Consider the following 144,179-nt stretch of genomic DNA (forward strand, 5'->3'; position numbering starts at 1 on the left):
CGCTTATGCCCCAACATCGTGCAGCCCGCCTCCAGTGGTGTCGCGACAGGCGTGAATGGAGGGACGAATGGAGACGTGTCGTCTTCAGCGATGAGAGTCGCTTCTGCCTTGGTGCCAATGATGGTCGTATGCGTGTTTGGCGCCGTGCAGGTGAGCGCCACAATCAGGACTGCATACGACCGAGGCACACAGGGCCAACACCCGGCATCATGGTGTGGGGAGCGATCTCCTACACTGGCCGTACACCACTGGTGATCGTCGAGGGGACACTGAATAGTGCACGGTACATCCAAACCGTCATCGAACCCATCGTTCTACCATTCCTAGACCGGCAAGGGAACTTGCTGTTCCAACAGGACAATGCACGTCCGCATGTATCCCGTGCCACCCAACGTGCTCTAGAAGGTGTAAGTCAACTACCCTGGCCAGCAAGATCTCCGGATCTGTCCCCCATTGAGCATGTTTGGGACTGGATGAAGCGTCGTCTCACGCGGTCTGCACGTCCAGCACGAACGCTGGTCCAACTGAGGCGCCAGGTGGAAATGGCATGGCAAGCCGTTCCACAGGACTACATCCAGCATCTCTACGATCGTTTCCATGGGAGAATAGCAGCCTGCATTGCTGCGAAAGGTGGATATACACTGTACTAGTGCCGACATTGTGCATGCTCTGTTGCCTGTGTCTATGTGCCTGTGGTTCTGTCAGTGTGATCATGTGATGTATCTGACCCCAGGAATGTGTCAATAAAGTTTCCCCTTCCTGGGACAATGAATTCAAGGTGTTCTTATTTCAATTTCCAGGAGTGTATTTTGTGAAGAATGAATAATGGATAGGTGAGAATGTTATGAGTAACTGAGAATATGTTGAGAGGAGAGAAACTAGATTTGAACGCTGTATCACATGTACTCATGGAATACAGAATGAAAGTAGTGGAAAGAATATTATTTATTGAATGATTGGTATGCCTGAGATAATAACTTATGTGATGTCTTATATATTCTTATAACTAAAGGTGAAAATATAGATTTATGTGGAAAGAATTATTTACAGCAGCCACCGTTGGAAATATACCAGAAGATTTAAATCTATAACACCTTAAATCTAATCTAATGGGAACTTGTAATGAAATTTTTGAAGTTATGTAGGCTTGACACTTCAGATCGGTAGAATTATTTAAGAGAACATATTTAGCAGTCATCTGATGACATAATTAAAGCTCATCTACTGTACTGAACTAATGCACCATTAAATAGAAAGGAGAATAAGGAGAAAACAAAACGTCAGTCCTCTGTTGCGGCTCATACTCTCCTCCATCCCTTAGAAAAATTTATACATGTTGATGAAATATTTGACATTATATAATTCGTGATTATCTGACAGTATGGAGAGACATACACACATATTTATTTATGGATAGAATTTTACTGGTACCACAAGGTAAATACAGAATGGATATACAGCATGGAATGCAGCAGCAATTATCTAAGAAGATTTATTTATTTATTAAGTAAAACATTTATTTATATTGCTTGATACTCATATATACATATATATATATATATATATATATATATATATATATATATATATAGAGAGAGAGAGAGAGAGAGAGAGTTACCACACTGATGTACATACTTGTAGGATCCTAAGATATTTAGAGGGGCACCGCTCTTAGAAACGGTAATAGAGGGGTACCACTCTTAGAAACAGCAATAGTGGAGACACCACACTTAGAAACGGTATTAGGTACAGGAACTTTTACATTATATTAAGTTAACATGTATTTTATTTATCATATTTTATTTTGTGTAGTCCACTGTATTATGTGAACTGAATTCAAACGCTGTGCTAAGCAACGATAATACGCTGCAATTCAAAGACATTAATGTTATGACTCCTAAAGAAGATACACACCGAAAAGACTGTATACAAAGACTGATATGCAAAGAGCATTATGCTCAGAAATATATTTTGTAATATGTAAATTTCTTAATTTCTCATATATATGTATCTATGTAAATTTTCTATACTGCCACGCTCGCTTGCGGAGCGTGTCAGTAGAGGAGGCATTGTAATGGTACTTTGACTTCAGCGCCTCCGCCAATACAAAGATATAATTTACGATCGCGCACGCAGAAGACGCTGCGCCAGCGACCGATTTTTATAAATAATTTTGTTCGTCTTTTTACTTTTGCGTAGGTTTTTGTTTTTAACAACTAATTGATTACACTCTCTCTCTCTCGTCTTCATACGAAAGACGTGTATTTTTCGGCGATGTGTTGAATGTGCTTTTGGGTGGAGATTAAAATTATATTACAAAGCGAGGTTGTTTCAATAGTGATTCGAGGTGGTTATCGCCAAATTTGTAAAATTGAAGTTGTAAATTGATGATCACAGTGAAAACTTGAAGAAGTTTCAACAAATGGAGAAAAGTGAAAGACGGGTCGTCCTACAAGAGAAATTAGAAGGACAGCCATGAAGACTATATTGTAATTAATACTGCGTATCTAACAAGATTATAAGGTAAATTTCAATTAGTTTCTGATGCTATGTCCGTACAGTCGCTTTTTGTAGTGTTGCCGACCTGGTCTGCCATGCATGGTCAAATTACAGCACGATCTCAATCAATAATACGAAGTCCGCCTTATCCGTAACTGAAACCACCAAAATTCAAAACCCAATCACTTTTTCTATTCTATATTTTTCACGGCAGAACCCCGAGGAGAAGGAAACACTACAACATCTGCGTATATGCATGTGTTGCGGAAGGCTCCCAGGACCCAGTCCCCCTCTGGTGGACCTAACTTCGATTATAGAATACGTGTTCAGACGTAGCGCATGGTTGGTCCACCTGCAAACCTTATCCCAGGTGTGACATGTGGTGGATTCACCTCCGAACATCGGTCCGGATATACAGTCCGTGGAAGATCGACACTCGAATGCTGACTCAGATCTGGTATATTGTGGATCTCATCCCAACACCGTTTTGTACATTGTGCATGGCGGATCCACCTTCAAACCCTATCCAATGCGCAGCATATTGTGGATCCGCATCCCAATATCACTCCAGATATAACACGAGGCAGATCCAAACTCTCGATCTACTGCGGGTCCTGGGAGCCTTCCGCAACCCATGCATATACACAGACATACAGAAAACAGAGCAAACGCTCTCCAAATGTGATGGTGACTGGATACAATAGAGTACAGTGCTATACTACACCTCCCAATCAGTGCATTTGGACTGAGCTATATTGGCTATACATACTATTACTGTCCCCTCAAGTGTCTGGCGTAGTTAGTATCATGGCAGGGTGGGTGAAACATCCTTATCACAAGGACTTTGTTGTCGGTGACTGGTCCTGTGAAGAAGGAAAAGAAGACCTGAAGAAGAAGAAGAAAGGAATTCTACTTCCTGATAATATATGAGCAATTATTGTAGGTCCATCCAATTGCAGGAAGACTAATGTCCTAAAGACGCTGCAAATGCATGTAGATGGAGTCTAATTTGAACATGTTTGTGTATTCTCAAAAACACTGTTTCAACCCAAGTATCAGCTATTACAGGAGATATTGCGAGGTGTAGATGGTGTCACATACATGACATTCGGTGAAAGGTGTGATATCCCTCCACCTGAAAAAGCAAAGCCAAACACTGTCTTCATATTTGACGATTTTGCTGTGGAAAACCAAGACCAAATTCGAAAATATTTCTGTTTTGTTCTTCATATGGGTGCTAATGTATTTTATCTAAGCCAAACATATTCCAGAATCCCTAAACAGTTGGTTAGGGATAATGCAAACCTCATTATAGCCTTCAAACAAGACAATCTGAATTTAAAACACATTTGCTAGGCACATGTTGGAACTAACAAGTAGTTCAATGATTTTGTAAAAATATGTGTTGATTGCTGGAATCATTCACAGTATGGGTTTCTCGTTACTGATAAAACAAGGAAACTGATTGATGGTAGGTACAGGCGAAACTTTCAAGAGTTACTGCATATTGCTGGTGACAGGGCCAAATATCTCACGAAATAAGCGTCAAACGAAAAAACTACAAAGAACGATACTCGTCTAGCTTGAAGGGAGAAACCAGATGGCGCTATGGTTGGCTCGCTAGATGGCGCTGCCTTAGGTCAAACGGATATCAGCTGCCTTTTTTAAAAATAGGAACCCCCATTTTTATTACATATTCGTGTAGTACGTACAGAAATATGAATGTTTTAGTTGGACCACTTTTTTCGCTTTGTAATAGTCGATAGGCACTTGGTGCAGGGAGTGGCAACTGACCCTTAACATAGACAAATGTAATGTATTGCGAATCCATAGAAAGAAGGATTCTTTATTGTATGATTATACGATAGTAGAACAAACACTGGTAGCAGTTACTTCTGTAAAACATCTGGGAGTATGCATACGGAACGATTTGAAGTGGAATGATCATATAAAATTAATTGTTGGTAAGGTGGGTGCCAGGTTGAGATTCATTGGGAGAGTCCTTAGAAAATTTAGTCCATCAACAAAGGAGGTGGATTACAAAACACTCATTCGACCTATACTTGAGTATTGCTCATCAGTGTGGGATCCGTACCAGATCGGGTTGATGGAGGAGATAGAGAAGATCCAAAGAAGAGCGGCGCGTTTCGTCACAGGGTTATGTGGTAACCGTGATAGCGTTACGGAGATGTTTAGTAAACTCAAGTGGCAGACTCTGCAAGAGAGGTGCTCTGCATCGCAGAGTAGCTTGCTCGCCAGGTTTCGAGAGGGTGCGTTTCTGGATGAGGTATCGAATATATTGCTTCCCCCTACTTATACCTCCCAAGGAGATCACGACTATAGAATTAGAGAGATTCAAGTGCGCATGGTGGCTTTCCGGTAGTCATTCTTCCCGCGGACCATACACGACTGGAACAGGAAAGGGGGGTAATGACAGTGGCACGTAAAGTGCGCTCCAGCACACACCGTTGGGTGGCTTGCGGAGTATAAATGTAGATGTAGATGTAGAATGGGTGTACACAGACAGAACAGTCACCTGTACATGGATGCGAAAATTCAGGCTATTGTGCATAAAGTTGGAGGTATGTGCAGGGAACTAGAGGTTTTACCAGACTCTTCTGAGAATGGTGAATGCGTTAAATGAGTTAGTTAATGAAGTCGGTAAGAAAGTAGTCGACTTAACTGAAAAGGTTGAGGCTAGTTAGGGGGATAATAGATGTAGAGTTCCTTGTTGTTGAGAAGCGGGAGCAGGTTCATAGTAAGAAGAAGAAGAAGAAAATGAGCAGATACATAAAGCCTAATGCTGCGGACATATCTGAGTAGTAAACACCAATAACGGTGGTGTTGCCATTGACGAATTCATTATTCGTCACGCCCCTGGTCAGATAGATAGAACATTCGGCGTTAGCAGGGGAAGACCGTACATGTTGGGTATGCATCCTATAACCGTAACTGATGACACAATACAAATTGGTGATAGGCGGTTTGAGAGAACACGTGGCTTAAAGAAGCTTATTTCCCTAAGACCTACCAAAAAACCTATAAATTATTCAGTTAATGATAGAGAAACGTACCGTGAAATACTGCACATGACTGATGCACATAAGATCGCGAAAAGCCTGAGCAACAAGAAATATAAAACCATTATAAAGCCAATACTTGGAGGCGAAAACGGCAACAACAACAACAACAACAGCAGCAGCGGTGATGGTATTGACATTGAGCATAAAGCAGTGAACAATTGAATCCCGCAGTATATATATAATGACGACCCCAATGAGCTGATAGATCGACTACGGCTGCTCATGGCATCACCTGCTACAGGTAATACCTCATTGGAATGAGGTGGTTTCAGTAATCTGAGAGCTTAGAGAGAGAGGTATCATCGAATAAGTATGGAGACGGTAGTTCGAGAACTGCACAAACCCGCACGCAAAACATACCCTCATAGGCATGTTATGATTAAAAGTTTGGATGACTTATGGCAAGCTGATCTTGTAGATATGAGGGAATGTTCACATGAGAATAATGAGTTCAAATATATTTTAATGGTTATTGAAACATACTCCAAATCTGCTTGGGCATTACCTGTTAAAACAAAAATCGGTAGAAATGTCACGTTTGTTTTTGAGCATTTGCTGCAGGCAGGGACGAATCGAATCTCAGATAACCTCCAAACCGATCACGGCGGAGAGTTTCACAACAGATATTTCAAGATTGTGGTGCAGCGGTATGGAATACATCACTACTCAACATTCACTCACCTTAAGGCAAGTATCGTGGAGCGTCTTAACAACACAACAAAAGGTCGAATGTTAATGCGTTTTAACCTTCATGGCTCATACAAATGGACAGATATCCTTCCATAAATAATTGCTCAGTATAATCGAACCAAACAAACCACAATAAAAATGAGACCAATCGATGTTTGTGATAATGGACTCAAGGAAACGGTGTAGTATCGCATTAAAACGCTGGATCCACGCAGACAGAAATTTAATGTAGGTCATTTGGTACATATCTCAAAACAGAAAACGGCATTTGAGTAATCATACCTACCGAACTGGTCAACTGAGATATTTACAGTTTCAAAGGTGCAAATAACGCTAATCCTAGAACTTATATGTTCACAGATAGTAATTGTGAAGAAATTGCAAGCTGCTTCTACACCGAGGAGTTACAGCAAAGCTCATAACCGGATGCTTTTCTCATGGAGAGAGTCACAAGACGTCGTGAAAATAAAGCACTAGTCAAATGGCTTGATTTTCCTGCTACAAAAAACAGTTGAATTTATGCCGATGATCTGCTATATAATGGGGTCGCATAGTTCACAACCACCGTAGCATAACATGTGTGCTAGGAGACGCATTAGGGTAGGTGGTGGTATTCTAGACAGACTGCCGGTGGAATTACACATCCCTGAGTAAAACTACTGTGGACCTGGGACAAAGCTTCAGAAACGCTTGGCACGAGATGATAAGGGAGTTAATCTGCTCAACGAAGCGTGTACGGAACATGACACTGCATACGCTGCAAATAAAGATCTATCAAATCGTCACATTGCAGATAGGATTTTAGCTGATAAAGCTAAGGCGATCCAGAGAAGAAAGGATATTGATATAGGTCAACGCATCGCAGCATCTGCAGTTGACAAAACCATGAGAGGAAAATTAAGTTGGTTTTAGGAGTGATGAATTTCAAGCGATTTATGAATGCTGCACGTTGTGCACTAAACAAGAGAAAGGACGAGGGCGGGAAGCAGAGCAGTTTGAAGGACTGTACCCTGACAGCGATGTATGCAGCTAAAAACGTACTGAAAAAGAAGGATGCGGGAAGAAGAAGGAGAAGAGGATCGGTTAAAGCACCTCCAGTTCTACCAATACCCAAGACATCTGGCGGTTTTCTTCCATTTCTCATCCCAGCCCTCTCCACACCCTCGGTGGTAGGGTCACTTGCTGGTGGTGCTACAGCTATCGCTCGAACGGTCAAGAACGCACAAAACTCCCAAGTGCAGTTAGAAAAGGCAAGAAGACATAACAGTATGATGGAAGCCACAGCCATCGAAAATGGACTATACTTGATCTATTCATAAATTAAAAAATAGCCCATTAGCGGTCCTACCAGATCGACCACTCACGAACACTGATCTTCTTAAGTTTGTTGGAAACAAATTCAACATACCAAGACTCTGTGGTGTGTTTATGTGAGATACATTACCGATGACTTTGTGGAAAACTGGTGAATGTAGCTTTGTGAATTTAGATGTTGCTGGAGGCCCCAGCACCCACTGGGTATCATATGTTATGAAAAATGGGGATACCGTCTACTATTTCGATTCATTTGGTGACCTGCAACAGCCAGAAGAATTACAATGACACTTCACTCACAGAAGACGTGTGTTCTACAATTATTGGCGCTATCAGGATTTTAATACACGACGTCCTCACTCAGTATAACCAGGCCGGTAGCGTATGATGGGAGAATTATACATCAGGAATACTTCTCTCATAAACCTTACACTTCAACCACTTTTAACAAGAAAGATGAAATTAGGATTGTCATCCAGCACCAAGATGCACTCAAGCTTCCATGCAGGAGTTTCATATATCAAGAGGGGTCATTCAAGAAAACCGACGGCAGCAATACGGTGGGATCCAAGCTTACATGTAACGCTTTAGCATTCCTGTACCAAGAGATACACAATGAACTCAGTGGATCTGAGATCGACTATACATGCAATGTCGGCATAACTTCGACCCTTAAAACATACGTCTTTGCATCACCTGCAGGTTTGCATAGTTTAGAAAATGCGGGATGGATCACAGACGATCAAGAGGATAGAACAGTTGCAGAGTACAAGCGATTTACAGCATGCATACCTCTAGAAATGCTTATGGTGTACTTTTAGGACATGAGACAGACTATTATGAACACTAAACAGGAGCTCATTCTGGTGCGGATTGCGATGGACAATAACTCGTACATTCACGGAAGCTCAAGAGGAGAATATGATCACAATCAGCAAGATAATATGGAAAATGCCTCACATCAGTGTATCCGACGAGGAATATTTGAAGCTTTTAAAAGTCCTGAATTCAGGTGCATTTCTGTCACTGACATTTCACTCGTGGGAGGTTTTCGAGTTCCCAGTGTTACCGACTGCGAGCAGACAAACATAGGCTATTAAAACCTCTTCGCACCTAGAGACACCTAGATTCATCATACATGTGTTTCAGACTGATAGAAGAGGTAATATAGCAAATGATTCCACCATGTTCGAGAACTGCAAGTTAACTAATGCCAGAGTCTACCTCAATTCAGAATTCTACCCATATGACAATTTACATCTGCAGTGGAATCAAAATGTATATAGTCTAGCTTATGACATATATGCAAGATTTCGTGCTTCTTACTATGAAATTGCCGAAGGAGAGGGGAGAGGGTGTCTACTCAGTCCACATAAGTTCAAGGAGCTTTCACTGATCATAACAGACTGCTCAAAACATTACAAGATAATTAATTCTGGACCTATAGATACGCGAATTGAAATGTGTGTGTGTGTGTGTGTGTGTGTGTGTGTGTGTGTGTGTGTGTGTGTGTGTGTGTGTGTGAAATCTTATGGGACTTAACTGCTAAGGTCATCAGTCCCTAAGCTTACACACTAGCTAACTTAAATTATCCTAAGGACAAACACACACACCCATGCCCGAGGGAGGTCTCGAACCTCCGCCAGGACCAGCCGCACTGTCCATGACTGCAGCGCCTGAGACCGCTCCGCTAATTCCGCGCGGCGCGAATTGAATTTGAATCTTTGAAAAATTTCCCAGACCACGCTGCCGTGTATGCTCTAGTTCTACTGTCCACTCACTGGTGGTGTGGAAAGAGCTGTATCAATGAATAGGTGCTGCACCATACCTAGAGCATTTCATAATGGCGTCTCAAGTTCGGAACATCATTGCAGACACTCAGGGTTTCTATAATGATGAGCGTAGACACTTCATATTTAAAGATGTTGCGTTTGTAGCGTACACACAAGATGCTGGAATAATAGAGACATTCTCAGCAAACATTGCATCACTGAGGTCTTTCAAGCACGTGAAGTGTGCTAAGACACAGAAGAGTGCAAAGTGGTTAACACATTTCTACCATGGAATTCATTAGGATGATCCTGGCATACCCTATGAAGATATGGTGATGGAGCTTAAATTATTCGATCACATGGATACCATCGTCTACTTGAAGGGGAAGGAGAAAATCTCATGGATGCATCAAATCTTTACGTTTGCTGCTATTCAAGATTTGGAATTCTACAGGTGTCCTTCTCTCCATTGACTCAAGAACATGTATGAAAAAAGTGTTGCTGTGTCTGCTTATGAAAATGTAAAATTACTTTTAAGTTGGATCAGAAATTAATGAATTTTTACCTCCCAACCTCTGAGTTCTTTTTTCTCAGTCCTGCTCCAGCTGTGACAGTATACAGTTTTTTAACCACATGCTAAGTCTGTGGTTTTCTTCAAGTACAAGAGATATAATTTTAGATATGTCTGCTATATATCTTTGGAAGCAGACATGGTCACATGCCTTTTGCGCCCATAACCCAATTCATGCTGCATGATAGGCGTAATTCCATGCAACCATTATATATATTTTGTTATTTTCCATCTTAAACTTCACCTCCTTAATAGCACTCATCTTCAGCAAAAACTAATGTCATTTGAGATGGTGCTCCCACACTGGCAGTAGCAGCAGCAGTTCGATGGGTAAATTCAGTGACAATCGCTAGGAAGAATTTAACCCTGTGCTATTCTGGGAAGCATTGGGGCATCTGTCTTGGCGCTTGACCCACACCTCAGCTATGCATTATCGCGCCAGCAGCGGTACCTAGGTGAACATGTGTTTTGACAGGAATTTCTCGGGTGTCATGTATGAAAGAGATGTCGACGCCTTATCCTTGTGGGACCTGAACTGACACCTACACGTCACTTGGCAGCTGACAGCAGTGGCGGCGTCAGGCGTCAAGTGGGGGGATGTGCTTTTATTAGCAGTCTATTGTTTACACTCAATTCCATCGATTTCACTGATCAACAGGATGCTGCAAATTAAAAAAAACTACCCCATAAACGTGAAAAATATCTATTTAATTAATTTGTTACATTTTTTATATGAGTGTGGTGTTAACTGCTCAATAGTAAAGGGGGGGTCGTGAGTGGGTGACATAGAGCAGAACAGCAGGTTATGCTCATAACACTAGGTTAATTTGCATAATTTTTATGTAAAATGCAGTACAATAGTTTAAGGGGATGGGTGACAAAGAAGATTGCGCCAGAAATGGCGATCAAAAGCATGTGAAATTCGAAAAGTGTACCAGAAAATGGTGGGAGGATATAACTAATTACTTAATTTGGTGTCAAAGGCGGTACAATAGTTAAAGGAAATGGGAGTGACATGGAAAACCACTTAACAGAACAACAGGTTAAGTAAGACTTATGTCTGTCCTATCTAGCATAGGCTGAGTCCTATTCCAGCCAATTCCAAGGAAGAGGTGGTGCACAGATGACTTAGATTAGTGGAGGTAGCCCAAGTGCCCTTTCTCCAGCCATTTTCTTAGGTTAGTGGAGGGAGCCATGGTATGTTGCATTGTCCTGATGGAACTTGAACTTTCCGCCATTTCCTGGGGGATGAGAGGGGAAGGGGTAACACTAGGTTAATTTGCATAATTTTTATGTAAAATGCAGTACAATAGTTTAAGGGGATGGGTGACAAAGAAGATTGCGCCAGAAATGGCGATCAAAAGCATGTGAAATTCGAAAAGTGTACCAGAAAATGGTGGGAGGATATAACTAATTACTTAATTTGGTGTCAAAGGCGGTACAATAGTTAAAGGAAATGGGGGTGACATGGAAAACCACTTAACAGAACAACAGGTTAAGTAAGACTTATGTCTGTCCTATCTAGCATAGGCTGAGTCCTATTCCAGCCAATTCCAAGGAAGAGGTGGTGCACAGATGACTTAGATTAGTGGAGGTAGCCCAAGTGCCCTTTCTCCAGCCATTTTCTTAGGTTAGTGGAGGGAGCCATGGTATGTTGCATTGTCCTGATGGAACTTGAACTTTCCGCCATTTCCTGGGGGATGAGAGGGGAAGGGGTAACACTAGGTTAATTTGCATAATTTTTATGTAAAATGCAGTACAATAGTTTAAGGGGATGGGTGACAAAGAAGATTGCGCCAGAAATGGCGATCAAAAGCATGTGAAATTCGAAAAGTGTACCAGAAAATGGTGGGAGGATATAACTAATTACTTAATTTGGTGTCAAAGGCGGTACAATAGTTAAAGGAAATGGGGGTGACATGGAAAACCACTTAACAGAACAACAGGTTAAGTAAGACTTATGTCTGTCCTTCTAGCATAGGCTGAGTCCTATTCCAGCCAATTCCAAGGAAGAGGTGGTGCACAGATGACTTAGATTAGTGGAGGTAGCCCAAGTGCCCTTCCTCCAGCCATTTCCTTAGGTTAGTGGAGGGAGCCATGGTATGTTGCATTGTCCTGATGGAACTTGAACTTTCCGCCATTTCCTGGGGGATGAGCGGGGAAGGGGAAGGGAAGGGATTTACCAATGGGTGATAGGTTAATTAATTGATAAATTTAATTAAGAAGTCAATCAAATTGATAAGAGTGAGAGGGGCCCTATTCCAATAACTCAGACCTGAAAGTGTACCTGTAGCAGGGAGGGAGGGAGGGGGGTTTGAGAAGGGGGTGGGGGGGGCAATAGGAAAACAATAGGTTAAGTACCTGTCAATCAAAAGAGAACAATAGGTTAAGTACCTGTCAATCAAAGGAGAACAATAGGTTTGCCCCTGAGTGCATACCTGCCCCTGATGTAGGCAACCCACACTAACAAAATGTGCTCGTATGAAAGGTAGTCCCACTACTTCCATTGACCCCAAAGGACCGCCATTTGCGACTTCAGTGGTGTCAAGTTAGAGTCCGTTGGAGGGCAGGGCTTAGGTCTATTGCGTTTTATGATGAAAGTTGGTTCTGCCTCGATGCCAGTGATGGTTGTGCATTAGTTAGAAAGAGGCCAGTTGAGGGCCTGCAACCAACCTGTCTGCTTGTTACACACAATTGACCTACAGCTGGAGTTATGGTATGGGGTGTGATTTCATATGACAGCAGGAGCGGTATTGTGGTTATCCTACACACCCTGACTGCAAATTTGGTTCTCAGTCTAGTGATTCAACATGTAGTGCTGCCATTTATGAACAGCATTCCAGGGGGTGTTTTCCAACGTAATAACACTCACCCACATGCCGCTAATGTAGCCCAATATGCTCTACAGAGAGTCGACATGTTGCCTTGACCTGCTCAATAACCAGATCTGTCTCTACTCGAGCACATTTGGGACATCATCGGATACCGAGCCCATGATTATCCACAAACACCATTAACTGTCCCTGTATTGACCGATGAAGTGCAACAGTCATGGAACTCCAGCCCACAAACTGACATCCAGCAGCTGTACAACACAATACATATACATTTACACGCTTGCACTCAACTTTATGGTGGTTACACAAGTTATGAATGTACCAGCATTTAACACAAACAATGGTTTATCTCGCACTCACATTAACATGTGGTTTTGCAGTGTTAATAATTTAAATGCCTAGAGAAACGTATACCTGAAATTTCGTTACTCTACATTGATTATTTCTTGGTGTTCGGTTTTATTTCGTCCAATCTAGGTTCCCACTAGAAACTTCCACATACAGGTATTCTTCAAATAAATCGAGTCATAGCATTTCCCCATAATTCAGATGCTATTAATTCAGTGATTCAGTGGTACTTGATTGAACTGTTTTTTTGCGTTAACGAAAATGCAACTTGACTAGCATAAGTAAACACAGAACTCAAATAAAAGCCACACCCCACTCCTCACAGTAGAGCAGAGCTCCAAGTCGAGGGTGTCACAAGGGTTTCATGCCAAGTCCAACTTCTGCTTTGACTGGAAGCTCCTGACGTGGAACAGAGCCATACATTCCGCCACATTTATCTGCCTGAGTTTATCTGCCAGTCCTAAGTATACACTGCAGTGTAAGATACTGAAGTGATCAGATCGTAAGCAACATGCAAGTTTTTAATTTTCTTGTTAGAGCTTTCGAGTTATCGCGCATTAAAATCTTGAATTCACAGTAAGTGTTCCACAACAATATTGATTTAGTAGTTCTTTATGAAGCTGCTTTCAACTTCTTAGTCCATCGTAACTTAATGCTAAGTAGATAGTCCACACAACTTCAACGAGAGTTCATAGCTGTACAAAGATTGTTGTACAAAGATATATGACATTTTATGACTATATCGATATGAAACATAAACATAATGCAATATAGAAAGAGACTCTGAACAAAAAAAATGTGTATTACAATATATTCAAATATTAAAATTATATAAATGTATACACCACTGTATTGGTATGTAGGAAAAGCCAAGGATAACCGCTGTAAGCACCTGCAAAAGATGTATTTTTCTACGCCAGAAGGCGAGAACAAATGATAAAGACCTCATTCAATTTTTTGTCACCTTATGTCTTGAGTTCTCATGGAGAGAGGATGTGTACAGACATGGGATGCGTGTAGTAGCTTTCACGGTATCTGAATAATAAGTTCTCTCAGTGCAAAAATATGAGGCCTTTTTATTTTCTTCCACACCCCACGAAGAGGTCGTGTCACACCTGCTGCCTGTATATGAGGAAGAAGTTCGATAAATCAGAATTACATTACCTACACGCCCAAGAATGAAACGTTTTGCGGTGTCGGAAGAAGAAGCACCTAAGAGAAGTGTATAAATCTCGACAACATGTAAGTAAGTTCAACTTAATACAGACTCAAAGGAGAGAAGATATAAAGTTACAGAATTTGGCCATTAATTGTAAAACAAAATAATTGACTTCTGGTTACAAAAAACAATTACCTTCTTTATTTAGGTATTTTTATTATTACCAAAACATTTACACAACTGGCGACCTGGTGACATGACATTGAAAAGGCCATGAAACCAGTTGCGTAAATTATGCAACATTATTTACGACTTTGTATGAAAAATTTTTGCATGTACTATTTATTTTTTTAAATTTTCATGTGCAACATCACGACTGGCAGCAAAATAACCAGAATCAAAAATTCTTGTGAAGAAACCCAATCCAAAAAGGAATCAAAAGGAACCAGAATTTACAGAAAATTTTGGAAAATATGCTGTTTATTTCATCAGGTAGGACCACTACACAACCGCTTGCTTAGCTATGCTTGGTAGTGCCTCCTGCATAATAATTAGATATACCTTACCTTAATTGCCCTTACTAAATGGATTGTAGTGAATTTTTTCAGAAATTTTTCGTGATGTGTAAAGAGAGAAAAGTTTGAATTTTTTTGTGTTACAAGATTTCGTGTGTCATAAGAGCAGATAAATAACGCTTGACGACACGTAAATCGTATGTTTAAATTCACAAAATAATATATTTCACTTTTCTGTTTTCCAAAAATTTTAATTTTAATTTTCAATCAAGTATGGCACAAAAATTAGTTTCCATTAGTGTTAACAATGGCGAAAACTCAATGAGCCAAGATGGTGTACAATTGTAGAAAAGATCATCTGGAGTATCAGCGCCATGTTTTCCAAAATTAGGCGTATTAAATAGTTCAGAGATGAACATGACCGAAATGACAGGTGCTAGAGAGCTTTCACAGAATTCTAACTTTAAGGAAACGTTGATGACAACAGATGAGACTACATCACATATCTCCCCGAGCAACATTCTGTTCGCACAGGAAAACATAGAAAGTGCAGATAACATGATTTTTGGCGACACTTTACCATCACCTATCACACGAAGTTCAAATATTGATTTGCAGAGTACAGTTGTGAACAACCAAAGTACATTAAATAGCAACCAAAATGACGCACTTGCCGTAATACTTCAAAAACTGGGTAGTATGAAAACCAATTACACCAATTTGCATGCAGACATACAAAAAAAAAACACCAATTTGCGTGCAGAAATAAAAAAAAATATAAACACCAATTTGTGAACGGACGTCAATACAAAATTTGACAGTTTGTCGCAAAACCTTGCCTTAGTAACACAAGACATGAACAAAATAAAGCAAGACCAGAAACAAGTTTTAAAAGATTTTCAGGATACAGTCACACAGCACATCAGTGATTTGACTAAGAATTTTCACGAGGAAATGAATGTAAAATTTAAAGACATAGAAAAACAGCTAAAGCAAGATGTACTTTCCGAAGTAAACAATGACGTTACGGAAATAAAACAGATATTGCTCACTCTTAACAAACATAACGATACAGTAGAGCAGCAAATAAAAGCGATAAAAGAGACACACACAAACTTGGAAACTACGCAAATACAATTAACTTCCACAGTAAAGAACATCTCTGCCGTAGTAAACAAACTGCATAAGGATTACGAAAATATACCAGCAGCAATAGATGAACTCACTTTAAAAGTAACATCACTTGAAATCGAATCAGGCTGTGCCAAAAAAAGAAAGAGACAAAATTAATGAAAATTTATCTGACGTAATTTCACAAGCTGAAGCATTATCTGACGTGATTTCACAAGCTGAAGCAGGTACTTTAGACAAAACCAGTACTGCAGCGGAAAAGGTAGTGAAGGAATGTAAATTAATCAATGATGTAATTGAGAGGGTTATTCAACAAAAGGAAAATGATATTATCGACAAAGTGAACACCAATTTGAGGGCTACAGAGCACAGGACACGCAACTACTTGGGTGAAACTGATGCAGTTGTACACATGATTAAAGTGCCAGTCACAGCAAACCAAAGTAATGTATGCACACAGATCATTGCAAACCCTACAAACAATTCTAATAGTAACGACCCCAAAGTGTAAGTTTACATGCCATGACACCAGAACCAGTAACTACGAGAAATGTAAAAAATTATGACAGCCATGTAAACACAGCACAAAGTGCAAACAGTTTGTCCACTATATTTGCTAACGAAGGTCTATTAAGACACTGTCAATTTAGAACATTTACGAGTGAAGGTAAGAAGATGAATCCTGTTGTATTTATTAGTGCTTTTCGACATGTGTAGCCTAGAAATTGGACAGAAGTGCAAAAGATAAGGTTTGTTGTTGGGTACACACAAGGCGATGTACTTTTGTGGGCGACCGAGGTAACTGAGCGTTGTGCCACGTATTTACAATTCGAAAGGGCATTTCTTGACAATTACTGGTCAGAAGCCGTACAGGTGAGACTTAGGCAAGAGGTTTTTAACCCTGCCCCTTCTAATAGCAAATACGGTAGCTTGTGAGGGTATTTTGAGAAGTATCTCTATAAAACAAATTATTGGAAGAATCCTATTTCTCACGTTGATGTTTTAAAAATTTTAAAAAGTCGTTTGCCATCACACATTCGTGAAAAATTAATTACTGCACCTGAGCACCACACAGAATATTTTCTATCCATTTTAGATTCAATTGACTCACTATATGAAGAGAAAGTAGTAACAAATAGGGTGTCAGACAGCCAAACACCACAACAACATATCTTAAATAGTTAATACAAAAAGCCAGATACGAACACACAGCAAAGCTGGTTCGCACAACCGCAAGGATATTTTAACCATGGTAATGGGTATGGGAATGGAAATGGTAGGAACAAGAGATTTAAACAAAACTTTCCATGCAACAGGAATGATTACCATTCACAAGCTAATTTACATCCTTGGTCTCACAATTATGCACCATGTGTAAATAAAATGAGTCAGCCATACCAGTGGCTTGTGCGGGGCAACAACAATAATGTACATCACGCCATACCGCAGCCAACCTTTGCTCAGCAAAATCGCAATATGGCAACATTTAACGACAGCCATATGAACACATGAGAAAGCATATCGCGAACTGGAAATGATACACACTGGAGAAACAATCACACAGTACAACTAACAGAAGTTGTCCCGTGTACCGAAGTAGATCAGACTGCACCGCAGGAAAACCTGAATCAGCTGTAGTTGAGCCCCATACTATAGACCTTTTAAGCGATGGGGGCAAATCAAATTTTCAAACGTGTTTCGTACAATTCGATGAACAAGGAGACATGAAGGACGATCTACAAAAACGTGAACTAAAATCGGCGAAAAATACACTGGAAGAACGAGTACAACCAGTAATCAGAGTGAAAATTTGTGGTATAGACACGCAGTTAATGCTTGATACTGGGTCCACGACTAATTTAATGTCTGAAGCATTTTTCACAGCACAAAACTGCGAAGTGCAAACCGCTACTGGCGGCAAAACCAAGTTAGTAAAACACAAAGCTCTTATCACCTTGCACACTGAACAACTTTCTGTGCAGTGTAATTTTTTAATAGTAGACAAACTTACAGTCAACTGCTTGATAGGTACGGATACATTTAGAACCTATAAAACTAAAATAGACATAGGTAATGGTAAGTGCCATTTTTTGTGAAGGTCCAAAGATTTTCTATCATCCTGTTTACCACATCAGAGAGGCATGACAAAGCAAACCCAGAAGCCCATGTCATTGTACAGTATTCATATCCCACAATGTGTTTGTTGAACAAGTGTGATAACGAACATGAGGCCGACACTGAAGTTAACCAGCAATTAGCAGAAAAAAAATTGAATGAATCAAATATTCTAGATGCTACACAACTACAAGAGCTTTCTGACTTACTTTTTAAATATGCAAATGTTTATAATAAGAATCCAGGATTAATCAAAGATTATGAACATAGACTTAATGTCTATCCTCAAGAAACATTTTGTGTTATGTCTTACCCTATACCGTGGACAAAATGTGAAGCAGTTAAGCAGGAAATCAATAGAATGTTCAAATGGGGGATCATACATCCATCATTTTCACCATATTGCAGCCTAATACTACCAGTTAGCAAATGGTTCAAATGGCTCTGAGCACTATGGGACTTGACATCTATGGTCATCAGTCCCCTAGAACTTAGAACTACTTAAACTTAACTAACCTAAGGACATCACACAACACCTAGTACCAGTTAGCAAACCTGATGGATCAGTGCGACTAGTTTTAGATGCTAGAGGCATAAACAAAATCCTAGTACCAGTAAGAACAAAACAAGATAATTTAGATGAACAATTGTTAGAATTCCATATCACCAAATATTTCAGCACCCTCGACCTTAAAAAATCATACTGGCAAATAAAGTTACATGAAGCGAGTAGAAAATACACAGCATTTGTCTGTAATGGCAGGAGGTATGAATTTCAAGTTCTACCCTTTGGCTTAAACATTAGTGCAGGCGTATTTATATCAGTTTTGGATAGGGTGTTAGGACCAGAATTGCGCAGTAAAGTTACCATTTAAGTTGACAATATGTTAATAGCCACATCAACTTGGGCAGAACAGATCAGTATAATGGAAAAGGTATTTCAGGGATTTACAGAGTACAAAGTAACAGCATATCTAAAGACATCTAACTTTGGCAAAAAGCAAGTAAAATTTTTAGTACGTATCATATCTGAACAGGGTTTATTACCAGACCCAAAGAAACTAGATGCCATACGTAATTGTCCACCAAGGCACAGAAAACAATTGAAAGCATATCTAGGACTAACTTCTTTTTTCCGAAAATTTATACCACAGCAGCTTATTGAATAGCGATGCCCTACTTAACCTGTTTAGAAAGAATAAACCTTGATTATGGGATGAGAGATGACAGGAGGACTTTACCAAAATTAAAAATGCATTAATATCAGCAAACATTCTGAGTCATCCTGACATGTCTAAGGACTTCTGTTTAAGCACAGACGTCTGAGGAACTGGGGGCATGTTTGTTCCAGATGCAAGAGGAAGATGGAAAAACAGTACCCAAAGTCATCAGCCTTCCCAGCAGAACTTTATCAGAGGCAGAAAGATCATATTCCGCATCAGAACTGGAAAGTTTAGCTGTAATTTGGGCGTTTAAGAAATTCAAGTATTTTCTTTGGAGAAAAACACTAAAGTTTGTGATCACCAATCATTATCTTTTCTGTTAACATGTAACCTGCTACACTGAAGACTAGCGAGATGGTGTTTTTACTTGCAGGAGATTAATTTTGAAATCATATACATAAAGGCCAGTCAGAATATTATTGCAGATGCATTATCCAGGTTGCCGAAGGGACTAGACGAGTTCAGTAAACTGTCTAAACATGATTCAGAAATCTGAACAAAATTGATGCAAAATAGTACACAAAAATCAGACTACAAAAAATTTTGTGAACAGATGGGAATGATACAACACCGAGACGATAGGTGGAAAAAGGTAATACAAAATATTACAACGGAAATGCAAACCACAAGATAAATAAATAGTATCAGCCGTTTTGTTTCACAGGGATCACGAACGTTCTAACCATTAGCGTGTATGCCTTCCAGAGGAATATATCGACGAAATTATTAAACATACACACGAAGTTTGGGGACACTACAGAGTAACAAAATGTACAGACAAGATTTCCAAACTTTGTTATTTTCCTAATTTATGACGAAGTGCTGCACTAATATTAAGAAAGTGTGCTGTTTGCCAAAGAACAAAATCATCCAATATGTCAAAGTTTACAGAACTACACCCCATACTAAGCAAAGCCCCACTGGAAATGGTTTCTCTAGAGATCGCAGGAACATATCCCAAAGCAAAAGGTGGTGTCAAATCCATAATAGCTCTTTATGATATTTTCACAAAATACATCAAACTTTATGCTATCAAAACCACTACAGCCAGTAGCATCATAAGAAGGCGAGAACAAATGATAAAGACCTCATTCAATTTTTTGTCACCTTATGTCTTGAGTTCTCATAGAGAGGTTGTGTTTAGACATGAGATGCAGGTAGTAGCTTTCATGGTATCTGAATAATAATTTCTCTCAGTGCCTTTTTATTTTCTTCCACACCCCACAAAGAGGTCATGTCACACCTGCCGCCTGTATATGAGGAAGAAGTCCGATAAATGAGAATTACATTACCTACACGCTCAAGAATGAAAAGTTTTGCGGTGTTGGAAGAAGAAGCACCTAAGAGAAGTGTGTAGATCTTGACAACATGTAAGTAAGTTCAACTTAATACGGACTCAAACGAGAGAGAAAATATAAATTTACAGAATTTGGCCATTAATTGTAAAACAAAATAATTGACTTCTGGTTATAAAAAAATTAACTTATTTAGGTATTTTTGTTATTACTACTAAAAATTTTCACACCACCCTATTTTCGCCCTCTTCGTCACATTCTCCAGTTTTTCCATATGGTGTAGGAGCCTGTGCCATTACTGTATTGTTCAACATATTTGGCTTATATGTTCATACAGTTTTAATATTTGAATATACTGTAATATAAGATTTATTTGTCAGAGTCTCTTGGATATTACATTGTGCTTGTATTTTGTATTGATGTAATGATAAAATTCACATATCTTTGCGTAATAATCTTTGTTCAGCTATGAAATCCCGATGAAGTTGTCTGGACTATCTGTTTGGTATTAAGTTATCTCATGAAAAAGAAACCGAAAGCCAGGTCATTATGAACTATTAAACAAATATTATTGTGGGAAATTAATGTTGAATTTGCTTGTTTTGGGATGAAAGATTTACCTACTGCAATGAACATTTCATTTATTTCACATTGCACAAGAACACACTTCTATAAACTCATTAGTTAAATTTCTTGTCTCTGTAGCAGAAGTTTTGCCAGCGTTGTTTGATACTTATTAAATACAGACATATATAACGGTAACACTTTCTCTAGTTTAATTGAGAGAAAAAGGAGGAAATGAGAAACACACCGACATGAAAGACCCAGTTTATGACACAGAACTAACAGTCTTGGTTTTGCAACAGGCTTCATCAATGTATCTGCTAACTGATCCTCAGTTGAAACATGCTGAATTTCTAAGTCCACTTTCGATACTTTGTCTTTGTATGTTTTATGTGATGATGGAACTCACGATTTTGTGCAAGTTTCGCCGTTGCATGATTGTCAACCTTAAGGACTGGAACTGCCATCAGCTTTCTCATTCCTCTAGAAAGTCTACACAGATAAATTATCTCTTTAACAGCTTCGGTTGCAACTACCAGCTTTGCTTGTGTTGTAAATGTGGCAGTCATTGCCTATCTTTGCTTGAGCCATGAGACAGCTCCACCTGCACGTGTAATAACTACACCACATGTCAACTGTCCAATTTAGTTGTATCCTCCAACGTCCACATCGTTTCAGCAATCAAATATGCCATTCTGTAAATTTGGATGATATATTATGCCTAAGTCACATGTACCTGTTACATACTGGAGTACTTGCTTTAGTCTTACTACATCTTCTGTTGATGCGAGTTGAGAGCTCGAGAGACTTAAATCACACTGTAAGTGAAGTCAGGTCTCATTCCAAGCACCAGCTACGTTAGTTTTCCAGCTGGTTGTCGGTAGTGAAAGTTGCACATCTCTGCATCCTTGCTTTCTACTTGTAATGTATCTTGCTCCTTTATAATTGGTGTCGAGACAGGTTCGCATTATTGAAAATTGAATCGCTCCAGAATCTTCTTTGCATAGGCTTGCTGACTTGATTGCACCAACATCAAAGTGTTTTATCTCAGGTCAAAGAAAATACGATGCTAGTTTCACAGTGTTCTTGAATTCATCAACAAACTTGCTGGCATCTTGCTGATCATTCGCCATAACTAACCCATCGTCTACATAAGGAGCCACTAAAGTTTTTTGTCACCTTCTCCTCTGATATGTAAACAAGCATCTGCATCACTTGGCTCAAAACCTGCTGACATATGAAATGCTCCAAAACGTCTACTCCAACATCTTCAGGCTTACGTAAGTCCATACAAACTTCGCCTTAATTTGCAAACTCTATCTGTGCCGTCATTGTACCCTTCTGATTACTGCATATGTATTATGTCTTATATTTCTCCATACACGAATGCTGTAGACACATCAAACTGTTATCAGAGGCATCTTTTCAGCTGCAGCAACACCTAACATTAAAAAAAGTTGTGCTCAGTATAGCTACTGGACTGAAAGTTTCAGTGTAGTCTACACCATTGAGTTGATTAAACCCTCTGACGACAATTCTTACCTTGTATTTCTCGATACTCCCATTGGGATTAGTCTTTACACGAAAAACTCTTGTTCCTTTTGGTATAGTAGTCAATTTCCATGTGTGATTCTCTTGTAGTGCCTTCATTTCATTTTTATATCCTGCTTCCAGTGAACACTTTGTGTACTGTTTACAGCTTCTTCATATGACTTTGGTACTTCATTTGTTCGTCATCTCTTCAGATAGCATTACAAAGTCTTTTAGCCATGCGGGTTTGAGCGATTTTGCAGCTGTCGGTGAGTGAGGATAGTATGTTCCTATTCTCTGGTATCAGCAGTGTCTTCTTCAGTCTCTCACGGACGATTACATCTCTGCTAAGAATGACTTTATTTTTCTTCTTTCACCAAAATTCTGTAACACTCATTTCCATCGTACCCCATGAGAGAACCATTAAGAGCTGTCTCATACATTTTCTGTCTTCTTCCAACACAGATGTGGGCATACCATGTGTAACCTATTACACTTAAATGTTTTATTCTCGACCTCTTACCTAACCACAACTCGAAGGAACTGATTCCTTCAAAAGATGATTTTGCAGTTAGATTTAGAATGTCCACTGACGCGCCAACCAATTCTGCACACATGTTGTTCGTGTCGGTCGTTCATCACCCCATTGCTGATGCAATCACCAGTGATAAACTCAGTGATAAACGCAGCAATGGACACCTTGGTGGATAGTCCACTCTGCTGCAAACGACCCGAATGGTATGTGCAGACACTGCTTGTTGCGCAACAGACCGAATTTGTTGTGATAAAGTTCCTCCTGTCATCGCATGTAGTGGTGCAACGAGGTGAATGCAATCGGTGCCGTCGGTCCGTCATTCCCTCCTGCATCCAGCGATTACATCTGCATCACAATTGCTTGGTTCCGTCCGACACAAACACCGATTTCTATGAAGGATAATCCGCAATCCCTATAAGCAACTATTCTTCCTCCATCGAACTCCGAAACGTGCTTGAAAGACGCTTGCTGTCTTCTACAAGACATACTGAAACTGCTTATGCAGAACAACCATACGAAAGAACAATTTCAGTATCTCCACACAGTCGTCTGTTCCCCCTTTATATAACACTTGCAGGTGGCGTTACTGGCACCCGTGCTGTGCGCCTGTGCTGAAATGCTAATCATGTGCACCTCTCGTCGCCACAAATGCTTGCTGCAAATGGCACCTGATTTGAATACTGCCTTCAGGGTGTTGCGTCTTCAGTGGCGAGCAGTGTATTTTTATTCTGAAATAATTTCTTTTAGTTCTTATTTTCTAATCCTAGTGTTGAGCTTTATGCTCTTTTTTTATCCGACACAGTTCTTCCTTCTTTCTCTGGTTCTTGCTACTTTTGAAGCAGCACAATCTGCAACTCTGTTAATTATTTCACTTTTGAGAATAGATATTTTTATTCTGAAAACAAAATGGAGAGTTTTAAGCTCAGATGTTTGTGGAAAAGAAGAAAGAATGCAGCAAAGATGTCACATCTCCAGTTACTTCCCCTCCTCTCCCAAATTACATGTAACTGCTAGAGGTGATTGCACAAGGTATACTTATATATGGAATACTTACCGTTCCTCGAACATTTTGGGTGAGATACAATAACAAGAGCCAACAGTTTCAATATGTGCCTTGGGTTCAACCCTCCTCCAGCAATATAAAAAAGATTATGGCTGTTCATTGTAAATGTTGGCATCTTGCTCTTCATATACACTGCAGACATAATTGTTAATAATCATCGTGTTATAGAAATAGGATTTGTGTATTCCCAAAAACTGCAAAAGTGGATGCACAAATAGCGTTTAATAATTCAGCAAATGTACTTTTTGTAGAGTATCCATTGCTGCTGTAACGAACTAAACATTCCAAGATGTACGTAAAACAGCCAGTTAGCCAGTAACACCTCTTAGATGTGTCTACTGGATCAATCTCAGTGATATCTGTGTTGTCACAGTTTGTTGGAGATTTTGAAAAGACCAGCTGTTTTACAGTTGCATTTTACAGTTCCTACTAGATTATGCACTTTTTTACAATTCATCTATAGCTGCATTTGATGGAATATTATCTTTTCTAGAGAGATGTACCCACTGCCATGGATCTCACGGTGGTTTGCAGAGTATAGAAGTAGATGCAGAAATGTTGCATCTGAGTAGAACTGACTTCTGTTGACAACTTTATCAAATTGTGTGTTTGGAGCTTACATCACCATTCTGTAGCCTCTGCTACCTTCTTTGGTCATAATATTTTCGCTTCCTTCTTAAATAAAAAATTCGTACATTGGTTGTAGCTGCTCTGCCGATCTATGTGAAGTTGTTTGTGAGCTGATAATTGCATATTTTTATCTTTTACTTTATTCAGAAACTGAGAAAGATGTCTTACTGACCAAACAACAAATACCTGATCCTTTAAATAATTTCAAGACAAATCGTTATGTTACACATACAAGTACCTTACAATTATAGTTACAAATTTTGCACTAATCTTTTCATTGTATGAGACAGCATTAGTTTTCATGTTTTTTACTACACTCTTGTACTCAATTACAGTATCAACCATCCTCAAATTATCCTCAAGTGAATAGTTTTGCGGCCATGAAAGCTTATAGCTCATATTAAACACGTTATTACTACAGCCAACAATTATATGAATAATAAGTGATACACCCGAAAATACCCAGATTGCTCTCCAGTTATTGCCAGCTCAACTGGATGGCAACGCTGTTCCAGGAATAACTAACCAGAGACTAAAGTGGCTTCATATAACAAGAATTCCAAGGTAAACTATGGTTACACAATTCGTCAGCTACCTATCCCTCAATTTACCCAGAGATTGTACAGCCACTCATCAAAAGAAAAAAAATACAAGTCGTCATGCAATATTTGCTATTAAAACAAGACCCAATAATAAAACAAACATAACAAAACACAAAAGCACAAAATCAATTACGATAACAAGAGTGAGCACAGCAAATGCAAGTTAATTTCGGATGTTAACAGACGACACCATTGCCTTAACGTTCTCCCCGAGAAACCTTGACGTAACTAGACGTGAACTGACGCGATGCGATTTTCCCTTGACGATCTGTGTGAATGCCGCCATTCGAAATACACTCCTGGAAATGGAAAAAAGAACACATTGACACCTGTGTGTCAGACCCACCATACTTGCTCCGGACACTGCGAGAGGGCTGTACAAGCAATGATTACACGCACGGCACAGCGGACACACCAGGAACCGCGGTGTTGGCCGTCGAATGGCGCCAGCTGCGCAGCATTTGTGCACCGCCGCCGTCAGTGTCAGCCAGTTTGCCGTGGCATACGGAGCTCCATCGCAGTCTTTAACATGGTAGCATGCCGCGACAGCGTGGACGTGAACCGTATGTGCAGTTGACGGACTTTGAGCGAGGGCGTATAGTGGGCATGCGGGAGGCCGGGTGGACGTACCGCCGAATTGCTCAACACGTGGGGCGTGAGGCCTCCACAGTACATCGATGTTGTTGCCAGTGGTCGGCGGAAGGTGCACGTGCCCGTCGACCTGGGACCGGACCGCAGCGACGCGCGGATGCACGCCAAGACCGTAGGATCCTACGCAGTGCCGTAGGGGACCGCACCGCCACTTCCCAGCAAATTAGGGACACTGTTGCTCCTGGGGTATCGGCGAGGACCATTCGCAACCGTCTCCATGAAGCTGGGCTACGGTCCCGCACACCGTTAGGCCGTCTTCCACTCACGCCCCAACATCGTGCAGCCCGCCTCCAGTGGTGTCGCGACAGGCGTGAATGGAGGGACGAATGGAGACGTGTCGTCTTCAGCGATGAGAGTCGCATCTGCCTTGGTGCCAATGATGGTCGTATGCGTGTTTGGCGCCGTGCAGGTGAGCGCCACAATCAGGACTGCATACGACCGAGGCACACAGGGCCAACACCCGGCATCATGGTGTGGGGAGCGATCTCCTACACTGGCCGTACACCACTGGTGATCTTCGAGGGGACACTGAATAGTGCACGGTACATCCAAACCGTCATCGAACCCATCGTTCTACCATTCCTAGACCGGCAAGGGAACTTGCTGTTCCAACAGGACAATGCACGTCCGCATGTATCCCGTGCCACCCAACGTGCTCTAGAAGGTGTAAGTCAACTACCCTGGTCAGCAAGATCTCCGGATATGTCCCCCATTGAGCATGTTTGGGACTGGATGAAGCGTCGTCTCACGCGGTCTGCATGTCCAGCACGAACGCTGGTCCAACTGAGGCGCCAGGTGGAAATGGCATGGCAAGCCGTTCCACGGGACTACATCCAGCACCTCTACGATCGTCTCCATGGGAGAATAGCAGCCTGCATTGCTGTGAAAGGTGGATATACACTGTACTAGTGCCGACATTGTGCATGCTCTGTTGCCTGTGTCTATGTGCCTGTGGTTCTGTCAGTGTGATCATGTGATGTATCTGACCCCAGGAATGTGTCAATAAAGTTTCCCCTTCCTGGGACAATGAATTCACGATGTTCTTATTTCAATTTCCAGGAGTGCACATTGTGGAATGTTTTGACGTGACGTGACGTGACCGAACAGCCAGTGTGAATTACTACTAAGAAGACGCAAAAGTATAAAATCTGTATTGTTTTGTACTGTGAGTGAGTGGAGAAAATTGGTTAAGCTCGGATGACAATGACAATGTTCGCCCCACTAAAGTCAAAGACGAAACTTGCTTGTGGGGAAAGACAAATTCACACTGGCTGTCACGTCACCTCCCGTCAAAACAACCCATCTGGTTCTGCAAGTGATGCAGTATGTTTGTCCACAGAATTCTATTGATTTAATGGTTACTGAAGTTATCAGTAACTTTATAAACAAGACTATTTCTGCATCAACGGTCACTTGATGATCACTTGGTATTTCAATCTAGTATGGCTCATGAAATGAGAATACTGAAAGCCTTTTTCTCATATTTTCTCCAGAAAAAAGTGAATGGAAGTACAGTAATCTAATTGTCTTTTAAGGACAATGAACTAGATTTGCGATAAAGTACACTAGTTAATCAACAGAAAGTTTCTTTTGTTTCTGAAAGTGAAATAAAGATCTGAACTCAGAAAGCACTGGAGTATATTTTCTTGAATAGAAACTAATTGTTGAAGTGTATAACCTACTAAATTTGTTTTAGAAATCCGTTTTTGCAGACACCATAACTGAATAGAAGTCTACTAAAGATTTTAATGGTAAGTTAAAATCTTGACTAAAATATATATTGCTGATTACGCAAAACTGTCAAACAAAACTGATAATGTGTAGAATGACTTAAGTCCTTAGAAGAGGGAAAATATGTGAAGAAACACAGACAGGCCTTACTTGACATTGTACACTCAAATATGAAAAATTACAGTTTAGTTAGTCGCGAGTGTGACAAGAAATTCTGCGAAACATTACTAAATGCCTTCCCTGAAAACTTCATAGAACAGATAGTTCAGAACCTCACTCATGACGGAAATGTATTAGATCTAATGCCAATGTACAGACCAGGCCTCTTTGAGGATGTCCACATCAAAATAGGTATCAGTGACCATGATGTGGTTGTGGCAACAATGATTGCCAAAGTACTAAGCACAACTAAAAAAATATATATTTATATATATGTATATTTAGTAAATTAGATAAAAAATCAATCTTGTAATATCTCAACAAGGAACTCGAAACGTATAAGACAGGAACACAGAGTAACTATGGATCAAGTTTAGAAGAACATTTGATCATGCACTGGATAGATATCTACCCAGTACAACAGTTCATAAATGAGGAGGACTCACTATGGTATACAGTCGCTGTAAAGAAACTTCTAAAGAAATACAGACAACTGCGTAATAGGCATTAAACAAAATATAGGACATTGGCTGTCAAGAGAGAAATGCAGGGATCCTTCAATGACTACCATAACAGAATACTATCAAATGATCTTTCACAAAACCCTAAGAAGTTCTGGTCATATGTAAAGGATGTTGGTAGCACGGAAGTTAGAGTCCAGTCACTCATGAATGACACGAGAACCGAAATTGAGGGTAGTAAAGCAAAAGCTGAAGTGATTAAATCCGTTTTCAGATGTACCTTTACAAAGGAAAAACCAAGAGAATTGCCCCAATTTAATCAGTGTACCACTGAAAAAATGACTGAAGAAAGTGTTTATGCCTGTGGTGTTGAGGAACATCGCAAACTGTCAAAACTGAACGAAGCTTTGAAGCTTGATGAAATTCCTGTCAGGTTCTATATTGAATTTGTGGTTGTGTTAGCCCATCTTCTAACTACAATCCATCGCAGATCCCACGAATAGTGGGAAAGCTAAAGTCACACCCATTTACAGGAAGGGTAGTAGAAGTGACGCACCAAACTACACTTTTAATAACCATGACATCGATTAGTTGTAGAATTTTAGAACACACTCTGAGCTCAAATACGATCAGGTATCTCAAACATAAACATGCCAACCAGCATGGATTCCGAGAACATCGACCATACGAAACCCAACTCACACTTTTTTCTCACATGACACATGAAAAGCTTAAGGACAAAGCAGTGAAGTAGAAGCAGTATTTCCTGAGTTCCAAACAGTGTTTGACTCATTACCACATCTATGCTTATTGTCAAAAATATGGTTACAGAGTGTAATATGTGAAATTTGTAACTGCATTAAAAATCTTTTGGTATGGAAGATGCAGTGTATTGTCTTTGATGTAAAGTCATTATCAGATGTAGAAATAACTTAATGTGTGCCCAAGGGAAGTGTGTTGGAACCCTTGCTGTTCATGTTGTATATTAATTATCTTGCAGACAATACTAATAGCAACCTCAGGCTTTTTGCAATTAACACAGTTATTTAAGAGACACATTGCCTTAAAAAAGCTGCACAAGTGTTCAGTCAGATCTTGATAAGATTTCAAAGGTGGTCTCATGATTGGCAAGTTTCTTTGTATGTTCAGAAATGTAAAACTGTGCACTTCACAACACGAAGAAAACTTAGTATCCTGTGACTATAATTTCAGTTATAGTTCAGAAAGACCACAGTTCATAGTAACAGTCAGAAAGACATCGAGTGAAACGGAAGTAATGTCCGGTGTCCCCCAAGGAAGTAATATAGGCCTTATGCTGATCCTGATCTACTTAAACGACATAGAATACGATCTGAGCAGCCCTCTCAGATTGTTTGCGGATGCTGTTGCCATTTACTGTCTTGTTAACTCATCAGATGATCAAACCCAATTGCCATATGTATTAGACAAGATATCAGTACGGTGCAAAATGTGACTGTTGACTCTAAACAATGAAAAGTGTGAAATCACCCACATGAGTACTAAAAGAAATCCACTACATTTTGGTTACACAATAAATCACACAAATATAGAGGCTGTAAATTCAACTAAAAACTTAGGGATCACCATTATAAATAACTTAAACTGGAAAGGTCACATAGATAATGTTGTGGATAAAGCAAACCAAAGACTGCTATATATTGGTAGAAGAATTAAAGTACAACAGTACTATTAAAGAGAGTGCTTATACCACAGTTGTCTGCCGTCTTCTTGAGTATTACTGTGTGGTGTGGGATCTGTATCAGATGGGACTGATGGAGGACATCGAAAAAATTCATGGAAGAGTAGCTGGCTTCGTATTATCACGAACACCTCTGATTTGAAACTATTCTGTTGGCACCCACCTACATTTCTGATCAAGAGTGGAGTGGTAGAGATACCTTGATGGTCATTCAATGATCTCTCTGCTAGGTGTTATAGCGTAAAGTCAGGGCCGGCACCAACGAGTTAAAATTTCATAGAGTGGCTGAGATACTAGTTACAGCGCTCCTAGCGGCAACCAACGCTAACTCGGCCGCCATGTTCTCCTTAGTCAAAACATTAGGAAAGCGTTACTGTTGTTTGTGTTGGAAGTGTGTCAGCTGTTGTGATATTACTGCAATATTTAACTTTTCTAGTTGACTTTTTTGTTACAAAATATAAAGTCAACATGCCTGCAGTGTGTTCAGCGTTCAACTGCACAAATCGCAGCGATAAAACAACAAATATTTCATATTATGATTAAGTATATTAGTACCGAAATACGACACACGTTTTTTAATGTTTATTAAAGAGTCATTTGCATTGGAACTGTAATTATGCTTAAGACAAATGCAGGAAGTAATTTATTTATCGTTGATTACAGATTTCCTTTAAAAGATAAGGAAATTACAAAAAGATGGGTTATAAATATGAAGCGAGAAAACTGGTTTCCTACTACAGCCAGTTACCTCTGTTCAGCTCGTTTTGAAGAGAAATATATGTACCACACAAATGTCCAGAGGCGCCGTTTGTCAAAACCAGTACCTACTTTCTTTAACTTTCCACCACATTTACAAAAGCAAGATAAAGTATTACGACCACAACCCAGAAAGCGATCTTTCGACAATTTGCAAGATAGTGCTGTTACAGTGACATCATTAGCACAAAGTAAGCCAATAATTTAATTTTACTCCGTGTTCTTATTACTTTGAAATACATACTTTCTATTATAATGTTATGGTGTAACTCTGTTATAAACTTATGATGTAACTACATTCTTTCAGTGCCTGTCGGAGCCACATCTGTTTCTGCTGACCACAATTACTGTCTACCAAGCCCTAAGAAGTTGAGAACACAATATAACAGAGTACAAGCAGAGAATGTGCGACTAAAGAAGCGGATAAAGCAAATGAAGCAACTTAGTGTACGACACAAAAGAAGAATAGTGCAGTTACAGACTTTAGTTGCTGGTTTGAGAAGAAGGCTATGTAGTGCAGTTTCTGATATGTTAAACAGTGAACATGTAGTTGGTTTGTTGAAGGAGCTATTGGAACTTCAGTGCAGTGCTAAAGTATGCCATTATTCTCAGCAAATAAGGGAATTTGCCCTGACCCTACACTTTTATTCTGCCAAGGCATACAGCTACTTACGAAAATTTGTGAAATTACCCCACCCAAGAACGCTTCGACTTTGTTATTGAATTACTATGCTTGTGTTAACTACTTGTAACACATATTTCAAATAAATTCTCGTTCACAGTGTACTGGTTTTTGAGGCTTTGACTGTTTACTTTGAAATAGCGACAAAAATATCTTATTTCTGCGCCCGTTACTGTTTCTAATAGTTAACCACAGCATGTTTAGAAGTTTCATCGTAATATTCTGGTGGTACCTGCTCTAATTGCATTAATTTATGGGCAACAAGTAACGTTATAGTGGATGGACAGACTTATTTGAGTTGTCTTGTAGTGTTATCTACATAGAAAAGTTTAGCCATATTTCGACAAAAACATCCCTTTTTGCTGTCAGTGTACACTGAAATCACTGCTGTCTATTGCTTGTTTTAGAAAAAATAAAGCTAGTATGGGCTATTTCAAGTAAGTCAAACGCAGTTACAAGGGGGCGGGACACAGCAGACGAATGCCTTGACTAAAGAAAACATGGCGGCCAGAACTTCAATTTGCTTCAAACATGGCGGACCTATAGCCACTCTATGAAATTTTAACTCGTTGGCCGGCACGCCAGTCGGGAACGACAGAGAAGAGAAGGCTATGAGAAGAGGTCAGCCAATTGCATGCTGACTGACCTCCCTCCAACACGGCAACACAGCAGCAGTGGCCCCTATATGAAGAGGACATAAGCGCCGCGCCCAACTAGTGGAGCCCACTTCGAGAGCAGCTTCAACATTAGCCACTTTGTTAGGACTTCCTTCGTAGCACAGACTTGTGTTTGCCTATTCTGAAGAAGACATTATTTTGCATGTCGCCCTTTGCTTGCGACACATATCAAAGTTGAGAAATAGTAATTGTCTTTTGTAATAAAACTCATTAATACGAGTTGTTTGATTGTTTGTCTAGCAGACCAAGTATGCAGGATTCCTAGATTCACCAACATTGGCGACAAGGTGAAAGAATAACATAGCAACAACCAGTTAATGCTGCGAACCAAGAGCAACCAGCTGCCACAGATTTTGTTTTCGTGTTTTGCTGCCGCCTTAATTCTACCTTGTCTTTTCTTTGCAGGCGTGTGCTTACATGTTTTAACAGTGCCTCTTACAGTGTTTTTCCCATTCAGTGTTTTCAGGTGGGCGTTGCAGAAATTTTCTTTGCTTGTGTGCTTATTTTACTGCTTGTATTGTCTGGTTATTGCATTTGCCGACTCCAAAATGAGCAACCCACCTCTCTCACCCCCTGCTCAGGCGCCTCAACTGCAGGTGATAGAATCAACGCAGCTGACACATATGTTCCAGTTTCAGACACAGCATTTCGCAATCCTACTAAACATGGTGCAGCAGTTACTCGCCAACCAAGCAAAAAACGCAGTGCAAACGGCATCAACTGTAGCATCGAGTGGCATACCGCCTTTTCGCCAGTCAAATCCATCGTTTCATCATGCAGTGCAAATTCTAGATCAGTATGATTCAGGTACCATAGCGACCAATAAATTTGAGCAACCACCAATTTGTTGGGTTGAGCCGTCCCTTGCTCACGACTGGCCCAGCAGGCAGCAACAGCACATGCGTGCCAAGTCGAGTAAACAGTTCTCTAAGCAGGCGACTACATCAGTAAATAGAATTAAGTCATGCCCTCAGTACTATTCACAGTACAAACGCCAAGAGTGCCTGCGCAGACAAGCACAGTATTGCGCTTGTGGAAAGAAAGGTCGTGTACATTCTATATATATTTGCAGCAGAACATACGTACGAATCTGCCCATTCACAAAAATGTAGTCAGAAGGCCCATGTAATAAATGCAGTGTATTCAAAGCCTGCAACAGGTGCTGGCAAAACGCAAGCGATCAGTTTCTCCAGTGCTACGCCACTCCAACAAAGTGTTTGTTCATTGGCATCTTAGTGGGAAACGTGTGTAATTTCAGTTGGACACAGAAGCCTCTGTTACATTGCTGAATCGAATCACGTATGAACCGTTAGATTCCCCACGCCTGTCTAACACTACCACGCACCTGACAGCTTATAATGGACAAGACATTCCCATTCTTGGAAGATGTACTTCGCCTGCCATGTGTCGCTCGCGTACATGAACAATGACTTTCATTGTGCTACAATCACGCGATTATGAGAACATAATTGGCCTTACTTCTTTTGGCTTTAAAAATCAGGACAATGTGTTGTCAGTGACTGCATTCAGTGCCAAAGACATCCGCAGCTCGTGGTCTAGTGGCTAGCATCGCTGCCTCTGGAGCTTGGGGGTGCCGGGTTCAATTCCCGGCTGGGTTGGAGATTTTTCTCTGCCTGGGAACTGGGTGTTTGTGTTGTTCTCATCATTTAATCATCATCATTCTTGACAGTGACTAGATTGGATTGTATACAAATTTGACGTGTAAAAATTGGTACTTTGTGTGGGTGCTAATGACAGCATGTTGAGTGTCCCACAAACCAAACATCATCTCAGTGCCAAAGACAGTGTAACTAACTTGCTGAAAGAATTCCCTCCACGCTTTTCTGCAGGTGTAGGCAAGGGTAAACAATTTTGTTGCACATATTACTATAAAAGACAATGCTCAGCCGAAATTTTACCTGGCCTTAATATTATGAGACAATGTGGGTGCTGAAACTTAAAGACTTGAAAGATAGCGGAGCTATTGTGATCATATAAACTAGTCGATGGGCAAGTCCATTGGTTTTGCTCCTCAAACCTTCAGGTCGCATTCGCCTCTGTCTTGACTTTAAGTCTACAGTCAACCCACAAACTGTGATTGATACTTATCCATTGTCACGCCCAGAGGATATCATGGACAGATTAGGTGCTGGTCGCTACTTTTCAAAACTTGATTTGCACGACGCATATCTTCAAATACCACTAGATGAAGAATCTCAAACTGTGTGTGTTGTGAACATCCATTTGGGCTTGTTTAAAGATTTGCATTTGCCTTTTAGCAATGCTTCTGCACCCACCATTTTCCAGTGGTATTTGGAACAGCTGACTGCTCAAGTACCAAACTGTTCAAACTATTTGGACGATATTGCCATAGCAGATCGCTCATCTGAATAACATGTTGATCAAACAAAGGAAAATCTAAAATGGAATGTACAATATTTTGTAGTTTCAATTGCCTGAGACTGCAGTTGTGTGTGTGTATGTGTGCGTATGTCCATCTATTGTTGACGAAGGCCTTAATGGCCGAAAGCTGTAATTGTGAGAGTCTTTTGTTGTGCCTATCTGTGACTCATTATCTCCGCTATATGGTGAATAACACATTGCAAATTTGCGTGCTTTGTCTCATGTGTTATCCGATGCAGGACTAAAGTGTAGACTGAACAAGTGTGATTTTTTAAACCTGAGTTGCAGTATCTTGGTTGTGTCATAAACAGTCAAGGTGTACATCCTCTTCAGTGACATTTGTTAGCCATACGGGACCTGCCAGTTCCTCACAATGTCACAGAATAGCAGTCAGTCTTAAGGTAAATGAACTATTACATTCGGTTCATACCAAATGCTGCACAAATCGCAGCTCCATTGTATCGTTTGCGTCGCAAGAACGTACCCTTTGTTTGGACAGATGAGAGCCAAGACGCTTTTCAAAAGCTTAAAGATCCATTGCTCAGTGATAGACGCTTGGTTCACTTTGATCCTGAAAAACCAGTTGTGTTGTAAGTTGACACTTCTTCTTATGGAATTGTTGCAGTGCTTCCACACAGATATGGTGATAAAGACAGGCCTATTGCTTTCTCATCAAAAGTGTTGTCCAAAGCTCAGTGTAACTATTCGCATATAGAGGAAGAGGCACTGGCTATTGTGTATGGTGTCACCAAATTCCACCACGATTTGTATGGCAGAAAATTCTACTTGGTAACGGATCACAGGCCATTACAGTCCTTGTTTCATCCAATGAGTCTGGTTCCTGTAAGAACTGACCACATATTGCAAAGATGGGCTCTGTTGTTGTCTCAATACTAGTACGAGATTGTGTATCGTCCGACAGCCCAACATGGTAATGTGAACGCACTTTCACGTGCCGGCCGGGGTGGCCGAGCGGTTCTAGGCGCTTCAGTCTGGAACCGCGCGACCGCTACGGTCGCAGGTTGGAATCCTGCCTCGGGCATGGATGTGTGTGATGTCCTTAGGTTAGTCAGGTTTAAGTAGTTCTAAGTTCTAGGGGACTGATGACCTTAGAAGTTAAGTCCCATAGTGCACAGAGCCGTTTGAACCACTTTCACGTCTTCCAATTGGCCCTGATACAGATTTCAACACTTCTACTGCATCTTGTTGTCACATCGATGTTTAGGATTCTGAATTGCCTCAGTCTTTTCAGCTGAACCAGAAGAAAATTGCACAGGCCACGGACGCTGACCCAGATCTGAACATTTTCTAAAATACGTTCCCACATCTTGGCTTCGTTCCTTGCATAGCATAAAGAACTCTGTAGTGTGCCGATACTTTGCCCGTCAGCATAGCCTCGCTGTACAGCAAGGTGTGATTCTTGTTCAAAATGACAGTGAACAGTCACGTGTGTTGATCCCCAAACCTTTGCAAAAATAAGTGTTGCAGTTACTGCACCAAGGACACTGGGGGCCTGTTTGTACAAAAAAGTTAGCATGTTGACACTGTACTTGGCAGAGTATGGACACCCAAATAGAACAGATGACGTCAGACTGACGCGCATGCGCGGTAAATCAGTCTGCTCCACCACAAAAATTCTCTGCTTGGGCTAAGTCGCAATCACCGTGGCATTGTGAGCACATAGACTTTGTGGGAACTTTTTCGAACATTCATTGTTGATTGTGGTAAACTCTTACAGCAAGTTTCCTTTTGCTGTGCCAATGAACTCGACAATGTCACATATCACAGTTCAGTCATTGCCCTCTATTCTTTCCCTGGAAGGTTTGACTGAAGTCATAGTGTCGGACAATGGTCCTCAGTTCATGTCAAGTGAATTTGAAACATTCTGTGAACGCAATGGCATACAGCATCTAGCTAGTGCACCGTTCCATCCACAGTCAAATGGCGAAGCGGCACGTTTTGTCAGAACCTTCAAGCAGTAGATGGCAATACTTTGCATCGCATACACCTTGGATCCAGCATTGCAACTGTTTCTCGTCTCATATCGTTCGCATCCACGAAATGGGCCATCACCAGCCGGATTGCTTCACGGCCACCGCTATCGGACGCTGCCACCTGCTCCCCCCTCTGCCCCCCCCCCCGGCATATGGCGCCAAAGGAAGGTCGCAAGTATCGCTTCGCGCTGCATGATATTGTGTTTTTCAGGGTTTTTAGCGAGAGCACACGGTGGGCACGAGGCTAGATCTTTTGTCGACTTGACACATGCATGTATCTCATTTCAGGGCCTGACGGACTGCAGCGCCGATATCACAATCAAATTCGCCACTGTCATGTGCACTGTGATCCTCCTGTAACTCTTCCCACAGATTGACAGATCCCGAGGACAGTGTGGCCATAGCAGCTGGCAGAGGGTGTCCTCACGACGCTGCGCGACCACCCTATGGAGACGGAGCCTTCGACTTCTCCGCCTCCTACCGATGGAGCTGGACCCTCCCACATTGCAGCGGCCGACGCCTTCGACGGCGTGGTATGGACCTCAGGATGTGGATGCGTTCACTTCTGGGCATTTTCTGGGGGACGATTCCACCAGAGTGAAGTCAGAATGGTGGGGTACGACCGGAAGTCTGACATCCCCTGCAGCTGCAGCTTCCGGTCCATCAGAGCGTCCACGCTCCTGCTGCCTCCCCCCCCCCCCCCCCCCGTTGTCGTGCTCCATATACGATGATGATCCATCGCTTTGGGGAGGAGGAATGTTACAGTGCAAAGTCAGCACCAGCAGCCAGTTGGGAATGACAGGGAAGAGAAGGCTATGAGAAGAGATCAGCCATTAGCACGCTGACCGACCTCCCTCCAGGATGACAACGCGACAGCAGTGACCCCTACATGAAGAGGACATAAGCGCTGCGCCTGACTGGTGGAGCCCACTTCAATAGCAGCTTCAACGTTAGCCACTTCGTTAGGACTTTCTTCATAGTACAGACTTGTGTTTGCCTATTCTGGAGAAGACTGATTATTTTGCACGTTGCCCTTTGCTTGCGACACATATCAAAGTTGAGAAATTGTAATTGTCTTTTGCAATAAAACTCATTAATACGAGTTGTTTGATTGTTTGTCTGCCGAACTGAGTATGCAGGATTCCTAGACACAACACCAGGAACTTAATTGTGACTTACAGTGTAGTCATGTAGATGTAGTTGAATGATCACAACTGGAATCAGTCAACTCCTACAAATACCTATGTTATCACTTTGTAGGGGTATGAAATAGAATGATCAGACAGACTCATTTATGGGTACAGCAGGTGGCAGCCTACGTTTTATTTGTAGAATACTGGGAAAATGAAATCAGTCTACAAAGGAGATTGCCTTAAAATTACTTGTGTGACCCATTCTGGAATATTGTTAAAGTGTGTGGGACCCATACAAATAGGACTAACAGGGGATATTCAATGTATACAGGTAAGAGCAGCATGAGTGGTCACAGGTTTTTTGACCCATGGGAGATGTCACAGAGGTACTAAAGAAACTGAATTGGCAGTCTCTTGAAGACAGACATCAACTATTCTGAGAAAGCCGGCTTACAAAATTTCAAGAACTGGCTTTAAATGAAGATTCTAGGAATATACTACAACCCTCTACATTCTGGTCACATAGGGATCGTGAGGGCAAGATTAAAATAATTATAGCGCACAAAGAGGCATTTAGATCATCATTCTTGCCACGCTCAGTATATGAACGGAATAGGAAGAAACCTAATAATTCGTGCAATGGGACGTACCCTCTACCAAGTACTTTACAGTGGTTTGCAGAGTATAAATGTCGACGTAGGCTTAGATAAAGTGGGAGCTTTTGATTTTAGCGGTAAAGCTTAATTGCACTTGAGTGCAATAAATTTTGATACATTAGTGTTGTGTGCCTCTTGATCAAAAAGTGTCATTTCAGTCTATGTGTTTTGAAAGTTGTACATTTAAGTAACAAAATGATCAGAAGGATCTTGTGCCGCTTGTACTGATAATCTATAGAGCTAATAGTTCGACTTAAAGGTTCGGCTGTTTTGCAATGATGTAGTCAATGCTTAACGAAGGAAATTTCACATCAATGAATTAAGTTGTCAATTATCTGATTATGAGTATGCCCCCAAGAAAGTACCTCACTCCTAAATACATACTAAGATGGGACTGTCAATTCTGTGACTTTAAGTAGAGAGGGGAGGCTACACACAGTATTTCAAGGGAGAAACTTCTGTGTTGGTCTCAGCTAGATGGCAGTCTGCCCCACCTCTTGGCTTCAGCCAATACCTGCTCTCAGCATTGGTAACACCATTTCCCTTTTACTCGCCTCTATGAATATGAGACTAAGCGAATTGACTTGATGTGATTGACAATGTGAATACATCCTGACATGGCGGTGTCGTGAAGTGAGGGCAGTGTGAATTGACTTGAAACCTTGATCTTGACGCCAAATTCTGTGCCGTTCAGTTAACGGGTAGTATGAATCCTACCATTTGAAATGCATTGTGGAAGTTTTGATTTTCAGTTCTGTCAAGTGTGTGTGAGAGAGAGAGAGAGAGAGAGTGAGAGAGGCTCGCACAAGATCTTTGATCGTTTGATATCAAAGATTTTCCTTCAAGAGCTTTGAAGTCGGCGTGTAATCTGTTGGATGTTTGTAAAACGGGTAGTGATTGACGTGGCCGGTAGAGACGTATAGGACGAGTATGCATACTTATAGGATAAGATTGTGTATGTGCTCATTACCAACAGATGTAGTATCAATATTTCTTTGTCTTCTGTATATAGTTCACTTTTCAAGGGAAGATATTGTTCCTTACTTGACTACTTCAGAGGTTATGCATGCAGCACGCTTGTTGACGTAGAGTTCACGCAACCGGTTTGTGACATACCGGTAACGACACAGTTCATTAACAAACACAAAATGTTTCCAGTATTTGTCATATATGCCTTCTGCTTTTTAGTGACAAAGTTTGAAATTTGTTTTGTCGTATGCGAAATGAGCGTGTGTTTTTAAGACACACTGCGTTTTAACACGGCTATTCGTTTGTGACGCATTTTCAGTGCGCTGCAGTGATCGTTAATGTACACTATCCTATTTTTCTTCCTTAGATCTCCTTGCTCTCGTTTTCGTTGTGACGGTGAACGTAAACAATGCAGCTACAACAACAGGTTCATATTTATCAGAAGCGGATAGAGCTCGTCTGAAGCAAGTGTTTCTAAATTCTTTGGAACTCTCTGATGTGGCTGGTGTAAACTACGCCGTTCAGGGATTGAAACTTCTCGGTGAATCGGTGTCAAAGTTACAGGTGGGTATGTACACTGCTTTACGTCTCATCAAGAACTGGTCAAAATTATGGAAATATTGTTGTGCTTACAGATGTGTTTAAAAATACCGTAGTACTTAGCGAGGTTATGCTCGTGAGATAAAAAAATAGATATTAAATAAAACGTTTTGGCTTTGAAGAAAAAACTAAGTCTCACATGCATAGTTGTACTGTAACTGCACAGCAAAAAGATGTTCACTGTTATTCCACTTGTAACCTAATTTTAAAGTATCTGAAAATTGTTACAGGATGTGTGCAAGTTTCTTGCCACAAAATCTTCAGCACCTGATGCTACACCAGAAGCATTGTACCATATTACCAGTGCATGGCGTTCATTGGGATCATGTAGTGGCTCAGTACCGAGTGCTACAATTACCAAGGTACGTCTAGTGTATTAAAAGTGATATTGGGATTGTAGGCTTAATATTGTCCGCATGCTGTCTTTAAATAAAAGATGTTATTGTTGTAGTCTTTAGTCTGAAACTGGTCTGACACAGCTCTGCATACTGATCCAGCCTGTGCAAGTCTCTTCATATCTGAACAAGTACTGCAACCTACATTCACATGAACCTGCTAGCTGTATTCATTTTTAGGTCTCCCTGTACAACTTTTACCACTCACTTTCCTCCATTGCCAGATTGACTATTGTGGTGCCTCTGGATGTATCCCATCACCCAATCCCTTTCCTTAGTAGCATTGTGGTGCAAATTCTTTTTCACCCCCAGTTATGGTTTGTGCCTCATCAGATACACTATCTACCCTCCTAATCTTTAGCATTCATTTCTCTTTAGTACCACATTGCAAAAGCCTATGTTCTCTCTTCATCAGAACTTCTTACCGTCCACATTTCACGTCCATACAAGGCTAATCTACAAATTCCTTCAGAGGAGACTTGCAAACACTTGAATTGATAATGGGTGCTGACAGATACATTGTTTACAGAAATATTTTCGTTCTGCTGCCAGTCTGAATTTAATGTACTGTCTATTTCATCCATCATCAGTTATTTTGTCACATTTCCTGATCTGATTCCATCTGTCACCGGATTTAAGTTATTTTATTGAAGATCATCTTATAACCTCTTTTCAATACATTACCCATTCCATTAAACTGCTCTTTGCTATGCCTGGCAGAATTACAGAGTAGTCTGTAAGCTAGAATTTCCCTTTATTCTCCAGATTGTTCTTTGATTTTCTTTATTACTTGCTTAATGTACAGATTGAATAACACCAGGCATAGTCTACAAACCTGTCTAATTCCTTTCTCAACTACTGCTTCCTATTCATGGCCTTGGACTCCTATAACTGCAGTCTGGATCTGTAAAAATTGTAAATAATCCTTCACCCATTGTTTATCCTCACTACCTTCAAAAATTCAAAGAATGTAGTTTTCTCAACATTGTTGAAAGTGTGCTTGCTATGCCCTCAAATGCTATATATGTAGGTTTGCCTTTCTTCAACCTTTTTTGTAAGGTAGGATGCAGGTGCAGTATTGCCTCACACATTCCTATGTATCTCCAGCATCCAAACCAACCTTCCCCAAATTGGCTTCTACCAGTTGCTCCATTCTTCTGTAAATAATGTCAATATTTTTCAATAATTACTGTTTAAACTGGTGGTTGGATAGTATTTGCATTGTATGTCAGCACCTGCCTGCTTTGGAATTAGAATTATTACAAATCATCTTGAAGTCTGAAGGCATTTCCACTGTATCATACATCTTGCACACCAGGTGGAGTAATTGTCATGGCTGACTCTCCCAAGGATCTCAGTAATTGTGAAGGAATGTTATCTACTCAAAGTGCTTTCTTTCAGCTTAGGTCTTTCAGTCCTCTGTTGAATTATTCTTGCAGTATCATATCTCTCACATCTTCACTACTTCCTCTTCTCTTTCTATAAAACTGAATGTCCACCAGTTTGTTCACCCTGTATAGATCCTGTACGTTTTTCCTCCACCTTTCAGGTTTCCATTCTTTGTGTAGCACTGACATACCATCTGTGTTCTTGATACCTTTGCAGCTGCTCCTTGTATCTTCAAACGTGTCTTTCAATTTTCCTATAGGCAGCTTCTATCTTTCCCTTAGACATGTACATTTCTACTGCTTTGCATTTGACCTCTAGCTATTCCTGCTTACCCATTTTGTGCTTCCTATTTTTTTTAGCCTTCTGTATTCCCTTTCACCTGTTTCAATTACCACATTTTATGTTTTCTTGTATCATCAATTAAATTCAGTACTTCCTTTGTTATTCAAGAATTTTTACTTGGTCTTGCGTTTTTACCTATGTGGTCCTCTGCTGGCTTCACTATTTCATCTGTCAAAGCTACAAATTAGTCTGCTATTGTATTTCTTTCCCCCATTTTAGTCCAACATCGCCTAATGCTCTCTCTGAAGCTATCAACAATCTCTCCCCCTTTTTTCAGGTTCTTGCTCCTATTTTCCCACTGTTTTGCATTTTTTTTTTTCAAGCAACACTTCATGATCAGTAAATTACATTGACTGTCTATATCTGCCCCTGGAAACAGTTTAAAATGTGGATTTGAAGTGTAACTTCCTGACAGATTAAAACTGTGTGCTGTACTGGGACTCTAACTGGGTATCGTTGCCTTTTGCAGGCAAGTGCTTTACCATCTGAGCTACCCAAGCACGACTCATGACCAGTCCTCAGAGCTTCAATTCTGCTAGTACCTAGTCTCCTACCTTCCAAACTGGCTTACCATTACATTGTCATGTCATAACAACAATAAAGTTCAAATCTAAAAGTAGGGTTGTTAGTGTAGTATAGCACACTGCACTGAATGCACACCAGAATCGAATTGAACTCGTGCTGCTACTTATACAAACAGCGACTATAGCAGGATATGCCGACCTTACAAACATAAAGAATTTTGAGAATCTTGTAGAAAGAGAGAGAGAGGGGGGGATATATATATATATATATATATATATATATATATATATATATATATATATATATATATACAAAGATGATGTGACTTACCAAATGAAAGTGCTGGCAGGTCGACAGACACACAAACATACACACAAAATTCAAGCTTTCGCAACAAACTGTTGCCTGATCAGGAAAGAGGGAAAGACGAAAGGATGTGGGTTTTAAGGGAGAGGGTAAGGAGTCATTCCAATCCCGGGAGCGGAAAGACTTACCTTAGGGGGAAAAAAGGACGGGTATACACTCGCGCACGCCCACGCCCACACACACACACACACACACACACACACACACACACACACACACACACACACACACATCCACACATATACAGACACAAGCAGACATATTTTTCCCTCTTTCCTGATGAGGCAACAGTTTGTTGCGAAAGCTTGAATTTTGTGTGTATGTTTGTGTTTGTTTGTGTGTCTGTCGACCTGCCAGCACTTTCATTTGGTAAGTCACATCATCTTTGTTTTTAGATATATATTTCCTACGTGGAATGTTTCCCTCTATTATAACTATATATATATATATATATATATATATAGGAGGGAAACATTGCACGCGGGAAAAATATATTTAAAAACAAAGATGATGTGACTTACCATACGAAAGCGCTGGCAGGTCGATAGAAACACAAACAAACACATACATACACACAAAATTCTAGCTTTCGCAACCAATGGTTGCTTCGTCAGGAAAGAGGGAAGGAGAGGGAAAGACGAAAGGATGTGGGATGTTGCTTCATCAGGAAAGAGCGAAGGAGAGGGAAAGACGAAAGGACAAGATTCAGTGACACTAACTGCTGTGCCACACTGCATGCAGCACAACCGTGATTTTGCCCCCCTCTCCTTAAGAAACAGCAATCTACTGTTTCAGGCCTTCTCATTGGAATCGACTACAGCTCCCTGGATCTAGATGTTGTCAATGTCCTATGTATGGCAGTGCTGGCAGATCCTCATGTTCTGGTCATGTCGTCACACCCTCTTCACTATAATTTAATCGTAGGACTGTACTAGGGCGTCATATGGAGGATATACATAACGTCTCTAGGCTTTTGTCTTTTTGATGAAGGGTAACAACCCTCGACGTGTGTAACATCTGACAAACAATGAAGGCATACAGTGCTGCTTAGAGTAACGCTTCAATAACTTTCCTGGTAGTCCCACTTTTCACACAGGCATATAAAGTCTCGTGGGTGTATCTCACTGTCTGGAACTTATTGTTAAAGTGCTCTTGGTCTGTCTCTAGGGTGTCCAGGGTCCATGTCTGGTTTCTTTGGTCCTGGTGGTGGTATGTTTCACATAGTCATCCTAAGTATCATCGTGTTGAAACGGGAATGATGTATCCATTGTTGTTTCAGCCATGTGACCAAGGATCAGAAAGAATGTCACAGTGGGTTGTATTGAACCCCAAGGCTCTGGTAGATATCAGCATACATAGAGAGCGTTTCGGCCAACACATTAGTGTGAGGCTATTTATCTTTGGCTTGTAGGCAGTTACCATCCCGTGGGTTATGTTGAGTGAATTTGCCTGCGATACTAGTCTTGAATGGAAAATTTTCCACAATCGGGTATCATTACATAGTGTGTTCCATGCTTCGAAATATCATCATCTTATCCACTTCCTCCCAGATCAGCCATCATTCAGGCATTTTGGAGAGTGATGTCATCAAGAGTATGGCAATGGGCTGTGTCCAACAGGTCCACTATAATGCTCTGCAGTTGATTGATGTGAATAGAACTGTTGATCATGGTGCATTTGACTGGTGGTGGAAATTGGTGCTAGAGATCTATAGACCTCTTCTTCAATCTTCTCTATTACCTTTTGACATGGGATGGACATTCATGGCTGCCATATCTTGCGTACTATGTCTGACAGTTCTAGTTGCTGCAAAATGCTGTATCTCCTGTCTTATTGCCTGACATATGAGAGGTGAAGTCATGGTGGTTCTCCACAGCACCCATTGGGAATAGGGACCACATCAGGCAGTCATACCTGTTTGATCCAGCTCTTTCCTGTTGCATTTCCTTGAGATGCTGGTGCCACTTGAATTCCTCGATTGTTGTGCTTCTTTCACTGGAAGAACTAGGTACATGTCTTCTGTGACTCCATTTCATAAAGTGTGAGATTTTGCTAACATGTCATATTCAGGTTCACATTGTGACATAGTGCCAAAACATTTTGCTTGTAAGACTGTGCCATTTCTGCATGATTGAGACATGTTCTTCATTTGTCTTTCACCAAGTGGACTTGCAGCTGATTGGTGCCAAATATTTTCTTCAGTTCGGCCTGAAATTTACCCTATCTATTGAGCTTCCCTTTGTAGTTCTTGAACCACTACTGCTCTGTGGTGCCCAAGTAAAATTATGCAAAAAAAAGGCATCTCAGCTATTGTATTTGGCAAGAAGTAGCTGAATACTTTCAACCATTTCATAGCATCCTAACCAGTAGCTTTGGTGAACACAGGTTGATGCCTAATACACAGCTGATTAGCTGTTACTTTGGAATCCATTGTTTTCTGTAATATACGGATCGTGGAATGATGTACTGCTCATATTCAGGTTCCTGCCTGTGAAGGTGATGGATCATATGCTGCCTAATTTGAGCTGCAATGATTTAGGTACTTTTGAAGTATTTGGCTTTTCCACCAAACAGTGTCATGTCGTATCCGTAATAAAGTGCAAACTCAAAAGCTGGATCATCAGTGAAGTAAAACACTTGGCACTAGAAGCACATTTATTATGAACACCAATGTACACCCAGAACAGAACTGAACACTTGGGTAGTGCTTGTTGCTGGTTATACAAACATAAAATTTTCCAGAATATACAAACATAAGACATTCCAAGAATTTTCCAGAATATACAAACATAAGACATTGCAAGAATCTTCCAGTAATGACGAATACTAAATAATTGCTGGTGATCAGGTTTGAGCTGATGACCCACAGCATGACAGCCAACAATGCTAACTGATGTGATACACAGCTTGCAGCACAACTTGTGAGAATATAATTAATCTGAAAGCTTCTAGGGTCCCTAGGACTTTCAAAGTTTACAGCCTTTGTTCATGAATCTGAAACCAAGTGTTAGTGATGATTAAATTATGCTTTGTGCAGGAATCTACTAAGCAGCTTCTTCTTGCAAATACACTTCTTGGGTATTCCTCCAGATCATATCGTGTAAATCCCATAATATTTCTTGTAAGCAAATGCTTGGCATCTTCAGGTGGTGGTAGTTGCTGCTCTCACTGCTGCGAAACTCTACTGATGATAATCACGTGGCAGCATTGAAATTTATCAGGCCAGGAGCAGGCAATACACATGAGTGGAAAGACACTTGCAGTTGGAGGAAAGCAGCACTCGTAGTGCCCCCTGCTGCAAGTCACAGAAAGACCTCGGTGCATGCACTGTGGACAATGACTATGCTGCCAGACACCCCTGTGGTTAAAAGCAGAATTAAAAGGCATTACCTGTGTTCTCTTAGTATTTATTCCTTCTCTTCCAGTTTGAATAATTTATCTCATTATACATTTTTATTTAAATCTTGTCCTCGTCCATAGAGCTAGTTGACACACAAACTTGTAGTGTAGTGATGGGTGTTGGCTTTGTGACTGTCCTAGCTGTGATGATGTGTTTACTGTTGATAGCTTACCTGCACCCTATTTTCTCAATTGTTATTAGGCCTACTACTGTATACTGCTATTTCATTTGATGTTGTATTGTGAACCCTGTATTGACATGACCAGATGGCCTGTTCTTGCCATTGCACTTGATTGCCTCTCCTATGTCTTAAGTGTGTCCATTTTTCTTTTTAAATGCTCTAGCCTATCCACTCAGTTAAAGGTCTAACATTCCACATTCCGACCCATAGAATGTCAGTTTTGTTTTTCCTGATCACTGCCTGAAGATTCACGTAAGGTACCATTTTACCCTTAGAATATTTTCCCCATGTACATCTGCATACATATCCTGCAAACCACTGTAGGCCTATGTTACACAGTGGAGGGTTCCCTCTCTGTATCACTACTAGTCATTTCCTTTCCTGTTCCACTATCAAAAAGAGCAAGTGAAAAATGACTGTCTATGATGCCTCCATACAGTCTCTAATTTCTTATCTTTATGGCCCCTGCGTGAAATGTATGTTGCTGGCAGGAGAATAGTTGTGCTGTCAGCTCCAAATGCTGGCTCTCTAAATTTTTGTCTGCAGTGTCCCTCAAACATAATATTGCTTCCCTCCAGGAATTCCTATTTGAGTTTCCGAAGCTTCTCCATAGTACTTGCATGTTGTTCAAACCTACCTGTAATGAATCTAGTAGCCCGCCTCTGAATTGCTTCAGTGTCTTCATTCAATCCATCCTGTATGGATCCCAAACACACGAGCAGTACTCATGAATATAAGAGATTGGGCTGAAATTTTGTGGGTCCATTCTTTTACCCTTCTTTTTATACCGGAGTCACCTATGCTCTTTTTTGCTAGTCTTTTGGGACTTTGTGCTGGGTGAGAGACTTGCAATGCCAAAGACTATTCTTTGTAAAACTGTATTGGTACTCCATCTGCACCTGGTGACTTATTTGCTTTCAACACTTTCTGTTGTCTCTCTATGTGGGAATGCTTATTGCTATGTCCTCCATAAGGAAGTCAGTTAATGATCAAACAGTGATGAATGATTTGTTAAATGCTGAAATTTAAAACTTCAGCTTTCCTTTTCTTATCTTCCACTGCTACACCAGGGAGGTTAATGCGTGATTGGATAGAAGTCCGAAATCCACTTAGTGATTTTACGAAGGCACAGTGATCTTTTTACAGGCATATGAATTTGTACTAACTTTTGTCTGTCATCACAAGCATTTTGTCTTTTGAACCAAGATTTCTACAGCCTTTACTTTCTCGGCAATTTCATTATTAAACCGCAATGGGTCTTTTCCGTACTTAATCTCTTTACTCGACAAATACTTCTCCGTGGTACGATTTACTGTCTGTTTAAGCTCTACTCAGTTCCTCTATGTCCATCGTACTGAAACTAAATTATATCAATTGCTTGTGTAACAGGGATGTTAAAACTGCTTATCACTGTGTGTAGCAGAAATACTCTCCTAGCCTTTCTGGTCAGTTTGTTAACTGTAGTAACCAGTCACTAGTACCTGTTTATATTGATGCTGTCAGTAAGGTTGAGCCTTTTTGCAACTACAAGGTCCAGAATATTTCCATTTCCTGTGGACTGTCTAGCTAGCTGATAAAGACAGTCTTTTGGAAAATGTGTTCAAAATTACTTAGCAAGATTGTCTGTACCTCCCTGCATTGTATCCATAGATGTCCCATACCACACTAGATAGGTTGAAGTTTCCTCCAACTAATATCGCATGATCTTAGTAACCACGCTACCAACCCTGGACTTCATGTGAATGATTATAAAACTGTCAAAGCAGAATCAGGTGGCTGGTAAAAACATCCAATAATTAACTTTATTTCACCCAGACCTGTTATACATGAATAAGTAACTTCATAATCATGCCCAAATTTGATCCCAATAGAGACAATATTTTTGTCAACCACAATGAATGTGCCTTCTCCCATGGTGTCTAACATGTCTTTCTCCCCTTGCGGGTCCGGGGTAAGAATAGGCCCGAGGTATTCCTGCCTGTCGTAAGAGGCGACTAAAAGGAGTTTCAACCATTTCGGCCTTCCACGTGATGGTCCCCCTTGGGGTTTGACCTCCATTTTTCAAAATTCTACAGAAGTACGAGCCTTTTGGGGAAGGACACCTTACGTGGTGTACCACTGGTCCTAAGTGCACTAAGACCTTGGCACTCAGCATTGTACCGGCGTTGTAACCATACCCACTATTCCTCAAATTGGGCCTAAACGCCTGAGGGGTTGTCCAAGTTACGTCCATAGTGCGTCCCCATCTGCACCAGCGATCATGATGGACTTTCCATGGCACCAGAAATCCAGCACGGTAGCCAGCCCGTTGTGGTGGGGTCGTCATGTACCCTCTAGGTTGTAGCCCCCTGACAACACAGGGATCGTACTGCCGATACCTGAGCTGCACCCTCCCCACGTCGGCCAAGGAGTAGATGCCCGTCTCCTTGGGGCATCAGGACTCCCGGCAACCCCCCCAGGGGGTCCACAACTCTTTCGTGGATACGTGCGTGGCGAGCACGGGGCCCCGAGCCATTGCAGCCTTCTTTCTCTCCCGGGCTGCATTTCCTTTCCCTTCCCCTCCTTTCCCCTCCATACCCCTTTCCCCTCGCCCTCTCCTGTCCCTCTATTGGTGTCCTTGCTTATGTTGGCCCCCGCTATCCTCCTGGTTCTGTTGGTTTTACACTCCGGCTTTGGCATTCCTTGGTCCCCCTCTGGGGTTTGACCTCCATTCCAAAATTTCTCTTCCGTAGTGTGAGCCATTTGGGGAAGAGCACCTTACCTAGTGTCTCCGACGTGTGCCCTCCTAGTACATTCCACCTTTTCTTTTATGTCGTTGTCTGATGCTAGGGTGCATAGCCAGCACGGTAGCCAGCCCATGTGGTGGGGTCGCTATGTACCCTTTTGGTTGAGCCCCCTGAACACACAGGGATCACACTTCTGATACCTGAGCTGTGACCTCCTCATGCATGCCTTGGAGTGGTTGCTCGTCATCCTGGAGCATCGGAACTCCCGGCAATGGCCGCCGTGCCAGACGGCCCTTGCTGTGGCTGGGTGGCGCCAGTGAGGAGAGCCCCTGATCGGAGTGGGTGGTATCAGGGCGGACGCTATGCAGATGAAACGCATACGGGTCCAAAACTCTGGCCGCTCTTCTGCGGCCGTCTCTCTGCGTGGTACTGATTCCTCAAGTGCTGCTTCTCTTGCCCCTTCGGCCTTCCCTTCCGTGGCTACCCCCTGGGAGGAGGGTCAGGCCCGTCGTCTAGGGGCAAAACCTTTCCCCCGTTATCTAGTTTGCACCAGGACTGATGGAGATACTTTCACCAGTGTCAAACCTTTATTCTTTGTGGAACACATTGAAGACAAGTTCGGCGAAGTGGACTCCCTGAGCAAGATGCGGTCGGGTTCGTTACTGATAAAAACTGCTTCGGCTGCCCAATCTGCGGCCCTTCGTGCCTGTACCCATCTTGGCACAATTCCCGTGTCCATTACCCCTCACCAGTCTCTAAATATGGTACAAGGTGTGATTTTTCACAGAGACCTCATCCTTCAAACTGATGAGGAACTTCGGGACAATCTCGGACGGCGGGGTGTTCACTTTGTTCGGCGTGTTCAGAAGGGTCCTAAAGATAATCGTATTGATACTGGTGCCTTTATCCTGGCCTTTGAAGGGGATACCCTTCCTGAGAAAGTTAAGATTATGGTCTATCGCTGTGATGTGAAGCCGTACATCCCACCTCCTATGCGGTGTTTTAAGTGCTTGCGTTTTGGCCACATGTCTTCTCGCTGTACCCAGGACCCTCTCTGTGGTGACTGTGGACGTCCACTCCATGAGGGGAGTCCCTGTGTTCCCCCTCCTGTATGTGTAAATTGTCATGGTAGTCATTCTCCACGTTCAGCAGATTGCCCAGTCTATAAGAAAGAAAAAAAGATACAGGAGTATAAGTCTCTTGATCGTTTAAGCTACACAGAGGCCCGTAAGAAATATGCACAATTGCACCCTGTGTCCATGACATCTAGTTACGCCTTGGTTACATCTTCATCCCTTCCTCCCCCTTCCTTACCCCCATCCCGGACCCCTCTCCTTCCCCCCTCCCCTGCGGCTCCCACACCTTCTCCTCTGGGCGCTGCTCCCCCTCCCCAGCCGGAGAAGTGTCCCACTCCTTCGGCGTCTGCCGGTCAAGGGTGCCTCTCCCGGGATGCCCCTTCCCGGCACCTTCCAGGTCAAAGGTCTGCTGCAGCGCGGCGACCGCGAGAGCCGCGGTCTATCGGCCCCAAGGTCGCCCGGTCTCTTTCTGTTCCTGATCTTGCTGAAGCTGGCCCCATTATGCCACACAGCCCTCCTCGATCTCAGCCTGAAAAGAAGAAGAAACATAAGTCCCGGGACAAAGAGCCTCTGGTGTCACCGGAGGTCCCTTCCCCGGCTTCACAACCGGATTCTGACCTGTCGTTTATGGATGTCGCCCCCTCCTTGTCGGTGACGGGTGGGGACCCGGTGGTATGACTGGATTTAGGGTGTTCAGCCCTCATTTAAACCATCGTTCTGTGGTTCTCCAATGGAATTGTAATGGCTACTATCGTCACGTTCCGGAATTGAAATCCCTTCTTTCGTCCTACTCAGCAGCTTGTGTGGTTCTCCAGGAATCTCATTTTACTGATGCTCACTCACCGACCCTCCGTGGGTTCCGTGTTTTCTGTCGAAATCGGGTCGGACCCTTGCGGGCTTCTGGTGGCGTTTGTACGTTGGTCCGTACAGACATTGCTAGCACGTGGATTCCTCTCCAAACTACATTGGAAGCGGTTGCTGTTAGGGTCCACTTAGACTCTGCAGTCACAGTATGCAATCTTTATCTCCCTCCTGACAGGACTCTTACACCTGCTGCCTTAACCACCCTTCTTCAGCAACTTCCTCCTCCCTTCCTCCTCCTTGGGGATTTTAATGCTCATCATCCTTTGTGGGGCAGTGCCTTTCCATCTAGACGAGGTCTTCTTATAGACCAATTTATTGCAGACCACGACCTGTGCCTTCTTAATGATGGCTCCCCTACTCATTTCAGTGCTGGTCATGGTACCTTTTCTGCCATTGATCTTTCTCTTTCTTCTCCCTCTCTCCTCCCTTCATTACACTGGTCGCCACACGACGACCTTTGTGATAGTGACCATTTCCCGTTGATTATCACGCTCCCTTCCCACTCCCCGATGGACAGGTTACCTCGTTGGTCTTTCCACCGCGCCGATTGGCCTCTATATACTGCACAGGTCGAGTTTTCTCCCTCTTTGTCGGGTTGTATTGATGACGTCCTACGTGACGTGTCTGACGCGATTGTTCGCGCTGCTAACCTTGCTGTCCCGCGCTCATCTGGACAATTTCGTCGTTGGCAAGTCCCGTGGTGGAGTATGGCCATTGCCATTGCCATCCGTGATCGCCGTCGAGCTTTGCAACACTTTAAGAGGCACCCATCTGTAGCCAGCCTTTCTACCTTTAAGCGCCTTCGCGCTAAAGCCCGTTATTTAATCAAACAGAGCAAGCGGATATGTTGGGAACGATTCGTTTCTTCCCTTGGTTCCACTGTCCCTCTGTCACGGGTATGGGCTACACTTCGCTCTCTCCAAGGTTGCCATCGGCAGTCCACCCTCCCAGGCCTTCACCTCCCAGATGGCATTTGTGCGGACCCATTAGTTCTCGCAGAACATCTTGCGACCCATTTTGTGGTGGCATCAGCGTCGGCCTCCTACCCAGCTGCTTTCCTTCATCAAAAACAGCAGGCTGAAGCTGTCACCTTATGTTTCACCACTTGTGAGTCAGAATCTTACAACGAACCTTTCACTGAATGGGAATTTCTTTCTGCTCTATCTTCTTCTCATGATACGGCCCCTGGCCCAGATTCCATTCATAACCAGCTGCTTCAACATCTCAGTGCTCCACAACGGCACCATCTTCTTCGGGTGTTTAACCGTATCTGGCTCCAGGGTGACTTCCCTTCTCAGTGGAGGGATAGCATTGTGGTTCCTGTCCTTAAGCCTGGTCAGAACCCCCTATCTGTTGACAGCTATCGGCCAATTAGTTTGACCAATGTTGTTTGTAAGTTACTTGAACAGATGGTAGCCCGTCGGCTCACTTGGGTCCTCGAATCTCGGGATCTATTGTCCCCTTACCAGTGTGGCTTTCGAGAGGGACGATCTCCAATCGATCATTTGCTTCGCTTGGAATCCGCAGTTCGGCAGGCTTTTTCCCAGCGCCGCCATTTGGTTGCAGTGTTTTTTGACCTTCGCAAGGCCTATGACACGGCCTGGTGCCATCACATCTTACTAACCCTTCATCAGTGGGGTCTTCGGGGCCCACTCCCGATTTTTATCCGCCAGTTCCTGATCCATCGGTCATTCAGAGTTCGAGTTGGTACTGCTTTTAGTTCTCCACGGACCCAGGAGACGGGCATCCCACAGGGTTCTGTCTTGAGTGTCCTTCTTTTCCTCATTGCTATCGATGGACTTGTGGCCTCTGTCGGTCCCTTGGTCGCCCCTGCCCTGTATGTGGATGATTTCTGCATTTGGGTTAGTTCCTCCTCGATGCCATCTGCAGAACGGCAGCTCCAGGTGGCTATACGGCGTGCCTCTGCATGGACCCTCTCACACGGGTTTCAATTCTCTCCTTTAAAATCGCGGGTGGTCCACTTCTGTCGCCGTACTACGGTCCACCCTGATCCAGAGCTCTATCTCGCTGCACAAAGATTGCCTGTGGTTCCACAGTTTCATTTCCTAGGTCTTCTTTTCGACAACAAGCTCACTTGGCTGCCCCATATCAGACTCCTGAAGGTAGGATGTTTCCGTAAACTCAATGTCCTTCGCTTCCTTGCCCACTCCTCTTGGGGTGCGGACCGTTCCCTCCTCCTCCGTCTTTATCGTGCTCTAGTTCTGTCACGTTTGGACTATGGTTGTCAAGTTTATGGTTCAGCTGCTCCTTCCACGCTGCACGTGCTGGATCCAGTCCACCATCGTGGTATCCGTTTGGCCACCGGTGCCTTCCCTACTAGCCCTGTTGATAGTCTCCTGGTTGAAGCTGGGATCCCCCCCCTTTCTGTTCGGCGGTCCCAGCTTCTGGTGTCTTATGCCCTTACTATCCGTTCTTCTCCCGCTCATCCTTCCTATTCTATCCTATTCCCAGACCATGGACATCGCCCGCCTGACTCCCGCCCTCGGGCGGGTTTTCCGGTTGGGCTGCGCCTTGCGTCTCTTAACCGTGATTTTCGGCTTCCTTCTTTGTCCTGTCTTCCTCGCTCCCTCCCCTCCACCCCTCCTTGGTTAGTTCCTCGGCCTCGAATTCGGATGGATCTCCGCCGCGGTCCGAAAGATTCCATCCCCCCCAGTGGTGTTCCGTTCCTTTTTCCGCCAAATTTTATGGGAGTTTCGGGATGCTGTTGTTTTTTACACTGATGGCTCTAAATCTGCTGATCATGTTGGGTATGCCTTCACGTCCTTTGTTGGAACGGAAAATCATCTACTGCCACCCTCATGTGGGGTGTTTACTGCGGAATTGATGGCAATTTCCCGGGCCCTTACCTTTATTAAACAATCCCAACACAACCGCGTTTTGTTATGTACGGACTCGATGAGTGGCCTTCTTGCTATTGACCGGTGTTTTTCGCGCCATCCCTTGGTCTCTGCCATCCATGACCATCTCGCTGATCTTCACCGTACTGCTTGTTCCATTGACTTCCTATGGGTCCCGGGCCATGTGGGTATCCCGGGTAATGAGCTCGCTGATCGTTTGGCTGGGGGAGCAGTTACTTACCCCCCGTTTTCTGTAACCCCTCCTGCAGCGGATTTACGGCTTCACATCAAATCCCACTTTGCACAGTCATGGGCCAATTCTTGGGAGGCTACTCCACTGTCTAATAAACTTCGTTCCATTAAGGTGAATCCAGGCCCATGGCGTTCTTCCTTTAGCCTCTCCCGCAAGGACTCGACCACACTGTGTCGTCTCCGCATTGGCCATACCAGGCTGACCCATGGTTTCCTTTTGCGTGATGAGCCACCCCCGCTATGTGGTTGTGGAGCCTTCCAGTCAGTGGCCCACATTTTGGTTGAATGCCCCCTTCTTTTGGCTCTGCGTGCTAAGTACAGACTCCCCCACACTTTACCTTTGATGTTGGCTGACGATTCCCGGATGGTCTCTCTGGTTCTAGGTTTCCTCCGGGAGAGTGGTTTTTATTCTCAGTTTTAAAGTTTTTAATCTCCCTCTGGTGTTGGGGCAGGGCGGTGAGTGTTTGGGTGTCTCCCACTGTAGGCAGTGTTCAGAGATTCCCGATTCACCTCCCTGACCGGAATCCTCTTTTCTTTCCCTTTTACTCTGTTTTTACCCCTTCTTTTTAAGGCTTGGTTAGTTTTTCTATTCCCATACGTACTTTCTGCATTATAGCAGTTGTACCTTTTAAGTCACAGGTGGTCTTGCCTATGCTGCTTCAGCATAGTGTTGGGTTCGTTCTCTTGCCAACTTCCCTCATTTGTTTTTTACTATTGACAACGTGACTGCCCTTTTACGTTTCCCCTTTTTCTGTTTTATTTTTCTGACTATACTGAGATGTCCCGTTAGCAGAATGGAGTCTATTTGAAACAAGGGACTGAGCACCTTGCTGTTTGGTCCCTTTAACCTCAAACAACCAACCAACCAACTCCCGGCAACGGTCATCCTGCCAGGTGGCCCTTGCTGAGGCTGGGTGGCGCCCGTGGGGAGAGCCCCTGGTCGGAGTGGGTGGTATCGGGGCAGACGTTTCGCAGATGAAACGTCAACACGTATCAGGTCGCTCTGCGGCCGAGTCTTTCAAAAGAAAAGGTACCGTTTCTAGTTCTGGTTCTCCTGCCCTTTCCCCCTTGGCCACTCCCTGGGAGGAGGGACAGGCCCGCCGGCTTGGGGCGAAGTACTTCCCCCGGTATTTGGTCTGTTCTCGAACCGATGGGGGGACGTTCGCCACCTCCAAGCCCATGTTCTTTGTTCAGCACATTGAGGACATCTTCGGGGAAATCGAGGCTCTCAGCAAGATGCATTCAGGGTCCGTTCTTATCAAGACCACCTCCGCCACACAGTCGGTGGCGCTCCAGGCGTGCGACCGCCTAGGGGACATCCCAGTGTCCATTGTCCCGCATCTGGCACTAAATAGGACGTAGGGGGTTATTTTTCATCGTGACCTTCTGCTACAATCTGATGAGGAGCTCAGGGCCAACCTGGAGCGCCGAGGCGTGCATTTCGTCCGGCGAGTCCAGCGCGGCCCCAAAGACCGTCGCATCGACACCGGGGCCTTTATCCTCGCCTTCGAGGGGGACGTTCTCTCGGAGAAGGTAAAGGTGATGTGCTACCGGTGCGACGCGTGACCTTACGTCCCGCCTCCTATGCGCCGTTTTCGGTGTTTGCGCTTTGGGCACATGTCATCACGGTGTGAGGCTGAGCCCCTTTGTGGCGATTGTGGACGTCCTCTTCGTGAGGAACATACATGCACCCCACCACCTCGGTGCATTAATTGTCCTGGCATCCACTCGCCTAGATCCTCAGACTGCCCCGCATATCAGAAGGAGAAGAAGATACAAGAACTCAAAACTTTGGATCGGGTCTCTTATTCTGAGGCCAGGAAGAAGTATGACCGCCTCCATCCCGTGCCGCTGACCACTTCGTTTGCCTCAGTTGTGTCCACTCCTTCCGCGGTATCCTCACCCCTATCCTGTCCCCCCTCCGCCTCCTCCGCCCATCAGGGGGCTCTGCCTCCGCCTCCCAAATCCCTCCCTTCCAAATCCTCCTCCCCCGTGGCCCCCACCCCCTCTGCCCCAGGGGCCACCCTTCCTCCTCCTCCTCCTCCTCCTCTCCCCCCGCCACCTGAGAAGCGATCCTCTTCTCAGGCGTCCATCGGGGAAACGTTCCGGACCCCAGCTTCCGAGGTCCGGCGTTCCAAAACGGACCCCGCGCGTGAGGACCTTCTTCCAAGAAGGCCTCCAAGAAGAAGTCTCTATCCCCCTCTCCACCCCGGCACGTTTTGTCTGATGCTCCATCCGTGAGTCGCTGCTCCCGGCCCTCCTCAGTTTCGCCGGGACGCTCTGCTGCCAGGCGCTCAGCTGGCCTCTCGTCGGCAAATGATGATGCCCATCCTACACAACCAGGGACAGCGGCTGCAGCTGGCGACGACTCGATGGAACCGGATCCGCCTCCTGCCGGTTGTAGCATTGTTCCCTCGCAACCTGGCCCTCCGCAGCCGTCGAGGTGACCAGCTCTTCCCCCGTCTCGTTCCCCCAACTTTTTGACTAGCGATGGCCTTGTTACATTGGAACATAAGAGGTACTCGATCTAATCGGGAGGAATTACAACTGCTCCTTCGCCTGCACTATCCGCTCGTCCTTGGTGTCCAGAAAACCAAGTTGCGGCCGACTGACCGGACCGTATTGCCTTTACCCACTATACCTCGGAGCGGTATGACCTCACCCCTGTGGATGGTATCCAAGCTCATGGTGGGGTCATGTTGCTCGTTCGGGACGATGTCTATTACCATCCCATCCCATTGACCACCCCACTCCAAGCAATAGCTGTCCGTATTACTCTTTCTGCTTTTACTTTTTCAGTTTGTACCATCTACACTCCACCGTCATCTGCTGTTAGTCGGGCTGACATGATGCACCTGATCGTTCAGGTTCCCCCACCGTTTTTATTGTTTGGCGACTTCAATGCCCATCATCCCCTTTGGGGCTCTCCTGCATCCTGTCAAAGAGGCACACTCTTGGCGGATGTCTTCAACCATCTCAATCTTGTCTGCCTCAATACCGGCGCCCCGACTTTCCTCTCGTACTCTACTCATACCTACTCCCACTTGGACCTCTCGATCTGTTCTACCACTCTTGCCCGTCGGTTCGAGTGGTATGTCCTTTCTGACACCTATTCGAGCGACCATGTCCCCTGTGTCGTTCATCTCCTGCACCACACCCCATCCCCACGTCCTTCGCACTGGAACATACTGAAGGCTGACTGGGGACTTTACTCCTCCCTGGCGACCTTTCCGGACCACGATTTTCTCAGTTGCGACAGTCAGGTCGAATACCTCACAGCTGTTATCATCAATGCTGCCGAACGTTCCATTCCTCGTACTACCTCTTCTTCACGTCGCGTTTCCGTCCCCTGGTGGAACGAGGCTTGTAGGGACGCTATCCGTGCTCGACGACGTGCTTTACGCACCTTTCGCCGCCATCCTACGTTGCCGAATTGTATTGAATACAAACGACTCAGAGCGCAATGCCGTAGAGTCATCAGAGACAGCAAAAAAGCTTGTTGGGCCTCTTTCACCAGCTCCTTTAATAGTTTTACTCCCTCTTCCGTCGTTTGGGGTGGCCTGCGCCGGCTGTCAGGCATTAAGGCCCACTCCTCGGTACCTGGCCTGACCTCAGGTAATGAGGTCCTTGTTGATCCTGTGGCTGTCTCCAACGCCTTTGGCCGCTTTTTCGCAGAGGTTTCAAGCTCCGCCCATTACCACCCTGCCTTCCTTCCCAGGAAAGAGGCAGAAGAGGCTCGGCGACCTTCCTTCCACTCGCTGAATCTGGAAACTTATAATGCCCCCTTTACTATGCGGGAACTCGAACGTGCGCTTGCACTGTCCCGGTCCTCTGCTCCGGGGCCATATGCCATTCACGTTCAGATGCTGGCACACCTTTCTCCGGCGGGCAAAAGCTTCCTTCTTCGTACCTACAATCGCGTCTGGACCGAAGGTCAGGTCCCCATGCGTTGGCGTGACGCCGTCGTTGTTCCTATACCCAAACCCGGGAAGGATAGATTCCTTCCTTCTAGTTACCGCCCCATTTCTCTTACAAGCTGTGTCTGTAAGGTGATGGAGCGCATGGTTAATGCTCGGTTAGTCTGGATTCTTGCATCTCGACGACTACTTACTAATGTCCAATGCGGCTTTCGTCGCCGCCGCTCCGCTGTTGACCACCTTGTGATCTTGTCGACATTCATCATGAACAACTTTTTGCGAAGGCGCCAAACGGTAGCCGTGTTCTTGGACTTGGAGAAGGCTTACGATACCTGTTGGCGAGGAGGTATCCTCCGCACTATGCACAGGTGGGGCCTACGCGGTCGCCTGCCCCTTTTTATTGATTCCTTTTTAACGGATCGAAAGTTTAGGGTATGTGTGGGTTCCGTATTGTCCTACGTCTTCCTCCAGGAGAACGGAGTGCCTCAGGGCTCCGTCTTGAGCATAGCCCTTTTTGCCATCGCGATCAATCCAATTATGGATTGTATTCCACCTAATGTCTCAGGCTCTCTCTTTGTCGACGACTTCGCGATCTACTGCAGGCCCAGAGAACATGCCTCCTGGAGCGCTGCCTTCAGCGTTGTCTAGACAGCCTCTACTCATGAAGCGTGGCAAATGGCTTCCGGTTCTCTGAAGAGAAGACGGTTTGTATCAACTTTTGGCGATATAAAGCGTTCCTTCCGCCATCCTTACATCTCGGTCCCGTTGTTCTCCCATTCGTGGAAACAGCTAAGTTTCTAGGGCTCACGTTGGACAGGAAACTGTGTTGGTCTCCACATGTCTCTTATTTGGCGGCCCGTTGTACACGTTCCCTTAATGTCCTCAGAATTCTTAGTGGTTCATCTTGGGGAGCGGATCGCACTGTCCTGCTTCGCTTGTATCGGTCCATTGTCCGATCAAAGCTGGATTATGGGAGCTTCGTCTACTCGTCCGCTCGGCCATCCCTCTTACGCCAGCTCAACTCCATCCACCATCGGGGGATACATCTTGCGACCGGAGCCTTCTACACTAGTCCTGTCGAGAGTCTTTATGCTGAAGCTGCCGAATTACCATTGACCTACCGGCGCGACGTACTGCTGTGTCGGTATGCCTGCTGGCTGTTGTCTATGCCCGACCACCCCTCTTACCAGTCCTTCTTCGCCGATTCTCTCGACCATCAGTACGGGTCGTATGTGTCTGCCCTGCTGCCCCCTGGAGTCCGCTTCTGTCACCTGCTTCGACAATTGGATTTTGCCCTCCCTACCACCTTCAGAGAGGGTAAGAGCCCGACACCACCTTGGCTCCAGGCTCCGGTTCATATTTATCTCGACCTCAGCTCACTCCTGAAGGAGGGTACTCTGGCTGCAGTGTATTGCTCACGGTTTGTCGAACTTCGTGCTCGACTTGCCGGTCACACCTTTATTTACACCGATGGCTCCAAAACTGATGATGGTGTCGCCTGTGCCTTTGTCGTCGGGGCCGCCACCTTTAAATACCGGCTCCTCGACCAATGTTCGAGCTTTACGGCCGAGCTTATTGCTCTCCATCAGGCCGTTCAGTATGCCCGCCGCCACCACCATTCATCGTATGTACTCTGCTCTGACTCACTCAGTGCTCTTCAGAGCCTTGGAGCTCCCTATCTGGTCCATCCCTTGATTCAACGGATACAGCAGTCCCTCCATTCTTTCGCTGGTGATGGTTCTCCTGTCAGCTTTCTGTGGGTTCCCGGACATGTAGGAGTGCCTGGGAATGAGGCTGCGGATGCTGCAGCCAAGGCTGCAGTCCTCCTGCCTCGGCCAGCCTCCCATTGTGTCCCGTCATCTGACGTTCGTGGGGATGTATGTAAGAGGCTTGTGTCGTTGTGGTGGGATGCTTGGTCATCCCTCCAAGGAAACAAGCTCCGGGCAGTAAAATCGCTCCCAACTGCTTGGACAACCTCCTCCCGACCATCTCGGCGAGAGGAGGTCCTTCTGACCAGGTTGCGGATTGGGCATTGCCGGTTTAGCCACCGCTACCTGCTCTCCGGTGACCCAGCCTGCAGTGCCCTTGTGGTCAGGCATTAACAGTGCGCCATGTTTTATTGTCGTGTCCCCGTTTTAGTCAATTTCGTGTTGTCCTGTCCCTTTACCAGATGTTCTAGCTGATGACGCTCGAGCAGCTGCTCGTATTCTGCGTTTTATAACTTTGACTGGCTTGTCCAAAGACATCTAACCTTTTTACTTATTTTATCTGCATCTTTGTCAGGTCCTTATCGTGTCCCCCCCCCCCCCCCCCCCCCAATCCCCTTGAGTTTTACTAGATTCCATGTGCTCTAACAACAGTGACTGGGCGCTAATGACCTCAGCAGTTGAGCGCCCTTAAACCCCACCAAAAAAAAAAAAAAAATGTCTTTCTGACGTACGTTCCATGACTCACTAAATATCTAGAGCTTCCTAGTTTGGGTTTCAGCCAACTCTTGGCCCCGACAATAATTTGAGAGCAAGAAATATCATGGAGTTTAGTAAATTTGGGACCTTTGTTGTGAATACTTAGACAGTTTATTGATAAAATTTTGACAGTTGAAGTGTGTGTATTCTTGACACTGTCTGGTGTCACTTTCTGCATATTGTCTGGTGAGTGTTCGTTAGAGTACCTAAACTACTGCCAAACTGAAAAACCTCCATGTGCACTCCACAAGTACTCGATTACCCAAGTAGCTGTTTCCTTTGTCTTGTGCTGCCCTGATCTATCAAGGGAAGTCCTCAAATTCCCCACCCGACAATGCAGGTCCAGAGTTCTACAGGAAAGACCATCACAGTTTCGATGAAGTGTTTGGTTGAGACCTTCCACTTGGTTCCAAACCAAAGGACCCAAATCAACTCTGGCAACAATGCTGCAATTTGCAATCTCTGCTTGCACCTTGTGCACAAGGCCAGCAGCTTTCACCACTTCCACCAGCACCCTGTATGGACTGAGGATGGCCTCAAATCCCAAGTGAAGTTGTTGGTAGTGATGCGAGCCACAACTTGCAAACGGCTGCATGCTATATGGTCACAGGCAAGGCCTCCTCCACATCTCGGATGAGGCCCAAACCCATCTCCCAGCAGACATACTGAGCATACATTGGCTTTCTTTCTGTTCCTGAACACTATTTCCCTAAGGGGCTCTATGATGCACTGATAACTAGCAAACCACTGCCCCCATGTGGCTGCTTGGACCCTGCTGAAGAAACAGCCAGCTGTCCGTTCACAGGGCAAATAGGTGAAGCCAGATAGCCATTCTCCATATTGGGCACCTGCCGCAGTCAACTCGAACATGTTACCACTCACCGCTCATCCTGCTGTGGGGGCAGATCCGCCACATGGGATACACAAGAAGGTGCCTTAGCAGCAGAGCCTGTGAGTGAAACAAGTGACACCTGAGGTGCCCTATGCTCCGTGCCCCATGCCCCATGCGATGCATGCCACTGCTACACCGAGGGGCAGCAGCCGGAGGATGACTGACAACAAGATAGAAACCTAGAGAAGCAACTTGCTACCCTCCTGGCATGTCATCAGTGGAGGCTGATGCCTTATGAGCTGTGTAGCTAGCTGTGCAGAAGAAATTACAACCATGCTACACTTTACATTTTAGTTACGAAAATGCGAGATTGCAGCTCTTAAATAGAAAAACCCGCACGGAATTTAAGAAGTATACTAGTTATAAAACACTTTTACTCTTACACAAGATTGTGCTATGCTCATTTAACCAGACAGTTGTGCTGCAGGCCCTCAGGACAAAAAATGCCTATAGTTTCTCCTTGCTTTCATCTGTCTGCCATACCAGCACAGAAAGGCCATGTTTGCTAATGTTACTAGGCCAAATCAGTCAGTCACTTCAATTGCCCTTGCAACTACTGAAAAGACTGCTGCCCCTCTTCAGAAATCATTGTTTAGCCTGGCCTCTCCACTGATAGCCCTCCATTGTGTTTGCACCTACGGCACTGCTATCTGTATTTTTGAGATGCATAAGCCACCATCCTGAGGTCTGTGGTATGTGGGTAGTTGTCGGATCTAAAATGTTAAGTTTTCTTTTCCATCTCTTCTACCCAATATGGCTGGATAAATATGACGCTAAGTGGACGTTTATCAAATTGATTGATCTATTGAACACCTGTTTTGACTCTTATTGAACACAATTAAAATTTTTTATGTGGTCTTAATGTATATAAGGTGTTTGCTTGAGGATGCAACAGTTATCATCCAAAGTAGTATCACTTTGACAATGCTATAAATTAGTTTCAGTAAGTAACTGCAAGAAAAGTGTTTGCTTAAATTAGATAGATACATGTCACTTTCATGATATGATTGTCTAGTTGAGAGGGCTGAAATAAAACTGCAAACCAAGCATTGTTTTGTACGTTACTGAATGGCTGCTCAATATAGTGTTGATTTTCTGATGCATAATGATGTATGTTCTGAGATTTCACATATCCAAACAGGCTGAACCAGTCCCCCAGGTTAGTCTTCCGGTATTGCCTGCTGAACTGAAAACTTACAGGTTTGTCTGGAAGCTTTATTTCGTGCAAATAGAAGATTTGTAAAGTTGAAACTACAGGTATTTTAGAACTGTGGGATGGCGATTTGATAATTCTCTTTGCCACAGCTAAAGTGCATTGCAGTTTTGCTGCCCCTTCTTCAGGCTTTCTTTCCCACGAGTAGTTTTACTGGTTCTCCACACATTTAAGATATTTTGTTAATGATCTCTTTGTTATGTTGTCATGAAAAGCTGAAAACAATTGTTGGACGAGTTTTGATTTTACTTAGTGAATTTACATTATTGATATGTTCATTGTCATAAATAGCACCCATAATTGTCCTGCAGTTGTGTAAATTGATCTTAGGGGTCCAGCATTTGTTTGCTGGGTACAGGCTTGGCGACCCTGTGGCCTGTGGTTCCTGAACTGGAGCTGGTAAGTGCCACCCGTCCCAGCGTGATGGGCATACCGCCTGGGAGTATTCGCATCCATTCATCCAAATGAATGTGGGAGGCTAACCCACCTAATAATAAGGATCAGTTGGACTTTAGTAACAGGCCTCAAGGAGGTGTAAAACAAAATGTTTCTAGTGATCAAGAGGAAGGAGAGGCCGTTTGAAAAAGTGCCCCCGTTTATCCATAGAGGTTTGGAAGGACTTGCTGGCACCTTAGTGTCTATTAAACACTTGCATAATGGTTCGTTGTGGGTTGGAACTAATCAGTTGAAGCAATTTGAACTTCCTAAGAAATCACAAAAATTGGGTGAATATGATAATGTTGAAATGCAAACACCTTTCAGCTCAAGCAAGGCCACTACAAGCACCGGTCCTTGCACATGTACATGCCAAAGCAAACTGAGCAGTTACAACAAAAGAGACCAGCAACAGTTCTGCAATGAGCATCCAGAAGGCACAAAAAGCATTGTGTCTCAACACCCCCTTTCCCCATCATCCTCGAATGGACAGGGCTCAGGGAAAGGATCAGGACGTTTGGGTCAAAAGCTATCCTGGGCCCCGTCAGACATCATTCTGGCATGTCTCGCTAATGAAGAGGACATCATGCTGTTGGATGCCTGATCATTGCACCCAGGCAGGTCCTCCACTCCTACTTGCTCTTTAAGTGCCTCACCTTCCTGATGCAAAGGCGGTGGTAAATTAAAACAACGCCATTGAAATGACTCCCATACTACAGTGGAACATGAATGGATTCAGGACTCATGTGGAGGAAATGAAACTACTAGCACAGGCACACACCCCTTGTACTTGTGTTTACAAGAAACACATTTTAAAGATCTTGACAGCCCTGTTCTACAGGGCTATATCCTACACTAAAAGGATGACCTGACTGGGAAAAGAGCCAGGGGAGGGGTCACTGTGCCTGTCAATAACACACTCCACTCCGTTGCTCTCTCCCTGGCAAGTAGCTGCATTTGAAATTCATGTGTACCAGAGGATCACTGCTTGCTCACAGCATTTACGTTTGCAAGATGCAGCCTCATGACATCTCCTGAGCTGTGGATCCTCAACACAGGTACTCCCACTCATTTCTGTGCTACTAGTGGGTCATTCTCAGCCATCGACCTCTCTTTCTGCTCTCCAGCCCTTGTGAACTCTGTTTAGAGGAATTTATTGACCTTCACTCCAGTGACCAGTTCCCACTACGCGTTCGTCTACCGAATGGAGTGTTACCTGAACAGAAGCCACTAAAATGAATGGTAAGCGGGGCTAATTGGACACTGTTCAGCCAGCTGACAGTGTTTGAACACCACAACAGTGTCTAGAAATAGGTGGATCACAACGCACAAGTGATCCATCGTGCAGCTGACTTATCCAACTCAAAGTCGTCAGGTCATCTTAGGAGGCAGCCTGTATCTTGGTGAACTGGTGATTGCTGTTCAGCAATCTTTGACAGGTATGTGGATCTTCGACGATTTAAATGCCGCCCAACAGCAGCCAACCTCACAGTCCAATCATTCCACTTGTTCTACAGAAGTACGGGAAGCCATCCGAAGGATTTCCGGCAAACACATTTGTTTACCAATAGCAGCAGTGCTGAAATGGGTGTCTCCAGACAATGCCTGGAGACATCGCTCAGGCATTTTGCTATGACTACTGCCAATGCCAGCCAGGATCTGGCATTTCGCTGCTACTGTGTGACTGTAGAGAAGGGGAGATTGGAATAAAAACTACCCTTTCTTCATGTGGGAACTGGAATCGTCACAGAGTCTCGTGATACTGCACCCTGTTATGACCAAATCCAGTACTGCATGCTTAGACATTTGCCAGCAGTGTCAAAGGAAATCATCCTTGAATATTTTAATTTGATATGGCTACAGGTCACTTCCCCAAATTGTAGAGAGGCAATTTTGATACTGCTCCTCAGACAAGGAAGGGACTGCATGTGTCCCAGTAGTTCCCGGTGTACCACCATAATGAGCTGTGTAAGAAAGTCCCTGGAGTAAATAGTTAAGCATCTTTCTGGTCTGGTTGTTAGAGATCAGGCAACTCCTTAGCTACTCTCAGCGTGGATTCCGGAGATTTCTGTTCACTGTCGACAACCTGACACAGCTAGAGGCGGCTGTTCAGCGAGCTTTCCTATGTAAACATCACTGTATTAGCATATTCTTTGATATCAATAAGGCATATGATACTACCTGGAGACAGTTTTCTTGTGCAGCTGCATCAATGGGGCTTGCGTGGTCACCTCGTCATCTTCATAAAGTCTTTCCTGTTTTATCAGCCTTTTAGGTCCCGAATTGGTGACATGCTGTCAGTTGTTTTTTAACAGTAGAATGGTGTGTCTCAGGGATGTTTCTTTGCCCTCTTCACCATAGCAATAAACAGTATCAAATCTTCGGTAAGCAGTCCTAAACAGTTCTTCTTATTTTGGATGATTTTGCTGTTTTCTATTCCTCCTCCATTGTTGCAGCAGTGACCTGTCAGTTGCATCTTACAGTGCGAAGGTTAGAGGAGTATGGTGCAAAAAAGTTTTCATTCTTCTGCAGAAAAGGCTGTCAGTGTGTGTTCGTTTTAATTGTCATATTTTTAATTTGCCTGACTTGCATATGAGGGACACCAGTCTACATTTTAAAGACTCAATGATATTTCTGGGTCTCATTTTTTTACTCCAAACTGTTGCGGTTACATCATCTGAGGGACCTGAAAGCCAGAACTTAAAAGGCACTGAATATCATAAAGGGCCTTAGCCACAGGTCGCGAGCGAGCTGACGGGGCTTTTGTGCATTCATGGCTAGACTATGGTTGCACAGTATATGGATCAGCAAGGTCTTCTTACCGGAAGATTAACGCTATCCACTATGAGGGAATTAGGCTGACCATGGGTGCTTACAGGATCAGTCCCATACCCAGTCCACATGCTGAGGCTGGGGAACTGCCCTCGCCATCTGGCAACAGCTCCCTATGGTGCGTCACTTGCTTGTAAGTTTTTTGCAGCTCCAGATTCACTTTCATACCATACAATTGCTCGTTCCCAGCTGGAATGCCTTTCCTCCAGTCGTTCACAAGCAACAATGCCATTTTGGATCCGGTGTGCAGCCTGTGCTGGAGTCATCTGATGTGGAAAACTTACAACCCCAAGCCAAGGGTTTTAACTGCCTGCCACCATGATTTTTGCATGGACCCAGAGTAATTTTAGAATTAGTGCAGTACAGGAGAGATTGCACTCTTGCATATGTTTTAATATCCTTTTTTCTGCCATTTCAACTGAGCATCACAACTGTGCAGCTGTGTTTTGCAGATGAGTTGGTTGCTCTGTTGTTTTCCCTAATTATGTCATTAAGGTCCGATTGCCCTGAGATTTAACTGTCTTCAATGCAGAATTATATGCAATGTTGCAGGCACTGGAGCAGATGAGGCATGCTTAAAGTGCTAAATTCCTTATTTATTCTGATTCTCTGAGCACTCTTCACTCTCTAAGACGCCTGTACCCAGCAGATAAAGTAGTCCAGAATATCTGGAATGCCCTCCTTCAATTAAAATGGCTGGGGAAGATGGTACCTTTCTGCAGGGTACCAGGACACATGGATATTGCCACATAAACTTGCTGTTGGGGTACAGTCATGCATCAATGGGAAGGTGAGTGGCTGGAAGTGGCTGATAATAAGCTGCATGTAGTAAATCCCACTGCACGGCCGTGGCGTACCTCTTTTCGATCACAAAGACGAGATGAGGTCCTGCTTACTCTTCTTCACACATGCCACAGTCCCCTGATGCATGGCTTCTTGCTGTGGCGAGAGAATCCTCCAGTGTGTGGTGCTTGTAACACGCAGTTAACTGTAAGCCACATTTTATTGGACTGTGTTTTAGTTTTGGACCAGAGATCAGTGGCAGATTTGCCCTATAGAATAAGTGATATTGAAATGAATGTGGTTAGAGTTTTAAGATCTTGTGATGTGTGCAACTTGTTTCCAAAAAATTTAGGGTGATGTGCTTAATGTGTTAACAAGGAGACTGGCTCATCCATGTTTTTTGTAAGTGGTCAGCCACTCACATTTCCCTGTGCCTTTCTTTTAGCTCCTCTGTAGTCGTACTTCAGTTTTAACCCCAGGATAGTTATCTTTCACCCTACTCTGTTATATGAAGGCCTGTGAGATGGAGTGATTGAGGGGGTCAACACGAGTGGGGTGAAAGTGAGTGAATGAGTGTCATTTCATAGGTTTCCTCCTCACTGTGTGACACTAATTTTAGATGTTTTATCATTTGTTTCTTCTAATGTGTGTAAGGGTGCTGATAACCTGTGTTGAGCACTTGTAAACTCCACGCACGCCCCCCCCCCCCCCCCCCCCACACACACACATATTATGTAATGGCTACTAAAGTGGTATACATAGTGGTGGTCGATAATCTGTAAGGTTTGTAGTGTCCAGGCAGAAAGCTCTAGTGACCCAAAGCCCTCTGACTTTTACCTGTTCAGAAATCTGAAGTCCAACAGTTAAGTTCATTACATTGTAGATTCTAAAACACTGGACTTACATTTGAGAAAAGCAAAGGTTTTGAATCTCATCTGGTTAATTTTTTCTTTCTTATTTTTTTGTGTTTTGTTTAAAGCCAATGTGTCAATACAGGTATTTTCACACAATCAAGAAGTCAAACAATGAAAAATCCAGGATCCTTCCCCCCACCCCCACAGTGGTGTTCCACTGCCCACTGGACCCACACAATATACTTGTCCATTCCTACACCCCCCCTGCTCCCAACCCTTTGCTTCATGCCTCATATCCATGTAATAGATGCAAGACCTGTCCCATACATCCTCCCACCACCACCTACTCGAGTCCAGTCACAAACATCACCTATCCCATCAGAGGGAGGGCCACCTATGAAACCAATCAAATAACCTGCAAGCTAAGCTGCAATCACTGTGCTACATTCTGTGACAGGCTGTCTGTCCACATGAATAGCCACCATCAAGCTGTGGCCCAAATACAACTGGACCGCCCTATTGCTGAGAACACCACCCAAGACATAAGTCTTCATTTCAATGACTACTTCACAGTCTGTACCATCTGGATCCTTCCCACCAACACACCAGCTTTTCTGAACTATGCAGTATAGCCTATGTTCCCATAACCCTCCTGACCTCAGCCTTTGTTAGTAATTGTCCTTACCCATCTAGCCCCTTCCCTGTTCCCATTCCAGCACTACACAACCATCTGTCCTGCCAACCCACCCAGTCTTTTCACTTCTCTCATTTTCTGCAACCCCCCCCCCCCCTCTGCCATCGCCCTCTGTCTAATTAATCTTCAGACTGCACCTAGCTGCCCCCCCCCCCCCCCCCCATTTTCCACCTTTTCCCTGCACACTTCCCCAGCAGTGCTTTAAGCTCCACTCCCTCCCCCACCCCACCCCTCCATAACCTGCTATCCCTCCTGTCCCCTCCCCTCCCCACCCCACCTGGTTGCCTCTCCCATCATCTGCTGCTGTTTGTGGCCTGGCTTCAGCTGCCTGTGTGTGTGTGTGTGTGTGTGTGTGTGTGTGTGTGTGTGTGTGTGCGCGCGCGTGCGTGCGTGCGTGCGCGTGCGGGTGTGTGTGTGTGACAGACAAAAACCTTGTTGGCTGAAAGCTTATTTTGTGACAGTCTTTTTGTTGTGCCTATTCTGCGACTCAGCATCTCCTCTGGATGGTGAAAATCAAGAAGTCAATAATTTAACAAAAATAATATAAATTTTATTGTTTTCTTCAATGTAAGGTCTGACACCAGACATATATGTGGTTATAAAAATGCTTCCGAACCACCTGTTTTTATGTGGATCAGAGAGGGATGAGGGTTGTGCATAAAGCAGCAACTGGTCACTTGGTTGCTGCCATTGAAGAGTGTATGGAGGTAAGAGGTGCAATGTGAAAATTTCTGCAGGTCAACAGGTTGGTGAACTTGCATTGAGAAGTAGGATTGACGGTGGCTCCCCCTCCCCCTCACACACACACACACACACACACACACACACACACACACACACACACTGTAAAATCACTGCTGACTGTCAAATGTTTGTAACTCTGAAATTCTCTGTCAAAATAAGATAAGAAATAAAAAGAAATGGGAGTAGATAATATATAGAGACAATGAATTGAAGGAAAATTCTCTGCAAGCCATGTGTAATGTAATTATTGGAAACTAGTAAACGACTAATACCCAAGATTGATTCCAGAGTGCCTTCTTTAGTCAGTTGTCTACATAAGCAAACTGCACAGAGAAAGACAAGGATATTCAAAGGGATAGGCAAACTAATCTGAACAGTGGTAGTAATGGGATGGTTGTGTTTGACGGTCAACAACGCTAGTAAGGCATGTGTTACACTGGTCTGTGGGAGTTCAGTATGGACTAGGTATCAGTGCAGGTTGCCTACAAGTAGTGCACACTTCATATTTGCATTCAGAGCCCAAGGTCAACATGCAGTGAAAGACCTAGCAGAAGAGGGCAGTTTATGGGGACCCGATTAGCTGGAGCATTAGTAACCAAGACCAATTGTTTCAACAGTCTTGACAGTCTACAAAAAAGTGGAAAGACATCATCATGTAAACATAATAGTGGGTGAAAATCAAAACTAAATGACAGATGGTTATACGCTAACATGAATTGTGTCAAAAAAACCCAAAACTATGGCAGCTAAATGACTGCAGAGCTCAGTAGCCATCTTTGAGATGGTATCTATCGACACTGTCCGCTGAGAACTCCATAAAGCAAATATTCATGGACAAGCTGCTCTACCAAAGCTATTAGTGACAACAACCAATGCAAAGAACTGTAAAACATGTCGTCAGAATAATAAATCCTGGATATCCGATCACTGGAGACAGGCCGTATGGTCCAATGAGCCAACGTTTTCATTATTTCCAACATCGCACAAAGTTTACGTCTGGAGAACGCCAAAAGAAGTCTACAATCCTGATTGCTTGAGTCCAATGGTTTAGCATGGAGGTGGAAGTTTGATGGTGTGGACAGCCATATCGTGGTATTCTGCTGGTCCCGTCATTACTCTCGAAGGCCATTTTACAGCCAACAATTATGTGAACATTTTAGGTGATCAGGTGCACCCACGATTCAAATGATGTTCCCCAACAATGATGGCTTATTTGAGGACGATAATGCACCCTTTCACACAGCCAGGATAGTACAGTCATGATATGAGCAGCATGCAACTGAACTACAACGTCTTCCCTGGTCAGCACAGTCCCCGGACTTGAACGTTATCGAACCCTTGTGGGCGGTATTGGAGCGCAGACTCCGGAGCAGATTTCTGCCTCCCTCGTCATTGTAGGATTTAGAAGATGTTCTGATCGAAGAGTGGCGTAACATTCCACTGGAGACTATACAATCATTATATGCCAGTATTCAAAGTAGAATCACAGCTGTGTTATGGGCAAACGGGAGTCCAGCCCCTTATTAACTCACCGTCCCCAAGTAAGTACCGGTACAGGTGTTCACATTATTTTGCCTATCCCCTGCAACTACAGCATTGCTAGTTTCTACCAGACACTACTGGGGTTCCTGAGACATGACATCATATATGGTGTATTGTGTATTTAATAAGATGGGTGGTGGGGTGACAGGCAATGGCAAGGAGCAGTCTACGTCATGACACTTCACCCAGCAGCATCATTCTGTGACATACGCTTGTGCCACACACATCAGGATGCATGTAAAACATTTAGCATTGACTTTCATTTTAGTTTAGTTACGATGGGGTTACTTGACCACTACATACTTATTATGTGTGGCATAAAGCAAACATGACAAGTATAACATTAAGAACTAGCAGCATTAGTTTTCTCAGCATTTAAATTCTACTAGGGACAGTCAAAAGCAAGACTAGTAGCCCGGTGGGTGCTCACCCTGGTTTTGCCAGTTAGCAGGGGAGGCGAGACAATGGCTGGAGCATGATTTTGTGTGTGTGGGGGGGGGGGGGGGGGAGGAGAGAGAGAGAGAGACTGGCACCACCACAAAGTGTTCTGTCTGTCACTGTGCAGCAAGTATCATACAGCCGCCTTCTTGAAAGTGCACCACTAAAGATGGACTGTTTTCCTACTTTGCGCCTCAACTAAGTGTGTGGTCCCCAGATTTTATCTTTTGCTTATTTACGAGGTGGAGTCCAAAATTTTCGGGACAGGTGCTGCCATCTGGATAGTAGGAGTAGTAGATATTAGCATGGCCAGGTGGTGAGATCTGCATATCTGATGAATCAGTGTGTGGAGTGGCATTCAGCTGGGAGGATGTGTTGCGTGTCCACAGTGATTTCCATAATACTCTGTGTTTGGTGTTTGGCAATTTTACGATGGATCTGTGAACAGAACAGCGTGTGTGTATCAAATTCTGTACAAATCACGGGAAAAGTGCTATGGAGGCCCTTGCAATGATTCAACTGGATTTATGGTTATGACCCAGAGACAAAGCAACAATCGTCCCAGTGGAAGAGCCTGGGCTCTCTAAGACCCAAAAAAGTGAGACAGGTGAAGAGCAAAGTGAAGAGCATGATCATCATTTTATTTGATACCAAGGGAATTGTGCATAAAGAATTTGTCCCGCCCAACCAAACAGTGAATTCCGCATGCTGCTGTGACGTTTTGTGATGGCTCCGTGAAAACGTGCAGTGACAACAGCTCGAACTTTGGTGTCGAGGGAACTGGCTGCTGCTTCACAACACGCCCTGTCACGCATCCTGGCTCAGCAGGACCTTTTTGGCAAAAAACAACATGGTGGTTGTACACCACCCACCGTTCTTGGCAGATTTGGCACCTTGCGACGTCACGCTATTCCCAAAACTGAAACTCAAGTTGAAAGGTCATCGGTTCAACACTCTAGAGAGAATTCAAGAAGCATCGCTGGCAGTGATAAACATCCTCAAAGAACAGGACTTCCAGAAAACGTTAGACCAGTGGCAGGAGCCTTGGGGCCGGTGTGTACGTGCGGATTGGAACTACCTCGAGGGTAATGGTGACCATTAGTCCAAAGATAAGGTTTTCAACAGATGGCAGCACCAGTCCCAAAAATTTTGGCTAGCACCTTGTATGTTTTGTGTTGTACAGCTCCAGATGTTATGAGTATTGGTTACAATGTAACAGTTTTAAAGATAATAGTTCAGAACAAACTTAACGTAATTACATTTAAAGTTCAAATTGATTATCTTAATTGCAGTACTCGGGAAACAACTGATTGCTCATTGAAAGTTACAGACTACGAATCGTGCAAGAGGTGCAGAATGATCTTGAATCTTGTCCACCTTCTTTAAACAATAGTTACTAGTTAAAATCTGAACAAGAAGGAAATGGCAACATGTAAAATTAAACCTAAAAGCAATGAAAATAATTGGTGAAACATGCAAAACTTAGACAAATTTTATACAAAATAATTATTTGGGTTTTAAATAGACCAATTGTCGAACAGCAGAAGCATTGTCATTGACTGACACACAAAAAAGAATGAAAACTTGCTAGCTTTGAGCTAGCAAATATGCTCTCTCATACACCCTACCTCATGTGCACATGTACAGCCAAGTGTGCCACCTGAACACATGTCAGGATTGCAGTTTTTCTTGTAGAATGGGATGAGTGGTTGTATCAGTTGGGTGAGTAGGAGAGGCAGGAAGGGGATTGCGAAAGAGTAGCTGGTGGCTTGTAGTGAGGCAGCAGATGTGTTTTGTAAGAATGCGGGAGTGAGAGACAGCAGGTGAATAAGATAGGAAAATTACACATGGGACTGAAGCCATGAGTTTGTACGGCACGCGATGATGTGAAGGCATAGGTTAGGATGGGGTGACAGGACATAGGAAGGAGAGACTGTTGGGTAGAGGGTGTGGGTGCATTGGCTTAGTGGAGATTGAGGTCAGGAGTGAAGGCTGTGTGCAGGGATAACTCCCATTTGAGTAGTTGAGAAAACCTTGTGCTAGAGGGAAATATCCAGATGATATCGGTTGCTAACCAGTCATTGTGCTCAGCAGTGTGTTCCTCCAGTTCATTCTTGGAGACTGCTAGTTGTCATGCCCACGTAAAATTTTGTGCAGAAATGGTAGCAATGCTGGTATATGATACAGCCTACCTCAGATGGGATAAGACAAGCTGGTGAAAAGGTTAAGTAGGGTGTGCTGGGTGGGTGGATTGAGCAGGTCTTTCACAGTGATTTGACCCCTGAGACAAGGATGTGGAGTGAGGGATAGACGAGGTAACTGTGTTGACTGGATAGGAGGTGGCAGAATATCACTTTAGGAGGTGTGAGAAGGGTCTTGGATAGGATGTCCCAGATTTCCGTGCATGGTGATAGTCGAAGTCCTGGCAAAGGATATGGTTCATTTGCTGCAGTCTCTGGTGTTATTGGGCGATGGGGTGGGGGGTGGGGGGGAAGGGGGGGGGATGCTCCATTGCAGCTAGTTCTAGGAGGTGGTGGGAGGATTTTAGGTGTGTGGGGAAATGATGTAGGAAATCTGTGTGTGGACTTGGTTTTGGGGGTATTGTCTGTTTGTGAAGATCTTTGTGAGACCTTCAGCATATTGAGCTAGGAACTTCTGGTCACATCCACAGGTAGCCGGGCTAAATGTGAGCAGTTTTTTGGTGTGGATGGGGTGACACTTGGTGGAGAACAGGCTTTGTGATGGTCAGAGCTGTGGATGAAACCATCAGAGGTGAAGAAAACGTCCAGGAAGGAGGCATTTTTTGCTGAGGAGGACCAGGTGAAGCAGATGGGGAGAGGTGTTTGGGAAAAGGGTTTTGGCCATAAACAGTTTGGCATAAGGGGGTGCCCTGCATGTCCCACAGATATGCAAGGGATTTGTTTGTTTATTTTCCTGTCAAAGGAGTAGTAGTTGTATGCGAGGATATGATTGGTAAAGTGCATAGGAAATTAAGTAGTATGTGTGGACTCTAAAGGACACTGGGGAGGTACTGTTCAATAGCAATAATGTAAGCAACATGAGGGATGTTGGTATACGATAGGCAGCATCCACAGTGACAATTTGTAGTATAGGTGGTAGGAGGTTAGTGATGGTTAAAAGTATTTAAAAATTTGACACAAGAGGCTAGTACCGAATGGTCATTTGGAGATGTTGATTGACAAGAGTAGAGAGTGTTTCTATGGGAGCAGAGTAACCAGGTACAATGGGGTGTCCAGGATTGTTCAGTTCATGGATTTGGGAAAGCATATAGAAGATGCTTGTGTGTGACAGTCATTGGGGTAAGGGGAAAATGGATTCAGAGGAGCTATTTGAGTGGGGATTGGAGGTTATGTTGGACTTCTGGGATGGGATCACAATGGCAGAGCTTCTAGGTGGAGTAGTCGGGCAGTTAGTGGAAGCCTTCTATTCAGTAGTTGTTGTGATTCATCACAACTGCGGTGAGCTTTCATCTGCAGGGGAATGTTGTAAATGGCTGTTCTTTCCTGTGTTAAGAGGTTTGTGTTCTTGAGACTGCCTTGTGGGGCTGTTTAACAACCCTTGCCACCTGGATCCTTCCTCTAACCCCATCGTGTCTGATCTGTGCAGGTGAGTTATTCTTGCAATACATTCTGTGCCCTTGTGATCCTCCTGACCTTCGCTCTAACTCACTGGCTCAGGTGCATATGTGTCACATTCCTATCCTGAGCACCCGCTGTCTCTCTCCCTCCCGTATTTCTAACTCGCACACCTGCTGCCTCCTTCAGATCTGCCAGCTATACTCCTCCTTCCAGTTCCTGCCCCCTTACTCCATCTCCACCTCATCTGACACAGCACACAGCCCATTCCATCTGCGAAATTTCAATCCCAGCATTGTGTGTTCATCTGGCACAAGGCACCTAGACAGGTGCGTGCATGTGAACTTAGGGGTGGTGTGTGTGTGTGTGTGTGTGTGTGTGTGTGTGTGTGTGTGTGTGTGTGTGTCCTCCAGCTCATTAAAGGATTTGTTCAAAAGCAACCAAGTTTCCATTCTTTTTTGTATGTCCATAGCCTTTGCTATTTAGTAAGTGGTAAGTTTCCATTCTTTTTTGTATGTCCATAGCCTTTGCTATTTAGTAAGTGGTCTCCTTTACTCCTAAATTATTTTTCTACCAAAACTTTCCTTACTGTGGTTATGATAGTAAATATGATATGTAACAATAAGAACATATTTTTAAAAAAGAACCCATACAGTGAAGGTCTGATATCGCAGGAAGGAAATACAAAAAACCTAAGGAGAAAGACTGCGAAGAGAATGATAGTAAGTTAAGACCAGATTGATGATATGGCCACAGTACGTGTTGGAGAGCTGGTTGCAGCACTTAAAGTTAGGTCATGCAAGTAAGTTTCCACAGACAATAGTGGAGACCATAAATTTGCGGAGGTCCTCAATGTGAGGGGACTTGCAAGGACTTGGCTGACACGTCATCTCCTTCATCACGAGGATCTGCTGTACTGCGATTGTGATGCCCATTTGACGGTGGTTCCCATTTTGCTGGACTTTCATAACCTAGCCACCCTGCGGTGGACTTTTATTAATCTTCCTGACTCGTTATCTCGTGTTAATTGATAATGGCTCAGTGGCTGACCTGGTTTAATGGTTTATTTATGAAGGGGTTTTTTAAACACCCTCTCTAAGGGAGGGCGCCTCAGCCTTGTCGGACCATTGAGTGTTTGGCAGGATGCACTGTTGCCTCCTCTGCCCCAAATGGCCTGCGACTTTTGGGATTGGTGGTCCACCTCGGCCCTCACCCTACCCTCTCTTTTTGTTCTTCTTCCTTCTCAGGTGTTCTGTTTGACTTTGTGTTCTGCCTTTGTTTTCCTCTGATTCTCTCTCCCTGTCCAAGTTGCTAGACTTTTGTGGGTATTGAGTAGGGTGCTTTCTGCATTTGGGGCCTCCAGCTGCTCACTGGATGAGGCACCTTGCCCACCTTTCTTCCTTTTTGCCCCTGTTTCTTCTTCCTTGTCCCTTTCTCTAGGCCTTGTTGATGTTTGGTAGACCTTGGAGTCTTTTCTTGGGTTTTGCACTCTAGAGCCTTCTTCGATGTGTAGTTATGTTGACTTGCCTGCTCCATGCAGGAGGGTCTAATGATGTCCCAGTTTTTGGTCCCTTTAATCATTAAACCAACCAGATTTTCCCTGTATTGCCAAATTAATGATCAAATAATGTTAATAATCAGTATGGCACTTTAAAAACTTCAGTACATGAAAGATTGAAGCAGTTGTTTCAAAGCATAAATACACATGTAGTTGCTGCACTGGACATGAGAGGCTGAGGCATATCTCTCACTTGCCAGTCAAAAACGTTTACAGTTAGTGATTCTGATAAAAGTTTGTGACACCAGTGTAACTGGGTAAGGTTCAGAAGTCTGGTTGATACCAGAGGGAACAAAAGTGAATGAGCACCGGCAAACAAGGATTCTCTCTGGTATAAATGGTAGCAGTGTGTGAGCAGATGTCATTCATTCCTGTTGAGCTCATATTCACTGATGGTTGCTTGTGTTCCACTGGTTGTTGGGCTTTCAGTGAACCATCAAATTAACTTCATGTCTTTTCTGCTTCTGTGCTAGCAGCACAGAGAGCATTTGTCTGCTGTTTTGAGAGTGAACTTTTGTCGGTGACTTGAGTTGCATGAGCAGTGGAATGGTTTGAAGAGAATGTAATGTTTCTTATAGAAGAATATGCATACTTGTGAGAACCATAGTGCAAATGCTGAACCAAATGACTATGATGCCAAGAAAATTTCCAAAGCACTCGGAGGTCCATCTGGATATATGAAAGACACAAAAAATTAATGTTTCAACCAGATGGGAACAGAGTGAATAAGCACAAGCTTTGTGTTTATTTTTATTAAAAAGTAACAGCACTGTAAATTTCCTTGAAAGTTAAAAAGAACAGCTATGTATCTATTATGCTGTTTAAAATTAAAAATATGCAAAATCCCTAATCATTCTTGTTGCTTTACTTCACTAGCTGTAGTTACATGGCCTGTATATCACTGTTATTTTAGTGATGTAATAACAGAATAAATAGAAATAATTTTCCTGTTACCACACTAGTTGCCCTCTAGCAAAATGTGTAGGAGATTTTATCAAGTAGCTTATGTGACAGGTTGTTCGTATAGTCACATTTCATTAATCATACTTTGACATTACCTTCTTTAGATACACTTCAGTAAAATCCTAGATGTGCTTACAATATGTATTTGTAGACACTGGGAACTATCTGGGATATACGAGCTACATACAATTTTAACCAAAATGTCTTCAGTTCCTAATAGTTAGAATGTAAATGGTAGCTTTTCTTCGTTATGTTGTTCACATGCTTTTAAATCTCATCCTCTTTTGTAATACAGAACCAGTGGAAAGTGTCAACCGAGATATGAACAAAGTTTTGGAATTAATAGTGTTTTTGAGTTCATAGCCTGGCTGAAGTTACCTACTGTGGCTAATGACACAGCCACATGCTTCAAACATATGACCATGTAGCACTTGGTCTCTTGTGTCCACTTTGGATGTAGGTTTGAAAAAAGGGTATGAGGTGCTTCCTTAATTTATCGCTACACCTCAAGCTTTTATTCTTATTCCATACATTACAGTTATAATCTTAGATTGTAACAAGTATCATTATTTTATTTTATTAAGACTTAGATGTGACATTCTGATGAAATGATCTATCTGCAGGAAGTCAGTAAGGGCCATCATTCTGTGGGGGATTCACTCACCTACCACATTCATTTATTGTATCATACTCCTGGAATTCTGAGGAGGAGGAAGATAATACAATGTACTAACATCCCTTTGTATAGCAACGGCCTAGGTAACCTTATATTACAGTTTGCTTACCACACTACATGACTTAGTTCAATGTTCATGTCTCAGTTTTTATACCTAATGTGGTAACGTGTATAAAATAACTTTCAAAATGGATAGTCACTTGAAAGAAGTGTAAAATTACTAAGAGACAGAATGACTGGCCAGTATTTTTATTAGCGGTTGGAATTCTCATACAATCAATAGGCTCATTTAAAATAACAGTAATCCTAACTTTTGGAACTATTGGTTCCTTCCTCAAGGTGGAAATAGGAATAGGTTGGGGGGAGGTTAGAAAGGAGAGGCAAATTACTCAGATCCCAGAATGCGAAAAAGTAGACCCACTAGTTATGAGAAAGAGGATAGAGGGGAAGGCTTCAAAGATAGTATATTGGCAAGCACTCTTCAATCCATAAGTTAGAGGGAGAATGATAGTTGAAATTTCAAAGGAATGATGCAATTAAAAACTAAAAAGGAGGTGGGGATATAGAGTGAGAGGAGGAAAGGGAAGGGGTAATGTTGATAGAAAAGGAACAAAGAAAATAGAGCAGGGCTATTGAAAATGGAAATTACATCCAGAAGGATGGCAGCAAGCAACAATATTTGAAAGCAGTTTCTGATTTTGCAGTTCAGAGAAACTAGTATCTGATATGAGGATCCCAATAGCATGTGTGGTGTAGCAGGTATTCAGGTAGTCTTTGAGTCAAGCTGCAAGGCATGCTGATCTACTGGCTGCTATATGTCCCCAAAATGGGCTGTTTTTCAATGACCATATGTGAACTTGCCTAGTCTTGTGAATCATTACTATACAAAGCACCGTGAGTTGCTTTTCCTTTTATATTGTAGGATTCACCAGTGATGAGACTAGAGTAAATTTTAGTGGGTGGGCACATGGAGTAGGTTTTGCAGGGGAATTATTATTGCAAAGATAGAAATCTCGCAGTAGCGATAATGGTCAGGAAAGTCCACATATTTTTCCTCTAGTGCTGCTTAATCTACACTATTGCTCTTAAATACATCACATGACACATTCCTATAGTTGGAGTCACAGTGGTGGTAGAGTTAAGACTTGTCCTGCGCATCTGTCACTTATTGTCCATCACCCAATGAGTATGCAGCAGTGTAATCACTGCTCTACTGTAATTGTCGTAGCGAATGCGAGAATGAATTGTGATCGTTGAGTTATTTAGTGAATTTGTATTCTATTTGTTGCGAGTCACCACGGCTGATAGTGGTGAGCGACAAGTTCTGCACAAGCGAGTGAAAGATATAATTTGCAGTATACATGATTTCTTAAAGTGCAAAGCACTTGTGTGCACTTACCAGAACCATCGCTTGGAGCCGGCAACGGTGCAGTCCTGTGTCTGTGTCTCGATCTGCATGGACCACGGTCATTCATAGATCAGACTATACCTCTGACTGTAACCTATATTTCTCCATTAAATTCAATTGATCAGTCCAAGCCCTTATCCACATTGGCCTTGAACAATACATTTCTCCCTCCAACCGCCACTCCCAACAGGTACTGTTTATTTAAAATAGTCCGCTTGCACCTGGACATGTTGCCATATTGTGCATATTGTCCTTGAATCCACACTTCTCGCCACTTGAAGAAAATCTCTGGCTGGTTGGTCAGATAACTCTGAAATGGTGTCCCTCTCTCACACCACGACCACGATGACCACCACCACCACCACCACCACCACCACGACCACGACCACGACCACGATGACCACCACCACCACCACCAACAACAACAACAACAACAACCACCTCCTATCCAACAGTTCTAGCCTTGTCTCCTTATTTATCCTCCCAATTTCAGATATCACTAACACAAACCTGGCCATAACTGAAATCACTCTCCAGCATCTCCCAATTGTGGCACCTGTTCAGTCCTATACCTCTCATCTGGACCCTCTTAAATGCTGTGAGGCATTCAGCCTTCTCAAATGCCTAACCATATGTGTCTCAGCCACATTCATTCACACAGGCCTAGTCAAAGATCTCTTGTCATTCAGACTTAAGCTTAATTGAAAATATCACTTCATCTTTGAATCTCAATCCACAACCAAAAGATTAAGCATCAAACCCTCCCAACACAAACCCTGAAGTGGCCCTCATCCTGTTGCATCCAGTGTTGTCTTCAAGTCTTACCTGAAAAGGTCACCAAAATTCTAACCTCACCCAAGCTTAACTCGGAGTTGTCTGCACTGAAGGCAGACAAAGTTCCACTACTGTGGTAGAGCAGCTCACTTGTTCTGAGGCCAGGAGCAGCATGATGACTGGTGGGATATATTTCTTTATGAATTAATTTCAAGTTAACTTTGCTGATTCTTTTCTAATTTCAGTGTTTGTTAATCTACTACAATTAAAAATTTGCTCTAAGAAATGAAACTAAAGCACCCATGACTTGTTTTTTCAGTAACGAGAGAAATCTGGGTAAAAATTAATGACTTCGGTAAGCTGTTTGGAAGTAGCGGGTGCACTGAGTTAGGGAACACTTATCTGTCTTGGGTAAAATTTTAAAGAACCTTTTATCTTTGAACAGCCAGAATATTGCAATTTTCATCAAAGAGAGAATAAAGGAAATGGTGGCAACAATAATAAAAGCATACACTATGAGCAGTTTAAGGTTTTTGTAAAAAAAAAAAACAAATAAAAAAAGTTAAATAACAGCATTTTAGCTCCAAAATTCAAGAAGGAACCATTTCTGTCTCGTTATTTGCATGATGAATATACTCCCGTTAAAGAAAAGTTCCAATACAAATTACACTTACCAAGTAATGAGCCTAGCTCCTACTGAAGTAATCCCCTTGGCTATCTATACACAATTGCCAATGTTTCTGAAGGTCTAGGAAGCAAGCAGGAAATTTTAAGCTGTGATGCTTGTAAGTTCATTTGTCACAGCCTGTTGGATGTCTGTGATATCTCGATGACACTTTCCTTTCAGTCACTTTCTTCTCGCAGAAACTAGGAAAAATCGCAGGAGAGAGGTCGGGTGAACATGGCAATAGCAGAATGTCTAGCCAGATATGCAGTAACAGATTAAGCAGAATGGGGTCTTGCATTATCATGTTGTAAGAACAACTCGTGAGAATGCTACTAATCAGGGCAGTGACGTCGAATTGCTTGTCGCAATCAAGACTTCAGTGTAAAGAGTTTGGTTCACTGTTTGAGCTGGAGGAACAAACTCACAGTGTACTAATCCTTTACTGTCAAAGAATGTGGTCAACATTGTCTTTGTTCTCAAATTGGAGAGAAAAGTTCAACCCAAATGTTTACAAAGAACCTAGAGATGTTCAGAAGGGATAGATTAAGTACATTTGGTGGCAGCGTATTTTTTGCTGTATGTAGTAGTTTGATTGGCAAAACTGAAGTATAAGGAGCAATCAAATGAAGACTGAACACCTGCCACAACAGGACATTCAAAAGTAATCCCCCACACATGTTAAGACATTCAAGACTGTGAGTCCTGTTTCGTAGAATGTGGTCGGCCACTGATGGATCTACAACCACACTCACTCTTGCACGTCCTGTCTGATGTGAGTCACACGGTTAAGAATCTGGACTGCATGGATGGTGTTGCAGTGTATCCCAAACAAATCGCTGATGTGTAGCCTTCATCCGATTGGCAGCATGATAGTGGATGTCACATGTCAACAGGATGCTTCAGTCTGACAGCATTCCTGGTTGTTTGAATTTAATGGTGTGTAACAGTTTCTGCAAAGTGTCTTCATAGTGTTGCGCGTTGATTGTGGTTCTATGCTCAAGGAACTCCGTGAGCAGAGGCACACCGCACTCGAAACAGGTGGTTGTCGTGACTTTACTGGAACCTCTGTGAACAGCTTTAGATTTCTTTGGTGGGGAGATGTGGTTTGTTTCCGCTGTTGGCTTTGCCATTTACCCTCAGGTTGTCGAATCATCCTATTGCATGTTTATGCCCACCCCCACACTGCCAATCATACGTAGGCTATGCTTCAGCAGTTTGGTTGGGAAACACTGCAACATCCTCCATGCAGCTTGGGTCCTTCAATATGTGATGTTTCACATCTTTAGCAACCTGAAGAAAGACTTGTGGACATCAGCTTCAGTTGGACAAGGAAGTGCAGGTGTTGGTGCAGTTGTGGATCTGTCAGCAGCTGATCGCATTATGTGAAATATGAACTGGTCATCTCATCTCGCCGTGGGATACATGTCTTAATGCATATGGTTATTACCTGTGAATGAAGCCATTCCATGGTCTTGTTGGGGCAGGTGTTCGGTTTTCATTTGACTGCTCCTCATACATTGTTCCTGTGAATTAGAATGGGTAAAGGTTATAGTTGACAATTGGAATAAATTAATAATTGGTTCCTTTTACGAACCCTCAACTCAGACAATGCAGTTGCTGAATAGTTCTAAGAAAACTTGTCTCATATCCAATGGGTAACCCACTCATACAGTTGACTTCAATCTGTCCTTGATATGTTGGCAAAAATACATGTTCATAGCCAGCAGTAGCTATATAACATTGTCAGAAATTGTACTAATGCTTTTTCTGGTGATTATTTGAGCAATTTGTTCAGTAGACTACTCAAATTGTAAATGGTTGCGAAAACATACTTGACCTCTTAACAACAAATAATTCTGAGCGAACAGGGAGTATAATGATTAGTGGCCACAAGGTCTTTGTAACGAAACTGACCACTGCAACATGCAAATAAAAAAAAAAATAGATAAAAATTCTCTTGATGCCTTCCTAAGAGACGGTCTCCACTCCTTCCCAACTATCTGTGTAAATGTTAACCAGTTGTAGCTTGAGCTCAAAGAAATAGTATTGACTGTTATTGCGAAATTTGTATCAAATAAATCAGTGAAAGGTAGTACTGAGGCTCCCTTGGTACACAAAGCAGGTAGTTACCGAAGCAACGAAAAATCATTCCAGATTTGAAACAACACAAAATGTATAAGATAGTTTTACTGAGACTCGAAACTTAGCATGGACTTAAATGCGAGATGCTTTCAGCAGCTTCCACCACAAATCTTTGTCAAGAAATGTGGCAGAAAATCCAAAGAGGCTCTGCTCATGTGTAAAGTAAACCAGTGGCTAGACACAATCACAATCAACTTCGTGATACAAATGATATTACCGATGACATCGGCACCAAAGTGAAGTCTTGAAAAACAATTTCTGAAATTCCTTCACCAAAGACGAAGTAAATATTCAAGAATTCGAATCGAGAACAGCTGCCAGCATGAGTAACTTGGAAGTAAATATCCTCAGTGTAGCAAAGCAGCTTAAATCATTTAATAAGGGAGAGTTTTCCAGTCCAGATAGTATTCCAGGTTGGTTCTTTTCAGAGTATTCTCATGCAGTAGTCCCCATACTTTGAATCACAAACAACCGCTCGCTCAATGAAAGATCCGTACCAAAAGACTGGAGAGTTGCACAGGTCACGCTGGCACTCACGAAAGGAAATGGAAGGAACCTAATGAATTACAGACACACATCACTGACATCGATTTGCAGTAGGCTTTTGAAACCCACGCTGCGTACAAACAAAATTAATTACCTCGAATGTAACTGTCTATTGATACAGTCAGCGCGGATTTAGAAAATATCGTACTTACTAACCCTTTATTCGCACGAGGTAATGTTATTAACAGGTGATATCAAACTGATTCCTTATTTCTAGGTGACCTGAAGGCTTTCGAGCTGCTACTCACAAGAAGAAACTTCTAATCAATTGCTTGCCTATGGAGTATAGTTTTAGTTGTGCGAGTGGATTCATGATTTCCCGTCAGAAGGATTACAGGACTTGGTAATCTGCGGAAAATCAAATGAAACAGAAGAGATACATGATGTGCCCGAAGGGAGTGTTCTAGCCATATTCTGTCCTTATCTGTATTAACGGTTTAGTAGACTAGACAATCTGAGCAGCCCTCTGGTGCTACTGTCATTTACTGTTAGCAAATTCATCAGAAGAACAAAACCAATTACAGAATGACTTAAGACAAGATATCTATATGGTGTGAAAAGAGGCAGATGTCCCTGAATAAAGAAAAATGTGATGTCATAAACTTGAGTACTAAAAGAAATCCGTTAATTTCAGTTACTACACTATATGGTGTGAAAAGAGGCAGATGTCCCTGAATAAAGAAAAATGTGATGTCATAAACTTGAGTACTAAAAGAAATCCGTTAATTTCAGTTACTACACGGTAAATCACAAAAATCTGGAGGCTGCCAATTCAACTGAATGCATAGGAATTACTGCTATGAACACCCTAAACTGGAACGAACACTCAGGTAATGTAGTGGGGAAGAAAAACCAGACTGCTTTCAATTGGCAGAATACTTAGAAAATGCAACAGGTCTACTAAAGAGACTGCCTACAGCCGTACACTGTGCTTGCCCGTCCTTTACTAAGAATAATGCCATGCGATATGGGAATGTTACCAGATATTTCTGACGGAGGACATAAAGTCCAAAGAAGGGCAACTTATATTATCGCGAAGTAGGTGGGAGTGCCACGAATATGATAAGCAAGTGGGGGTAGCAGTCATAAAAACAGGCATTTTTTGTTGTGGTAAGACCTTGTCATGAAATTTCAGTCACCAACTTCTCCTTCTGAACGCGAAATATTTTCTCACCAGCCTACTTAAGGAGATATGCTCATCATAATAAAATTAGATAAGTGAGAGCTCGTACGGAAAGATTTAAGTACAATCACCGATTGGGAAACCACGAAGCTCAGGTTGGTTTACGGAACTAAATTTTAATCTGCCCGAAGATAGGACACAATTGAATACCTTTCTCGCCCCAAATCGTTTTGATGCCAACCCGAGTTGTCCCTCCACTAGTTAACCATATACAACCCATACCTGATATTACGCGTAGATTAGAAATATCTTGGCCGAGCGGTTCTGGCGGTAGTCTGGAATCGCGCGACTGCTACGGTCGCAGGTTCGAATCCTGCCTCGGGCATGGATGTGTGTGATGTCCTTAGGTTAGTTAGGTTTAAGGGGAGCCGGAGGTGCCTATGCTGCCCATGTTAAAATCACTAAGTTTGAGGAACATTTGTGAATAAACTACCAAATAGCAAAATTTGTTTTTTTACATATGGAGTGGTTTAGTATTGCAGTTATGACAGAGGGATTTTGGAGTATCTTTTCTAGTTTCCTTCCAATTATATTTATAATCAAACTGAAATGAAACTACTGAACATATTGCCAAGTGGCTGTGTTACAATGTAAATTTGACCGCTAGGAGTGCTGTATAAAAATTTCATCTCTCTAGCTTGAGTGGATTTTGAGAAAATGTTCCTTATATTTGAAAAATTCTAATTTACGGGAAATGGCTATCAAAGTTTCTCAATACATTCCTGCACTATAGGATGGAGTATCAGGGTCTTCTTCTTCATCCTCCAAAAGCTTCCTCTTCTGTCTTCTTTTCTGGTCTGTTGTTCCATCATACTTCATATGCCTTTCTCTTCTTTCTACTCCTCTTATCCTTTCTCTGTCAATATTTCTTAGTGCTCGTACAGTGTTCACCCCAGCTGTAAATCCTAATGCCTTCAGAACTTCACACTGTTCCCTTGGTTGTAGGTTGCTATTGAATCATAAATGCCAAAGTGCAGTGTTTTTATGCTTACAAACACTCTTTTAGGAATCACTTTCCAAATCAAATTGTTTACGCTCTCATTAGGATTCTGCGTCTTTCCGTGTAGACATTTGTGTAACAATTCTGGCTGTGCTAAGTCATGAAAAATTGGTTTTATTGTATTTATCACAGCTGCTGGCAAACCATGTTTGTGATCATAGTCCTTTTTTGCATTATATTTGCACCAGGAATCTTTTGGGCACAGGCTGTGTTGAGGGTATTCATTGGAAGAGGCAGTATGAAGGAACAATGCCCACACTGCTTTTCGCATGTCACTAACATTACTAGTATTTTGCCTTATAGCATGCCCATAGTATCTCTGTAGACGTTCAATCACCTCATCAGTAAGCCTGCCTCTCCCTCCTATTGTCTTTCCATCACTGAGCTTACTTGAACCCAAAGTTTGTTTGAGCCTTCGAAGCTGTGCACCCATACGCTTTTGCACATGCCCAATGCATTCCAACTTTTCAACTACAAATTCATTTCCATATGGTTTCAGTTTCTCTATAGTCTTGAAACCTTTGGCGTCACCATCCCCAAGGTAGTATTTGTACCTAACGTTGTATCTGGGAACTGAACGTTCAAAAATTTGTTTCACTCCATCCACTTCCATTGATCCACTAAAATTTGCCTCACAGGTTCCACTGTGCTCTCCTTTGATTTTATTTTTGCAGCTACAATGTTTTGATAATATTGCAACATCTGTCACTTTTGCACTATCACCACAAGTAGCAGTTACAACCCCATTCAGGGATTTATGACCCCTCTTTTGCCAGGAACCATCTAATGCCACTACCAAATCCCTAGAACCACCGTTCATTTCTACAGATTCCTCCACTGCTTCCTTCATGGTTTTCAAAGCCACATCTTCAACAGAGGATCCTACCAGTTCACAGTAGTACCCAAATTTGCTTGGAGGCGATGGCAAGTTCATAATACCACAAAACAGTTTACCAGCAGCAGACCCTTTTCCAATGGATCGAAGACCATACACAAGTCGAACATTCACATCGAACACTCTAGATCGTCCATTTTCACCAAAGAGACTGGCATGTGGATTGTAGAAAGTCACTTGATACTTGCAACATGCACAGATTACCTTCATCTCACAAGGTAAACCAAAGTGCTTTGTTATCTCTAGTCCCACTCCTACACTTGAACACATTTTCACAGAACACTTTCTTTCAGCTCAGAAGATAATAATCCAATATTCAGTACTTCGTTAGTATCATCACTGTCACTAACATATTCACGAAATCTGTCACTTCCACCAGTCAGCGTCTTGCTAGAAGATGTCACAGGGCTATGGCCGGCCATGTGTTGCCTAGCAGAAGAACGCACTGTTTCAGCAATTGTAGTATCGCAACTTGGTATTAGTGTTATACTACCAACAACAGGCGCAACAGTGAACTAATTCGAAACGGTAAACAGCAAAGAGACGATGTTCTGCGCTCTTAGCGCTTCATTTGTCACAGAAAACAATGTAGCCAACCCTTGCACACTCGCTGTATGCTTAACATACGGCGCTGTATGCGTAACAGGCCTAGAAAATCCCAAGCAGTTCGCCAGGAAGTCACGAGAGGGTGTTAGATGCATTCAGCGGCCGCCCATTTCCTCTGCAGGCGTGGGGGAAAATGGTAATAACTCCACTTCTAGGGCGAGTAGAACAATAATTCAAAGTTTACATTAAAGAGGAATGTTCCAATTAATTTTCGGTAGCAAAAAAAAATCGTAATTTTTTGAATTTGATCACCTCCGGCTCCCCTTAAGTAGTTCTAAGTTCTAGGGGACTGATGACCTCAGAAGTTAAGTCCCATAGTGCTCAGTCATTTGAACAATTTTTTAATTTTTTTTTAGAAATATCTCTGGAGTGAGCACTGAGTTCTGCGTCATGATGTCAACAGTAAACTGCGAGTGTCACGGTATCTCAGGACGACACTGTCTGTGCTTGCTAGTGTGTTCATTCGAAGCTTCTGATATTTCACGTATTTCTTGCGTTTTCAACACCTGTTTATTCGTAACAGCAGTGGAGAATAATCTTAGTTGCTACAGGTGCAAAGAGAAACACATGAAAGTAAAAAAAGTTGGAGTTGTATGAATACTTTGACGTACCAGTACCATTCTGTACTGTTTTGGTTTTTTTAATGTATGTTTTAAATCTATTATTATGTGTGCAGTATGTGTAGGATTGTTGAGCAAAGTCGTTGGCCATCTGCAGCAATCATTTCTTGGTATTTGTACACACAAGAAACCCAAAGCTCGAAAACTCGCGATTTCTTTTGACAGTGTTGAATCTCAAAAAAGACTGGTAGAAATTAGGCATTTTTACTTTTTATACATTTCTGATAGCACAGGTCTGCGTAATTAATGGTCAGTTCGTTTTAAACTGAAATATACTTTCCGTAGGGTATTATATATCATGAAGAAACAGTTTCGTGTTTTATTCTAAATAAAAATAATGAAATATTCTACATGTGGTTGGATAGGATGATTGGAGGAATAGAGAAGTAAAACATACATCTGAAGTGTATAAAGACTGTAAAGTATGGTATGCTGTGCCGAGGGAAATTTCAGCATCTGCTTCAGAACACTTCAGTCATTTATTTTTATCACAAAATTGGCATCCTCACTCCTCGATTGTGTGTTCTGCTTTGCAACTAAGTCAATATGAAATCAACAGACTGAACGTGAACCAGAGTAATGAGGAACAAAAATCACACTCCCTCCAAGTCGCGGTGACTGTGGGACTCCACTGCTGTAATATCCTCGTCTGAACAGCCCCACCTAATTACACATGCTGGCTCAGTCGCTTGGAGGCGTAAGTATACCTATTGGAATAGGGCCATAGAATCGCACGTCCCATATATATACTACTAGGGCCCCTCGCGTTCGATAGGCAGTCATTCTGTAGAGATATCGTTGGTCATCCCTCTACCACTGCACCTCTCTGATTCCAGAGATATTTAAATATTTGGCAACACTGCCTGGAGGCTGGAACTTCCGTTGGAGTGAGCACATGGGTGGTAGATCACCGAAGTTTAGCCGTCTTCCGGCTTGTGTGCGACATATATGTTTAGTACTACACAGTGTTTGGAGACATCCATGAGGTAGACTACTTCAACTAGCCACATCATTTTTGAATGAATAATTTATTTCTCCGCATATACTTCTGGGTGTATGTTCTGCATCAGAGTGTAGCCACTGTTACTCCAAAAAAAATTAACGTTTGTTCTATATCACACAATATAAAACGTGAAACCATTGATTCATATAATATGTGGCTAGTTGCAATACCCTTGATAAATGATGTGGAAATATGTTTCTTTGCTGGCGGATGCATATGATTATATAGTTCCACGGTAAAATGGCAGTTTATGACTATTGTTCGAAGACTGAAGAAGATTGGCCTCCTGCTGTGAATAGGGGACAAACCATCCACGTCTCTGCGAAAGTGTTCACCGAGAAAACTTACATACGTATTAATCAGAAAAGATCCCACATGGAAGAAGGTATCTATTCCACGTTGGACATGCAGAGCATATCGAAAATTACAAGAATTAAAAAACATTGCAGACCATTATTTGGGTTAATTTTGCGTGATGTGTATCATATAGAAGAAAGATTGCATGAATTTTTTTGTGGGGATGGATATATTTGACCCACCTGAAGGAAATGCTACGGAATGGCGCATCTGTGTAACGATGATGCAAGTCCTACCTTCATAATTCTGTCCGTGCGTCAGCGAATTGTTAGCTCGTTACATTAACGTTTACCAGGTATGTGACATGAGATGTAGTCGTAGTTTGCTGTTTTTATGCAGATTTTGTTATTAACATTTCAGTAGTTTCCTTATTAAGACAGTACTAAGCCGAGCCGCTTACCACAAATGGCACTAACAGTGATGCGTTTATTAATAGATAGCTTATGTAATGTGTCAGTAGTTTTCGATGAAAGCACGTTAAAACATATTTAATTAAGGCTCGAAAAACTATCAAATTGAACCTCTACAGAACTCTGAAATACTTCAGCAAAATTCACAAAGTAGACATCTGAAAACATTTTTTGTAGTTCATGTACGGTATACGTAAATAATATGGACGAAAATACTCATCTAAGCTATGCCCATTATTGAAATATATTTTCTGAGTTTACCTGAAGTTTTAGCAAATGTAATAGGGCAGTCACAGAAAGTGTTTGTAATGGCTAAATTTTATTAAAGGTTAGATGATATTTCAATTAGATGTGTTAAAATGTCTGAATATGAAAGTTGCCTGGTTCTTAGTCTCTTACAGATGTACTGAACAATGATGCTTCTACAGTTCCTGACCTGTTCTATGCTGTGCATGCTCTGAACAGTGTAGGTCAGCGCAAATGGGATACACAGAAGCTAATAAAAGGTCTGCAGTCGGCCTTGAAGAAAGATGACAGCCTTCTTAAGTATGTTATATCTTGTGGTGTTATTGTTGTTGCTCTGTTGACATTTTGATTGAAATCCAAATCTTTTGTTACTTGTATTATATTTCTAATTTAAATATTTTCATGCAGCTTGGGGTATTCATTCCATATTGCTGTTTTGCTGGGAGCTGATGGGACATTTGCATTTGATCGAATTGAAGATGCTATAGTGCAAGCCGATGAAGTAGATAGCCGTTTCCTGCAGTTTGAAGGTGGCCTAAGCATCACAGGTATGTTTAGGAAAACTGGGCCTAAGTCCTTTGAGTCACTCAGTGTTAATTCAGCCACGAGCTCCAGCTCATATTCTCAGATTTGGCTGAAAATTAATACACCAATGTTACCTTGTGTGGATCATTCATGTAAAAAAGTACTAGATTCCCCTGCTTAGTTCCAGCATTATAGCTTGCGAAAGAAGGTGTGTGACCCAGAAAATATAACACACAGTTAAACTTCAGTGCTTAAAAACTTGACTTTTCCTTACTGTTCAGTGAAATTTTACCATCTAGTAAGATCCACTTAGGGAACATACTCAATGTATCAAAACACCAACATGTTTGATGGGAATACGAATTTCAAATTGTGCTAAAAAGGTAACTTGTTAAAAGATACGTATTGTAGGTGCTTGCTAAATATAATTCACCCAGGTGTGTGTGTGTGTGTGTGTGTGTGTGTGTGTGTGTGTGTGTGTGTGTGTGTGTGTGTGTGTGTGATGTAGGCTAGAACACACACACCACATCCACATCTTTGACTCATACTGAGATACATTCATAGGAAAGAAGAAAAACTTGAAAAATCATTGGAAAAACTTGAATTCTCAAATAGTGGTAGCAAAAAAGGGACAAGTGATGAAGCCAAATTTCAAACACTGCCTAAGGATACCATAATGTAATGTCTCAGTTTCAACATGTTGTTGCAAGGCATTTGTGTACTATAAAAGTTGACTTGTATTTGGTGATATGACCATTGTTGCAGAACAAAAAATAATCTTTAGCTCTTATCATCCCCATGCCTCTTGATCACTTAGCAGCAACATATGAGTAGATTAACACAATCTACCTTAACTTCAACAAAACAGGGTGTTTAGAGCAGAAGTTTTCCTATCCTCTACCTACTGTACTCTGTACATCAAATGGCAAATTGTAATGTCATCCTGACTCAGTATAGGAACTATAATGGTCATTAGAATATGTTAAAAAGGAATCAAACTCGTGTCTGTCAAACATGCCCATTGAAATGACTTGCTGGTGCCATCACCTTCTGCTTCACAGCATGTTGGCACATCCTTAGTACCATTTTCCATAAATAGCAGCAACATAGTAACCTGGTAGTACATTGCCACTTTTGATTCTGAATCCAGGGTCAGGTGCACTGTGAAGACACATGCCATGTGTGAACCAATAATTATAACCCAAAGGTCTGCTAATTTACACATTATCAGAGTAAACCAGAGAAAAGTAATGATGGCTCGTTGTGCCTGCAAGAGTTTTAACATGTTCAAACTCTTCAACAGATTTCGCTTCATCTTTTGAAACATCAAATGAATTTATGCTGGGGACATTTTTTTGTACAAAGTTAAATAATTTAAGGTGTTAGAATGTAGCCTTCCACAAGGTGCTGAAGATTAGGTAATGATCCCATGTGCTTAATGGTAGCACCAATACAGTCACATAGCCTACTTATATACCAGCAGATGTTGCTGCCAAAAAATTCCAGTCTGTATGATTCTGAAGATCATGGTAATTCACGCACAAGTTTTGAAGATTTTTATGATTTTTGTACTGGGTAGCTGTCCCATTACGGAAGTATTTTGCAGAATGTGAGAGAGGCTGCTTGTAAATAACATATGCCATGACAGTGTGTATGTGGGCATGAACTGCAATGGCATCAAGAATTGCGCAGTTCACACAAAAGTTCATGGTAGGCACACCACCTGGTTCATCTCTTTAGTAAATTGTAAATGGTTGGACAATTTCTTGGCTGTTGTCCCAGTGATATCCTAGAATAACATGTTGCACCATAAATGCATAATTTTTAGAAAAGTCCAGTATTACTATAATTTCATCATGTTTCAATTGATCCTCACTGCTGGAGATCTGCAGATTTTGCTATTGTAAAGCTGTGTGCAGTTAGGTTTTTCCCACACAACACAGTTCACAAATCTCCCACTGTACTTTGCTTTCTTTCAAGAGTTGTCCAGTCTGTGTGTGTCCATTGCTTGGAAGAAATAAGTTAATCATCGATAAGGAACTCACCATACAGTTTATTATTCATATGTTCTGCAAGTTTTACGTTGCCCATACACTTCACCTGTGTGTGGACTTGTAGGCACTGATATCCACACACTAGCATTTTCATTGCATTCTTATAATCCAGACTAGGATCTTTTATAGCAGCAAACATTGACTTAGCATTCCGACAAGTCTCACATATACATGGTGTGTGCCGCTTACACTTGCAGGCACAACACGTATTGGCTGAAGACTGAAAAGGCAGTAAACCCACTTTGTCATTGGGAAACATTTCCTTGAGTTCTACAGATAGTTCAGAAATATATATATATATATATATATATCTAAAAGAAAGATGATGAAACTTACCAAACAAAAGCGCTGGCAGGTCGATAGACACACAAACAAACACAAACATACACACAAAATTCTGTGTGTTTGTATGTTTGTGTGTGTGTGTATGTTTGTGTTTGTTTGTGTGTCTATCGACCTGCCAGCGCTTTTGTTTGGTAAGTTTCATCATCTTTCTTTTAGATATATTTTTCCCACGTGGAACGTTTCATATATATATATATATATATATATATATATATATATATATATATATATATATATATATATATATATATATATAAAGATGAGGTGACTTACCGAACAAAAACGCTGGCAGGTCGATAGACACACAAACATACACACAAAATTCAAGCTTTCGCAACAAATTGTTGCCTCATCAGGAAAGAGGGAAGGAGAGGGGAAGACGAAAGGAAGTGGGTTTTAAAGGAGAGGGTAAGGAGTCATTCCAATCCCGGGAGCGGAAAGACTTACCTTAGGGGGAAAAAAGGACAGGTATACACTCGCACACACGCACATATCCATCCACACATACAGACACAAGCAGACATATTTAAAATATGTCTGCTTGTGTCTGTATGTGTGGATGGATATGTGCGTGTGTGCGAGTGTATACCTGTCCTTTTTTCCCCCTAAGGTAAGTCTTTCCGCTCCCGGGATTGGAATGACTCCTTACCCTCTCCTTTAAAACCCACTTCCTTTCGTCTTCCCCTCTCCTTCCCTCTTTCCTGATGAGGCAACAATTTGTTGCGAAAGCTTGAATTTTGTGTGTATGTTTGTGTTTGTTTGTGTGTCTATCGACCTGCCAGCGTTTTTGTTCGGTAAGTCACCTCATCTTTGTATTTATATATAATTTTTCCCACGTGGAATGTTTCCTTCCATTATATATATATATATATCTAAAAAGAAAGATGATGAAACTTACCAAACTAAAGCGCTGGCAGGTCGATAGACACACAAACAAACACAAACATACACACAAAATTCTAGCTTTCGCAACCAATGGTTGCCTCGTCAGGAAAGAGGGAAGGAGAAGGAAAGACAAAAGGATATGGGTTTTGAGGGAGAGGGTAAGGAGTCATTCCAATCCCGGGAGCGGAAAGACTTACCTTAGGGGGAAAAAAGGACAGGTATACACTCGCACACACACACATATCCATCCACACATACACAGACACAAGCAGACATTTGTAAAGGCCAAATGTCTGCTTGTGTCTGTGTATGTGTGGATGGATATGTGTGTGTGTGCGAGTGTATACCTGTCCTTTTTTCCCCCTAAGGTAAGTCTTTCCGCTCCCGGGATTGGAATGACTCCTTACCCTCTCCCTCAAAACCCATATCCTTTTGTCTTTCCTTCTCCTTCCCTCTTTCCTGACGAGGCAACCATTGGTTGCGAAAGCTAGAATTTTGTGTGTATGTTTGTGTTTGTTTGTGTGTCTATCGACCTGCCAGCGCTTTAGTTTGGTAAGTTTCATCATCTTTCTTTTTAGATATATTTTTCCCACGTGGAATATTTCCCTCTATTATATTCATATATATATATATATAATTTTTTTTGTCTACACATGTACATTTTCCATTTTTACCATAACCTATTCTTTCTTGCCAGGCATTATTCAGCTGTAGTCATCATTTTCATTAAACTCCGACACTAGCACCTTTTTCTGAACTCAGTTGTTTCCTTTGAGTGTACTCTAAGTTCTGTAAGCAGTCCTTAGGTTGCTTCATTTCACCTGGTTTGCTTTACCATGTATATAGAAACATTTAATTTCTTGCAGTATGCTCAATAGACCAAATGGAAGATGCAATGTTAAGAACAGTACTTTTTCTGGCATGTGGTTACGATACATTTTTCTTTCAAATTGTGCAAATTTCTGATTTTTGTTCCCTTGGAGTGTACAGTTCTTACTCAACCACCATTAGTGTCTGCCATTTGGGTTTCATTTCCATTTCAGCTTCTTATAGTTATCTTCCACCATAACTGGGTCTGTCTGTTTTCCCAAAATTCTGTATCTTCATGGGAGACAAACCAAGAGCAGTCACTGAAATGTGCAGCTGCTGTGTCTAGTGGCTGGCACCCTTTTGTCACCATCATGTACTTCATCAGAATATTCTTCACATTTAAGTTGTGTGACACCTGGATCATAATTTTTGTTCATTTTAAGTCCTGTATACTGATTCACTTTCAACACTGATTTTATACCAACTTTTCTAAGGCTGCATCTTACTCTCTCCTTATGTATCCGAAATGCGTCAAAACAACATATTCGTAGGAAAGAGTACTTAACCAGCAACACTTCATGTGGTAATAACACACACGTTTCCTGGAACTGTACTTCTCGTATGCTTGTGGTACGTCCCAGATCTGTATAGCAACAAATCTTGGTGTGATTAATCCAGATCATGTACAAAGCGAATGCCACATTTAATTACATGTGTTTTATGACATTCAGATTCTTGTGCTCTACCAACACTGCAACTTGTTTGAACAAAAACACCAGTAACACACACTTCTGCCTCCATACTGCTTCACCACAACAGCATGGACCAATTTGATCTAGAACCTTGAAAGCATGAGTAACCTGTGATGCTTGATTGTTTCCTTTTTCCTTTCTGCCCCACAATGACTTATGTTTTGAACGCTTCCATTGTTTAACTTTCAATTGCTAAGTGGTTCCCAACACTTGCTGCAGCTTTATGTGAAACAAGAAATGAATCTCAAACAATGGAAACTTCAGTAGAAATTTCAACCATTTAGGAAAAGTCAGATAGCTACTTATCGTAAAGAAGGTACATGAATTTACATACGAGCACAATTAAGGCACTATGTAAAGCTTCCGGCCACTGCCTTCATCAGTAAAAGAGAGACGCACAAGCAAGCACACCTCATGCATACAGCAGTATGAAATGAATCTCGTCAAGACTACAGCTGTCGACATCACCACTATAAATTGCTAATCTATTAACTTCTGTTCCACACAAATGCCTTGCAGTAATACGTTGAAACTTTTGAGACATATTACATCATGGGTTACTTATGCAGTGTATTAAATTTGGCTTATATGTCACTGGTCCCTTTTGTGCTTAAACACTTTGAAAATCCACATTTTCCTGGTGCTTTCTAAATCTTTTTGTTTACCTGTGCACGTAACTCAGTCTGTATGAAAGATGTGGACACGCATGTTGTTTAGCTCACGAAAGGCCTACTACAAAAAATATTCCTGTCCTCATGGTAGCATTCGTATGCTAAATTTCAGCCAAATCTGAGACTGAGCGGGAATGCTTTCTCAAACTGTTTGAACTGATGTGGAATGACTCTTCTTTCTTTATCTGCCCAATCCCCATTCTTACTCCATCTTGCTATTATCCCATCCACATTTTTTACTTTCCAATTGTCATATTTGTATTGAGTGTTTCCATTAGTAGTCAGTCATTTCCTTCACATACAACTCTTCTTATTGTTTACCAGTCCTACCTTTATCAAGGCTTTATATGATTGTAGCAGTAGCATCCTCATTAAAAAAAATCATCTCATTTGTGTGTATCTTAGTGAATAACCAAGTTTTTGAGAATTTGTGGAAGTTAGAAGTGTCATGTGTAACATTCACCATAAGTCGTCATAACTTCAACCATGCCCTAGAGAACATTGTTATGATCCTTGCTCTTGTTGTACATTAATGACATTGCAGACAATACTAATAGTAAAGTTTAGCAAATGATACAGTAGGACCATTTCATGTCAAGTAGTCTTATTTCAGGAAAGTTCCCGCATGACCATCATGATTTTGATGAAATTTTGTGTGAAAATTTCCACATGTTCTCAGTAAACATTGGTAAATGACACACTTAAAGTAGTAAAGGAGTTTTGCTATTTGGGAAGCAAAATAACTGATGATGGTCAAAGTAGAGAAGATGTAAAATGTAGACTGGCAATGGCAAGGAAAGCGTTTCTGAAGAAGAGAAACTTGCTAACATTGAGTATAGATTTAAATGTCAGAAAGTCGCTTCTGAAAGTATTTGTATGGAGTGTAGCCATGTATGGAAGTGAAACATGGACGATAAATAGTTTAGACAAGAAGAGAATAGAAGCTTTCGAAATGTGGTGCTACAGAATGCTGAAGATTCGATGGGTAGATCACATAACTAATGAAGAGGTATTGAATAGAAGAAGAGTTTGTGGCACAATTTGACTAGAAGAAGGGATCGGTTGGTAAGACATGTTCTGAGGCCTCAAGGGATCACCAATTTAGTACTGGAGGGCAGCGTGGAGGGTAAAAATTGTGGAGGGAGACCAAGAGATGAATACACTAAGCAGATTCAGAAGGATGTAGGCTGCAGTAGGTACTGGGAGATGAAGAAGCTTGCACAGGATAGAGTAGCATGGAGAGCTGCATCAAACCAATCTCAGGACTGAAGACAAGAGCAACAACAACAATGCTTGAGTATCCGTGGTACAAGCTTCTATGACAGTTGTTTGTGCAGCAGCTGCAGTTCAGTAGTGGATTTTTAATCATGGTTTTGTTGGTGTGTCAGTTCTGTGTCAAATGGTATCAGTGAACATTGAATTCTGCAAGTTTTGATGTTTGATCCATTTGTCAATGAGTTTGTAATACTGTAGTTTATAGGTAAGTTCTGCACGAGTAACTGACCATAAATTGATTTGTTAAAAAAATTGATTTAGCATCAAAATTCCTTGGTTAAGTATGTTGTTGCAAATTTTCAGAATGATTTGAACTAGTCTATATTTTATTCCTGTGTTCAAGTTTGGCGTGCTTACAGTATTTGTGATATTGAATTAACCCTTTGACTGCTGAAGGCACACCACCAGCTTGGCGCGCTGAGGCGCCGCAGCCTGCGGCATAGTCTGTCTACCTGTGCTGCGTGCCCCCCTCTCTCTCTCTCTCTCTCTCTCTCTCTCTCTCTCTCTCTCTCTCTCTCTCTCTCTCTCTGCCGCCGGGACCGGATCGGCCCGCACTGCTGAACCAGTCCTGTCCTGAATATTTCTCGACTGAATATGACTCGCGCAGAGCCAGCGTGAATTTTTGGGAACTTTGAGCTGCAATATCTAGGGCAATAGTTTTTGTTAAGAAATAAAATTTGGCCATCTTGTACAACTTTATGCGTTCTCTTAAGAATAATAATGAAAAGAATTTTACGAGCCATATTGAGCCAGAACATTGTGGGTAAATTGGCCAAAAAAATAGGCGCCCAAAAAAATTTCGGGCTTCTTGCATCTCCTGAACTAATGCTGTGATGAATGTGAAACTTGGAATGTAGTAACCTAACAACAAAAGGTTCTGAAATACACAGTTTCATTTCCATAGCACTTTTCAGTACTGAATGAATTAAGCACAAAATTGAAGATTTTGCAAAAACGTCAATGTGGTATTTTCGTTCCGATTTTGCTAAAAAACTATGCTCTGTAAAACATATCAAGCTGTGCAACTGGAATGAAAGTTGGGTGCGAAAATCGGGTCCAAAAACAATGTAAACTTGGGGTCACCATGTCTAGTAGTGTGAACGCATGATGAAAATGAAATTTAGAGTGCAATAGATGGACTGCACAATGATGAGGAATAAAAATTTTTATTCCCTTACTATTTTCCAGTAATCTACAAATTAGTTGAAAAGATTTTGATTTTTATGAAAAGATGAAAGCAGGGTGTATTCGATACTTCTTTTTCAAATGCCGTTTTCTATTAATGCTTCAAAGCCAGTCTCATTTGAACAACAAATTTTAAGCCCCCCACCCTCTCCAGAGCAATGAGTTTAATTTTCAACATTGGCTAACAACAGAGGCAAAGTAGCAAGAAAAATCACACTGAGAAAAGAGTTTTAACTTTGGCATGTTGTTTCTTGTTGATCAAAGGCATTTGAATGAGTTCTGGGAAACATGTTTCGTACAAGTAGACAGTGCGTGATCTACATTTGTACTAGTAAGGATAGAAGAATATAACTGTCCATGTTATGTGTTAATAATTTAAATGTATCGTATGCACATTAATGCATGGGTTTTATTATAATGGTGCAATGTACTCGGCGTAATTACATTTGCCACGGTACAGATATTGCGCCATTTCAATCACCAGGTTCGTTCATTTGAAGAAGATCTTTTCGATCCGGTCTTTGGACTGGCACTGGCGAAGTTAAAAATAGATTTATATTTTCTTTACATTTTTGCCTTTTTTTAGTAATTCATTCAGAAGCATCGATTAATTTTCTTGGATTTAGTTCCCAATGATTAGTAATGCTTCTTTGTATGATAAGCCTCAAAGCAGGGTGCAATGCATAATGTAACGTTGCAAGTTTTGCATTGGTATCTAGTTTCCCGGTGCACTTTCTGTTTTGTTCAAACCACACATCTGTGCATTAGCGTACTTTTCTGCGAATGTTCACTCGCCTTCCCCTACCAGCTTTTCTCCATTCTGTAGCATATTTTTCTGCACTCTCCCTTATGAGAGAAAGGTGAAACTCCGCGAGTGCCATGTTTTGCCCTGTTTCCGGCCAGTGGAGAGCATGAGCATTTAGAATGCACAAATGCAGAATGTGAAAAGATTATTTCTTATACCATTTCACAGTTTTAAGCACTAATCCCACTGAGCTGAGTAACATGTCACAACGGTCAGCTGCACCCGTACTTGAATTGTAATCTACAATACATTGCGGTTTCTTTATTTTTTTTGCCAGTAGTTCTGTCAGTCTTCTCTGTTTCAACCATTTGTGTTTACAATAAAATCTAAAATATACCCACTCTGACTGTGTCTTTATTACGAATCTACTTCGCTTGGTTCGAACAAATTGCGTAAAAGATAATCGTCGTTTGAACAGTAAGACACTTTCATCTATACAAAGATTGTGATGTGGGCGAAATGAATCACAAAACTTCTTATAAACTTTGTCAACAATCGACCTAATTTTAAATAGACTGTCACCTCCGGTACTCGCAGAGTTATCACTGAAGTGTAACATTCTCAGAAGTAGTAAAAAATGGTCTCGGGACATAATTTCGCTGAAAACAGGTGTGTTCAAAAGTGTGTCTCTGGACCAATAATCACTTAGTTTTAACTTTTTGACTTGCGCCATTAGAAGGCAAACAGCAAGGAAACAATACATTTCCTCAGATCAAGTCTCTTTCCACTTTGACAGTCGAGAATTCGCAGATTCTGTAGTATTTTCTCTGGTGTAAACGTAAAAACGATTTGTTTCGTCAGCAATAAGTTGCAACAGTTCTTCAGACATAAATATCACAAAAAATGAAAGAATGCTGGAGTCAGTATCTAACTGACATTTGTGTTCTGAACTTGTCATCGAAGTAGTGGTTTAACGGCTGGAAATTGGTTTCTTTCCAGTCAAATGTGTCACTTAAGCACGCTCTTTTCTGATCCGTCTTGCTGTCGCTTTCAGATTCCTCGGATTCAGAGAAACTGCTGACAGTGATTCTTGCTCTCCCCTCTGATGTAAAGTGCTGAGGACTACAGCTTCGAGATTCTGTTGAAGACTCATCACTGTTAGCAACGTTAGATAATTCACACTCACTGTCACTCTTAGTGAGCATAACCAGGATTTCTTTATCTGAGCAACCACAGTGACGTGACATTTCTCACGTAGAAAACAAGAAAACTGACGAAAATACAGGAATCTAAGTCGAATTCTGCAAAGAGTGAACATAGCAACAAAGATATATGCACTCTCGAACTACACAATCAGACCACTGAACTGCTACTAGAAGAGTGGGGCGGAAAGACAGCTGTGTGTGTATACACGTCCGTAGCGCTCAGGTAGCTGTGACTCGAGCTCCTAAACTTGTACCTAGTGGTGGGAAGGCCGGTGGCGCGGGACACGTAAACACGTCCTTAGCGCTGTAGGGAAGACCCAAGGCTGTATACAACTCAGGCGCGCCAGGGGAATGGCGAGGCATGACGAGTTAATATGTCCGCAGCAATCAAAGGGTTAAATCTGTAACTAAACAGTATTTTCTTTTCTGCTTGCGTGTATTTATTTACCTGCATTACATTGTAAATCATACATGTAGCTTTGGTTATTCATTACAACTTTGTTTCAGCTTTGCTGGTTAATGGAGCTTACAAACTTGCTGGTACCATCAATAAGCCACCACCAATTACAGGAGATCAAGCTGTGAAGTTTGCCAATTATTTCCTAAGTCGACGCTCAGTCCAGACTCCAAAAGGGGCATACAGCTTATTAGAAGTTCTTAATACTCTTACAAATAACAAGGTGTGTTTGTCAGAGTTAGTCTTAGAACTGATTTTTAAGTATAAAGCTAAGATAAGGTATGAGGGGCAAGAAGTAACACAGTGTATGTGAAGGGTTAATATGAAAAATCTGTTGTTCATGAGGATACATAATCTTATTTAACTATGGCTTAGTTGTTTGAATCAACAAAATTTATCTAATTGGTTTCCATGATTGAAGATGTAAGATAAATACTGTTTGAAGTGAACTCATGGCTGTTCTCCAGATTTCTTCCATAGAAAGGGTGCTCAGGCTTAAAATGGTCATAATTGAATTTTGTAGGTCTGAAAGTAGTGGACCAATGGAAGTAACTGTGTTGTACTTTTTGTTTCTCCTTGTTTACAAATGTTCAAAGAAGTTACAGGAATGTGGCAGGGTGATTTATTCAACGATTCAGAATGATATTTTGGCATGTGAACACCCTGTCATTTCCAAGCTGAAAATGTAATGAGTTAGTGCTGTGAAAGGAAATTTTAAAACTTCAGTTTAGAGGTTGTATGCTGAAAGAAAACACATGCACACACAGTGTAAACAGTAATGCCACCATGCAACCAAAGATGACCCATGCAGAAGTTATCAGTAGTAAATATTAATTACCAGTGAGTGAGGTCCCTTTATTATTTGACGAGATAGAGAATAGCTTGAAGTGCACATCAGAACCTCCTTATTGTCGTTGGTCCTTTGTGGTCGCAATAGCCTGACAAATGTATGGTAAGACACAACTGCAAGGTATTCGGTAGACACCCATCATATGCACACAAAGATCATCCTTTTGCAGACCCCTAAGGGCCCTGATCTTAGATGGCATAAAGAAATACATTTTACATTGTGTTTCTGCAGAATTTGACTAATTATTTTGGAAATGCGTCCTACATAAGACAAAAATGCCGTAGAGTTTGGTGCCACCTTATCACTCACCCAGTGCACGGTTGGCACGTTGGCTTCCTATAAACTGCAGGGCCCAACATTGTCTTTTGTTCCTCCCACCCTGCAAGCTCCAGGACACTTTTTGAAATCATCAATAAACAGATTGGCAATAATAGGTGACAAGGGCACCCCTTCACATGTCCATATGTCTGTTTATAGAGCTGGTCATGTGCCTATAAATTGTGCAATGATTTTGCTGTACAGGCAGTGGTTGTATTTAATGATGTCTCTGTATGTGGGCTGCATATGTAGGATCCTTTCCAGAAAGAAAACTTGAACAGCATGTTTCAGGTCCCCCCCTTCTCCAGAATACATGATTTAATAACCTATATTGATGACTGCATCTGAGGAATGTATTGTTGTTGATTTAATTGCTTTGTTCAGTTTTATTGACTTTTAATTCCTATGAACTACAGTAATTGTGTTATTCATTTGTTGTTACATTTCAATATGATGTACTTTGAAAACTTTCGTTCTTCTGAATATCGTTGACAGAAATGAACGTGGACTGATAAAATTTTATTTCTATAAATAGTACTTCATAATCACTTACAAAAACTAACTTCCAATTTTATTTGTAGTTCCATTTACCAGTGGCAATTACTTTGGCAAGCCCACCAGCTGTTTCTTCGGATCAGCCAAAGGTTTCTGTTAAAGTGAGCAATCTTCTGGGGAAGCCTTTAAGTTCAGATCCACTTTCAGTGACTGCCGAGAGTGCCACAAGAGTTGGTGATGAAGTAGTTGTACTTTCCAAAAAAAAATTTGAACAATCAGCAAGTGACAGGTAGTTTTTACATTTTTGTTCATAGTTTCACCTCATGATATTAAATTTCACGTACACACCATTGACTTTGACATTTTGTTTAAGTAATCTAATTCTGTTTCTAAGATGCTTAATGTATGTTGGACAATAATCAACATAAATTAATAAGGAAAGTTCATTTTAATTTTTTGTACAGGACTATGTATTCATTAAATTTGATGGAAGTTAAACCAGAGCGAGGACTGTACAAACTTACAGTTAGTGCAGCATTAGCAAAACCTGATCCACGTCTGGTTGGAAATGTTGGAGCCTCTCTCACAATAAAAGTCATGTGTGCAGTAGCTGTTGAAAATGTTGAAATAGGCACTGCTGATGCAGATCAAACCACACAACCAAAGTTAACAAAGTGAGTACCATTCATAGTGTTCCGTATTGTCCCAATAATTTTACTGCCTTGTTTGGTAACACTGCAGCTATACGGTTGGGACAGAGAAACTTGATAAGCAGTGCACATTCTTTGCAAAGAAGGTTGTTGCACAGCATGATCAGACAGAACTTAAATGCTATTTTAGATGGGCCTAGAATATTTTTGCTGTCTAGATTTGATTTCTTTATCTTAAAATTTTTCTTCTTGGTGTGCTAAAACAACAGTATTTACGTGCCATTTGTTGTATTCGCTTAATAAATTGTGCTGCAGATCACAGGTTCTTTATTTTCCTGTTCTTAAGTACTGATAATTTATTATGGTGAACTGAATGTAAATTTTATACTTTCAGAGTATTGTTCCCAAACCAGTTAGCAACAACAATTGAAGCAGATTCTCTTCAGAAGCTTATTATGAAATTTACTCTGAAGGACAAAACTACTAATAAACTAATGACAGTACACCAAGCATTTGTCAGATTATATAAAAAGGATACCAACCAAGAAATAATATTTGTAGCTGAACCTGATACTTCAAAAACCTATAAATTTGATATGGTGAGTTATTGTTTCACTTTAAAAATCCAGAGTGTGAATAGAAATAAAAAAATTAAAAAAAAAACTTGTTTAATAGGTGAGATGTAGGTAATAGAGATGTAAGTCGGAGCTTCCAGGTAAAAATTTTTATTTGGATAACAGCAAAAAAATTGGTTGTAAAAGTTGCAGTGTTTGGGGTTGGAGTTTGTAGGCTCAGATTGATTTTATTCAGTTAAAAACACCTGTCTGTACATAAGGGAATTTTTTTTTTTTTTTTTTTTTTTTTTTTTTTTTTAGAGTTGTCTTCTCCCTTAAAATAAGAGATTCTTTCTTAATAAAATCTGAAGAAATACAGTTATTTTTTTTGTCCTCGAGGGTGCTTGTAATGAACATGGTACTCGTTTGGAATGATAATAGCACATTCCCAGTGTATCATTGTATTTCCTTTGTGGTTCATCTCCCTTTCATAAAGATGCTGCAACCTTCCCATAGCATTAGCAGGGTAGTTCTGAAGCTGATAACTTTTAAGGTGGTGTAGCATGTTCACATGGCAGCCAAAAGTGTATCTTACATCTTGGGACAGAGTAAATGACGTATTTATAACCTCAAAATATCTAATATTAGTCTCACCAGATTTCCTCAATAAGTGCTCTTTTATGAAGTTAAGGTTGTGCATACTATATGCTAAATAATACTTGTACTACTTCTAGTTTTTTTCATGTAACTCATTGCGTGTTAAAACTGTTGATGTCACCGCAGAAAAATCTAATCACGATTGATGGATGAGATATAGATCACCATAGATAACAGCATTCACGAGGATGGTGTTAGTAATTTTCGAAAGTTTATTAATAGTCTGCATCATCAAATCGACAAAGAATTGATAGGTTCAACAATCTGTGCATTTGTGTAATGGAACACAGTTGAGTTCTAATAGCTAGATAGAATGTTAATTTGTGGTAGCTAATGTCTTTTACTTAAAGGCAAATATCTAAAGCTGAGGGGCAGAGGCCACCAGATAATCCCAAAAATCTATTGGCTGAATTGAATTTGTCCCAAGACATGCATGTACATGGTTCTTTCTAGGACCCTCCAACTGTAATATTGGATCTGATATCAAGATATCCTCATCCTAGAATATTTCTAAAGTGTGTGGGACTCACGACAAATAGCATGGACAGGGGGTATTGAATGTACAAAGGGGTACCGAAAAGAAACTGGAGTAACATTGCCAAAGGCAGAGCCTGTGTTCTAAGTATTTCTCCCACTAGGCTTCTATAGCATAACTCGTTGGCATTTGTGCTGCTAGGTGTTCGTTGTGCAACTCGTTGCCAGTTCAGTGCCACCTGTGTTGTTGTTGACCTGGCTTGTTCTTTTCCTCTGCTGTGATTGTTTTTGCCAGTGCTGTTTTGTTTTTGTTTCGTTCTTTATGATAGCAAGTTTTAGTGAACAGTGTGCAGCTGTGAAATTTTGTTTTCTACTTGGTAAAAAATTCTTCTGAACCTGTTTGAATGTTGAAAACAGCTTACCAAGATGACACCAAGGGAAAACTCAAATGTAGGAGTGGTTTGTTCAGTTTTGAAAATGGTGGCATGTTGATTGATGACGCGACTCATTCTGGACATCCATCAACTGCCCGAATTGATAAAAATATTGAAAAATTTCAAGAGCTTGTGCTCCCAGACTGTTGACGTACAATTGATCAACTGTCAGTGAATAGGGATTGCAATATTCTTCAAGAAAGATCCGATTTATAGCAGACAAGAGACTGGTTCTTCCACAACAACACATCTGCACTCACAGCCATCACCTTACTCCCCTGACCTTGCTCTGTGCGACTTCTTATTCCACGCATGAAAAGGGGTATGAAAGGACACCGATTTGACAATATTGAAAAGTCAAGGAAAAATGAGGGAGGAACTAGCAGTCATTTCTAAAGATGACGGAAAACTAGTTGTAATAGAGAGTATTTTGAAGGGGCTGAGGTTTTTTCGTAAACAATTAAGAAATATATAGCTTTTAAAAAATAATTCCATTTTTTGGCACCTCCTCTTGTATAAAGAAGGGCAGCCTAAATGGTCACAGGTTTGACTTCTAGGAAATTCTTTGAAATTATGGAAAACGTAAACTATCAGACTCTTCAAGAAAGACTAATTATCCTGCAAAAGCCTAATTACAAAGTTTTAAGAATCAGTATTCACCAAGGAATCTAGAAGTATATTTAAGTTCCCATACATATCACTTCCGTTCGGACCACAAGACAACTCGAATAAATTACAGCGTCCATAGAAGTGTTGGGCTGTCATTCTTTCAGCACTCAATTATTATGGGAAGAAATCATAACATGGTAAAGTGCTAAATCAAACACTGAAAACTCCAGATGGGAATATCAACAATGTAAGGAAGAGAGAGATTGCTACACTTAAAAAATGACACCCTGAATTGCAGGCAGCACCATTAAAAGAAACAGTTTTTGGCCAAAGCCGCCTTCTGTAAAGGAAATTCTCTCTCTCTCTCTCTCTCTCTCTCTCTCTCTCTCTCTCTCTCTCTCTCTCTCTCTCTCTGTGTGTGTGTGTGTGTGTGTGTGTGTGTGTGTGTGTGTGTGTGTGTGTTTTCTTTACCGAAGCAGGCTTTGGCCAATAATCTATGTGTAAGTGTCTCCATTGGGGCTGTTTGCACTCAACTTCTCATCTTTACAGTGATTAGCAGTGTGTTTTCCTTGTATTGAGGGTAAAATTCTAGAAATACTCTGTCATGCACTCTATTGCAGTATGTCCAGTTCTTAAGATACATTATCCATTTATGTCAGCATAGATTCCAGACAACGGTTGGGTCACCAGAAAACGAATGTGGAAACTTATTTTCAATTTGTGTTATTTATACTGCAAATAACCAAAATAATGCTAAAGACATAGTATTTGTTACAGGGTGTATGTGAGCTCGGAAATCCTGGGAAAATGCGGGAATTTTTTCATCCGTTAAAAACTTGGGATTTTTTATGACTGGAAATTTTTCATTGTTTTAGTTTTCAGTTACATTTTTTGCAACTTTGACTGGTAAGACCTGATATTCTAACAAAGAATTTTACTTTAACCTGCTCCTGCTGAAAACTGCAGCAGTAAAACATAAATGAGAGAAAAACACTAAGATAAAATTCTACTTGCAAAGAAAAAGTGCCATTTACAATAACAAAACACAGTGCACACACACACACACACACACACACACACACACACACACACACACACACACAGGTGTCTACCAACAGAAAAATGCGTCAAAGGCTTTAGGACGAAGACTAGGCAATACTTCGTAACAATAGACTACTTTGATGAGCATGTCATCACAGCTGTGCACATTTCTGATAAGTTGCAGGAAAATATTGCAAATGGTGGTTTTATAAGTGTTACTTCCAAAGCAAATTTACTTTCACACAAAGTGAATTATGCTACGTGTGAGGGCGTGCAATGAATTTCTTAAATCCAGAGCATTCGACCTTTTTAAAACTTAATACTTGGAGGACCAATAACTTTTTGGGGCCCATAAGACCAGCCAGTTAGGCCATTATGAAAATTTTACTGTCACGTTTCTGTGTGATATATCTTGTAAAGTGTAACACACACTAAAAATTTCCAAGCTTCAAGGTTAGTTTTTCATGTTTATTTTAGTTCTTTCACAATACAAATTACGTGGTAGCAATGGAAAAAATGGAGTTCCCGAGCAGTTTCATATGTAACATTCCTGTGGAAAAGTCAAAAGTGCTGGAAGAAACATGTATTCATCCAGGTAATCTACAAAATGTTTAGTGCACAGCAGTGAAATTTATAATATTGCTTGTCAGACTTATTCAGCTGGTGCCTAACCACACCCTCTGGGAAAACAGCAAATACATTTTGACAACCAATGTTCTGTCTGGAAGCTTAGCTTTTCTTGTAGCTGTACTGTAGGTATACTAATTCAAACCATTAACTTTTCCTGTTTGTGAATTCACACTCGCTTACTACTTAATGGTGATGTTGCTTTTGGCTGACTGCATCACATATACTAAGCTACGAATATCTACTGCCATTGATGGGTGAGATTGCTTGACATGAGCTGTAATTGGCTGACACAAAACACATTGCAGACTCGATTCCAGTGCTTCAGGAGCTACCGTGCTATATTTGGTGAAATTTGTATTTGTTAATCACTGGGTTTTGTTTCCTAAAGTGCTGGGAAGTTCTGTGCTGATGTATAAAACCTCACCATTCAAAGGATTGACAAGTTTTAACCTGAGGAAAAGTATGTAGTCACGTAACATGGAAAAACTTACTTTCACATGGGATAGTGTGTTTTCACGCAGGAAAGTGTATTTGTAACCGGAAACTGTGGGAAAAATGCAGGTTCCCCTCCCTCGTGTACATACTCTATACTAACATGTTTATTAAAGGCATGAAAGGCAAAGGAAAATTGGGGATTGCGAATAAATTTCCAGGAAGGGTCTGTAACACATACGTAAGAAATTAGTTTATGACAGTACTTCTGTTGTTTTACAGTTGGTGATGTACACATGCTGGGTAATATTTATTGTAAAAACAGGGAAACATACGAGGGTTGGAACTTACATAGTTGCAACTATGTATTCACAACTGATACAAAAGTTACATGTTTGCGCCTGTTACTGTCCTTCAAAGTAGTCACCAGCATTGTGTACAATCCATTGCCAGCGATGTGGATGGTGTAGTATACCGTTAGCAGGGCCTGTTCCGTTGATGGTGCGAATGGAGTGGTCTACTGCCTGTCGAATCTCTGGAACAGTTCTGAAGCGAATGCCACAAAGTGGTTCCTTCATCTTCGGAATCAAATCAGTCACAAGGACTAAAGTCTGGGGAGTATGGTGGGTGGTATAGTACTTCCCAGTCCCACCGACTCAACAGAGCAGCCACAGCTTATACTGTATGCGTCCACGCATTGTCGTGCAAAATGATGGGTGGGTTGCACAGAAAGTGTCATGGCTTTCGCAAAGCTGGTCGCAGATGATGCTCCAAAAGCGAACAGTAATATGTCTTAAGTCCTTGTGACTGATTTGATTCCGAAGATGAAGGAACCACTTCGTGGCACTTGCTTCAGAACTGTTCCAGAGATTCGACAGACATTAGACTGCTCCATTCGCACCATCAACAGAACAGGCTCTGCTGACTGTATACTACACCTTCCACAACGCTGGTGACTACTTTGAAGGGTAGTAACAGGTGCAAACAAGTAACTCTTTTGCATTGGTTGTGAATAACTAGTTGCTACTATTTAAGTTCCAACCCTCGTATTATTCGCGTGCAGCTACTTATAGCTGCTTGAAGGTCAAAATGAAAGTAACTGAATGTGAAGTTTTGTATGCTTTAATAATATACCTTCTTGGATAGGTATTTGCAGTTATTGTAGATGCTGAAAGTACAATCATTGCTTGGGAAATTTTTGCCTTCCCTTTTCATGCCTCTTGTGGAGATATACATTCAGCATTATTACAGTTTATTTGCAGTATAAAGAAAGTAAGAGTTGAAAACTAATATAAAAAAGTACCCTCATATGGTTGCATTCCTGGGATTACTCATCTAAAGTCTTTATACCGTTCCAACCATTATCTGGAAACTACACTGAGATAAATGGCTGGTGACTATCGACCCATGCCAAAAATCCTAATTTCTCTAAATGCTTGGGAATCTGGAGCTGCCATTTCTGTTGGTTTCATTTTTTACCCAAGCCCTGCATATAACATAAATTTGAACAAAAGCAGTGTGATGGGTAGGTGTGGTCCCCTTGTGTGGTGTTGGAAGTGAAATTTAGTTCAGTTTGTTTATTCTGAGACTTTGAAATAGCCATCAAAAAATTCAATAGTATCATTCATTGCAGGCCTAGTAAATAGTCTTCCGAGTAATAGTGTTTTGTCATATGAGGAATTGTAATGTTACCTCTTATTTACAGGATGTTGGCGGTAAAGCTGCAGAATTTGGGCACAAGTCTGGAGTATACAGTATTGAACTTATAATTGGTGATGCAGTTTTATCAAATTCATTTGCATGGACCCTTGGTTCTGTGAATTTGAAGTTTGCTGAACAAAGTGCAGCTTTTGCGGGTGCTAAAGACCCATATTTGTATGCCATTAAACCAGAAATCAAGGTATTACTTCAAATGTATTTTATGTTTTGTTTATGAAATTTACATTCAGAACTGTTGTAAGTAACAAACTTTTTTCTTTGTTCCATCATTTAGCATCTATTCAGAGAACCTGAGCGGAGACCACCTGTTTTTGTTTCCAATCTATTCACAGGACTACTTTGTATACCAATATTGATATTATTAGGACTGGTGAGTAATAAATTTCCTTTATTTGAAAACTGAAGAATACTCTTCATTCTAGAGCGGTGTGCACATCTGGAGGCAGCTGTAAGATTTATTTATTTATTTATTTATATATTTTTTTTTGGGGGGGGGGGGTTGGAGGACTTGGTGTTGTTGCAAAGTGTGCTCTGTCCCATACAACTCTCTCTCTCTCTCTCTCTCTCTCTCTCTCTCTCTCTCTCTCTCTCTCTCTCTCTCTTGTGTGTGCGTGCGTGCGTGCGCCTAGTACAAAGATAGCTCTCATAATGTGTGTAGTAACACTGATCCAGCAAGTGCTACTGACAGGTGCAGCATATTGGCCCTGTTATGTGCCAAATAATGCAGTACACTGCGTTTGGTTGCCATGTACTGCCCTATCACCTCCCTACTTATGTGTGCACTATATTATAAGGTATATAAATTTATAAGTCACATAATAGGTCATCTATTCTGGTTAGTCAGCTCAGGTGGTTTCCTAAGTGTTAACGGATACTTACCCATTGAAATTTATATAGTGGCAATTGTTTTGAACTTACTTATCATGCTGCAATTTTGCAAGTGATGTTTTTGTTAGGTCTTCAGGTTTTTGCAGGCACACATCCAAATTGAGAATTAGATTGCTGGGGCAAAGTAGAACTACAGTATAACCCCCATTTCTATGTTCCCAGAATTAACGTTTTCCTGTCATTTACGCCATTTTTTTGTCATTACTGTCAAACTTCGCCACAGTGGATACACCGGTTCCCATGAGATCACCGAAGTTAAGTGCTTCGGGCGTGGTTGGCACTTTGATGGGTGACCATCCTGGCTACCATGCGCAGTTGTCATTTTTCGGGGTGCACTCAGCCTCGTGATGCCAATTGAGGAGCTACTCGACCTTTTAGTAGCAGCTTCGGTCAAGAATGCCATCATAATGACTGGGAGAGCGATGTGCTGACCCCACGTCCCTCCTATCCGCATCCTCCATGAGGATGACACGACAGTCGGATGGTACCGGTAGGCCACTCGTGGCCTGAAGGAGGAGTGCTTTTTTTTTATGATTTACGCTTTGTGAAAAAATGTTAATGGGGAAACCGACTGACATAACTGATGTTACACTAGGCTGGCTTGGCACTGGCCATCAAGTAGACATTGTTACGGTTTTTGACACCAAGGGGCTCTACTAAGTAGATCTGAACCGGGAACTGGGTAAAAGTTGGAACAGTTTGTGCCTTACCTCCTGCTGCTACCAAACACTACCTGGCATGTTGGCTGATAGGAGTGACAAGGTTTTGTTTGAATAAAGGTATTGTGACCAATTCCAAACCATCTCTACTGTGCATGAACAGCTTCACGATTGTTGTGATAGTCTTTGTGTTATTCGAACTATATTTAGTATGTTTTGTTGTTCGGCCACTTGTAGCTCTAGTTGACACATTTTCTGACTTTGCAGCTAGTGCAAATATGTACAAGTATTTTTTGCGATGTTTCACAAACAACGTGAGTGATTGATTGTGTGTGGTTTTTATGTAATTGAGGAGGCACAATACCTGATAATCTGAAAAAGATGATTACAGTGAAAGAGACGCTGAACACCATATATGCAGACACCACACAATATACTTACCTAAATATTCGCATTTGACAGAAAGAATAAATTCTCGAAACAGAATGTAACTGGTGCAGTGTTTCATTATTTACGTTATAAATGACAGTTGCAGTCTTTCAAAAAACATCGATTATGATGTATGAAATTAAGTCAAACATTTCTACATCCCCGTAGTTACCAGTTACATCGGCAGTTTTTATTAGATAATAAATAAGTCCCTGACAAGTAATTTGATGCCTGTTATGAAAAATGCAAGGTGGGATTCTGTATGTAACTTTTAATGCTTAAAACATTTCCCACATTTTATATTTTCCCTGCATTTTACAGTTTTTTTTTATTCCCTAGTCCCTTTAAAAGTGTAAAAGTGAGGTTTCATTGTATTTTTGCCTGTTTCTTCTCCCATTTTACTTATTCAGAAACATGAGTTTTGGAAAAGGAAAAGTGTTGTTATTTAAGAAAGTCATAATTAACTAACGAATTTTTTATGTGAAGAATTGTTTTAAAGCCCCAGAACAATAGTGTCATATCCCGATTGGATCATTTTATTGTGATGTTACAAAAAAAAACTTTCGTTCTTCTGATGAGAGTGATGTGAATACATATACACTGAATAAACAGATTATATTTTTACATGTCTTTGATTTTTCTTATGTGCCAGCATTGATTGATTTACTTGTTTCAGTGGGTGAAAATAGGTGTCAACATATCAAACTTTCCGTTTTCTCTTAGTGCAATTGGTTTCCACTTGGGATTAGGTGGTAGGTATTTTCATTTCTGTGGCGCAATATACAGTTTTTAACAGTGTAAAGAAAGAATTAATTGCCATTGTGTTTATTCCAGGAATTTTTGCATTATTTGGAATATTCTGGCTCCAGCTCAACATGTTCCAGACTGTTAAATACCTTCTTGGAATTGGTGTTGTCACATTTTTGTGTGGCAATAAATTATTATCAAAGATTGCAAGTGAACGTAAACATCGGTAGAATAGTTATCGAGCTTTCTGTGCAATTGCATTTTGTTGTGACAGTGTATGAGAAGACTTTTGTGTTAAATAAATTTGTTTTCTAAACATTGGACTTAAATTTATTATTTACACTTTCTCTCTCTCTCTCTCTCTCTCTCTCTCTCTCTCTCTCTCTCTCTCTCTCTCTCTCTCTCTTGCAAAATACTGTCCATCCATTCTATATGGCACAAAATACATTGAAGATAAAAAGCAGTGAATCATCGTAAAATAGATAAAATGCATCTATTGAAAAAAATGCACAATTTTCATGCTACATGTTATGTGATTTTATTTTTTTCCAATTTATTGAGAGTTTTAATAGCTAGAAACCTAGTATGTAGCAGGACTTTTTTGTGAAATCTTAATTGGGGTACAAAATTGAGGTTGCATCCCTATTGTTCATAATTCAGCTTGTAAAGTTCTTCTAACTTTATGTATTAATCTATCCATGTTGTTCACTGTATTAATCTATCCATGTTGTTCACTTTATTTCCCATATTGATTACATAATTTACTTTAAATGAATTATTTTATTGTTAGAGCTTTATCTTTTGGCACACATTGTCTTGGAATAGAGCTAAAGTGTAGATACAAGGTGGGTGAATCAACTTATGAGTCACTAACATGGAACAGGTACTACGTATTACGGATCCTTCTTATACTAAACTTCAGTGTATTTTGCAAAACATGACCGGAAAGTTTAGTTGTAGCAAACTTTCATTACATGACCATGAAACTAGTTTTTATTTATATTATTTAGCTACACTCACTACTTTAAAATGCGGGGGGACCAGGGGCCCCAAAAGATTGTTCATGTCGAAAATGAACATGTAGAATTTTACCGATGCAGTGCTTCAGATCCCCCCCCCCCCCCCAATGAAACGAACCAAGCAAACGTCTACAATCTGTGGAATATTGTTAGTACCCTAAGAGCCGTTTCCAGAATTTGTCTTGGAATCATCGCTGATTGACAGTGCATACTTTGTTACTGATTACCAGCAGTTCTCTTTTGTGTGTTCATCAACGCTCGTACTAGTAGAGTCATCCCCTTGTATAGAGTCCTGTTTTCCTTGGGTAGTTTTGCTAGGTAAACATCTTGAGCACTGATACTTCTCCCAGAAGTAACAATTATTCTTTTTCTCTGCATATTCAGTGGTTCATCACCACCTCTCAGACTCTCCAGCATGTCAACTACTATTTGTGACACAGTATGCAATGGTGAATTTATTTCACCATTTCCAGAACTACGGGAGGACTGGTTGTGAATTCAGTCTGTTCAGCACATTGCTGACATTGAGAAGATGTATGCCACATTTGTCAAAACCAGGCACTAGATTTTCACTTATTCTGTACTGTGTTGGATATAACTTCTCGTAAAGTTGATTGAGAAATGGTGGAAATTGATCCTTGCTGAGTGTTTTCTATTTTCTTTTGTCCAGATGATTTCAAAGTGTATAGTACATGTCGTCAGAGATGTTTCAATGGTCCGTAACAGGCAACATTCAGTGGGTGCAGAAAGTGAGTTATTTTTGCTGGCAGAAATATGAATGTAATAATATTTTCTTGTGCTTTTACCCTCTCTCAAAACACTTTTATTGAAATGGCTTTTGAGATTGTCACCTATTAATACTGTCCTTCCTGGAATATTTCTGACATGAGAAACAAAAATTTTTGAACCAGTTTCTGAACGTAATTGCGTTTAGCCAGCCACTCTTAACTCGGATTATATTGTGTATGAGGTAACCACCTTCTGTCCATGTAGACCAGATGTAAGCTGGTGACATAACACCAGAGGCTGACTCATATAACATGATTGAAATGGAGCTATTGACACTGTTCTGGATTGTGTGTGAGGTATTTGACTCCCCTGTTAAATATGCAATGTCTCTGGTCAGGGTCATCTGACATATTGGTCTTGTCATAATTAAATATATTATCAGTTGGGACATCAGAGCCATCGCCATTTTTTCAGAGTTAAACTAGAGTTGTTAAAGTAACCTTTAACATTTCCTGCAGATAATGAAGCTATGTTTGTTGTAATGTGGTGTCTCAAGCACTGTGAAATTCTGTCCCTGTATCTTTTCAGAAAAACCAGAGCCCAATCTGCAATCTGGCACATTATTTTTAACTGCAGGAAATTACGTCCTTATGCTCTCAAATAGGCATTTGCCATTATTCGCAAGTCTAGCAGGTCAAATGGAAATCCCCAGTCAGATACAATTAAGGGATGGTCAAAGGTACTTTCTCCTCATCAGAAAATGCTAATGGCTATCCTATATTGGTGTGTGTGTGTGTGTGTGTGTGTGTGTGTGTGTGTTTCACAATTGATTGACGAGAGTTCCTATGAGAATGGAAAGATGCCTGCTAGCTGTTCTCATAGTCATTCTACCATTCTCTACTGCATTCACACCTTCCTCAAAGATCCGCAAGAGTAACTCTTGTAAAGATGGGAATCAGCTTTATTTATGTATATCCTTGGCATTTTAAAACTGAAACATAAAAAATCCACCATATAACACCTACAAATGCTAATTTTAGTATAAAGTAATGATTAATTTCATACAAAATTGGAGGAATTATGAGTGGTAGATAATTTAAATTGTGGAGTAGCTCTGAACAATGTTCTGGCATAACCTTAAGAGAGGTTCAATGCAGAACTCATATATGTGACATTTATTGAACTTATTAAAGACTACTATACAAATATTTTCAGAAGGTTAGTCAAATACTAACCTATATGAATATAAAAATGGTCACATGTGAAGAATTAGACAATTGGTGGTGCCATTTCAAATTTCAACCAAAGAATGTACAAATGCTATCAGACACAAACATTGGTACCAATATGTTTGACATAAATATCGCAAACAGAAATTTACCTTACAATATTGTTTCAGTTGTATTTATAATAGTGTATGTAACTTTCTGGAAAACTATTCAGTGTTACACTGTTGTTCAAAGTAACTTCATTTTACAGTAATCATTTTAGTGGGGTTACCTGAACTAAACATAACAAAAATGTTATTAAATAATTTAGAGAATGTCTTAATTCTTTTGTGGGTGTTGTGAAAGTATGTGGAGAAAGTCTCAAGTCTTGTAGTAGTACACAGCCATAAGATATCACTTGTCCCAAGGGGAAATGGAGTACTTAAATTTAGTTCATTTTGCTTTTCAGCATGGTATGTCACTCATATTTTATTTTACCTTACAGTTGAAAAGGTTAAAATTTCAACCATGTTTTGGAACATGAGCAAAGTTGCTGATAGAATCAGGTTGCATTTCCTGAATTGTTTTCTTTTGAAGACTTTTTATATGTTTGAGAGTCAATATTGTTCGTCAGATTGAGATTTCATAATTCCTTTGTGGAAGACATTAGAGAGAAAGTGTAAAATACTGAAAGCGACCAATCTGTGTAACATTAAGAAGCAAAATATGGTTAGAGCGTACGTGAAAGACACTACTTCCTTTTCCATCAAAATTGTAACATTGTCTAAGAAAAGTTTTATAGTTAGCAGTATATATACTGCATTGTGTTATTCTGATGTTAACAGCTTGCTTCCATGACATCTTTGGTGTATTATTTATGGCCAATGGTCCTCTTTCACACTTCAGTTGAGTTGATGTTTGAAATCAATTACAGATTCACAACTTTTCTATTACATTTCAGATAAAAACTTCTCCAATGTTTTTATTGATGTAAAAATAACATTTGCAATAGATTCCGAGCTAATACAGGTCATCTGGTACCTTTACCAGGTTATATCAAGACTTATACTCGAGGGTCAATCCATACAAAGTGGTCCAGCTCTGTTTGCAGTACCATCGCAGAAAAATTGATATTCGCTAGGTGAAGCCCCTCAAGGTGGGCTCAAAAATACATTATCAGTTATCATTTAGAAACAGTGGCCATTTTGTTTCAGGTCACAAGCATTCTTTCACATTTAGCATCTGTGGTTTTTAAAATTATTCAGTAATGGGTTGCCGTAGACCTTGCAAATGAGAAGCATTTAGTTCAGCACACACAAGACTATAAATTAAAACCATGGTTAACTATCTGAATGTATTCTTTATTTAATTAGACAGACAAAATCTACCCACCAAGTGGTGGCAGAACACATACCTAAAAGACTGTTGTGATTGGTAAGCTTTTGGAACCAGTGGCTTCTTCTTCAGGCAGAAAGGGAAGAAAGAAAGGTGAAGGAAAAGGACTGGAGAGGCCTAGGGAAAGGGGTAGATTTTGGGAGTTGCCCAGAACTGTGATTCAGGGGAGACTTACTGTACAGGATGAGAAGGTACCATACGGTAAGACTCACCTGACTTGCAGTTCTGGGCGACTCCCAAAATCTGTACATCTAGAGTCCTTTTCTTTCACCCTTTTTCCTTCCCATTCAACCATTCTGCCGGAAGGAGCCACTGACTCCGAAAGCTTGCCAATCACAACAGTCTTTTATGTATGTGTTCTGCCTATGCTTAGTGAGTAGATTTGAGCTATCTAATTAAATAATTTTATCAATATTTTTTGTGCCATTACACCACACAGTATAGTTACTTTCTATAGACTATCTATAGTGAAAATCTTACACTTAAAAAATACACTATTTTAAAAAAACAGATTTTTTTTTTTTTAATTTTTCATTCTTTGGCCTGCAATATCTTTATTAGGGGACCAGATAAATTCTGAAAATTACACACTTAATAAGACCTTCAAATTTAAGTATAAATCTGCAATATCTGGACTAATAGATAAAGTGTATCAGTTACATGTTTAAACATACCAGTGATCACTTTTTTTAAAAAGAGCCCGTTAGCTACATTATCTTGCTCACCCCCCCCCCCCCCCCCCTTTTCACATTTCCATTGACCAACAGAAACTTCCTCACCCAGTTTGGCTGTTGGGTTAAAAGTTCCCCTAGTTGCAGTTGTAAATTCCATGGTTGACAGCTTCTCCAGTACATTTTTAACAGGCATCCAGACTTGACCCTTTTAAACGTTTTTAAAATGAGGTCCAAGTTGATGGTAAAAAAATATCATAAACTTCTTGGTTTTGACAATCAGTATTACCAACTTTGGCAGTCCACGACTGTTAACCGTAAACACAAGCCAATAACTCCTTATTTTGAAGTGTCAGTGGTACAAGTTTTCCACATTGATAAAGTTCACTACCAGAGGATGTTGATGTGAACTTTACGCTTGAGCAAGTTGTGTGACCGAGGTATAAAACAATGCAAAGATTAGATGCCTTTAATCTTCTGACAAGTGCTGAATTTCCCTTCCTACAAACCAGTGGAGTAGAGTTCTTGTATTTCTTCACATTTTACAAAAACTTAGGTAATCCGTTTTACTTGTTCTTCACAGAATTTAAACATTTCTTGAGGTGTCAAGATCTAGTACTCAATAGTCCACTGCAGACTAGCTTTAGTGACAGCTCACTTTGTTGTACCCATGGTGGCATCACATGTATTCTTCCCATGGCATGATGCAAAAAAGTGCCATTCTGCATCAAGTTCACAGTCTCCTTTGTGAAAGGAGATGGTAATAACATTCTTTTAAATATTGGCTTGCAGCACCATCAGAGAAGTAGATCAGTTTGTTTATGGAAGGGTGCTGCTGTTTTTATGTAATTGAATTGAAGTTGAGAAGCATGCATTGCTGTAGCATTGTGTTCAAGGTAGTCACTTACGATACAAAAATTGTGAAACTTCAGTTTATCTTGATCTTAATAATAGAACGCAAGATATTAATAATAGAATGCAAATGGCATCAACTGTCAAGGTTTGCTTTTTGTCTTTCACAAATTAACCCTGAGCTCTGGCAATAAAATGCATGTTAAGGTTTTACCTACCAGCACTTCATGAAACTCCTTGTGGCTTTGTAATTTTCACCGTTTCCATTTTGTCTTGCCCATTGTTTGTATTTTGTATGGTCAGGTATCAAATCGTTATCTTCAGATTCTTCAAACATGCCAAGTAAAGCTTGTTTACCTGGACAGCCTTGACATTTTGCCATGATCATATAATTGCAAAAAAAAGAAAAAGAAAAAAAGGTCTCTATAGTCAACTCTTAAGATTGGCCCTATACATCAAAAACTACACATTCTGATGATACAAATGCAAATATTGAGAGTCCTAGATGCCCCTGCAACACTTGTCTCAACTCTCAAAATTTCTATGTTTCAATAATAAAAAGTTGGGATTTTCTTTTTTGAATTTAGTGAATAGTTCATTTAAATTACATAATTTTAACCTTTTTTGTCTCTGAACCTTAGTACCATTTTCTTTCACAGGAACACAATCTTTTGTACCAGGCATTGAATGGCTGTTATTGTCATCTTCATAAAACCTAATAACTTTTTCAATCATGTTTTCATCTATGAAATTGTTGACATTTTTATTATGTAATGCAGGTAAAATTCCCTGCTCTTTTTTGAAATGCCTAGATAATTTAACCAAGTGTTGTAACACATTAAATTCATCACTGACTTTTACTCGACTCTACGAATTGGAAGGAAACTGATAAGATTAACTTTATCCTCTTTGTTGGAAATATGACATTTAGTTTTTAGCTTTTCTATCGAATCATATTCGGCCGAAGAAGTTTTAGAACTTCCATCTGGTTTGGTGCAACATTTATTTTGAAATGAAACTTCCAAATTCTTTTTGACAGTAGGTGTCACTTTTCAATTTTTGCATCAATGCAAAAGTCTCTTTTTCTTCATTTAGTTTTCTAATTTTACTAGCAGGCAATACACCTACTATTTCACAATCTAAATAAACTTTTTATAGTTTCTGAAGAGTCAGAAAAACTTCATCTGAATTATCATGATCCCTTTCGTTGTTAATGACGAAGATCTTAGAATAACAATGATCAAACGTTATTTCTCTCAGACCTTTTGTTTTAGGCTTCATATGTTTCTTAAGATTCTAAGCAAGACTAGCCAAAAGGGGGATGAAATTTCTTTAAGTATTTAATTTCATACTACGTGTAAGTTGAGTTAACCTCTGAGAAAACTCGCAAGTAAAATGACACTTCACTGTAATCCTCAATTAACATCTTTAGGAAACACTCCATACACAATTTTACTGCAAGCTTCATTAATAAGAACACCAATAGAACTCTGAGACTCCATTGTAAAACTGCACACTGAAAGAGCTCATTGGTAACTGAATGTAAGAGAACAAATAATGATGGAAGGGGGAAGACAACATGCAGGCTTGTCTATGAGCCTGTACAGGCTTGCAGATGCTGTCTGCTAGCCTGCTGAAGCTTTCAGCAGAGGATTGTTTCAGCAAATAATGATGCTTTACTTTAATTTCATGTGTTGTTTTGTGTGTTAAACAATATAATTGATATACTTTACTCCATTAGTTTTGATATTAAGAAATGTGTTGTTGACTTGTATATTTGTAATTTTTTTAACTTCCCATTGAACCCCAAAGTTGAAATTTATACTGAAGTTTGATGATATAAAGGTTTATTAAGTGTGTAATTTTCAAATTTTTATTTATTTTCCCAATAAAGATTTGCAGGCCAAAGAATGGAAAAAAATCTGTGTCTTAAAATAATGTAATTTTTAAGTGTAAGCTTCTCACCATTTTCTCTGTAATACTACAAAAGATGTTACGGCTGAGAAATTACTTCGTCTTTGGAAAAATGATGTTCAGAATTTGAGTTTCTTAATTTTCAACCAGTAACTTTGAGCCATTAGAAATATATTAAGGAATAATTCATCTAAGTGATCATGGTTTTAGTTTGTAGTCCAGTGTGTTGAACTAAATGCTTTTTGTTTGAAAAGTCTCGGCAACCCGTTACTGAATAATTTAGGGCAAAATATAAAATTTTTCTGAGATGGTCGAGCAAAAAATTATTTTTTTCCTGGACCACTTAGTGTGGAATGACTATTAATTTAATCATGCAAGGGTGTGTGGCCCTTACTACTGTTCAGGTAAAAGAAGACTGTCATCTCACTGTGTGTCTAAAGCTCTTTTTCTTTGGATTCCTGTCAGAGAATATTCTTAATTTGTCCGTACGTACTGTCAGATAGCAAAGCACAAGCACTTGGCTTTGCTTATAAATCAGTCTGCGAGCTGTGACACCAGCAAGTGCCACAAGTATCTTGACTATATTAATCAAAACAGGCATTGGGTTCACCAATCTGGATGGTGCATCCCTGCTCATCTACAGTAAATATGCCAATCACACCCATCTGTTAATGCTTTTGCTCGAATAAGCTTGGAGTTTCTCGATGTGCCGAAGCGCTCGACACAGTATTGACCTTCCTCAAAAACTAGCGGCGTCAGTGCAAGTAATATGTGGGAAACTGTGAACTAGACACTACAATAACATAATGCTCTGTTTAAAAATTGACATATTTGGGAAAAACAGGAGGAAATAGCATTAAAATACAAACTTTTGTTATATTTGATCAAGTTAGCAATAAACGTTATGCATACATTCATGCTGCTTTTTAAGAAATAATCAAAGGCGAAAATCTTGCCCTTCAAAGACCATTGTTTGACTCTGAACCCAAATCAGTATTATATTTGGTTATTAGAAACTTTAATGATTTACCAAGTGGGCTACTAATGAGAAGTTTAACTGCTGTTCATGTATGAAAATACTGGGATAAAATGTCACCAGCTTTTAATCAGCTTTAGAACAAGATTGGTAACATTAAAGTGAATCGGGAATTAAAATTAATCCAGAATTATATGTCCAAAAAACGAAATAATCACATTGGACTGCACGCAAGAATAAATCACAGCGGAAAAGCCCGTTGTGGATATAGTACCAACAGAAGTCACTAGATTGCAGGACAAGTGAAAATACACGAATTGGAGTGAATAGTGATCGCAATCCTTTATTTGTGTATAAGTTGCTGCTGTTACGTATCACGTGCACCATAGAAGATATTGCTGTCGTGTTTCACTATTTCTCAAGCAAAGCAGTACGGAATGGTTGGAAGGGGGCGGCACCAGCTTGGCTGAGAACTAGGATGATTGCCGGAAGGGGATTGGTAAGCTTGCAGCAAATTTCGTTGTGCTGCCAACCGTGGGAATCTGTACTGTGTACTATGGCTTTTTATAAAAATATACTATGTGTAAACTGCAGTTTGCCTGAATCCATTTGTGCTCAGAACCAAATTGACTCTTCAATTGGAAAATACTTAACAATAGCATACACTTCTGCAGGAGATGCTATAAGTCTAGATTGCAGCCAGTGGCCTACTTCTGTGTTTCTTGCAACAATGTCAGCATACACCATTGGGTATGATGGGAACAATAGGGTGTGTGTCAGCTACTGAGTAGGCAGCCAGTGAGAGAATGGCGTGCAGGCGATATGTTTAGGAAGCAGGAGATGTACCACTCTCATGTCAGTATAGAAGCAAAATACGCTGTGTGTTTAGAGGAAAAAAAAGGGCTGTGCCCTCAGGTCCCGCATAACTACAACAATCACAACACATTTGGGAGAAATAGCCAATTATTTGTGACAATGAAGATATAAGTTTCACAGCTTTCCTGGTAGGTTAATGATGATTATTAAAAATAGTGATACCACAGGCGACAGTAAAATAAAAAAGGCAGTGAAGATAAAAAAAATGGTTTACATTTTATTTTATTTCTCCTTGTATTATCAAAATGTAGACAATGAATAAATGACCAAAGTTTAGAATAGCATTTTTAACTTTTTAGGCAAATACCTTACATCAATAAAAGTTGATTAAACGAAGGGAACTCCAGATAGTGATATCATCAATGTAGGAAAACATGAATTGCTACTTACTGTGAACAAAAAACATTAAGTTAGAGACAAGCACAATTAAGACACACACGTTACAGACACATCGTTCATCAGTAAAAGAGAAACACACTTCACTCATACACACAAGCAAGCACATTAATTTGTGCATAAGGTGTCTTTGTTTGAGTGTATCAGAGGTGTGTCTTTCTCTTTTGTTGAGGAAGGCTGTGGCTGAAAGCTTTATGTAAATGTCTTGGAACTGTGCCTGTCTGCAACTTAACATTTCTTCTTTATGGTAAGCACCAATATAGCTTTCCTTACAGTGCTGTTATTTTGATTAGTTAGAATATGTTGAAAAATAAATTTTCCTCAAGGATCCTCTTGGAAAAAGGGGGTACATTATATTCATGGTCGACTTGTACTCTGGTAATAATGGCATCACAATTACTGTGGGCAATGTTTTCAGGTGTTGCAATAATACACACCTTGAGTAGAACAGTATTTTCTAATATTCATCAGTGGTTGAATTGTTTTTGTCTGCATCTAATCCCAATTAACCCTTTTGCTGCTGTGGGTATATATGTATATCAGGCCCTGGTCATTCTCCACATGCTGTGGATGTGTATATGTGCGCCACTTAGGTTTTCCTACAGTACTATTGATCTCTGTATGTCACATGAGCTGCTGACATCTCATTGCTGCAGATGAGTGCAAAAAAAGTTTAAGAATATTTATCATAGAACATATTAGTCTCTTTGCGTGCTATCATGTGCAAAATATCTTGTTTTAATCTCTTGAACTGTTCAAGAAATATGACGATTGTTATAACCACATAAAATATGATGCGCTGGGACGGAATTGGGTGAGTCATGTACAACTGACTGTCAGATATAAAAATCAATAACTAAAGAAAAAAATGAGAGTTTGTGCTGATGTCAGTTTTAAATAAATTTCCAATGTCTTACCTACATTTCATGTACTGCAATGTATGAGCTAGTATCAACTGCACACAAAGTTTATACAACGAGTTTTTACCTCTTGCAAACTCTTTACATTTTCATGCAATGTTTTACTTAATTTCATGCAGCACAGCAACTCTGACAAATAACAAAAAGAACTTCTGTCCTTTATTGACCAAAGATGTTGGACTCTACGATGTGCAAAACTGAAATCTTTTCTGCAGATAGTTTTCTTAAAATCAGATAAGTACTTCATAGTGGCCAAAAAGTAGTCTCTCAGCACAGATAGTAGGGTTTCGGGAGCAGTACAGTCACATCATATCCCTAACAGCAAAAAGTTTAATCTATTAGCTCGAATAATCTTTTTCCAAAAGTATCCCAGCTTTGCTTCTAATAATGTAGTGCACAGAAACAATACACCAGCATAAAAATGTTAGCAAAAATTATTATTCTGTGGCAGTGCCTTGAAACACACCTCTATTTCTTTCTATTTATGAAACTTTTTGGCAGATAAAACTGTGTGCCAGAGTGGGACTCTTTAATTGGGACCTTTGCCGTTCATAGGCAAGTGCTGTGTCAACTGAGCTATCCAAGCACAACACACGACTTGTCCTCACAACTATACTTAAGTTAGTAACTCATCTCCTATCTCCCAAAATTCACCAAGCGTGGTGGTGCAGTGGTTAGCACACTGGACTCGCATTCGGGAGGAGGACGGTTCAATCCCACGTCCGGCCATCCTGATTTAGGTTTTCCGTGATTTCCCTAAATCACTGCAGGCAAATGCCGCGATGGTTCCTTTCAAAGGGCACGGCCGACTTCCTTCCCCATCCTCCTCTAATTCGATGAGACCGATGACCTCGCTGTCTGGTCTCCTCCCCCCCCCCCCCCCCCCCCCCCAAAAAACAACCCAACCCCAAAATTCACAGAAGTTCTCATGCAAACTTGCGGGACTATCACTCCTGGCAGAAATGACATTGCAGACACTTGGCTTAGCAACAGCCTGAGGGGGTGTTTCTAGAATGAACTTTTCACTCTGTAACAAGTGGGTGCATTGATATGAATGAAATTTCCTGGCAGATTAGAACAGTCCCCAGGCTGGGTTAAGCCAGTCTCCACAATATCCTTTCTTTGAGGAATGCAAGTCCCACAAGTTTCACAGTAGAGCTTCTATGACGTTTAGAATGTAACAGATATACTGCCAAAAGTAAAGTTGCAAGGTTGTTTCGTGAGTCATGCTTGGGTACCTCAGTTGGTACCGCACTTGCAAGCAAAACGCAAAGTCCCAAGTTCGAGTCTTGGTCTGACACACAGTTTTAATCTGTCCGGAAGTTTCAGGTCGGTGTACACACTGCACTAGAATAAAACAATCCATTCTTTCTTTTTATGCTTCCACCTAAAACCAAACGAAAGTATCTCCTTTTTGTTGTAGTATGTCATCTTACTGCAATCACTACAATCCACATTAGTAGTTCATAATCTCTGTAGCTTTCCTCCACCATAATTTCTAGAACATAATTGATGAAATGTATGATGAGATAAAAGAAATTATTCAGATAGTGAAGGGAGACGAAAATTTAATAGTCATGGGTGACTGGAATTCAATAGTATGGAAAGGAAGAGAAGGAAACGTAGTAGGTGAACATCGATTGGGGGTAAGAAATGAAAGAGGAAGCTGCCTGGTAGAATTTTGCACAGAGCATAACTTAATCGTAGCTAACACTTGGTTCAAGAATCATGAAAGAAGGTTGTATACGTGGAAGAAGCCTGTTGGTACTAGAAGGTATTAGATAGATTATATAATGGTAAGACAGATTTAGGAGCCAGGTTTTAAATTGTAAGACATTTCCTGGGGCAGATGTGGACTCAGACCACAATCTATTGGTTATGAACTGTAGATTAAAACTGAAGAAACTGCAAAAAGGTGGGAATTTAAGGAGATGGCACCTGGATAAACTGACTAAACCAGAGGTTGTACAGTGTTTCAGGGAGAGCATAAGGGAACAGTTGACAGGAATGGGGGAAAGAAATACAGTAGGAGAAGAATGGGTAGCTTTGAGGAATGAAATAGTAAAGGCGGCAGAGGATCAAGTAGGTAAAAATACGAGGGCTAGTAGAAATCCTTGAGTAACAGAAGAAATATTGAATTTAATTGATGAAAGGAGAAAATATAAAAACGCAGTAAATGAAGCAGGCAAAAAGGAATACAAACGTCTCAAAAATGAGATCGACAGGAAGCGCAAAATGGCTAAGCAGGGATGGCTAGAGGACAAATGTAAGGATGTAGAGGCGTATATCACCAGGAGTAAGATCGATGCTGCCTACAGGAAACTTAAAGAGACCTTTGGAGAAAAGAGAACCACTTGTATGAATATCAAAAACTCAGATGGAAAACCAGTTCTAAGCAAAGAAGGGAAAGCAGAAAGGTGGAAGGAGTAAATAGAGGGTCTGTACAAGGTGATGCACTTGACAATATTATGGAAATGGGAGATATGATACTGCGTGAAGAGTTTGACAGAGCACTGAAAGACCAGAGTCGAAACAAGGCCCCAGGAGTAGACAACATTCCATTAGAACTACTGACAACCTTGGGAGAGCCACTCCTGACAAAACTCTACCATCTGGTGAGCAAGATGTATGAGACAGGCGAAATACCCTCAGACTTCAAGAAGAATATAATAATTCCAAACCAAAAGAAAGCAGGTGTTGACAGATGTGTAAATTATCGAACTATCAGTTTAATAAGTCATGGGTGCAAAATACTAACGCGAATTCTTTACAGACGAATGGAAAAACTAGTAGAAGCAGACCTCGGGGAAGATCAGTTTGGATTCTGTAGAAATATTGGAACATGTGAGGCAATACTAACCTTAAGACTTATCTTAGAAAATAGATTAAGGAAAGGCAAACCTATGTTTATAGCATTTGTAGACTTAGAGAAAGCTTTTGACAACGTTGACTGGAATACTATCTTTCAAATTCTGAAGGTGGCAGGGGTAAAATATAGGGAGCGAAAGGCTATTTACAATTTATATAGAAACCAAATGGCAGTTATAAGAGTTGAGGGACATGAAAGGGAAGCAGTGGTTGGCAAGGGAGTGAGACAGGGTTGTAGCCTCTCCCTGATGTTATTCAATTTGTATATTAAGCAAGCAGTAAAGAAAACAAAAGAAAAATTCGGAGTGGGTATTCAAATCCATGGAGAAGAAATAAAAACTTTAAGGTTCGCCGATGACATCGTAATTCTGTAAGAGACAGCAAAGGACTTGGAAGAGCAGTTGAACGGAATGGACAGTGTCTTGATAGGAGGATGTAAGATGAACATCAACAAAAGCAAAATGAGGATAATGGAATGTAGTCAATTTAAGTCGGGTGATGCTGAGGGAATTAAATTAGGAAATGAGAGACTTAAAGTAGTAAAGGAGTTTTGCTATTTGGGGAGCAAAATAACTGATGATGATCGAAGTAGAGAGGATATAAAATGTAGACTGGCAATGGCAAGGAAAGTGTTTCTGAAGAAGAGAAATTTGTTAACACTGAGTATGGATTTAAGTGTCAGGAAGTCGTTTCTGAAAGTATTTGTGTGGAAATGAAACATGGATGATAAATAGTTTGGACATGAAGAGAATAGAAGCTTTCGAAATGTGGTGCTACAGAAGAATGCTGAAGATTAGATGGATAGATCACATAACTAATGAGGAGGTATTGAATAGAATTGGGGAGAAGAGGAGTTTGTGGCACAACTTGACTAGAAGAAGGGATTGATTGGTAGGACCTGTTCTGAGGCATCAAGGGATCACCAATTTAGCATTGGAGGGTAAAAATCGTAGAGGGAGACCAAGAGATGAATACACTAAGCAGATTCAGAAGGATGTAGATTGCAGTAGATACTGGGAGATGAAGAAGCTTGCACAGGATAGAGTAGCATGGAGAGCTGCATCAAACCAGCCTCAGGACTGAAGACAACAACAACAACAACAACAACAACAACAATTGAATGTCACTCTCTGTGTGGTGGTAAACGTGTATTTTTCTACATGATAGTCCTAAAGCAAAAATTCTACGGGTTTTGTTAGATCTCCCAAACAAATCTTAAGACCGAAATCACTATACACTTGGAAGTATATTGCCTGCCAATAGAGCTTGTTATAGTCCTGTATCAGGCCTGACATTAATGAACATTTTTTAAATTCTTTTTATTTGTGGTTTTTCAATTCAATTCTTTAATACAAAGTAATATAAAATAAGTAATGTTATTCAAATAGATACAAAATACTTCTCGAGTGTAACTGATTACTTCTTTTTTAGTTTCCCTTCTTTTAGCTCATTATGCCGGAGACACACACATTTGAAATTATAGTGGACTCACTAATGTTGACACACACACACACACACACACACACACACACACACGCACGCACCTGGAAACAGCATTTTAAAACACTCCGATTCAGCAGTGCTGTAATAATAAAACAGGAGGCAGGAAGGTCTCCAGTGTTGAACAAAATGAAATGGAATTGTATCTTGAGTAACATGGTAAAGATGCAGGCAATCTTTCTGATTAATTTGGAATTTCATGTGAGTAGTTTGAGGAGTGTCTAACAGAAGCATGTGAATTAAGGAAAACAGTGTTATTAATTGTAACAAAATACAGGGTGTTTGAAAAAGAACTCCCTAGTTTTAAGTATAAATATAATGGGGAAATTATGAAAAATTATATCAATGAGTACATATCGTGGATGAGAATTACTTTGAGTTTTGTTAAATGTTAGTAGACTTCAATGTGGGATCCATTTGTTGCCCTGCACACGTGGAGACAATGTTTCACTTCTCGCCACATATACACCTTCATTTCAGGTGTAACTGTCCCAACCACCATGACGATTCTTTTCCGTAAATGATTGATGTGTCTGATCTTTTCACTGTATACAATTTTTATGTGGTTCCAAAAGAAAAAGTCTGGTGGAACTAAGTCTGGGCTTCATGGTGGCAAGGTATTGGGCCAGACTTCCTGTCCACCTTCTTGGAAAGCGAGTGTCACCAGCCAACATGCACATGGTTACTCTAATGAGGTGGGGCGCTATCTTGTTGGAAAAACACAAGCCTCTTTTTCCACCTCAATATTGTCCATTTGGGGAAAGATGTACTCTTTCAACATGCCACAGTAAACATACCTGTTTGTTTTTTTCTACAGAAACAAAAATGAAAGAACCAATCACACAATCTTCCATCAAACCATACCAGACATTAACTTGGGGAGTCACGTTGATGCTGAATAACTTCTTGTGGATGCTCTGCTCCCCCCTCCTCCCCTCCCCTCTCCAAATGCTGCAGTTATGACAATTAACTGTTCATAATGACATGAAATGTAGCCTCTTGAGAAAAGAAAATCTTTTTTAAAAAACTGACATCATCTTCGTCATCATTAATTCTGTGTAGAAAGTCAACAGCAACCCTATACCTTTCGATTTTATCAGTAGGTTTTATTTCATGTAACAGTTGCAATTGGTAGGCGTGCAACATCATACACAATACCTTTAGGCACTCCTAATTGTAGACTATGTGTGGCCAGTGACTTCTTTGGGTTCCAAACACATGAAATACGGATCTGTTCAACATCATCTTCAGACGTTCTCGGTCTACCTGGTAATTTTGATTTTAAAACACTAGCAGTTTCCTTGAAAGGCTTAAGTCATTGACAGATAGTTTTTGCTGTAGGTGGTTCACCACCACATTGACATACAAAATTATGTCGCACTGTTATAACTGACTCAGATTTCACACCAAATAACACATTGTGCTTTCTTTTGCGGAGTATGCATTGTTGCTGAGTTGCTCTGCACCGCATGCACACGTGGACTGAACTGTGGGAACAGAGGAAAAAAACAGCACTGGTGCCGTCTCAAGATCAAGCAGACTTGCCAACTTCAGGGGAGCCAAACTTGGAGAGTTAATGAATCAAGTGCCACAAACTAAAATAGTTAGAATGATGTATATCACTTTGTACAGATTCTAGGACATGTTAAGACTAGGGAGTTCTTTTTCAAACACACCGTACAGTGCATGCAGTTTCTGGCACAAATACTGTAATGGTGACGCTTCCTTGTGGTTCATTTTATGTGCCCAGGACTTACATAAGGCAAAATAATAAAAATAACAATATTTTGTCAGGCACTGTTGATTTTCAGTTAGATGGACAGAATTCTGCTGTCTTGATGGCCTTATCATGCTACATGTAGATCTTCTGTGGTGCAGGGTCCGGGCAGGTATCTGCAGGCCAGAATGTGATGTCAGTCCTGCAGATCACCAGACTCGGGTGACTCATCTTCAATCATGGAGCCCCACTTTCTGAGGTGCGCTTTGTATTGTGACACGCCTGTCCTCAATTTGTGTAGTGTCTTCTAGGCCACATAAGGCAGACGAAAGCCTGCGGCAAGTTCTTGTTTGATGTTCTCCCCAACCCTTTCGGTTAATTAATTTTGCCATAGCTCTGTTTTGTGAATTCCAGGTGTTGATGGGGTTGCTGATGATGTGTGCATGATGCTGCTCCTTGACCTTAACCTAGACTTCTGTAGTTCTTATGCAAACAGGGGATGTCAGGGTTTGATCTCCTGTTTTTTTTTTCCTCCTGTGACTGCTGTTCTGCAGATGTCAGGTGGTGCTATATCCACAATTTGATAAATTTTGGCAATCAGGTAAAATAGTTGAACATTTGACTGTTGATGGATGAAAGCAAAACGCACTGCTGTTTTTTTCTGTAAGAATATTATCTGACATTGCAGTACAAAGGCTTGGTGACTTTGCTGCCTTCCACTCTATTAACTCCCAAGGCATCATATTTTTGCATTCACAAAAAACAATCATTGGTGAGAAAAGGTTGGTTTGAATAATCTGTGCAAATATTTACATAGGTATTTTATGTATTTCAGAAATCAGACGAAAAAAATCTTTGACTTCGCAGCAAACGATACATACAATGCAAGAGGGGCAGAGCAACAGACATATATCATCACATAAAGTATCTATGTAAATATTTGTTCTTGTTAATGAGAATAAATACTGACAACATTGTCATGTTAAGCATGAAAAAATGTGCAACTAGTGCAGTGTATCATTATTTAAATCATGAGTGACACAGATGTTCCACAAACATAACAATGAATGAAATGAGCATATTCTTTGCAAATATGAGGAGCTGCTTCAACAAGGACAGATTGAAATGTTTGTCCAGCCATTCTGAAATAATTTTCATGGTTTGTCTGTACACTGTAGTTCATGAACCAAATTCTGGTGAACACTTGAGCTTTTCTTCTCACTATCCATGGTTTCACCCATAATCATTTCCATTTCTCTTCCTTTTCAAGCAATGTGCTTATCACCTACATCACTAGAATGCTGCTGAAGGGTCAGAGTTACAGGAAGAACCTGTTAATACACCAACCGAGGAAGATACTCTATGCTGGAATTTAGTTGGTCCTTATGTTTTAGAGCTTTCCTTATCTTATAACTACATCCACATCTATACTCTGCACACCACGATGACATGCATGGCAGGGGGTATGTTCCATTGTACCAATTATTAGGGCTTCTTCCGGTTCCATTCACATGTGGAGTGCAGGAAGAATGATTGTTTGAATGCCTCTGTGCTTGCAGTAATTATTCTAATCTTATCCTCACAATCCCTATGTGAACAATGCACAGGGGGGTTTTGCATATTCCCAGAGTAAAGCTGGTTCTTGAAACTTTGTTAATAGACTTTTCAGGATAGTTTAATTAATCTTCAAGAGTCTTAATGTCCAGTTCCTTCAGTATTTCTGTGACACTCTCCCATGGATTAAACAGACCTGTGACAATTCGTACTGCCCTTCTCTGTACACATTCAATATCCCGTGTTAGTCCTATCTGGTATGGGTCCCACACACATGAGCAATATTCTAGAACTGGTCGCACGAGTGATTTGTAAGCCATGTCCTTTGTGGACTGATTGCCCTTCCCCATTTTTCTAACAATAAATCAAAGTCTATCGCCTGCTTTACCCATGACTGAGCCTATGTGATCGTTCCATTTCATATCCCTACAAAGTGTTACAGTTATTCTTTGATTTCCTCATTGTGGACACCCTCCTGCCATTGTTCCCATCTACTAGTACCTGCAATCATCCTAGCTACTTTCATATCCGTAACCTCAACCTTGTTGATAAGGTAACCTGAATCCACCCAGCTTTCGCTCCCATACAACAAAGTTGGTCGAAAGATTGAACGGTGCACAGATAACTTAGTCTTGGTACTGACTTCCTTCTTGCAGAAGAGAGTATCGTAGCTGAGCGCTCACTGCATTAGCTTTGCTACACCTCGCTTCCACTTCCTTCACTATGTTGCCATCCTGTGAGAATATGCATCCTAAGTACTTGAAACCGTCCACCTGTTCTAACTTTGTTCCTCCTATTTGGCACTCAATCCGTTTATATTTCTTTCCCACTGACATTACTTTCGTTTTGAAGATGCTAATCTTCATACCATAGTCCTTACATTTCTGATCTAGCTCTGAAATATTACTTTGCAAACTTTCAATCGAATCTGCCATCACAACTAAGTCATCTGCATATGCAAGACTGCTTATTTTGTATAAGGGGGCTATGCTCCAGACTGAACGCTGAAAGGCATAATCAGTCTTAAATGATGATGATGATGATGACAAAGTGTTACACCCAGGTATTTGTATAAGTTGGCCGATTACAACAGTGACTCATTCACGTTATAGGTTTTTAGTTTTGTGAAGTGCAAAATTTTACATTGCTAAATATTTAAAGCAAGTCCCTAATCTTTGCACTACTTTGAAATCTTATCAAGATCTGACTGAATATTTGTGCAGCTTCTCTCAGGTAGTACTTCATTTATAAATAACTGCAAAAAGCCTGATTTTACTATCAATATTGTCTACAAGGTCATTAGTATACAGCATGAACAGCAAGGGTCTCAACACACTTTGCTGGGGCACACCTGAAGTTACTTCTACATCTGACAATGACTCTCCATTCAGGATAACATGCTGTGTCCTCTCTACCAAAAAGTCCTCAATCCAGTCACAAATTTCACTTGATACCACATATGATCATACATTTGACAATAAGTGTACATGTGGTACTGAGTTAAAAGCTTTTCAGAAATCAAGAAATACTGCACCTACTTAGTTGCCTTGATCCAAAGCTTTCAGAATGTCGTGTAGGAGAAGTGCGAGTTGGGTTTCACATGGTCAGTGTTTTTAAAATCCATGCTGGTTGTCATTGAGGTGGTCATTCTATGCAAGATATCTAATTATATTTGAGCTCATAATATGTGCTAAGGTTCTGTAACAAATCGGTGACAAGTAAATGGGGACAATAATTTTGCGAATCAGTTCTACTACCCTTCTTGTAGATGGGTGTGACCCATGCCTTTTTCCAAGACCTGGGTGTGGTTTTTTGTTTTAGAGATCTATGATAGATTATAGTTAGAAGAGGGGCTAACTCAGCCACAAATTCACTATAGAATCTGACAGAGATTCCATCAGGTCCTGGAGCTTTGTTCAGTTTTAATGATTTCAGCTGTTTCTCACCACCACTAACATTAATACTCATTTCATCCATCTTTTCAGTGGTGCATGGATTAATTAGGGCAATTCTCGTGGTTTTCCTTTGTAAAGGAACATTTGAAAATTGAGTTACGCTTTTCTGCTTTTGTTTTGCTATCCTCAGTTTCAGTTCCTGTCTCATTCGCTAGGGACTGGACACTAACTTTGGTGCCACTAACACCCTTTACACACAAGCAGAATTTCTTTGGGTTCTGTAAAAGATCAGTTGCTAATGTTCTGCTACAGCAGTCACTGAAGGCATCATGCATTGCTCTCTTGACACTCAAACATGTTTCATTCAGCATACCCCCATCAATCCTGGATTTTTTTTTAGTAAATGAGGATAAAAGAAAGAACTTTTTGGCAAAATTTTATTGTGCTCAAAATTTTTTATCATGCTTGAAAAGAAAGATGAAATGTTATGCCTGTACATTAGCCACTTGGTTGCAAACTGAACACTGGAGCCACAGGGGTCAAACTACCTAATAACAACCTTGTAACAACCAAATCTCAGCACTACAATAGTTTCTTACTGTGTTCCCTGATAAGTTTTAGAGGTGCTAACATGGTACAATCATGTTTAATATTCACAAATAGTGATAAGTATATTAAAAATGCTACTACAGTAGAAATGTACTTATGGGAGTAAAGTACATTCTAAAAACTTGCACTACCTATCAAAAGGTCAAAGTTAGTGTGTCATGGCAATCTGCTGTCTGTAAATTCATATGGTCCTTTGCCCAGAGGAAATATGTAACCACACCTCCCGTTGTTATAAGTTGTTGGTCCCTATAAGAAGGCAACAGTTAGTAAATTGTAAATAACAATAAGCATACTATACCTAACACAATGTGTCCCACATAAATCCGGTATGCCTCACATGCATGCATTGTCTGACATGTGCATTATTGGCCCCATACATTTCTATTGCACCGTAAATAGTGCCAGATATCAGTGATCTTTGTTCCCATGCACAATTAACATCCAAAGAAGACATATGCAGTACTCCAACAAGATGGAGCAAACCACAGTATGGCCCATATCACCAACATGTTCCTGAAGGCATACCGATTTTGTGTGGGGCACCCAGTATAACAGCGGAACGTCGGTCTAAGTTGTACCCCCTAAAGAAGGCAAGTTGTGGGCCATTGTTAACCATTTAGTGAACAGTATTTTAAAAATACTGTGAAATCTGAAAGGTGGTTGTCAGACAATTGAGACTCTTAGAGCAGATTTAATTGAGTGTGGTGTGCTTTGTAATATATATGTCTAGGAAGGTAGGCTGAGCATTAGTAAAGTGTAATAAAATTAGCTAAGGGTTGGAAGTAATCTTTGGGGCCCTTAACTAGACGACTGTCAGTCAGGCTCAAAGTGTTGCACATTATACACCTGCAGAACAGCAAGTTTATTATTTGAATTTTTCCTGATTTCACTTATAGTATATTTCTTAAATTTCGTGCATACTTTTCTATTTAAGAGGAGTGATATCACAGCTTTGCAACTGCAAAGTGTAGACTCAGGCAGACTGTAGCACAATTGTTATTTCCTCTGAACAGCCAGCTACATAGCTCATAGGTGTCGGCCTTCACAGTGATACATCAGAAGGGTAACAAGTTGCACATCTGGCTTTCTGTCTGTGCTTTTAAGGTTAGTACAGATTCATGCAGTTGTACAAAGATCGATGTGTGAAGCATACAGCTACCACTGACATACCTTAGCAAAACATCATAAGAACAAACTGAGAAAATTCTAGTCCTACGTAAAATCGCAAAGTAGATCTAAGGGTTCTATCCAGACACTCATTGACTAGTTGGCTGTGGCAGTAGCAAATAGCAAAAGGAAAGCTGAAGTTTTAAATTTCGCGTTTAAGATACAGGACATACTAATAGGCATCACTGGTATAGAGAAATAACTGAAATAGTTGAAAACAAGTCACTCCTCGGGTCCGGTTTTACACACAGAACAGCCATGGTTTTAGAAAACATCACTTCTGTGAATCTCGGCATGCTCTTTTTTTTTTCTATTGATGAAGGGCAACAGGCAGATTCCACATTCCTAGATTTCCGAAACATGATGCCTCACTGCAGACTGTTAACAAAGGTACGAGCATATGAAATAGGTTCCCAGATAAGTGAATGGCTTGAAGACTTCTTAAGTAACAGAACCTAGTATGTTGTCCTCAACAGCAAGTGTTAATCAGAGACCATGGTATCCCAGGGAAGTGTGATAGGGCTGCTATTATTTTCTGTATACATAAAAGTTCTGGCAGACAGGGTGAGCAGCTATCTGCAGCTGTTTGCTGATGATGCTGTAGTGTATGGCAAGTGTCATTGTTGAGTGACTGTAGGAGGATACAAGATTACTTGGACAAAATTTCTAGTTGGTGTGATGAATAGCAGCTATCTCTAAATGTAGAAAATAGTTGTTAAAGTAGATGAGTATGAAAAACAAACCTTTAATGTTCGAAAACAGCATTAGTAATGTGCTGCTTGACACAGTCGTACCCATTAAATATCTAGGTGCAATGTTGCAAAGTGACATGAAATAGAATGAACAAGTAAGGAATGTATAGGTTGATGCACAAAAAACCAGAGTACAGATTGCTCGCCAATTATGTATGAATTGTTGCCCGCCGTGAGCAGATGCAACAACAAATAGATTAATGTGTAATAATTAGATAATAAAGAAATAACAAATAATCTAATGCTATTGTTGTTATCTGCTCATGGCAGGCAACAATTCATGTGTAATTCGCAAGCAGTCTGCGCTTTGGGCCAGTCTTTTATATGCCTCCCTGTAGCAGGGAAGACGAATGGTCAACTTTGGTTTATTGGGAGAATTTTAGGAAAGTGTGATTCATCTGTAAAGGATACTTCATATAGGACACTAGTGCGACCAATTGTTGAGTACTGCTCAAGTATTTGGAATTCGCAATAGGCCCGACTACAGGAAGACTTCGAAGCAAATCAGAAGTGAGTTGCTAAATTTGCTACTGATAAGTTTGAACAACACACAAATATTACGAAGATGCTGTGGGAGCTCAAATAGGAATCCGTGGAGGGAAGGTGACATTCTTTTAGAGGAACAATATTGGGAAAATTTAGAGAACTGGCATTTGAAGCTGACTGCAGAACAGTTCTACTGCTGCCAATGTACATTTCGGGTGAAGAACATGAAGATAAGAGAAACTGGGACTTACAGAGGCATATAAACAATTGCTTTTCCCTTGAGTTATGTGCGAGTGAAAAAGGAAGGAAAATGACCAGTAGTGGTACATCGTACCCTCCACCACGCTAGAGTATATATGTAGATGTAGACTGATGGTATCCATTCTATAGAATTGACAAACACCATGACACCAAGTAGGTAGTGTAATCCTTTCCACAGATGTAATCCTGAAGTAGATGAGGCAGGGAGTGGGTTATGGGTGCCTGTTCATGGAGGTACCATCTTTCTCTGTTTACAATGTCATATTTTATATTTTTCATATCTTCTTTTTCCTCTCAAGTGGAGGAAATCAATCTTTCTTGTTACTTCTTTCCATACATTTATATTTACTTGTGTCACCTCTTCTCATCGCACATCCCTGACAGTAGTCCAGCTGACAGGTAATCATGACGTGTAATACTGTTCCCGAGCCCTTCCCGATGAGATCTCATATGGCAGAATTCATTTGTGTTTGCATAATAATAATAATAATAATAATAATAATAACAACAGTAGCAGTGGTAGTAGTAGAAGTAGAAGAAGAGGAGTTAAGATTATAGTAGCAACTGTTGTTAACTTAATCAGTTAAGGCATCTCTTTCCTCCTTAGTTATTAATTACTGATTGCAAAAAAAGGTGTTTTTACACCATTTGTGTGTGAAATGTGTTAAAGCTAGTAAACACAACTACTGTAGTGTAATGGATACACTGTCATGTAGGTGGAAGACTGCTCGAAACTTGCACTGTGTTACAGACAGGCCAGTGGGAACACAGTTACACTATGCGAGACATTCACCTGGGCTTCTAAGGACTAATGGTAATAACTGAAGGCACCATGATAACTGTGGACTATGCAAACGTTATTGTGGACCACCTGTGTTCCTTATCTCCCAGAAGGATAACTGTCCATGTCAAGGGCAAGAATTGTGTTATATCGGTTTAAAGAGTGATGGATGCCTTTGCCACCAAAGTTGCCTGATATGAACCTGATGGCATACATCTGGGAAGCTGCTTTGCGCCAACAGGCTACAGCATCATAATTTATGGGAATTGTGTGATCTGTGAGTAGACATCTGGTGTCAGATGCCTCTGGAAAACTGCTACATACTTCTTGATTCCATGCCATACAGAAGAACAGCTGTGCTGTGTCAGAGGTGGGCCACCAAGCTATAAGCAGGTGATCATAATATTTAGGCTCATCAGTGGCACTTGAATTGATCAGTATCCTGATTCAACTTGTTAACTAAAAAAACAATAATTGTTAACCACTTACCTGTTGTAAGAATAATATGAACTGTCTGAAAAATGCAAGTGACAATAGTAATACAAAAAACTCTCCAGCTTTTTATATCTGTCACTGCCACCATCATCAGTAGTTAAAACTTCTGATTGCAGCATCCAGAATGTTCCAGAGGTGTCCTAACTAAACACTGCTGCTTCGTGTTTATAAGACTAACTTGTTGCATACCCTGCAGTCCAGAGAATGATGATGGTAATAACTGTTGAACTTTGAGAATTTTATCTCAACCAATGAGGCTTGGAAATCAATACAGTGCAGCAGAAACCTGAATCACACAGAGCAGGTGACTAACCACAGGTGCCAACTTCAGATTCCTGTATGTAGAAGGTTCTTTGGAGAATGGATCCTCATTCTCTTCTGTTCAGTCGTCCTCTGGTAATCAAAATTACTTATTTCCACGCTGGCCTCACCTTTCTTTCCTAACTTCTATCCCAGTGAGCCCAACATTGCTCTTACAGAACTCACAGCTATCCATAACCTAAAAACCAATACAGACCTTATTATCCTTTCCAGAGACAAAGGTTCCACCACACTTGTCATGAACCGTAGTGCCAATGTGGCTGAGAGTATCTACAAACTATCTGACTCCTCTGCATACAAACCTTATGACCATGATCCCATCCCAGACACCCGGCATGGCCTCCAGCACCTGACACCAGAATCCATTTCCTCCTCATACCACCAACCCCCCACATTCCTATCTTTTACCTACCCCTCCGAACTCCAACCCCACAAGTCTCCCCACTAATCATCCCATTGTCGATGAGTGCAGAGCTCCCACAGAATCAACATTGGCCTTTCTTAACCAACACCTCCAAACTATTGTCCCTAACCTCTCATCCTACACACAAGAAAAAGTTCATTGCCTTTACTGCCTCTCCAAAGTTCTCGTTCCATTACCAGCAAACTCCTTGTACATCAACATCAACCATACCCATGCGGTCATGGAACACTACCTTTCCCAGTGCCTCCATGACACCAAACCCACCATCTCTTTCCTAATCCTCCTACCCAACCACATCCTGGCCCACAATTACTTCTTTCAAAGGCCAAGTCTATAAACAAATCTGTGGTTCTGCCATGGGTACTTGCATGGCACCACCCTACATCAATTTATTTACGGGCCATCTGGAGGAATCCTTTTTCTCCAGTCAACATCTAAAACCCTGTGTCTGGTTCAGATTCATTGATTACATTTTCATGATCTGGATTTATGGCAGGAATGACATTTGCTCCTTTCTCTATAACCTTCACACCTGCTCCAAAATCCACTTCACCTGGCCCTCCTCAACTCAATTAGCAATCTTCCTAGATGGGTCCTTAAATACATCTGTTCAAATCAAATTCACCAACCACTAACAGTACCTCCACCATCTCAAGTAGCGTCTTCCTCACAGCCTTACCACTCATGACCACTGGTCGAAATCTACCAATGCTACCAGAGCCTTGGAAATGGAAATGTCGTGTGGCTAGGGCCTCCCGTTGGGTAGACCGTTCGCCTGGTGCAGGTCTTCCAATTTGACGCCACTTCGGCGACCTGTGCGTCGATGGGGATGGAATGATGATGATTAGGACAACACAACACCCAGTCCCTGAGCGGAGAAAATCTCCGACCCAGCCGGGAATCAAACCCGGGCCCTTAGGATTGACTGTCTGTCACGCTGACCACTCAGCTACTGGGGCAGACACCAGAGCCTTTATTGACAGATAATATCCTACCCAACTCATCCATAAATAGATCTCCCATGCCATCTCCTCCTCTGACACCAGTAAACCTATTAGCCAGCCACTCACCAGTGCTTCCCTGACACCCATTATCATCTGGGCCTTCGACCGTCTCACAGTGTCCTGAGATAAGTGATATCCTACTCACATCACCCAAAGTTGTGTTGTGCCACCCAACCAACATAACAGAATACTCTTGTCCACCTCTATCCCAATCCTGCACCCCATGGGTCATTCCCTTGTAGTCAGCCCAGCCACAAGAATTGCTCCATACATAACCCCCAGCACCACTCTCTCCTACCAGAGTCCAGTCATACACATTTTCTACATGATAAAAGGCAGGACCACTTGTAAAAGCTGACTTATTCTACCTAAGCTAAGCTGCAACTACTGTACAGCATTCTATGGCCATGACAAGTAAATCCACTGTCTACTCACATGGATGGCTGATGCCAAACTGCAAACCTGACTGTCCAATTGCTGAACATGCTGCACCACTTCATATGGGGCAATTTCAATCCTCCTTTCCAGCAAACATTTCTCCAAACTACACAGGTGGGAACAGTCGGTCCAGCATAACCTGTGCTCTCGTGATACCCCTGGCCTGAACATCCACTATCCTGTTACCCACTCCGTCATGTTACTTTTTACCTTCTCTCTTCGATCCACACCAAGATTGTGTACTGCCTTCTCCCACCACTCTTGCTCCCCTCACGAGGGCATTATGTCTCTCTTTCTCTCTCTCTCTCTCTCTCTCCCCCCCCCCTCTCCATCTCGTGTCATCTGTCAGAAAGCCTGTCTCTTTCCTGCATCCTTCCCTACCCCTGTCCCACCTCCTTCAGCACAGGCAACTGTTTCCAGTAATACATAATAAATAATCAGTCTCACCATGACCACAGGAGTGTGCATTTGTATTTGTGTGTATGTGTTTACTTTTGCTAGAAAAAGAGCAGCAAGAGCTCGAAAGCTATTGTGATTAGAGTTCCCTGTTACGTATTTCTGTGCCGTACACATCAGTCCGCTATAGGTAAGTGGTTACTTTTCCCTTATTTACATACCGAACAGTGTGTTTCTGACACAAAAGATCTCTAGTATAAACTTCAACCTGTTCTGAAGTTATCATGTTAAAACTTCAGCCAAAATGGATGCTGATAAGAGAATTTCAGATTCGGGCTTTTTACTGGTTATTTGCAGTTTAATGGCAATTTCTGAAAGGTACAACTTCTTTTTAGAGGAAAAAAATATTTTATTGAGTAATTTCATGAATTGTGTGAAAGCTGGGTTTCATATAAGGACTTGGATTGCACCTTAAAAGCTAGGTTTATACAGCTTATGTCATCATCAGTATATATTGAAGCTTTACAAACATTAAACTTTTTTTTCCGGAGATTGGTTCACCAACTGACTCAAATTTATAAATTTCAAATGTTTAACTTGCTACTGCTTCCCCTCTATATCAGACCAAAAATATATCACAGTAACATTGCTGAGGCTGTGATTATGTTGAGCTCTCTGACAATTTTCTCATAGTCCCACAATAAGTTTGAAATGTATGGAGAGGAACTAGTGTCATGTTGAATCATTCTCTTCATGTGAGAGCAAAATAAGTACCTTTCCTTTATATCACTATTTTCAACTGTCATATTGGTTTCAATTTTACCTATTTTTACCATACTTTAGTTGAATGGACTCGGTGCACAAGCCTTTTGTGAAGGTAAAAGAGCATCCTACATGCAAGTGATACCACTAGCTATTTACCATAAATAAAACAAATATTTTTTCTTCAAACATTCATTTATAATTGTGCAGTGATGCACTATATTACTGCATTCATTCAAACATTATATACACGTGTATACATAAGATGGTTAACAAAAATATAAACTCATAATCTTATTTAAATAATTTGATTAGAACACAAAAACATAAGTAAAAGTGTTAAGTAACTGTACAATAAAACATTTCTCTGTGTTTTCCAACAGTTTGCTGCATGACCAATAGTGCTCATTCATGGACTGTATGTCACCATTCTTGGATGAAAAGAACAGACACAATCCATACAGGACATCTGAGTTATTCTTTCTGTATCTCTTCACAGCTTTGCAATACAATCTCACCTGTGAGATTGGTTATAGCAGAAACTTTGTACCTTTCTTGAATGCCACACTTTAAAATAAAGTCTATTTTTTTTACTTATTAAATAAAAAGACAATGGATTGAGAAGATAAACTCCTGGTTGACTAATGATGATGAAGATGATTTTTTAATACCCACTTGGAGTAACTATTATGTTAAAGGTGATATTACGGATAAATATGTTTACACATTTTACTTGACCTACATTGAAGTACAAAACATATTCCTGATGCCAAAAAAAGATAACTCTGGTGGCTTAGACACCAGTTGTTTGAAGTATGCTGCTGTACATTTAGCAGCATATGATGCAAGTTATACCAATCACTGTTCACGGAATCTGATAATTTACAAACTAATTATTTAAAAGAATATTGATTGATTCAGTCAACACTTACTGTCCGTAACAAATAGTAACAGTCTGCATCCATACAAAATCACACACATTTATTTGACAGTAACCACCATTGTGTGTGAAAAAATTTACAAAAATTTCAAAATATTTAATGTTTAACATCCTCATAGAGAAATAGTAGGAAAAAGATAACCCATTTCTTGTGAAATGAACATATTCCCAATTACGGGTGTAGATAACACACCTTAAGAAAAAAAAAAGTTTACCTGAGTCAGCTGCATTACAGATGTTATTAGGTAACTACTCACACAACAGACACATGAAATATGCTATATTGTTAAAAAAAATCACACCATGATTAGTGCAACAAAACTTATACAATATGGTTTGCTTACAAAAAGCAAATTGAACTTTAACTTTCTGCTGGTGTGATATCTATGCCCAGCAGTATTTTTAAAAAAGGAATGGAGGGGGAAATAATTTATGTGGGAATACTGGTTAAGGATCAGTGCCACTTTACATTGCTGCTATCAGATGGAAACTGAACTGTGATAAATGAAGAAATGCAACCAAGCAAAATAACTGAACAAGTTGTTATCTATTCAGAAACCATGTTCTTTAACTATGTACACAACACACAGAATACTCTGCTTTTATGCAAAAACACATTCATCTTATCCTTACCCTTGTAATGACATTTCTTTTGCCCCTCTTTGGAAAACGAGATTATCAGCTCCGAAAGTTCCAACTATTTTTGTTGTCATTTTTAACAAACCTATAAGAAATCCTAGTTCTAATACTAATCCAAACTAGAGTGCCACATAGACATAAGTGCTGAAAACATTCAATGAAGAACCAAGCATTAATAAACATCAACAGCTACTAACGACATTTGGGACCAAGTATACCGGAGAGCAGAGAAATATGAAAGCCCAAAAATCAAAACTAAGATAATCACTTAAACCACTCAGTTTAATTTACACACTGAAAATCAACAAACAGAAGTAACTAATCCAATTCCTTGCGAAAGGAAAAACCATTCTCCTAACAAAACAGGACTTTTGAACACTAAAAAACACAGGTTCATCAAAGGGGAAACCTGGCAAAAGGTGAATGAAGCATGTCAATGATGTTGACTTTGACTACCTTTCTGGTGAAGTTTGAAGTGGTGTTATTAGTGTTATGATGTACTGTGAATGGCAAGAATCTCTCCATATAAATATGTTCAAATAAAGTGAATTCTTTCAACTGTGATGTGCTGCATGTTTGTGTATGCTCCCTACTGTTTTCAAAGAAGATTAACAGGGTATGGGCCTAGGATTACCACTCCACAGTGACAGGAAGTGAGGGTGCCATCAAAATGACAAGAAAGGCTGGAAAATCTTTCAAACACACTGATGAACTGTGGGTACTGAAAATTTTCCCTTTTACTGATTACAAAGAGAACTTGCAAGTGATTTTATGAGATCAGTGAGAAAGTGATAGAAGCGTCTGAATTGGATGATAATAAGTGAGAAAATATATGAATCAAACAATGGAAAATCCAGGGTGGAATGTAACAATACCAGAGAAAGGAAGTTGCTACTCGCCATATAGCGGAGATGCTGAGTCGCACTAGGCACAATAAAAAGATTCACAAAATTATAGCTTTTGACCATTAAGGCCTTTGTCAGCAGTAGACACACACACACACACACACACACACACACACACACACACACACACACACACACGCAAACGCAACTTGTACATACGTCTGCAGTCTCAGAGAGCTGAAACTACACTGCGAGCAGCAGCACCAGTTCATGATGGGACGCGCGTGTGTATGTATGTATGTATGTATGTATGTGTGTCTACTGCTTAATGCCTTAATGGCCGAAAGCTATAATTATGTAAATCTTTTTGTTGTGCCTATTGTGACTCGGTAACTCCACTATATATTGAAAAAATATATGAATGGACAGTTTTTGTGGAGTATGATACATTTACGGTACATAATCAAAAACTCAAATGTGGTGGACCAGCAACAGACTGAACTGCTGAATGAAGATAATTATCACCACAAGTCAAAACGAATCAAGGAAATTCTCATAAGTAAATACACCAAGGAAGGGTGAACAAAGAGCAAATGAATGGGCTGTGGGGATTCTGTTAACAAGACCACAAAACTGTGAAAAATATACGACATCCTAAAAGATTCCCATTTGCATTTTGATTAGTGGGATGGAATGCCTGCAATAAAGGAATATGTGAACTTTGAGTTGAAAGCAGATGAATTAATGTTAAATTACCATGTGATATGCAACATGCTGCTGATTCAAAGTTTGTGGCCCTGGCGTAGAATTACCAGATAAGTAAGTAAATGTGCATACCTTGACAGGTCTACCTTACAAAAATGAAACTTTTGCAACTGTGTTGATGAACATCACTGTAACCTGACCACTGAGATAAATCAGGCTGAACTGTTTGAGCTGCCTAATGAATACAAGGATGAGAATGCCAGGTGTC

At 41.1% G+C, this 144,179-nt stretch overlaps 2 protein-coding genes across 2 annotated transcripts; both read left to right on the plus strand.

Annotated features, from left to right (window-relative positions):
* The first annotated feature begins 30,907 nt into the window (after positions 1-30,907).
* Positions 30,908-32,129, plus strand: LOC124775844 (THAP domain-containing protein 2-like). The gene is made up of 3 exons (XM_047250679.1): positions 30,908-31,145; positions 31,262-31,507; positions 32,044-32,129. Exons 1-3 carry the CDS (start codon positions 30,908-30,910, stop codon positions 32,127-32,129), a joined length of 570 nt encoding a protein of 189 aa, XP_047106635.1.
* Positions 32,130-39,327: 7,198 nt separating this feature from the next.
* On the plus strand, positions 39,328-112,712 carry LOC124774213 (dolichyl-diphosphooligosaccharide--protein glycosyltransferase subunit 2). Its single transcript, XM_047249462.1, has 13 exons — positions 39,328-39,454; positions 39,836-40,032; positions 40,299-40,430; positions 90,047-90,201; positions 90,310-90,449; positions 100,861-101,033; positions 102,560-102,762; positions 102,938-103,147; positions 103,518-103,722; positions 109,660-109,854; positions 109,948-110,043; positions 112,326-112,401; positions 112,484-112,712. The coding sequence occupies exons 1-13, from the start codon at positions 39,430-39,432 to the stop codon at positions 112,624-112,626; spliced, it is 1,950 nt and encodes a 649-aa protein (XP_047105418.1). The 5' UTR covers positions 39,328-39,429; the 3' UTR covers positions 112,627-112,712.
* The last annotated feature ends 31,467 nt before the right edge of the window (positions 112,713-144,179 follow it).

This window comes from Schistocerca piceifrons, chromosome 2 (genome assembly GCF_021461385.2).
Source record: "Schistocerca piceifrons isolate TAMUIC-IGC-003096 chromosome 2, iqSchPice1.1, whole genome shotgun sequence".
NCBI classification, from domain to species: Eukaryota; Metazoa; Arthropoda; class Insecta; order Orthoptera; family Acrididae; genus Schistocerca; species Schistocerca piceifrons.

Bases quoted from the DNA above. Each gene is read 5' to 3' on its own strand.
- LOC124775844 (XM_047250679.1), top strand. From the start codon at position 30,908: ATGAAGCGAGAAAACTGGTTTCCTACTACAGCCAGTTACCTCTGTTCA. The intron at 31,146-31,261 runs GTAAGCCAATAA...ACATTCTTTCAG, and splicing joins AGTGACATCATTAGCACAAA to TGCCTGTCGGAGCCACATCT. The intron at 31,508-32,043 runs GTTTGTTGAAGG...TGCTTGTTTTAG, and splicing joins AAACAGTGAACATGTAGTTG to AAAAAATAAAGCTAGTATGG.
- LOC124774213 (XM_047249462.1), top strand. From the start codon at position 39,430: ATGCATACTTATAGGATAAGATTGT. The intron at 39,455-39,835 runs GTATGTGCTCAT...TTTCTTCCTTAG, and splicing joins TACTTATAGGATAAGATTGT to ATCTCCTTGCTCTCGTTTTC. The intron at 103,723-109,659 runs GTGAGTTATTGT...TCTTATTTACAG, and splicing joins AAACCTATAAATTTGATATG to GATGTTGGCGGTAAAGCTGC.